General features: G+C 43.1%; 3 protein-coding genes across 5 annotated transcripts; 1 reads left to right on the forward strand and 2 right to left on the reverse strand.

The window, feature by feature from the left end:
• Nucleotides 1–5,304: 5,304 nt before the first annotated feature.
• LOC115111829 (zinc finger SWIM domain-containing protein 6-like) lies at nucleotides 5,305–55,343 on the reverse strand. Its single transcript, XM_029638305.2, has 14 exons — nucleotides 54,480–55,343; nucleotides 22,008–22,364; nucleotides 21,502–21,650; nucleotides 20,299–20,449; nucleotides 18,715–18,894; nucleotides 18,303–18,473; nucleotides 17,917–18,063; nucleotides 16,017–16,163; nucleotides 15,387–15,647; nucleotides 14,244–14,379; nucleotides 9,386–9,543; nucleotides 9,110–9,273; nucleotides 8,945–9,026; nucleotides 5,305–8,777 (listed from the first exon to the last, which is right to left on the reverse strand). The coding sequence occupies exons 1-14, from the start codon at nucleotides 54,904–54,906 to the stop codon at nucleotides 7,912–7,914; spliced, it is 3,396 nt and encodes a 1,131-aa protein (XP_029494165.1). The 5' UTR covers nucleotides 54,907–55,343; the 3' UTR covers nucleotides 5,305–7,911.
• A 3,414-nt stretch (nucleotides 55,344–58,757) lies between these two features.
• On the forward strand, nucleotides 58,758–63,032 carry LOC115111831 (small integral membrane protein 15). 3 transcript variants are annotated; one of them, XM_029638308.2, is made up of 2 exons: nucleotides 58,758–58,864; nucleotides 61,979–63,032. In XM_029638308.2, the coding sequence occupies exon 2, from the start codon at nucleotides 62,004–62,006 to the stop codon at nucleotides 62,226–62,228; it is 225 nt and encodes a 74-aa protein (XP_029494168.1). In that variant the 5' UTR covers nucleotides 58,758–58,864; nucleotides 61,979–62,003; the 3' UTR covers nucleotides 62,229–63,032. The 3 variants fall into 3 exon arrangements, with proteins under 3 accessions (XP_029494168.1, XP_029494167.1, XP_029494169.1); XM_029638307.2 differs by having other exon boundaries at nucleotides 58,762–58,869; XM_029638309.2 differs by lacking the exon at nucleotides 58,758–58,864 and adding an exon at nucleotides 58,944–58,964.
• A 60-nt stretch (nucleotides 63,033–63,092) lies between these two features.
• On the reverse strand, nucleotides 63,093–100,582 carry ndufaf2 (NADH:ubiquinone oxidoreductase complex assembly factor 2). The gene is made up of 4 exons (XM_029638306.2): nucleotides 100,372–100,582; nucleotides 67,446–67,535; nucleotides 66,591–66,631; nucleotides 63,093–64,763 (listed from the first exon to the last, which is right to left on the reverse strand). The coding sequence occupies exons 1-4, from the start codon at nucleotides 100,484–100,486 to the stop codon at nucleotides 64,521–64,523; spliced, it is 489 nt and encodes a 162-aa protein (XP_029494166.1). The 5' UTR covers nucleotides 100,487–100,582; the 3' UTR covers nucleotides 63,093–64,520.
• Between the last annotated feature and the right edge of the window lie 14,645 nt (nucleotides 100,583–115,227).

The raw sequence follows: 115,227 nt of genomic DNA on the forward strand, positions 1-115,227 counted from the left end.
CACCCCCATAGAGACTGCCAGAGGACCGGACAGCATGCCCTCCGATTTGACACACTGAACTCTGTCTGCAAGTTGGTGAACCAGGCACGGCAGTCATCAGAAAAACCGATTCTACTGAGTCTGCCGATAAGAATATGGTGATTGACAGAGTCGAAAGCCTTGGCAAGGTCGATGAAGACGGCTGCACAGTACTGTCTTTTATCGATGGCGGTTATGATATCGTTTAGTACCTTGAGCGTGGCTGAGATGCACCTGTGACCGGCTCGGAAACCAGATTGCACAGCGGAGAAGGTACGGTGGGATTCGAGATGGTCAGTGACCTGTTTGTTGACTTGGCTTTCGAAGACCTTAGATAGGCAGGGCAGGATGGAGAGATTGAAAAGGCGAATGATTGCAGCTCACAGCTTTCAGCGCAGGGTCGTTGGAGCAAGCACGGCTCCAGCCAATCCCTGTCAATCACCGCATAGTATTCGGTTCAAAGTCTCGTCCCCTCTGCCATTTCAGAATGAACATGAGAAACATAAAATGGAGATTCACCAGGACTCTGAAGGACAAGGTTCTCGTGTTTAATGAAACGATCACCCTGGGACAGTTCAAGCTGCACTTGGCTGCCCTGTTACCATGCATAACATCTACCCATTCTGATGAGTTCTATTGGAACATATTCTACCTTTGTGAGCCAATGATTGTGAAAGTATAAAAGTCAATGTACCGTCTAACACGGTTCTATCAAGTTTATATGCCTCTAAAAGTTATCCTGGTTTTTATGCTTGAAAAGGTCTACTTGTCAAAAGGAATAAAAAGACAAGTCTTCTGTGTTTCCACAGGGTATAACTTATGGCCCCTAACTTTCTCACTGTGTCAGGCGCTTTAACTCTCTGTCCTGGAGGACATATTAACTTGGTACCCTTAAATAAAGTCCTTTAAATAAAACTGGAGTTAAATAATGAGAGCTGCTCCCGCACTGAAGTCCCCTCGGCTTGAAATGAACTTCTCTCTTTTTATTAATGTCCCCGTATCGCTCATCGCGCTCACTGACCCGCTTCGCCATCCCCTTCCCACTCAACCAGAGAGAGCGCTCCAGCAAGTGGTCGCTCACTGTCCATGTAATTGAGGGCAATTTTCAAATTAAAATCTTAAAAACCTCCTCGATCTCCATGAGGCAGGTAGCGGGAGGGGAGTGGGGAACGGATGTCTTGATCAGGTTCTGTGGGCAGGTATCCCGGGCCGGTGAGGTGGAATGATAAACGAGGGGCATTAATCTCGGTGACAGAGAGAGGAGTTAGCGCCAGCGATAGCATGGCTAACGGCTTTAATTAGCATTTAATCAGACGCCCCGGGGCTGGTGGAGGGGAGAGAAGAAGATCAAACTGTAACAGCTCTCTCAGAAGAGAAAGAAGTACAGTCCCACGGGTGACCAAACCGCTGGGAGCACTGCTCGCTAGCGTATCACGAGTAGGCCTATGATCTCTCCTCTTGTACGGTGGTTTATGGCACAAAGGCTAGAAAAACTCTCTCCTTGTGCCATAAAAGGTCTGGAACTTTTTTCAGGGGGAATCAAATTAAAACAGCCAGAGAACAGGAGGAGGTCCCACTGATGACCAAAACACTATCCAAAACCTTTTTCGATGGTGGTTTAGTGAGCATGCACACTATCTTTTCAGATGGTGTTGTATGGTAACCTTCGGTAGGTTGTTGGTTCAAATCTGGTCTCGAAGGACCATGTAAAAAAAAGGGTCACCTTGCAAACGCTGGCACTTCTTTCGGAGTCCATTGATTGCAAGGTGCCACTCGCTTCCAGGGAGGATACACTGACAAAAGACATGCATCAAGACTCTCCATACTACATATACAACCTCTTTCCGTAGTATCACTGATTTTCCACCGACACTTGTGATAAGATGCAATTAAACATGCATTAGGTACTGTATGTATCCGCAAAATGTTTACAGTATAGTACTAATGGTTCTCTCTCAACTACACAGCAAATTCTCCAGTATTAATTCAACACTGACTGTGTTAAATTTAACACTGTTCCAGTGGCTATACATTTTGTGTTAAATCAACACACCGTTTAGTGTAAAGCCTTATTTGCATATTTCCCAGAGTGCCTTGCCCGTCGAGTGAATCGTAGTTACCACCCATGACTGTATTTGTTAGTGACAGAGACATGTTTGTTGCATTCATTACTTTTCAGCCCCGAACTGACAGGATTTTTATGGGAATTTATTTATGATGGAAATTACAGATCTGTGGGACATGGACATTGACTCTAGGGGGTTTAAATTAGAGCTTATTTTGAGGGCCTAGTTTTACCATAATACAGTGGCCTGAAACTCGTGGTTTTCAGGCCTGTAAATCACATTATGATGGCTTGCAAAGTGATGTGTAATTCCTATTGTAATCTAGCCAGAGTGGGGAAATCCAACATTTGCATTCATAATGAATGTCAAATTGAGAAGACTAAGATATGAAACTGCCTAAACCATCTAAACTGGAACAACCATTTCAGTAATGGGTGAAATAAATCCAAGTAACAGATTGGATTCGTTTAGAAAAATGTATTCTATTTATTTTTGAGTAGCATAACGTTAATGAATCAATGTACATGCAAAAACATAGATATTGAAAACAAACAATTCTAAAAAGCTACCTGCAATAGAGCATGCTGGGAAATATGATCTGCATGGTTTTGGTTTAACTGGTTATTAACACCAACACTGGGGTTCTTTTGCACCAATGAGTTTTAATTTAACACTTGAATCAACACTAGAAATGCTACACTCAAAAATCAACACTAGGTAACACTGGCCAATTTGCTGTATAGACATCAAGTATTAGGGTGATATCTGAAAGTGATTTGACAGATGTTTTAGAGAGTTTGTGTGTGTGTGTTAGAGACATATAGGAAGATGCGCGTGTGTGTGTGTGTGTGTGTGTGTATGTGTGAGAGATTGATGTTGATGGGGAAGAAAAGGGCTTTTGGCACAAGGGGACCGTGTGTGATCATGATTTCATTAGAGGTATACAGTGAGACAGGTCTGTACAAGCTGCTGTACAGTAGGGACCCAAGGGACGTCATTAACACCAGCACTGCACCGGTTTTCTATGCTATGGCCATTCCCTACCCCACACACACACACACACACGCGCACACACACACACCTTGTTCTCTCAACACTTTGGGGAATTGAGATGGTGTGGCAACATTGTCAACAGGATTACAGACTCACAAGCACCAACTGTTTGTCACAAGAAAGTATCCATCACATCACAACAAATGGACAGCTCTAACTTTCCTCTGACTGTTGTAATTGTGAAGTATCTGTGTGTATATCTCCGTGGACAAACGTACCTTATTACTGTACCAACACGTACACAGCTTGTGCTGCTGCGTTGCTGTGCCCACCTCTGTGTGTCTGTGCTTCATTACTGTTCACACACAGACAGTTCCAGTGTTTCTGTGTCAATATTTAATGAGGGATGGGAGTCTAGGGACCCTACGGCTGTCAGGACTGCCTGTAGTCTTGAGGTACCACCTGTTCCCACTCCCTCCCCTAACGTCTCTCACACACACACACACACGATAACTGATAAACCATGTTCTCTCAACACTGTGGGGAATGTAACATACATGTTTGTTACATACAGTGGATTCAGAAACTATTCACACCCTTTGGCTTTTTCCACATTTTGTTGTGTTACAGCCTGAATTTAAAAAAGCTATCAATTTGGATAATGTGTCACCGGTCTACACACAATACCACATAATGTCAAAGTTTTTTTTAATACAAATGAATAAAAAATGAAAAGCTGAAAATGTCTTGAGTCAGTAAGTATTTAACCCCTTTGTTATGGCCACCTTAAATAAGTTTGGGATAAAAAAAAATGCTTAACAAGTCACAATAAATTGCATGGACTCAATAATAGTGGTTAACATGATTTTTTGAATGACTACCTCATCTCTGTAAGGTCCCCCAGTCGAGCAGATTCAATCACAAAGACGAGGGAGGTTTTCCAATGCCTCGCAAAGAAGAGCACCTATTGGTAAGATGGGTACCAATAAAAAAAGCAGACATTGCATATCCCTTCGAGCATGGTGAAGTTATTAATTATACTTTGGATAGTATATCAATACATACAGTCACTACAAAGATACAGGCGTCCTTCCTAACTCAGTTGCCAGAGAGGAAGGAAACCGCTAACCATGAGGCCAATGATGACTTTGAAAAAGTCACAGAGTTTAATTGCCGTGATAGGAGAAAACTAAGGATGGATCGACAACATTGTAGTTACTCCACAATACTAACCTAAATGACAGAGTGAAAAGGAGGAAGCCTGTACAAAATACAAATATTCCAAAACATGCATCCTGTTTGCAATAAGGCAAACAGGTCCTGAACACAAAGCGTTATGTTTGGGGCAAATCCAACAACAGTACCACTCTTCATATTTTCAAGCATGGTGGTGGCTGCATCATGTTATGGGTATGCTTGTCATCAGCAAGGACTAGGGAGTTAAGGATAAAAAGAAACAGAATAGGGTAAAGCACAGGCAAAATCTTAGAGGTGGTTCAGTCAGCTTTCCAACAGACACTGGATGAAAAAAATTCACCATTCAGCCAGACAACCTAAAACACAAGGCGAATTATACACTGGAGTTGCTTACCAAGATGACATTGAATGTTCTTAAATGACCTAGTTACAGTTTTGACTTAAATCAGCTTGAAAAACTGTGGCAAGACTTGAAAATGGCTGTCTAGCAATGACATTGTTGACAGAGGTTGAAAAAAAACGTAAAAAGTAAAATGGGTAAATGTTGTGGAAAGATCTTAGAAACTTACCCAGAATGACTCACAGCTGTAATCGCTGCCAAAAGGTGATTCTAATATGTATTGATTCCGTTTGTAATTATGGGGTATTGTGTGTAGATGGGTGAGAAAAATAATATATTTAATCAATTTTGAATTCAGGCTGTAACACAACAAAATGTCAAAGGGTATGAATACTTTCTGAACACACTGTAAAGGTTTGTGGGATTGGCCTAGGCTCCCCTAAATCCTGATTCACAAACTATGGATGTGAATTAATACTGCTGTATTATTTCACCCAGAGATGATAGTTTAACTCTGCATATTTGTTCTTCTTCTTCTGGTGTGATTGATGTTGCTGCTGATCCAAACTCTCCTGATTGAGCTCAACTCGCTGGTCTGTTTCTATGTCGACCAACACATCTTGTCGAACAGTCTTGTGTCTCAGAAAGAGATGTACTGTAACCATTCACAAAACCAAGAAGGCCAAAATGTACCTTAAAAAAAAAAAAACTTTAATTAAAACAAAACACAAATCAATTGACTCATTAATTAACAAGATTATAAAACAGTGATTTTAGTTACATAAATAAATTGATATTGGTGTATCAAATCTTAATTTCATAAGCATGTATACATGGATCATTGTAATAAATAAAATGGAAAAACAGAAGACTATTTCCTACACGAACAGAACAAAAAGAATAAAACAGCTAGAAAGAAAGAGAAAATCCTTTCATTAGAGGATGAGACACAGGACGACGTTTTTCCACCAAACACACGAGGAAATGCTTTGTTAAAAGCACAGAGTTTACAGAGCCCGTTCAGTTACTAATTAAGGACACTAAAGCTGGGACCAAGGCGGCTTGGTTTTCACTTCTTGGAACACATTTGTTTGGTTGTTAGAACTCCTGTTTGGTTACTTTAAAAAGTGTTAAGACAAGGCAAGAGAAAAGTCTGTTTCTTCTTTCAAAAGAACAAGAGAAAGCGCTTAAAATAAAAATAAAAATTTAAATAAAAAATAAAGAAACAAGGCAAGTTATGAGTACAATTGCAGACCTTATACAGAGAGAGAGAGAGAGAGAGAGAGAGAGAGACGCCGTGTTCAGATGCAAGCAGACAGGAGGAGAACTGTAGTACATTGCAACGGAGCACAATCCCTGTCCTCGAGGGTCACAGTCCTTCTGGTTTTAATGGATCAATCAGTGTCATTGATTGACCAGAGATTTCACACTACTGGGTTAGCCAAAGTTAGAACTCTAAAGTCATGTCTCAACAGCTGATCAATGTTATGAAAAATCTATGCTCGGGTTGCCATATGCCATGTACAGTGTCATTGGAATATTGCACATCAGTCAAATTCATACATTTGTTAATTGTGAAACAATAACATAGTTTCACGGTACTCTAATAAATTGAATAGATACCAATCGAACCGTCGATACCGGCACAATAATCTCAACCAATGTTTTAGTACTGACACTACTCTTGTGAGCCTACAGCAACCCTCCATTAGCCAATTCAGTCTTTCTGGCACGTTCTGTGGTAAACAAAAGTACAGAAAGACTAACAGAAAAAGAGCGAGCTACAGCGGCTTCAAGTATTTCACATTACATAGAATACTCTGTATAATTTAGTTAACATATACTTTTGAATCCTCCATATTCAGACTTATACTATTGTATATATACACACACACAGTACAATAAATGCTCGCTCGTGTCGTGTGACGTTTTTGTTTTCCTGTACTCGTTCTTCGCTCTTCCTTTTTCCTTTTCGTTTTAGAGAAATCCCTGAGAACGTCTGTTGACAGTTGCTGAAGGTTCTACACATAGAAGAGGCCTATTAGAACCCGAATTCTAAATGGTATTCTAATTATTCTATGGTTCCACACGCACAGAAAGCATTGACCCTGGCCCGTTCTGAAGCTACACACAACTATAACCATGATCTGTAGTTAGTTACCCAGTCCGACACATCTTCCAGTAGCCTGGGTCACTAGTCGGAGCCGGTCTTTCTTGTTTTAGCTAACCTGTGTTTGGTTGTCTTGCCACGGCAGCGATGTACTGTAGCATTGAATACAGAAAAATCCAGGTAACCAGGCTAGTCTTCCGAGTACAGAAACAGTCAGGTAACCAGGCTAGTATTCTGATCCACCTGATCTCTAATGGATTTCTTCACTTTCTGAAACACCAATACAGTACATTTAGCAAAGACTGGGTTAAAAGGAAGAAGGCGTGAGACAAATGTCTCCAGCAACAGTTTCTCTTAAGACTTCAACCAAAAAAAAAACGAAGCCACAATTACAAGTTTGATGGTTCTAAGTACATTTTGAGATATATCTGCCATAATACAGCAAAATGCTAGTAAATCACTTTGTTAATACTATATATCCTCATCTCACGGTGCATGTGGCATTACCGTAGTCCTGTACTGCCATCCTCAACCTAACAGATATTCATTATTACCACATCTGAAACAACGAGTCTGTTAAGAGCATTATTCTACAACCTCTCGCATGCCTAATGACCGAGAGAAAACGCAAGTGCCGAGTCAACAGAAATGCTAATGGTGGTTTTCTCAAGGAGCCAAGCTGTGCAGTGCATCCTACGTTCGGTAGCCAATAGCCAAGAGGTGCTGTGTGGTTTTAAAGCCATAGTGTCTCTTTGAGGCTGCCAATGCGTTTTTACACAAGCGCTTTTGCACAAGGGCCTTTAGCCACTTGACCACATATACTCAGTATAAAACCAAAATGAAAAACACAATAAAAAAAAAAAGCTAAAAAAAACACAAAAAAAAAACACAAAAAGCCATTTTCGTTATCCTGTTTTTCCTCTCGCACACACAGAGAAACACTCACAACATTCACAACCTGACACATTTCTTCTTCTGAAAATAGAACACGTCTGTACACATAGCAATGACAGTAACAACGTTCATAACAATAACAGCAAATCACGATAATACCGTGTGGCTCTGTTGAGTATTTTTTCTCTCCTTCTTTCGCTTCGTCTCCCGCTTTACTTGTCCATGTTCAAGCCCAAAAGAAGTTCAAAAAGGCAGACTCGAGTTAATAGAAAAGTACTAGGGACCGACCCTGGTCAGCCAAACCGCTCCCTCACCAGCATCATGAGTTTCTTCTTGCCCTTATAGATCTGTTTGAGGTTGTCTATGAACTGGGTGAACTGGATGTGTCCGTCGTGGGCCATGAGGAACGTCTCCCGGGACTTCCCCAGGAACTCGATGAACTCGCTGTAGTGCCGCGGGCTGATGTGCGTGAGGCGAGAGTGCGTGGTGTTGATATAGGCCCCGATTGTGGCGTCCAGCAGCTGCCTGAGCGGAGCCTTGTCCAGCGACATCAGCTTCCCAGAGTTCCTGCGGCTGTGCAGCGCTGACACCATCCCCGGCGTGGTCAGGGTGCACCGCCGCAAAATGTCGGAAAGCACCGTGGCGCACTTCACGCTCTTCACCACCAGGGGGATGACGGCAGCTAGCTCGTTCTTGCCCAGCGAGTGACTCAGAGCGCAGGCCCACAGCACGTCGTTAATAGCCGGGTGGGTATCCTGGTTGTAGCTGAGGTTAAGATGAGCCATGGCTAACGTGGCTAGCTTGTACGCCCTCATAGGGTACCCTCTGTGCTCCATGTACCTAGCTATCGTAAACAGCTGCGTGTAGCTCATCCCCGCGACGGCCGCGTCCAGGACGATCTGGTAGGCCGTCTCGAAGGCGATGTGGTCCTTCTCGCAGAGGGTGAGAGCGGAGAGGGCACAGTTCTGGGGATCCTTCATGGCACACTGCAGGGCCAGGGTCCGGGCGGAGGAGGCCAGGTTCTCCTGCTGGTGACAGTCCAGGCGCAGGCGGACAATGGTGGTGTTGGACATGACGGTGGTGGCCACGATGCTGGTGGCCTCAGTCGGGGTGAAGAGGGTGAACCAACTCTGCATGATGCTGTCCAACGCATACACACCTGGGAGACACACACACACACACACACACACACAAAAGAGGGAGAAGTCAGGGGATTAGCAGAGTAATTTGAATAACAAGACAATCCATTTTCAAGCCTCATCCTGTCCACTAACTAAATATGTACTATATTATAGAAAGTCAAAAGGGAAAACGTTGTACACGTACCTACTTCGGTTGCACAGGTAACTAACCACCGTACCATTTCCCTCCTCCTCCAGTTCAGCGTAGACAGGGTTATCCTCATCACCTGATGAACGAGAGACGGTTAGGGATGGCAAAGAGGTGTGTGTGTGTGTGTGTGTGTGTAACTGTATGCCTGTGTTTGTGTACCTGTAGCCCAAGCTCCAGTGAAACTTTGAGCAGAGTAATGTCTGGCAGGCTGTCCATCAATGTTGCGATCTTAAAGGCATCCTGGGCCAGTTTAAAGATGTGAGACGAGGAGTGGATGTTTTTCTGGATTGACTCTAGCACCGTCTCCAGCTTACAACTATCACCTGGGACAACAGGGACAACACACATACAGTACAATGACAAAGGAACCCAAATGTGTGTGTGTGTGTTTACGCACGTGTGTGTGGTTACGTAAGTGTGTGTGTGTGTGTTTACCTTTGGCTGCGGTCAGCATGGTGGAAGCCAGTTCACACTGCTGGGACTCTATGTGGGAGAGTGTGAACCAGCGAGGGTAGCGGTTGGGGACCACAGACACCATGTGATGGGGTCGCGACAGGTCACCTGACGAGGCTGTGGACTCCAACACAGGCAACCTGAGGAGCACAGAAAAACCATAGGATCACACACAGACGCACACGAACACACACAGGCGCGTGCACAAAGTGCAATCAGCGACGCACCTCCAGCAAGGTTTTGACAGTGTTCTGGAGTGCATTATGGTTGTTGGCTTATTACTGAAATGTACTTCCAACCTAGTCCTTAATTACAGAACTGAATCAACTGCAGCAGAATGACTATTTTCTTGCTGTTAATGAAAACATGGGCTTGGAACACCTGCTAATGTATAAACAGGCCCTATAGGACAGAATGACAGCACACAGAAACACACGGTAGTCTTCATGTCTGCTACTGTGGGCAGCTCATCTCTAATTCAACCCTATTCTTCCAGCCCAGTTTCAAAGGTCTCGCTGCCTTTGAAAGAGAAGAGAACCTGGGCAGATCAACCAATCACAAAGCTAATTGAGTCCGTGGGGAAATTAGGGGATTCACCTTCCAGGCCTCTACGGCTGGACACACATCAAACACATCCTTACACACATCAGCGCATGTACACACGCACGCGGGTGCACGGCCACTCACACGCGTACGCACTTCAGAGAAAAGGGCCAGAGATACCATTGCCACGTGAGCACCAACAAAATCTGTATTTAAACATCTTGATCTGAAGCCTGTCGGGCCTAGACAAGGTAATAGGGGCCGGTCTGGCCAACAGTCTTGCTAGATAAAAGGTGGGAAAAAAGCAAGGTGAGAGCTGTGTGAGTGTGAACACAGACTCTGTGTGAAACGGAAGACGTGCTGATGCCATAGCAACAAGGGGTTCATTCCAAACACATCTAAAGAGCTGCTAAAAGCTCCACCACACCGGGGGCTTCTGGACCATTTATGGGGTGGAACGAAAGCAACAACAACAAAAAAGTATTCCCTAAATATGGGGCCTTCGTCAACATTCCTGTCTTTGTGTGACTTACCCGAAAACCACTGGTCGGGGTTGGTTGCGGAACTTCGATAAGCCAAAGCTTGGAAAATAGTCCATGTTTTAGTGAAAATCATACATTTTATTCTAACGCTGCATCTTCTATTCCACCTCAAAAACAAAACCATTGCTGGGGCTAGTATTCTCCTGCTCGTTCTCTTTCTCTCCTACTCAAACAGCCTACTACAGGTATATATATACAGTGGGGCAAAAAAGTATTTAGTCAGCCACCAATTGTGCAAGTTCTCCCACTTAAAAAGATGAGAGAGGCCTGTAATTTTTATCATAGGTACACTTCAACTATGACAGACAAAAATGAGAAAAGAAAATCCATAAAATCACATTGTAGGATTTTTTATGAATTTATTTGCAAATTATGGTGGAAAATAAGTATTTGGTCACCTACAAACAAGCAAGATTTCTGGCTCTCACAGACCTGTAACTTATTCTTTAAGAGGCTCCTCTGTCCTCCACTCATTACCTGTATTAATGGCACCTGTTTGAACTTGTTATCAGTATAAAAGACACCTGTCCACAACCTCAAACAGCCACACTCCAAACTCCACAATGGCCAAGACCAAAGAGCTGTCAAAGGACACCAGAAACAAAATTGTAGACCTGTACCAGGCTGGGAAGACTGAATCTGCAATAGGTAAGCAGCTTGGTTTGAAGAAATCAACTGTGGGAGCAATTATTAGGAAATGGAAGACATACAATGTCCACTGATAATCTCCCTCGATCTGGGGCTCCACGCAAGATCTCACCCCGTGGGGTCAAAATTATCACAAGAACGGTGAGCAAAAATCCCAGAACCACACGGGGGGACCTAGTGAATGACCTGCAGAGAGCTGGGACCAAAGTAACAAAGCCTACCATCAGCAAGGGCATTTATAAAAATTTAAAAAACAAATTTTTATTTTCAATGACGGCCTAGGAACAGTGGGTTAACTGCCTGTTCAGGGGCAGAACGACAGATTTGTAACTTGTCAGCTCAGGGGTTTGAACTTGCAACCTTCCGGTTACTAGTCCAACGCTCTAACCACTAGGCTACCCTGCCGCCCCATTGAAGATGAAACGTGGCTGGGTCTTTCAGCATGACAATGATCCCAAACACACTGCCCGGGCAACGAAGGAGTGGCTTCGTAAGAAGCATTTCAAGGTCCTGGAGTGGCCTAGCCAGTCTCCAGATCTCAACCCCATAGAAAATCTTTGGAGGGAGTTGAAAGTCCGTGTTGCCCAGCAACAGCCCCAAAACATCACTGCTCTAGAGGAGATTTGCATGGAGGAATGGGCCAAAATACCAGCAACAGTGTGTGAAAACCTTGTGAAGACTTACAGAAAACGTTTGACCTCTGTCATTGACAACAGTATTGAGATAAACTTTTGTTATTGACCAAATACTTATTTTCCACCATAATTTGCAAATAAATTCATAAAGAATCCTACAATGTGATTTTCTGGATTTTTTTTCTCATTTTGTCTGTCATAGTTGAAGTGTACCTATGATGAAAATTACAGGCCTCTCTCATCTTTTTAAGTGGAAGAACTTGCACAATTGGTGGCTGACTAAATACTTTTCTGCCCCACTGTATATATGTGCGCTGCACAAGCTAGGCTATACATCAACCATAAACATTATGATCTTACCATATCAATGACACTGTAAAACACTCAATGCCGTGCTTACAGCCAATACTCAAAACAGCAGCGTAAAAGTCCCATTTTTACAATGACATGTGTATCCATTTAACAGTAACACACCCTTCAATCCCAAGCCACTGATGAGGACAGCTACGGTGTCCGATTGGTCCTGTGGCACTATAGTGCCGTGTAAAAAGGCAGAACGGGATGCTTTTAGTACTTTTCACACCAGGGGTGTTCAAGAGCGAGGGTGCCAGGGGCCTCAGGGCAAGGGGCTCTGAAATTGTGCACGAATGTTGCATTTTAAACGCCTGTTATATTAAATGAAGTGTCCTTTAATATGGACCACATGAAAAATGTCAAATCTTTATTTTTCATTTTTATAATGAATGAAGACTTGCTAAACTGCCAAAACTGCATTTTGACATGTCCCTCTGTGCGTCCTCGGTGACCTCTAGGAAGTTTAACCCACTTTACTCCAACATTGATCCAAGTTTTCACCATCATTGTAAAGTCCTAGTTACTTTTGTTGCTTTGACAATGTCATTTCTGAAGATGATTATTTATTTAATGTGATTCCATGGACCCCAGGAAGAGTAGCTGCAGCTTTTAAAAATGACCCTGTTACGTGAACTGAATTCTCATTTTAATTATGGTGAAACCATAACTTTTGAAATATATATAAAAAAATAAATATTAAGTATCTAAATAGTCAAATAATAGTTTAAAAAGTAGGTGAGCTGGTTCTACTATTTATGACAGTTTTCCAGTGTTTTGTGGTGGTGCGGTCAAGTGCAAGTATTGGTGAAATGACAGAACTCAGGAAGGTTGAAAACCGGGCGGGCTGCTACGTTCTGGATAAGTTGCAGGCACTTCCTATAGTCATTTGTTTTTATTTAACCTCTTGAAATGGGAAAACGTGTTTTTTTATTAAGTTGAATGGGTGCTCTTTATGACAGAATGTTAACATTTGCTAAACAAGTTACCCTACTTACTCACACTACTCAAAAAGGCACCTATAAATTGGTGGAACGACCCATAGATGGATGTGAAAGAGAGCAACTATCCAGTTCCTTCACAGTCTGGTCCTGGTTTCTGGTGAACATCAGTGAGACTACTGAACTCTCTACCTCCTGGTCTTCACCCTCAGACAAAGTAAACACTTCACAAACGTCTATTCACTTCCCCAACCGATCGCATCCCGGCTTCCACTGGAAGACTTCGACTCAAGATCTCTTCTTCATACAAAACGCTCCCGAGGGGCCCGCGAAGACGAGTCGGGGCTCCACGGTAGAGACATTAGAAGATTTTGATGGACATGCGTCTTCATCAATCTTAAACTCCGGAAGCGTTAACAATACGAGGGTATTATCATGTCTTTCTAGATAATTTTCCATCTGCCCTGCACTAGTGAAATCAGCTGGGTGTGCCTTTTGTACAATCCTTGAGCTGAAGATCAATTCCTCCTTAGCGTTAAGCAGAGGTGTGAATAAGGAGAGGCTGTCTGAGTCTATGATAGTGTTGTAATGGGCCATTAAAAGCCAGTCCTTTTACCTAGCACTATATTTAACCAGCAGCACCTTTCCCATGAGGGTGGGAAAGCATACACTGCTATCATATTACGCCGGCACCACGCTACATTGCACACATTCATTACGTGCTGAGCAGACAGACAACCAGGACCCCGGAGCAGCTAGAAGTAGTGGCCACATTATTCTACCTAACCCCCTTCCACAGGGCTGGGTGGGGAGAGAAGTGGACTGGGGAGGCCTGGAGCCCTGTGGAAATGCTGTGGTGCATTTTCATTACACTCCGGCTTGCATCTTTCCGTACGCGACGTAGCTCCTACTCGTTCACAGTCATTTAGCATCACCACATTGTTAGCATTGTGAAATGGTAGAGAGATGTTAGCGTTAGCCACGTAGTTGTCCTGTCCCTGTAGGCCAGGCGTGTGCGAGCCTGCTCATTACACACACTAATTAAACTCTCATTAACATCATTAATATTCACTGATCCAGGTCCCCCTGCGAACATCAAAACAGAGCCGCCCCATCTGCATAACACACGCGCATGCAAAACACAAACGCAACACAAATAATGATAAGGTGAGAGACTCACCGCATGGCTCTCAGTGCAATCTTGTACGCCAGTTCAGCGTCATGAGGTAGGAGAGAGGTGAAGAGATAGCGGGTGAAGGTATGCATGGGAACACTCTCTCTGTGGACAATCTCTCCCAGGCCACTGTACGGCCCACCTGGAGACACACGGAGGGAGGAAGAACATGTTAACCCACAGACCAGTGCGAAGAGAGGGGGGTGAAACAGTTTGGAACAAATTAAAAGAACATTGAAATATCAGATGCAAAAATAGAAAATACATTTAATTATATTTTGGTCTGTGGTGCCGTATAAAAGGAGAATGTGTGAGTACAGCATACTTATAAGTGTGTGTGTGTGTGTGTGTACTATTGCGTGGCTAGACAGTGGCTATGATAGTTTCCTCCTCCCAGTCTCAGTCCAGAGGAGAAAAGGCCACGCAGCACAAAGCGGTCACCATGACGTGGTGAATGCCATATGGCCAGATGTGCAGACTATGCTTCCCTCCCCTCATCTCCACTGGGTTATTCTAGACTGAACAGCCCCTCCCCACCCCCCGACCACAAGCCCCATTACACCCCCCCAACCACAGACCACGAGCCCCATTACAGTCTCCAGCAGTCTTAGGCCTTAGAGCCTGGGACTCAATTACCAACCAGCCCAGAGGTGGGTGGTCATCCTGGGCAGAGGCAGGGGTTAGGGTGGGACTGGAAGTTTGAGGGCTAGGTCTACCATCTCTCCCACTCCCATAACCAAACCACAGCAGTCACATTCTGTCCCAGTACAAGATGTCAGTACAGTGTGTGTGTGTGTGTGTGTGTGTGTGTGTGTGTGGCTGCCGACACATCGCTAGTTTTACTGTGAGGCTTATTTTGGTCTGGCTTAAGGCGGTTCTAGTTATATTTACCCCACTGAATGAAAGATAATAAGATAATAAATATTGAGATGGAGGAGTGAAATGTGCTTCAGCATAGAGCCTCAATGCTTGGAGAGAGAGAAGGAGAGCGGGAAGGAGAGACCAAAAGCTCGCTCTCGTTTTACCTCACACAGCTACAGCTCAGCCATGGAAACATACACTCCACACATTCATAACAACCGTATGGAAAATTATTTGACACTTTATCCGATAACCAAAATAAAGGACACTGTGTGTGTGTGTCCTCACTTTCTAACAGGAAGACTGCTTGTTTGCGGAAGATCTTGACCAGCGTGTCATCCAGCTCCACTTCCTGCAGCTTGGCCAATAGCTGCTCTTCGTTGCGACACACCTTCTCCTGGGCATACAGCCCATCAGGCATGACCCTCTGCTGGCCTAAGCCAATCAGAGCAGTCTCTACAGCCAGCGCCCCGTATGATTCGCCCTCGCCTAGCAACCTCTGCACTGGCAACCGCTGCAGCTCCGCACGACTCACCACACTGGAACAATCTAAGTGAGAGAGAGAGAGAGAGAGAGAGAGACACAAAGGGTCAGTACCTAGTAGTCAGTTTTTCAGTGTTCTGAGGTTTGGAGCCTCCCTCCTAGTCCACAACACCGAGGGTCAGTCTGTCCCAAACAGCACCCTACAGACTGCACATTTGACCACGTCCCAGGTCAAAGTATTTGGGACGGGCCCAAGACCTCCAGCTAGTACTTTTCCATATCACCGGGCCAGCGTAGGAGAGGAAAGACAGAGGGATAAGAAAAGGGGAATGTGAGGGAAGGGTTGAGAGAGGGACCATCTGAGTGAGGAAAAAAAAGAAGAGTAGAATCAAAGATGGAGACAAAGAAGACTAGATTGATTATTATTTTTAGTACCTGAGAGGTCAAGGCAGGTGTTGGCCCCCTCCTCTGCCCCCCGTCCCGTCTCAGTGAGGGTGCTGAACAGGGTTCCGATGGGATCCAGGGGGTGACCCACCCAGCCTTCCATGTTGGTTATGGAGGTGATGGCTTTATGGAGCAGCTCTGTCACAGACAGGATGCAACACATGTCAACTACAGGGCACATACAGTGAGGGGAAAACAGTATTTGATCCCCTGCTGATTCTGTACGTTTGCCCACTGACAAAGAAATGATCAGTCTATCATTTTAATGGTAGGTTTATTTGAACAGTGAGAGACAGAATAACAACAACAAAATCCAGAAAAACGCATGTCAAAAATGTTATAAATTGATTTGCATTTTAATGAGGGAAATAAGTATTTGACCCCCTCTCAATCAGAAAGATTTCTGGCTCCCAGGTGTCTTTTATGCAGGTAACGAGCTGAGATTAGGAGAACACTCTTAAAGGGAGTGCTCCTAATCTCAGTTTGTTACCTGTATAAAAGACACCTGTCCACAGAAGCAATCAATCAATCTGATTCCAAACTCTCCACCATGGCCAAGACCAAAGAGCTCTCCAAGGATGTCGGGGACAAGATTGTAGACCTACACAAGGCTGGAATGGGCTACAATACCATCGCCAAGCAGCTTGGTGAGAAGGTGACAACAGTTGGTGCGATAATTTGCAAATGGAAGAAACAAAAGAACTGTCAATCTCCCTCGGCCTGGGGCCCCATGCAAGATCTCACCTCGTGGAGTTGCAATGATCATGAGAACGGTGAGGAATCTAGGGGGAGGATCTTGTCAATGATCTCAAGGCAGCTGGGACCATAGTCACCAAGAAAACAATTGGTAACACACTATGCCGTGAAGGACTGAAATCCTGCAGCGCCCGCAAGGCAAGGCCCAAGAAAGCACATATACATGCCCGTCTGAAGTTTGCCAATTAACATCTGAATGATTCAGAGGACAACTGGGTGAAAGTGTTGTGGTCAGCTGAGACCAAAATGGAGCTCTTTGGCATCAACTCAACTCGCCATGTTTGGAGGAGGAGGAATGCTGCCTATGACCCCAAGAACACCATCCCCACCGTCAAACATGGAGGTGTAAACATTATGCTTTGGGGGTGTTTTTCTGCTAAGGGGACAGGACAACTTCACTGCATCAAAGGGACGATGGATGGGGCCATGTACCGTCAAATCCTGGGTGAGAACCTGCTTCTCTCAGCCAGGGTATTGAAAATGGGTCGTGGATGGGTATTCCAGCATGACAATGACCCAAAACATACAGCCAAGGCAACAAAGGAGTGGCTCAAGAAGAAGCACATTAAGGTCCTGGAGTGGCCTAGCCAGTCTCCAGACCTTAATCCCATAGAGAATCTGTGGAGGGAGCTAAAGGTTTGAGTTGCCAAACGTCAGCCTCGAAACCAAGTCATTAACTTGGAGAAGTTCTGCAAAGAGGAGTGGGACAAAATCCCTCCTGAGATGCGTGCAAACCTGGTGGCCAACTACATGAAACGTCTGACCTCTGATTGCCACCAAGTACTAAGTCATGTTTTGAAGAGGGGTTAAATACTTATTTCCCTCATTAAAATGCAAATCAATTTATAACATTTTTGACATGCGTTTTTCTGGAATTTTTTGTTGTTATTCTGTCTTTCACTGTTCAAATAAACCTACCATCAAAATTATAGGCTGAACATTTCTTTGTCAGTGGGCAAATGTACAAAATCAGCAGGGCAAATACTTTTTTCCCTCACTGTAGTAACATAGTGTCAACCCTATTGACACTACTATTTTAGTATGTAACAGAGCTTTATATCTGCACTATGAGGCTTTATAAGAGTCCATTGAGGCTTTACAGCAGTCCTATGTCATCTAGTAAGTGCAGTCTGACCTTTCTTATGTCGGCGGAAGTGGTCCAGTTGTCTCTGCTGCTGCCGTCGTAGTGTGTTTACCACGGCAATGGCCAATCGAAGTGCTTCGCGGGGGTAACCATGGGAACGCAGGGCGTCCACCCGAGCACAAGCCGTCGGGACGTGTTCTGAGAGACACAGAGAGATGAACTAATGTTGTCTTTATCCCTTTCTATAAGGCTTTTGGCAAAATGTGACCACTTGACATAAGACGACACACAGTCCTCCGTTTCCCCTTTACATACACAAAAAAAATAAACATACTCACAGTTCTCTGTTTCCCCTTTACACACACACACACACACACACACCAATCATCACGATACACACGAAAGATAAACACACTCTCAAACACACACACACTCACCGTGCCACATGGGCCATCCACGTGTGTCGAAGAGCGAGCCGTCCTGGTTGTCGTGGTAACAGTAGTTGGCATAGAGGTCGCTGGCAATGATGTGCTGCAGGTGACGATCCTGCCAGTGGAGGTCACACGCCTCGATTGCCCGTGTGAACACCGTCCTGTGGGGACGTGACTCTGACAGGATGGAGGGGGAGAGAGACTTGCATTAGACAGAGAAGAGAGAAGGGAGGAGGGATAGAGGGATGAAGTGGGAGAGGGTACTGGAGGGAGGGAGGGAGAGTTCAAACGTTAGCTGCAGGCTAACAAAAGAGAGAGATGGAGCGTGGGAGAACGAGAAGACAAGAAAGACAGATATACACAGAGAGAAAGAAAGATGGAGGGTTGATGTGGAGAAAGAAAGAGTCCCGTCTCTCACCTTGGTTGCCATGGGCACCCTGAGGCAGGGAGTGGGTGAGGTTGGGCAGATCGTTGCCATGGTTACCATCCTCCCAGGGGCACACGTCCACGCTGTTCCACCTCCTCAGCTCTCTGAGCCACGAGCACTTCTGCTCGGTCTTACAGTGGGGGTTCAACACGATACACATCCACAGGGCACCTGCACACACAAACCACACGTGCACGCGCACGCACACACAGGTTAGGTCTTATCCTACCCAAGGTCATGTTTGACTTCAGGCTAAAATCAGGAGAGTAGTCTGAAGGTGGTAAACCCACAGAACCAAACTAAACTGCAGGTAAAACAGATCTCGTCAATCTTTTGTTTTGGACCCACATTCTTTGGTCTATTGTCGTTGTTGTTATTTAGAGATGGGATTGAAAGTTTATCCAACTTTTCAAAGAAATCTAAAGTTCAGATATTCCATAAACCCCCCCCCAAAAACGTAAGGGAGTTGCATACTTTGTAGTTGTAGATAGTCTTGCGCTGACGCACAAACTTTCCTTGTCGACAAACTCTTTGAAAAGCGGGAACTGTATTTGTCCTTCACGCACTGTCACAGACACACACTGCATACATCAATACCAGGTAAACAGAAACAAACTAAAAGACTAAAAGTGAAGAAGTCTCCATGGATATCATAACACATTCAGGAAGATGTAGGACGATAGTGTCACAAAGACAATCCAAAAACACATCAGCTAACGCGCGCACACACACACACACACACACACAGCTATTACAACTATGATGTGGCCATAAAGGGGGGTGAAAATGTTCAGAAAGGCAGAGAGAGAGAGAGAGAGCAACAAGGACAGATGGTCAGAAAAAAAGAAAAAGGGGTGGTTCGCCAACAGAGATGAAGTAGAGGAGAAATGAAGGAAGGATGGCTGTGTCTGGATGAGAGGAGAGAAGTAGCGGCCCTGAGGAGGACTAAAAGACAAAAGTGGAAAGCAGCCGAGGCGAGAAGCAGCATTTGCCACATATCAAGCAGTCAGAAAAGGACTCCGAGAGTCTGGACGTCAACGCATTGTTACACTTCTAAAAATACAAATAAAAGCAGAAAACTGTCTGTCTGGGAAATAATAAATGTGAGAATACAGAAATGAAAATAGGAGGTTGACATCCAGCGACGTTTTTGTCCCCATTTGCACATTAGCAGGAGAGAACAACTAACATAAAGGCTGCATAACCCAAAAACCTCAATCAGTGTGTGTGTGTGTGTGTGTGTACAAGTAATCTGTACTGAAGGCCACAGTGGACATGTGAGTGCTTCCTATCTTAAAGTCGATATATAAATAATTAAGCAGAGATAAAGGGAGTATGGTATGGTGATTGCATGTGTAGAAGATGGCAGCAGAGTTGAATGATAAATACAACAGTATGTAAGGTTGCCATTTGTGTTGTCTGTATCAGTAAATATGTACAGTACATAAAGAAGCCTACTGCATGTGTGTATATATATATATATATATATATATATATATATATATATATATATATATATATATATATATATACACACACACACACACACATATATATATATATATATATGCTCACCTAGTTCGTCCCAGAGCTGTCTGTACTTGTCGTTCATGGTGGTGCCCTGCTGTCTCCACAGTGCCAGGCGAGGGTCGGCCATAAACTGTTCTGTGATCAGTGTTAACATCCGTGCTCCGTTGGAGTCACGCATACGCAGCATCTCCCTCACCTATGGGACAGGGAGGAAAGCATCAGTGTGTGTGTATAGAGCTTAATGCAGGCAGATGTTAAAACTAGGGGCGGAGGTTCTAGGCTAAATACTTCACATTAGCGCTAGGCTACATATTTCACTTTAGCGCTAGGCTACATATTTCACTTTAGCGCTAGGCTACATATTTCACTTTAGCGCTAGGCTACATATTTCACATTAGCGCTAGGCTACATATTTCACATTAGCGGTAGGCTACATATTTCACATTAGCGCTAGGCTACATATTTCACTTTAGCGCTAGGCTACATATTTCACTTTAGCGCTAGGCTACATATTTCACTTTAGCGCTAGGCTACATATTTCACTTTAGCGCTAGGCTACATATTTCACTTTAGCGCTAGGCTACATATTTCACTTTAGCGCTAGGCTACATATTTCACTTTAGCGCTAGGCTACATATTTCACTTTAGCGCTAGGCTACATATTTCACTTTAGCGCTAGGCTACATATTTCACTTTAGCGCTAGGCTACATATTTCACTTTAGCGCTAGGCTACATATTTCACTTCAGCGCTAGGCTACATATTTCACATTAGCGCTAGGCTACATATTTCACATTAGCGCTAGGCTACAGATTTCACTTTAGCGCTAGGCTACATATTTCACATTAGCGCTAGGCTTTAGGTTGTGTCCCTAACGGCACACTTTTCCCTATGTATTGCACTACTTCTGCCGAAAGTCCATACCCTATTCTATAAGAACTACTTTTGACCAGTCTCCAGGTGGGCCATTATCAAATAGTGCACAACATAGGTGACAGGGTGTCATTTGGGACACAGAGTATATATTTTAAATTAGGCTAAATCTACACTAGAAGAGCATATGATATTGCTGAGGTTGGCACACCAGCCAGACTAACACTCATCTGGTGTAGAGACAGGTATACATCAAGGGCTAAAAGCAACATCAACAATTGTACTGTTTAATGTATGTGCCAACTGCCATGCTAATGGCTCTTTAGACTAACAGAGCCACTAACAGTGGCTTTGAACTGTGTGTGTGGTGTGTTACCTTGCTAAACAGGAGGTTTAGTTGTTTCCCAGAGCCATGGTATCCTCCCTGTGACAGGAAGAGTTTCACCTGCTCCTGGACCTGCTCCTCATCCAAGTGCCAACAGTTCTCATCATCCACACTGGCCCCTGCAGTGGGGTCCGGGGCCCCTACACACACAGAGACAGAGGTTTAGCTACCCACACATTTCTCATTATCCACATGGGCCCCTGGGATCCGAGGCCCCTACACATGCAGGCACACAAACACACAATGAGACATCCTACAGTTGATTTGTTTAATAAAGAACTCTAATCTAATTTAAGGTAACTTGTGGAGCTGTAGAAACCTTTCACCCTTTAACTTAACCATATCTCTAAGGTAAATAAAGGCCAGGTCTTTAGTGTTGTTTAGAGGTGGACAGAGCTTTAGTTTACAGGCAGGATCAGACTAATGAGCAGCATTGATCTGCCCAGCCTTTACCTTTAGCCCTGAGTCAATGTCCTCAGTGGGGCCTACACACTCACCGTGGACCTGGTTGATCTCAGAGTTGGTTGACAGGATCTCATCTGCCAGTTTCTGTGCGGTGGGCAACACCTCTGTATGATGCACTGATATCAGGTACTGGACAAACTTCTGCAGCTGATCTCTGCTCATCTGGAACAGCGTCTCTGAGATGGGCAGGTGCAGTTTGACCTGCTCGGGCTTCCGTACGCGGTACAGGGCCAGCGCTACCACGTGGGCGCAGTAGAATATGTCCTTGTTGCCGCAGCTACAGGTCACCGCGGTGATCTTACAGCGGTCGAAGCTGACGCTCACGCTGCAGACCATCTCAGGCTGAGAGGACGTGGCCGTGTCTGTTACCGTACCACTCAGATGGAACCCTGGGAAGGAGGAAGAGAGAAGAAGAAAAAACAATGCGTTTCAACAAGCCTTTATTGTGCATCCACTATAAAAAAAAAAAGAGGAGAGGTGAAAGAAAGGGGGGTGAGCGATAGGATATAAAAGAGGAGGATATAAAAGAGGAGAGGGGGAAAGAAAGACAGGGCTATGAACTTCAAGCCCATTATGATTGGGACGTCATGCAGGACTTAGGACACAGAAGCCCAAACCTGTCTAAAACAACACAAAAACATCAGGGAGATGTTAACTAAATCAAGCAATTGACATTTTATTGAATTAAAAATGACAAAGCTATGTCCTCTCAATAAAAGGCATGTCATGGGTAAGGATCACGTAAACCTTCCTAAACCTTATGAAAAGGGGTGCAAAGATATTCCATATTCTCCGAACATAAAAGCATGGCCACATTGAGTACAGATAGACGTCCTGTGGAAGGTTGGGTCAACAACGATAGCAGCACAGATAGAGAGAGTGAGAGATGCAAAGTATGTGTGTGTATCAATAATGGAGCCCGCTCATTTGAATAGTGTTTGATCTCCTCCTGAGCGCTGCGTTTCCAGAGGCGGAGGAGAGGGGGGGGGTCATTATTCCACTATGAATATGCATGAGGAGGGCAGGGCTGCTAGCGCTGGTATTAAAACACACACTGATGAGCATATGAAAGAGACGCAGCCAGCGTGAGATCATGCATTTATTAATATTGGGGAGGGGCCAGGGGGACAAGAGTGGTATGATTTAATTTATGTGCTTCATAGAGAGCGCGAGTGAGATAAAAACATATTGGGGCCAAGTGGAGACATACATGCATAAATACGCTTATCAAAAGGGATGTGGCTTGCTGTGATATCAGCAGTGTAATAACAGGGATATCAAAGCTGCTGCCGCTACTCAACATGGGGCTGTGCATTACCAGAGGGAGGCTTGAATCCCATACAAGATGAGACCGCAACGAAAGTGGTCGCAACCCGAAGCCTACCCCCATGCTAAAATAAACCCTTTATGAAGAATGAACGGCAAAAATGGGGGAGCAGGTAGAGGTAGACATCTAACAACCCTGCTGATCCTCAACACTGGGGCCCCACAAGGGTGTGTTCTGAGCCCTCTCCTGTACTCTCTGTTCACCCATGACTGTGTGGCCATGCACGCCTCCAACTCAATCATCAAGTTTGCAGACGACACTACAGTGGTAGGCTTGATTACCAACAACGACGAGACGGCCTACAGGGAGGAGGTGAGGGCCCTCGGAGTGTGGTGTCAGGAAAATAACCTCACACTCAACGTCAACAAAACAAAGCTGGACTTCAGGAAACAGCAGAGGGAGCACCCCCCTATCCACATCGATGGGACAGTAGTGGAGAGGGTAGTAAGTTTTATGTTCCTCGGCGTACACATCACAGACAAACTGAATTGGTCCACCCACACAGACAGCATGGTGAAGAAGGTGCAGCAGCGCCTCTTCAACCTCAGGAGGCTGAAGAAATGTGGCTTGTCATCAAAAACAAACTTTTACAGATGCACAATCGAGAGCATCCTGTCGGGCTGTATCACCGCCTGGTACGGCAACTGCTCCGCCCACAACCGTAAGGCTCTCCAGAGGGTAGTGAGGTCTGCACAACGCATCACCGGGGGGCAAACTACCTGCCCTCAGGACACCTACACCACCCGATGTCACAGGAAGGCCATAAAGATCATCAAGGACAACAACCACCTGAGCCACTGCCCGTTCACCCCACTATCATCCAGAAGGCGAGGTCAGTACAGGTGCATCAAAGCAGGGACCGAGAGGCTGAAAAACAGCTTCTATCTCAAGGCCATCAGACTGTTAAACAGCCACCACTAACATTGAGTGGCTGTTGCTAACATACTGACTCAACTCCAGCCACTTTAATAATGTAAAAAGTTATGAAAAATGTATCACTAGCCACTTTAAACAATGACACTTCATATAATGTTTACATACCCTACATTACACATTTCATATGTATATACTGTACTCTATACCATCTACTGCATCTTGCCATCTTGATGTAATACATGCATCACTAGCCACTTTAAACAATGCCACTTTTATATGTTTACATACCCTACATTACTCATCTCATATGTATATACTGTACTCGATACCATCTACTGCATCTTGCCTATGCCGTTCTGTACCATCATTCATTCATATATATTTATGTACATATTCTTCATTCCTTTACACTTGTGTGTGTATAAGGTACTGTTGTGAAATTGTTAGGTTAGATTACTCGTTGGTTATTACTGCATTGTCGGAACTAGAAGCACAAGCATTTCGCTACACTCACATTAAAATCTGCTAACCATGTGTATGTGACAAATAAAATTGGATTTGATTTGAACCGGTGAGACTCCATGCTGTTTGTTTGATCCCCACGGCCTTTGGATAGAAGGATTTGGGCCTAAGCAGCGTCTCAGAGCAATAATGCTACTCTTAAAAACAGTGTGTGTGTGCGCGAGCGTCTCAGAAACCGGTTCAGCGTGTGCTCTCCAACCTTTCACAAGCAAGTCCCAGTTCAAAGAGCGGAATAACAAGGACATCAGAAACATGTGCGGTTCATAAAGAGAACTCGGGCAGCTCTGATACACGCCTGTAGAAAAACTAACACCTACCTATCACTTATTGGTTTTAGCTGAACAGAAACATACACCATACAATGACGAATAGTGATAAAAGGAATCCAATGGAAACGTCAAACAAAAGTTTGATAAAACCTATGGCAAACTCTTAAAAGCAGAGTCCAGATAGATTCCATAACACAAGAAACACCAAAGCCGATCACATTTTAAGACTGCTGCCATGGCTCTTTATTGGGTGCTCCCTCCCTCTCTTACACACACACAAAACATGAAAACACACAAAAAACACACACACACACCTTTCTCTCCCTCTTCTTCCCCCGACTGCTGGTTGGTATGAGGCCTTCAGTATCTCATGTGCTAGCTATTAGACTGTGTTCCCGTCACCTGCAGCTGCAGAGTGCAGCTTAGGGCTGTTGCTGTGTGTTGGAAAGGCCAGGGCGGACTTTCAAAGGAACCGTGGCGGACATTTTTAGAACAAGGCCTCTGTGAGGTTGCCCTAGAAACCCCTCATGACCGGTCTGGTGAAATCACACTTGGCTTCAAGCACACCCTGAGTGTGTGTGTGTGTGTGTGTGTGAGAGAGAGAGCGAGTGAGTGAAGAGTGAAAGCGGGAGGAGTGTATGCAAGCAGTAGAGAGTGAGTGTATGTGTAAACCCACAGGGCCTCCGGACCACCCATACACTTGGGGCCCCACATCAAAGCACTAGCCTAGATACTCTCTCTCTCTCTCTCTCTCTCCAGATTTTGAAACCGTATGAGTGGTGATAAGCCAGCAAGCTCTCTCGACCAGCTACAAGCCCTCCCTCCTCTCATTCAACGACATGGGGCCCCCAAAATACCAAAACCCTGATCTTATTTCAGGGAGAAGGAGAGGCCAAAGCCCCTCCAGAATTAACCCACTCCGACCCACAGGAGGAAGAATGTAGGCTTTATATAGGATTTGAGCATTCCCACATTAAAAGACCTAGTTGAGGCTGAGAGGCTGCTTGCCTAAGCACAAAAGCTCTCAGTTTGCAACCACTGGGGTAAATTAGACTGAGCATCATACATATATTTCCAAGTCAATGCAGACAATTCAGCCACAGCGGTGGGTGGTTCATGAAATGTATTTGCTGAATTGGTTTATGAGTAACTGTCACTTAGATATAATATGACACAGTCCTGTGTGTGTGTGAGGGGGGTTATAGAGAAGAGGATAGAGAGAAGAGAAGTAAGGCTCATTCGCCACTTTAGCTTTGAGATCTAATCAAATTACCCCCAATTTGAGCTTAGCAGAAGAACGCAACAGAAGGGGATCCTATGGTAGCCAGAGGGATCCTATGGTAGCCAGAGGGATCCTATGGTACCTAAAGAGCATGGTGCTAGTCTGGAATTTCATCGGCCTGAAAGAAGATCTACAGTAGAACCAGAGTTGGGATGCATATCCGTATGGGTCCTGGTCAAAGGTAGTGCACTATATAGGGAACAGGGTGCCATTTGGGATGGACACTTGGAATTCTGGGTGGAACTAGGAACCCTTCGAAAAGTGAGTGATGTCATCCATCTGAAATGACCTCAAATGGCTTAGTTTATACGTTCATATAAGAAGAAAATAAAGAATCAGAGGTTTCAGGGTGTACACCTCACATGTGTGCAGTCTTACTGGGAGGGGGGGGGGGGGGCATAAGAGGTGCTTATGTGTATTCCCATGTGTGTGTTAGAGAGAGAAGAGTGTGTGGTCCTATAAGGAAGACCCCGTACAGAGATCATAAACACAGATCAATGCATTAAGCAAGGGACGCTGCTTTAGGGGTGTTAAACTGTGTGCGCTCTAGGTTAGGGATAGGCTGGAATAACACAGCTGAGCACCAAGGGCGGCCCTGTTTGTGCCATGACCCCTCTAACAGGGCAAAGGACTTGTACTCCACAGGTGCTGAAAAACACACAGACACACACAGCTAAGTGTATAAAATTACATATACATATATATAAAATATATAATATATAAAAACATTCAAACATTCTGTGAATTTCAATTCCATTACATGGACATGCAAATGTTACTCCAAATCTGCATATTAATCATCGGGATGGAGTGTGTGTGTGTGTTCACGTCTGTGTATGATTGGAGGTGTCATCCTACGGCTGCTGAAATGACAGTCTACTCTGGTCTCGTCGGGTGAAGCCGCCACTTAGTTGTCACACGATCCGTCAGGAATCATTTCCAAACTATCCCTTACAAAATGGAGTCTAATTTGATTGAATTGGACTTTCAGGCCCAGACAGTTTACTGGTCTGTTGAGTGATTCTGTAGCTTGGCAAGAGGATGGCTGTCTTGACTATCCGTGGGACATTCAACTGAACTATCTGGACAGCAGGGCTTTGGCTAGCCTATGTATGAAACCACATGCCTCAATCTAGGCTTTGGTCTATACATCCCCCAACCATGTGTGGAGTTCATTAAATGGGAGAGAAATTATATATGCATGGAAATGAGCATGCGTAATTACCAAGAGAAGTCCCTCAACGGTCTCTTGGCTGAAGATGAATGTAACGGGTTGGTGTGAGTGTGTGTGAAGATTAATGTACTAGGGATCCATTGAAAAGCTAATGTCAGCTCTTTTAAGGCAGAGTGTGTTTGTAAGGACAACCCTCTACATTAGGAAGGGGATTACAGACAGTGGCAGAGGGCAAATGAGGCTAGACCTACATTAAAAAAGCCACGATGGCCATAAAGTCATGAGAATGGTACAAATGCACGCTGAAAAAAAGCACACTTTAAAAACATTCCACTTGGAAAGTCACCCTGACTCCTAAAGTATATCTCCTACTCCCACAAACACACCCGTCCTCTTTCCTTCTTCCTCTCTCGAATATGTGACTCCTCCCTCCGTGATGCCTAGCCCTAAAGCGTACTACAAGCTCTACACAGACGCAAGATTTGTTGTAATACAAGTATTTTTTTTCATTATAAAACGGAATATTTCACATAGGAAGCTGGAAAGGCTAGCTAGCTTAATATATATTTTTAGCCAGGCTAAAGCCAGCTAGCTACTACTAGCAAGGGAAGGCAACTCTTTGCTTTCACAAAATTAAAATTAAATGTAAACGTTGCTATGGGAGTGGGACTGGCGAGGATATCGTGTTACCGAATGGTGTTCACGACACACACTAAAAATCCCACAACCCACGGATGTAGATCAACGGAGTGACGATTGTAAAGTGACCTTAAACTGACCTGCTGTGTGTGTGTGCTGACGTCACACACCAGACACACACACCCAGAGGGGAAGCTGCATTCCAGCACTGCGCACGCACGCACACACACAAACGCAGAACAAAAACACACACATGGGTGGGAAGCATTGGGAGCGCTCAGCTGTAGCGAGGGAGAGAAAGGTTTCGCCGTCTGGGTTCCTCTGAGCGCAGCACTTCGCCTTTCTGCTTCAGCCAGCTGCCAGCGTAACGCAGCCCTACCGGCTCGGACTTAACCCCTTCCTTCCTGGAGTCACTTGGGTCGTTTACCATCAACTATTGACATCCAGATTTCCAAACACCTCAGCCCCCACCCTAACCACACACATACACAGCCCAAATGAACACACACACGCTGCCCACAGTCCAAGATAACGATGACTAAAAGCCTACACACCCATACATGCCAATGTAACAACTAGCAATCCTGAATGTATGGGTGAGATAAGTAGTGGGGGTGCTGTGGAACAAACACGCACACCTCCCTGGTCCCATCACACAGAGAGAAAAATTAAACCCCTAGGAAAACGACAGCTTGGAAGAGCTAACCCCTATACACCAATATTTCATTGTTTGGCATTTTGCAATCACAGTGTGTACTGCCTACTACCCTGAGAGCCCAGATCAATAAGCATAGCTCTCGCACTTCTATACTACTCAAATCTTTTTTTGCAACAGTGTCATTTAGGATATTGTCCACATTTACTATCCATTCGTGAATGGCCTGGTTTCAAGTAGTAGCCCATAGACAGGTAGCCCATAGGCAGGTAGCCGTTGAGGGGCATGTAGCTCGTAGGCAGGTAGCCTAGCGGTTAGAGCGTTGGGCCAGTAACTGAAAGGTCGCAAGCTCGAATCCCTGAGCCGACAAGGTGAAAAATCTGTCGATGTGCCTTTGAGCAAGGCGCTTAAAGGGATAGTTCACTCAAATTACAAAATGACATTGTTTCGTTACCCTAGAAGCAGTCTATGGCCAAAGTATGACAGCAATCCATGCATTGGTGTAGTTTCCCTGGCACGGTTTCCACATGATAACATTTTAGCATTCATGGCACAAATCCCATCAAGTCATATATATTAGATTTGTTCAAAACATCTATAAGTGACTTTTATTCAGCTTTACAATCCATTTGAGATACTTTTAGATGATTTGGATATGAAATGCTAATAAAATCGGTCCAATGACTTGAATGAGATTTGTGCCACAAATGCTAAAACATTACCATGTGGAAACAGTGCCAGGGAAACTAAACCAAAGCATGGATTGCGGTCATAGCTTGTCCATAAACTGATTACAGGGTAAGGAAACCAATGTGTCATTTTGTAATTTGGGTGAACTATCCCTTTAACCCTAATTGATAATGGCTGTTTCACACATGTGTATAATACACAATTGTACATGTGTGAATCAGGACACATATTTACACCCACCAAACTATTATATTATTATTATTAAATTCCTCATTGAAAGGACAAAGGCTGCAGAGAGTGAACGGAACCACAACAGCTTACAGATGAATTCATTAGCAATTAGATTAGCTAACGTGTCCTAATAGTTCCTCACTGCCGCAGGCCCTGATCAGCTCCCATATGAAATCGCAAAAGCATGTTACTGCACATATGGTACAAGACACATATCACTACGCCGTCTTACCTTTGCACTTAGGCTACTTCACATAGACATACACTGGGCCTTGTCTATCAATTGGCACCAAATTCCATATAAAGTGCACTACTTTCGACCAACACCACTATATAGGGAACATGTTGGGGATAGGGTGTTATTTGAGCTTGACATTGTCCTTCCTGAAGTTGCCTTTGTCTATGTAGGACAGAGTGAGCCCGGGTCATGCTGCCCAGCACGATTGGAGGGGTAATACATTAGACATGCCATTTTTTTTTTTACCCCCAAACAGAGACGAGACGTGTCATTCTTCACACTAACCACAGTGGACAAAGCCAGGAACGAGAGGGGAGGAACGGAGGGCTCTCACGTTTAATATCACTTGACACACGTCATCTAGCATCTCTCAGCCCTCCGCTGAGTCTGTGTCGAAGCCTCAGCCGTCACACACAAATATCAAAACAAAGAAAAGGGAAAAAGTCAAACATCTCACCAGCCCAGTGCTGCTATCGACAGATACTGAGGAGGAGAGAGGGAGGGAATAGAGAGATGAAGAGGATGAGAGAGCGAGAGAGGAGATAATACTGTTCTTAAGAGGTGGTCGATTCTCCTGCCTGTAGGCAATTCCTGTAAATATTGACGTTGAGGTTAAGGATATTCCCTAAATGGATAGGCTATAAAATGCATAGCTAACATCGTCTCTTAACGCTGTAAGCATCCGACATTATATGCAGGGGCACTTTTCTTTCCTCAAACAAACACACACATGGAGAAGGCAAAGAGTGGGCCTACTGAACGCGTCAACAACTTGCCTAAGAGCGGTTACTAGAATAGGGAACCGAGCACTCTGAATGGGTCTGCAGCCACTTTTGGTTTCGGTCTCTCCAGCTAAAAACGCAGACAGCTGATATTATCAAAACCCTTTCAGAATCCTATTTCCCTGAAATGGCTCTCATTACTTGTAAACAGCTACCCTTTACTGACGGATGATTGAGAAGAATTGCCCGCTACTAGACAGAAAGGAATATCCCCCCACAGCTCTTTGTTGACATGCGAGGTGCCATGACAACGCTGTCTGTTGTGTGTGTGTTCAGCATGGCTGGCAGACCTATGTAACTGTGTGTAAGTGACCCCCACACACAGTGAGTGGTATCTGACATCACCAGGTAGGCAGACACAACACATGCTTCACGGTATGGATGGTGTTAGACGGGTGATGAGCTGTGCCTGGTTTTCTCCAAACATTGCACTTTGTATTCCGTCCAAAAGAGTTCCATTTGTGTCTCATCAGACCACATAATCTTTTGCCTTATGCTCTCAAGAGTCTTTCACATGCCTTTTGGAAACTCCAGGCGTGCTTGTCATGTGCCTTTTTCTCAGGAGTTGCTTCCGTCTGGCCACTCTACCATAAAGCTCAGATTGGTGAAGCGCTGTCGACACTGTTGTCCTCCTGGACGGTTCTTCCATCTCAGCCATGGAACTCTTGTCGTTTTGTCAAATTGGTCATTGAGTTCATGGTCACCTCCCTGACCAAAGTCCTTCTTACCCAGTTGCTCAGTTTGATCTGACGGCCAGCTCTAGGCAAAGTCTGGGTAGTTCCATATTTTATTTATGGAGACCACTGCTTTACCCTTCCCCAGATATATGACTCATCACAGTTATATCTCAGAGATCTACAGACAGTTCCTTGGACTTCATGGTATAGCTTCTGCTCTGACATGCACCGTCAACACAGAGTTGGAATAGCCTTCATTTCTCAGAACAAGAATAGACTGACGAGTTTCAGAAGAAAGTTGCGTGTTTCCAGCTACAATAGTCATTTACAACATTAATGTCTACACTTATTTCTGATCAATTTGATGTTATTTTAAAATGGACACAAAATGTGCCTTTCTTTCAAAAACAAGGACATTTCTAAGTGACTCAAAACTTTTGAATGGTAGTGTGTGTGTACCCCAAAGGTCGACCGATTAATCGGAATGGCCGATTAATTAGGGCCGATTTCAAGTTTCCGTAACAATCGGTAATCGGCATTTTTGGACATTGATTATGGCCGATTACATTGCACTCCACGAGGAGACTGTGTGGCAGGCTGACTACCTGTTACACAAGTGCAGCAAGGAGCCAAGGTAAGTTGCTAGCTAGCATTAAACTTAGAAAAAAAAACAATCAATCTTTACATAATCACTAGTTAACTACACATGGTTGATGATATTACTAGTTTATCTAGCTTGTCCTGTGTTGCATATAATCGATGCAGTGCCTGTTAATTTATCATCAAATCACAGCCTACTTCACCAAACGGGTGATGATTTAACGAGCGCAGTCGCGAAAAAAAAAGCACTGTCGTTGCACCAATGTGTACCTAACCATAAATATCAATGCCTTTCTTTAAAATCAATACACAAGTATATATTTTTAAACCTGCATATTTAGTTATATTGCCTGCTATGAATTTCTTTTAACTATGGAAATTGTGTCACTTCTCTTGTGTTCTGTGCAAGCAGAGCAGGGTATGTGCAGCAGTTTGGTCCGCCTGGCTCTTTGCGAACTGTGTGAAGACCATTTCTATCTAACAAATACTATAATTAATTTGCCAGAATTGTACATAATTATGACATAACATTGAAGGTTGTGCAATGTAACATGAATATTTAGACTTAGGGATGCCACCCGTTAGATAAAATACGGAACGGTTCCGTATTTCACTGAAAGAATAAACGTTTTGTTTTCGAAATGATAGTTTCCGGATTTGACCATATTAATGACATAAGGCTCATATTTCTGTGTGTTATTATATTATAATTAAGTCTATGATTGGATATTTTATAGAGCAGTCTGACTGAGCGTAGTAGGCAGCAGCAGGCTCGTAAGCATTCATTCGAACAGCACTTTCCTGCATTTGCCAGCAGCTCTTCGCTGTGCTTCGAGTATTGCACTGTTTATGACTTCAAGCCTATCAACTCCCAAGATTAGGCTGGCAATACTATAGTGGCTATAAGAATTTCCAATAGTCAAAGGTATATGAAATACAAATGATGTAGAGAGAAATAGTCCTATAATAACTACAAATCTAAAACTTCTTACCTGGGAATATTGAAGACTCATGTTAAAAGGAACCAGCTTTCATATGTTCTCATGTTCTGAGCAAGGAACTTAAACGTTAGCTTTTTTACATGACAAATATTACACTTGTACTTTCTCCAACACTAAATTGATTTTATTGATGTACTATACAGTGGGGCAAAAAAGTATTTAGTCAGCCACCAATTGTGCAAGTTCTCCCACTTAATTTTCATCATAGGTACACTTCAACTATGACAGACAAAATTAGAAAAAAAATCCAGAAAATCACATTGTAGGACTTTGAATGAATTTATTTGCAAATTATGGTGTCAGCTCGGGGGATCAATCTTGCAACCTTACAGTTAACTAGTCCAACGCAATAACGACCTGCCTCTCTCTCATTGCACTCCACAAGGAGACTGCCTGTTACGCAAATTGCAGTAAGCCAAGGTAAGTTGCTAGCTAGCATTAAACTTATCTTATAAAAAACAATCAATCATAATCACTAGTTAACTACACATGGTTGATGATATTACTAGATATTATCTAGCGTGTCCTGCGTTGCATATCATCTGACTGAGCATACAAGCATACAAGTATCTAAGTATCTGACTGAGCGGTGGTAGGCAGAAGCAGGCGCGTAAACATGAATTCAAACAGCACTTTCATGTGTTTTGCAAGCAGCTCTTCGTTGTGCGTCAAGCATTGCGCTGTTTATGACTTCAAGCCTATCAACTCCCGAGATGAGGCTGGTGTAACCGAAGTGAAATTGCTAGCTAGTTAGTGCGCTAATAGCGTTTCAAATGTCACTCCTTCTGAGCATTCTAGTAGTTGTTCCCCTTGCTCTGCATGGGTAACGCTGCTTCGATGGTGGCTGTTGTCATTGTGTTGCTGGTTCGAGCCCAGGGAGGAGCGAGGAGAGTGACGGAAGCTATACTGTTACACTGGCAATACTAATAAGAACATCCAATAGTCAAAGGTTAATGAAATACAAATGGTATAGAGGGAAATAGTCCTATAATAACTACAACCTAAAACTTCTTATCTGGGAATATTGAAGACTCATGTTAAAAGGAACCACCAGCTTTCATATGTTCTCATGTTCTGAGCAAGGAACTTAAACGTTAGCTTTTTAACATGGCACATATTGCACTTTTACCTTCTCCAACACATCATTTTTGCATTATTTAAACCAAATTGAACATGTTTCATTATTTACTTGAGGCTAAATTGATTTTATTGATGTATTATATTAAGTTAAAATAAGTGTTCATTCAGTATTGTTGTAATTGTCATTATTACAAATAAATAAATAAAAATCGTCCGATTAATCGGTATCGGCTTTTTTGGTCCTCCAATAATCGGTATTGGTGTTGAAAAATCATAGTCGGTCGACCTCTAACTTGAACCCTATTGAACATCTCTGGAGAGACCTGAAAATAGCTGAGCAGCGACGCTCCCCATCCAACCTGAGAGGATCTGCAGAGAGGAATGGGAAAAATTCCCCAAATACAGGTGTACCAAGCTTGTAGCATCATACCCAAGAAGAAGTAAATGAGTAAAGGGTCTGAATACTTATGTAAATGTGATATTTCCGTTTTTTTTATTTGTATAAATTTGCAAAAATTCTAAAAACCTGTTTTTGCTTTTTCATTATGGGGTATTGTGCGTCGATTGATGAGGGGGAAAAAACGATTTAATCAATTTTAGAATAAGGCTATAACGTAACAAAAATGTGGGAAAAGTCAAGGGATCTGAATACTTCCCGAATGCATCACTCACGCACACACAGGTCCCCAATCAATACTTTATATTGCCCTAACAGCACCAGAACATCAAGATTAAATGTATTTTGAATTTTGTTCCAGCAATACAGTGCATTAAAACTAAATGGTAAATTTACCTAGCTCAGTGGAAACCCTAGGAGCCTCAATAGTTAACCAATCCTGTGAATGGGTTAGGCAACTCAGGTGTCTATACTGTATGAATAGTGTGTAAACAGTATTTTTGTTGTCTCTTGATTTCTTTCCAATATACAGCTCGTATTTTATACGTAAAGAATTGTACAAAAATGATTTTAAACGTCCTTGTCTATTACTGTACTTTGTCATGTTTTATGTAGAACCCAGGAAGAGTAGCTGATGCATGTGCAGTAGCTAATAGGGATCCAAAGTAAACTAAATACCAATGATCCACACACCTAAGTGGTATCTATTCTATTCAAATGTGAATTATATTCCATTAGTAGACAACACAGTATTCAAGGCTGTTATTAACTGCTTGAATCAGGCCTATTACATCATCATCTGTAAAAATGCTAACTCTGACTAATCATGTTAATGCAATGTTTTATCTTTTGTTACGTGGTCGGAGATCGTCATTAGCTCAATTTGAGATGGTACACTGGTTAAGCAGGGCGGGGGTTGGGTGGTGAATGGGGGGGGGGGGGGTACAACCAATGACCGTCGCAATGATAATGGGGGCTCAGAGACCCCTCTGCTGATCAAGACGGCATCCATCCTTGAATTAGGTCAACGATATTTTGTCTAAATGCCGTGCTGTTCTGGACAGACAGCCAGAGTGGGAAGAGGGGACAGGTGAGAGGAGTCTCTGGACTAATGTGGTTATGGGAGCAGAACCAAACAGCTGACTTGAGCTGAGTTCATCATATTGGTTAGATAGCTAATTACTGCTACAGGCCAATACAATGCAGAAACACACTAGCGTGCGCACACACACACGCACAAACGCACACACACACACACACAAAAAAGGCATCTTCTTCACATCAATCTTCAGCCAAAACAATTTCTTCTCCACAAATATATCTGATCAAACACTCTGCATGCATCACAGATTTGTTTTGATTGGAAACGCTCTTGAAAAGCAGTCAGTTTCAGTTACAACGCTTTTAGGTATAACCCCCCCCCCCCCCCCTCCCTTGCTGTTTGGCTGTTTTCTTCTTCATCATCCTTTTGTTTCCCCCAGAGGCAGGCATTTTGAAGAATCCATATATGGTATGTGAGGTTGTTCTGTTCTAGTTAATAAATGGCAAAGCAGAGAAGACTTTGAAGTCCCCAACAGGTTTGATTCACTTTCATCAACAGCGCTGTCAGCGCCTGGTTTAAACAGCTCAAAGAAAAGTCGGGCTCCAAAGGAAACTTTGAAAGTTCTCCAAAAACGACCACGACAGTAAAGATTGTATTGAGAACCAAGCCGTGGTTGGCCTAATTATCAATGTTGCTGTACTGGAACCATCCTCTGTCACGTCACTGCTGATCCTCAATGGGTTGTCTCGGCCTATTTCACACAAAGGGTAGTAGTAGTTGTGTGCGAGTGTCACAGTGCATGTGATTGCATGTGTGCGAGTACCCCACAGCATGCTACAGCTATGCGTCTCTCTCAACTTTCTCGTGTCAGTACTGTCTGATGTGTCCCCCTGCCCTAGACTAGACTTACAGTCGTCTGTCAAACACACAGAGAAACACTGACAGGTGTCTGACGTGGTTCACGTCTCCCACTGTTATGTGACGCACCAGAGGCCTGGCTCGGCCTCATCACAGCATCCTCCAGCTCCTCCAGTCTGACAGACAGGGATGGGGGACAAAAGGCACTCCCCCCTGGGCAACCATCAAACTGGTCTGGCTTGCCTCGGGACGTGAGAAGGCCCACTTCTCCTGCCCATTGTGTTTCCCTACCTCCCCCAACGCCAATCATATGTCACGTTTTATTTTTCAGAGAGCGTGTGTGTGTGTGTGTCTGATTCTCAACCCCCCCCCCCCCCCCCCCATCAATCATATGTCACATGTTTTATTCTCTCTCTGTGTTAGTGTGTGCCCAGGCTGTGTGTAGGGTCGGGCGGGGGTTTGGGGGACTGCTGTCTATATTGGTTATGGTGAAGAGACAGGCAGAGCTGAGCCCATAAAGCATGATTTACCATACAGCTGAGTGACAATTACAGAAAGCAACAAATCTGGTTTCAACCCTGCTTCTCTGGAAACAAGTCTTGTACCAGCCAGAACGGCCCATAAGGCAGGAGCCTATTTCCTGTTTATGTAGGCTAGCGTGATGTACAAGTACACATCCTAAGTGGTATACTACGAAGCAAGCTAGATCTACTCAGGCTTTTATAAAGCTAGCCTGCTTCAGTTAGCTTCACATTCCAGGCCAGGCTTAATCTGTACTATTGACGGTGGATATTGCACGTCGTCCGCCTGTCGCTAACTCTAGCAGGCTTGTTGTAACTGAGCATGCATGTCTCACATGGCTAGTTGAAAGCTGAACTCAGAGACAATTCCCGAAACATCAATCCATGGCGAGTTAGCGCCACATTTTAATTTATGCCGAAATCAAAATGAAAGAAAAGTTATTGTAAATTCAGCAAGCTATGATGTGAAATAGGCTTTTAGAATTTCCATCTTTATTTTATTACTCATTATCAATGCCGTCTTTGGTTTGCTTATCAATGCACGACCACCTTTTTCGCATTCTATCGATCCTTCTATATGTGGAACCTCTTGTTGCGTTGTGGCCATAGACAAATAACCCATAGAAGGGTTTTTAAACTTCTAAACCTGGCAATTTGACTGTTAAAATCATGGGTACGCAAGCAATGGCTGCAAGTCTTGACTTGAATGGTAACTGCCATCTATGGATTATATGTCTATGGTTGTTTTGCAGCTGTCAGTTTGCCTCTCGTAAATTTCAACATCAGAAAAATGTGTAATGTGATAGGTATTAACATAATTTTTTTCACACACCAAAAAAAAACATTTGATTAATAAAATATTTAAAATCATTCCTCTTCCTCAAATGAAGGGGATGACGACAACATTTGCGAAAGGAAGGGTATCTGATTTCATTGGTCCTCAACTCGTGGCTCAGACACTTCATTCTGAATAAATCTAGTTAGCCCCTGTGTGTGTGTGTGTGTGTGTGTGTGGCGAATGTGCCCGTGTCTACATGTTATGTGGGTGTACGTGTTGAGTGAGAGTGAGTGTGTGAGTTGGAGTGTAAGTATGTGTGAGTAGAGTCCAGTGTGTATGCACAGAGTCAAATAGAGTTAGCGCATAAAGGGCCTTCCTCTGACACCGCCTGGTATAGACATCCTGGATGGCAGAGAGTTCGGCCCCAGTGATGTAGCGTAGAATTGTACCTGGCTAAAAAGGTGAGCCACTTTTGTGGTACTGGTTATCCCGAGTCGAACTCAAGAGTTGACCGAATTTACCTGGCTAATTCCTATAATGAATATGTTGTATTCATGTCTCCATGAATACATTTTTGGGGAGGTGCTAGAGCTAAGCGATATGGCCAAAAAGTCATATTGTGATAAATGTAACCATTTTTCTCAATAAAAATAAATATAATGATAGAAAAATGTTTAATGGACGGTTACACGGAACCCAAACCGGCTGCGCACGTGCGCCATCATGCACAAATGTATTGTGTCCCCCCACACCAAACACGATCACGACACACAGATTCAAACATCAAAACAAACTCTGAAACAATTATATTAATTTGGGGACAGGTTGAAAAGCAATAAACATTTATGGCAATTTAGCTAGCTAGCACTTGCTAGCTAAATTGTCCTGGGATATAAACATTGAGTTGTTATTTAACCTGAAATGCACAAGGTCCTCTACTCCACCAGTTAATCCACACATAAAACGGTCAACCGAATCATTTCTAGTCATCATCTCTCATCCTTCCAGGCCTTTTCTTCTCTTGACTTTATATCGCGATTGGCAACTTCCATAAAATTAGGTGCATTACCACCACTGACCTCGTTCGTCGTCAGTTACCCACGTGGGTATAACCAATGAGGAGATGGCACGTGGGTACCAGCTTCTATAAACCAATGAGGAGATGGGAGAGGTAGGACAATCTGCATCAGAAATAGAACTGAATTCTATTTTAGCCCTGGGCAACGCAGACATTCATTGGCGCGCGGAAGCAGTGTGGGTGCAATAATTTAATAATATAGATTTCTAAATTTATTTTGCAACGCTCGCGCACGTGACGTGCCAAATAAGTGCCAAATTAGACAACTGAGACGGTAGCCTATTTCATCTAACATATCCAGGGAATGCAGAATATATATTTTGATGTGCAACCTGTCAAAATGGGATCCAGAATGATCAGATTTCTATTTGGGTCTTTAGAGAATTTGCCGACATCTTTGTGCATATTGACCTAAACAGTAAGAGAGATTGCTACCTCTAAATGTGATATTGTTTTCTCTATAGCAATGTAGGTTAATTGCCTAATGGAACAGTAAATGTAGGATAATGTCCTACAAAAAGTTTCCAGCACTTGGCCTAGGCTACTTGATGTAGACTTGTTCGCGCTACGCTCCGCCAGCGCATCAAAACTATACTATACCCTACTCCGGTTTTAAAGTGGGCCATGAACTCAATATTAAAGAGGTTTGAAATCAAGTATATACTTACAGAAAGCTGTGACTCTTCCTCTGTATCTAGAACAACAGTAGTTGCTTTGAAAACCTTTTTTTTTTTTTACCACAATTACATTTGAGCAACGGTCATGCTTGTGCTTCTCAGAATGCATCTCTCCCTCCTACGTGTGCACAGTGGGGATAGGGAGTGAGAGTGGCTCACTCAAACAGCAGCCAACAGCGAAACAGACAGGGAGATACTTTTATAGAAGGAATCCACAATGCATTAGCCATTACTGTTGACCAAATAATTGGTTTTAGAACAAAGTGTAGCAAAATCTGCAAAAATGACCTACATATGCTAAATGCTTTGGTAAGAGGAAGGCAATGTGAGATCAGTCATTTTAGGTTTATTGTCCTAGCTCAACTAAATAGTATCATGAATGATATGACTTAAGCATGGTTACATTTCATTTGCTCGGTTATATCAAAGCTAAGCAGGGCTGGGCTTGGTTAAAACCCTGGATGGGAGACCTAATGGGTAGCTGTAGATCAAACTCTCCAGTAGGAGGTGCTGCCCAGCCTATAGTTTTTCTTTTTCTGATAGTGGAAATAAACATTGAAGATCTGACTTTGTTTCAAATGACAAATTCAATATATTTTATATAAAAAGGTTTGTCTGCATTGAACATTGTTTACCATGATGACATAAACCTGCAGATACATTTTCACCTTCAAAACAACAGTTCACGTTGATGACTCTTTTCAAATCCAATGTATTTCCCACGTAGACTCCATGTCATAATACGTTGAAACAATGTTGATTCAACAAGTTTGTGCCCAGTGGGGAGTGGGTTTGGATGAAACTAACTATCCATCGGCAACGCCAAATCAAACCATCCCATATGAGCTCAGTCAGAGGTTTAGACTAAACAGCCCAGAGAGGGTTTGTTGTTTCAGAACTATATAGTACACAAATATGGAGCTAGGACCAGAACTAACTGGAGATGAAAACCCCCCAAAAAGGCCTCTGTAAGGGCCTCCATAGGGTAGGGCTAGGGCTGGAGCAGGAACATGGGCTGGGAGCCAGACAAAGGGAGGCTGTAGCTGAGGCAGGGCCAGGGATAGAGATAGCAGCCAGCCAGAGAGAAAGAGCCAGGGCTGGGACAGAGCAAAGGCTGTGGTGAGGTGGTGTGTCTGTTCATACGAGTGTGCATGTATATGCGCATGTGTACGTGCAGGGTGCATGTGTCTGTGGAAGCTAGAGTGTGGTTGAAGGCCAGGGCTAAAAGTGGGGGCCAGAGAGAGCCAGCGCTAGATCCAGAGCTCAGCTGGGGCAGGACCAGAGCTGGGGCTGGAGCCAGGGCTAGGGGCCAGGGCTAGGGGCCAGGGGAGGAGGCTGAGTCTGAACCAGGGCCACAAGCTCCAGATATAGTCAGCTGTTCTCCTGGCCGCTGCTGGAGGGAGAGGCAGGATAGAGAGAGAAAGGAGAGGGAACAGAGAAGATGGAGAGAAGGGATAGGGTAGAGAGAAGTAATGGAGGTTTGGAAGCAGGACAGTGGAAAACCCATTAGAAGCCTATGAGAGAGAGAGAAAAAAACACAGTACTCAGCACAGACAGACAGAGGGTGGGAACCTCTTAAGGCTCGGGGGGAGTGTTTGGAAGTTTGGATGAATGATGCGCAAAGTAAACTGCCTGTTACTTAGGCCCAGGAGCTAGGGTATGCACATAATTGGTGGCATTGGATAGAAAACACTCTGAAGTTTCTAAAACTGTTAACATAATGTATGTGAGTAAAACAGAATGGATATGGTAGGCAAAGAACCGAGGAAATTCCATCCGGAATTGTTTTTTTATTATTTATTTTTTTTACCCCTTTTTCTCCCCAATTTCGTGGTATCCAATTGTTTTAGTAGCTACCATCTTATCTCATCACTACAACTCCAGTACGGGACGAAGGTTGAAAGTCATGCGTCCTCCGATACACAACCCAACCAAGCCACACTGCTACTTAACGAAGCGCGCATCCAACCCGGAAGCCAGCCGCACCAACGTGTCGGAGGAAACACCATGCACCTGGCAACCTTGGTTAGCGCGCACTGCACCCGGCCCACCACAGGAGTCGCTGGTGTGCGATGAGACAAGGCTATCCCTACCAGCCAACCCCTCCCTAACCTGGACAACGCTAGGCCAATTGTGCGTCGCCCCAAGGACCTCCCGGTCGCGGCCGGTTACGACAGAGCCTGGGTGCGAACCCGAAGTCTCTGGTGGCACAGCTGGCGCTGCAGTACAGAGCCCTTAACCACTGCGCCACCCGGGAGGCCCAAAATTTCTTATTTTGAGGTCACAGGCCATTTCAATGATAGCCTATGGGGAAAAACAAATAGATGGTACCCAGATTGCAGTTCCTATGGATTCCACTAGATGTGAACAGTCTTTAGAAAGGGTTTCAGGCTTGTTTTTTGAAAAATGAACAAGTAGTTGTAGTTTTTCCAAGGTGTCCCACATTAGAAAGGTAGTCTTGTTGCGCGCTGAATGAGGTACGCGGTCTTCGTTTATTCATCTTCCCTATTGAACATACTATTCTCAGTCTTACATTTTATCGTTTATTTAGATATTAGAGTACCTGAGGATTAATGAGAAACATCGTTTGACTTGGACGAACCTTACCGATAACTTTTTGGATTTGTTTGTATGCATGTTGAACGGGTGGATTAATGAAATCAATGGCGCCAACTAAACATACTTTTTTGGATATAACGAGGGACTTTATCGAACAAAACAACCATTCATTGTGTAGCTGGGACCCGTGGGATTGCAAACAGGAGGAAGATCTTCAAAGGTAAGTCATTTATTTTATTGCTATTTGGGATTTTGTGACGCCTGTGCTGGTTTGACAAAGTCTTTTGTGCGCTGTCCTCAGATAATCGCATGGTATGCTTTCGCCGTAAAGCCTTTTTGAAATAACAAGAAGTTAAGCTTTTCAACGATGTAAGACACTTGCATTTTCATGAATGTTTAATATTACAATATTGCAATTTCACCGGATGTTGTCGTAGTGGAACGCTAGCGGGACACCGATACCAAAGAGGTTTAAAGACTCACTGGGTTTGCAACAGCCCTTCCCTTCCTCTTTCACCACACCTACATCTCTCCATCCATCCAACCCTCCCTCCCTTCTGTATTCACTCCCTCCCTACCAGTTGTGGCTCTGCAACAGTCAAGCTATTCATCACCCATGGCCTGTAGTCATGACCCCAATCACACACCCTAATACTCACACAGAGCTGAAAACCCATCCCTGCTGAAGACCCATGTGACGGGACGGAATGAGTGTTTTGAGGGGAACAGAGAGGGGGACTTTGGTCTATAATGTATTTTTCGTGATGCGTCAGACACCAGTAAGACTAGCTGTCGCCTCTCTGCGGGTTAACGGCAGAGGGATACAATGTGGAATATAGATCAGTGGAAGATGGATGGAGGACCAGGAGCTCCGGTCGGTCCCGCAGGTCCCAGACCAGAGATTAACTAAATATTAGCTGACACAAACACAGGGGAGAGACACAGCTGCTGCTGCCTGCCTCCAGGACAATGGAGACTGCTTTTATCCTCTATAGTCACTGACGAGTCTCTCTCTCTATCCATCGAACCCTCCCCTCTCTTCTCCATCCATGCTGTATTCTCTCACTCCCTCCCTTCCAGTTGTGGCTCTGCAACAGTCAAGCTATTCATCACCCATGGCCTGTAGTCATGACCCAAAACACACGCCCCAATACTCACAGCGCTGAAAACCCATCCCTGCTGAAGACCCATGTCACGGGACAGAATGAGAGTTTGAGAGGAACAGTGAGAGGGAGAGCGAGAAAGCGAGAGAGAATCCCCATACTTTAACGATGACAGCTTCCCTATCATAGACAGGGAGATCAACCACTTGCAGGCTCAGGGACATGCACTAGTCTGTGGCGACCTGAACGTCAGAACTGGACAAGAACTTGACACTCTCAGTACAAAGGGGGAAAAACTCCTACCTACAGGTGACAGCATTCCCTCCCCACTATGCCCCCTACAAAGAAACAATATAAAAAAAAAAATGTACAGCTCATCTCTTGGCAGTAGCGCTGCAGATTACTTTATCACTGACCTCAACCCAGAGGTACTCAGAGCGTTCACAGTCAGCTCACTGACACCCCTATCAGATAACAGCAAAATTACAGTCTACTTGTCAACTTGGATGGAAAATGACTGAGGATGATCGTTGACGATATCGCCATCTCTTCAATCTAAGCCTACATGAGTGTGTGCCCTCAGATCCGGAAGGTAGCAAACATCATTCCGCTACCCAAGAATAGCAAAGCACCTTTTACTGGCTCAAATAGCCCAGGATGTTACCAACCCTTAGTAAATGTTTGGAGAGAAAAAAATTGTTTGACTAGATACAATACTATTTCACAGTAAACAAATTAAAACAGATTTTCAGAATGCTTATAGGAAAGGGCATTCGACATGTATGGCACAAATGACTGACGAATAGCTGAGAGAAACAGATTTTTTTTTAAGAATGTGGGAGCTGCTTTGTTAGACTTCAGTGCAGCTTTTGACATTATCGATCATAATCTGCTGCTGGACAAACTTGTGTAATGGCTTTACATCCCCTGCTACATTGTGGATCGAGAGTTACCTGTAACAGAACAGGGTGTTCTTTAATTGAAGCCTCTACAACATAATCCTGGTAGAGTCAGGCATTCCCCAGGGCAACTATCCAGGCCCATTACTTTTAAAAAATCTTTACGAATGACCTGGCTCTGAGTAAAGCCTGTGTATGTATGCTAATGGCTCAACACGCCTGGTAAGTAGTCCAGGTGCTACCACAGCAAGTGAAATCACTGCAACACTTTAACGAGCTGATGTCAGCTTTAGAATGAAAGCTAAAACTAAAAGCATTGTATTTGGGCCAAATCATTCACTCAACCTCTAAATCTTGTAATGAAACATTTGGAAATTGAGAGAGTTGAGGAGACTAAAATGCTTGGGATAACTCTGGATTGCAAACTCTAATGGTCAAAATATATTGATGCAACAGTAGCTAAGATGGGGAGAGGTCTGTCGATAACAAAGAGCACCTCTGCCTTCTTAAAAACGCTATCAACAAGGCAGTTCCTACATGCCCTAGTTGACGCACCTGGACTACTTTCCAGTCGTGTGGTCACTGGTGCCACAAAGAAGGACTTACGTAAATTACAATTGACCCAGAAAAAGGAAGCAAAAAGAGAGCTAACATTAATAATATGCATGTCAATCTCTCCTGGCTCAAAGTAGAGGAGAGATCGACTTCATCACTACTTGTATTTGTGCGAAGTATTGACATTTTCGATGCACAGAGCTGTCTGGTGGGAACTGGAACACGCTGGGATCCAAAGCATCCCAAACATGCTCAATGGGTGACATCTGGTGAGTATGCAGGCCATGGAAGAACTGGGAGATTGTCAGCTTCCAGGAATAGGGCACATATCTTTGAAAAATGGGGCTGTGTAATATCATGCTGAAAATGAATGGCACGACAAATGGGCCTCAGGATCTCGTCAAGGTATCTCTGTGCATTCAAATTGCCGTCAATAAAATGCAATTGTGTTCAGTTGTCTGTAGCTTATGCCTGCCCATACCATAACCCCGCTGTCGCCATGGGGCACTCTGTTCACAACGTTGACATCAGTAAACCTCCCGCTCACCGAACGCCATACACGCTGTCTGCCATCTGCCCAGTACAGTTGAAACCAGGATTCATCTGTGAAAAGCACACTTCTCCAGCATGCCAGCTAACATCAAAGGCGAGCACTTGACCACTGAAGACGGTTACGAAGCTGAACTGCGGTCAGGTCAAGACCCTGGTGGACACACAGATGAGCTGCCCGGGGACGGTTTCTGACAGTTAGTGCAGAAATTCTTCGGTTGTGCGAACCCACAGTCATGGACTGGCGTGGTTACACATGGTCTGCAGTTGTGAGGCTGGTCGGACGTACTGCCAAATTCTCTAAAACAACGTTGGAGGCAGCTTATGGCAGAGAAATTAACATTCAATTCTCTGGTAACAGCTCTGGTGGACATTCCTGCAATCAGCATGCCAATTGCACGCTCCCTTAAAACTTGAGACATCTGTGGCATTGTGTTGAGTCACCAAACTGCACATTTTAGAGTGGCCTTTTATTGTCCCCTGCACACTACCTGTGTAATGAGCATGCTGTTTAATCAGCTTCTTGATATGCCACATCTGTAAGGGGGATGGATTACCTTGGCAAAGGAGAAATGCTAACTAACAAGGATGTAAAGAAATTTGTGAACAACATTTTAGAGAAATAAGCTTCGTGCATATGGAACATTTCAGGGATCTTTTATTTCAGTTCATGAAACATGTTGAGTTTATATTTGCACATTGCTACATTACTGAACATAGCCATAATATAACATTTGAAATGCCTCTATTCTATTGAAACTTTGAGTATGTTTACTGTTAATTTCTGATTGCCCCAGGAAAAGTGTTTATTTCAATGTAAACATGTTTCCCATGCCAATAAAGCCCTGTGAATTGAGAGAGAAAGAAAGAGCACACACACACAGGTCCACATAATACACAGAGACATGTGAACTGCATAGTACACACACACACACACACCACACACACACACACACCCTGGGAAAACCAGGCTGCTAATCACATTCTCTCCTTCCTTTCCCGGCGGATGGAGGGAGGGAAAAAGGAATACATCTTTATTAGGAGACGTGTCCCTGCTCTATCGATCCGACCGCCCCCCTCTCTCTCCCCCACTCTCTCTTTGCTTTATTTTGTTTTTATAGGTGTGTCTGCCATCCAGTCCAATAGACTGACTATGTCAGAGAGTGGGCCATTACCCATCTCTCCCTGGAATACCCATGTCTCCAAGGGCCCTGCTGAGACTGCAAGGAGGGCCTGAGCATAGAAATATAATGACTTTCTGACCATTCTATTTCTATGAGCCTCGGTGGGTTGTGCTGAGAGGGCCTGAGTGGGTTGGGCTGCCCGGGGAAACAGGCAGGACAGAATGGGCCACGTCAGACAGACACAGGCACAAATCTAGAACACTGCATCAATTCTGCTAAGCCAGCATTCCAAATGGTAGCGTACACCAAATATGGCCACTGGTGTTCGCACTCCCCACCGCTGAATGCTGCTTCGGATAGCAGTGGTGTGGTTCAGAGAGCATAGAGCCTCAGGTCATGTCTGGCTCATGGTACTAGAGCAGGGAGTAGAGTTTCCTGTGGGAGCCTTGCGGACACAGGAAGTAGTATAGAAACACTGTGGGCCTATCTAGATGGACGAGTGTAAATAAGATATGAGCTTCTATTACCATGCTTAAAAAGGATGTCCTCCAGTGTTTTTTCTACTTCTCCTATTGAGTATAAATACAGTAAAGCGCACACACTAAAAGGGTAAAATAAATTAAATGTTTTGAGCAAAATAGTAGTTTTTTTGACAACTGCAAACTTCAAGGAGTAGGGCACTCGGGGAGTTGGTCTGAAGGCCACTTTATTGTCATTGGTCTCCTACTTGACTGAGAAACAATAGAGGCGCACTAGAGAACAAAAGAGGAAAGGCCACCACCTCACTTGTGTCATGTCATGAGGATACCTGGACCACCTATTGTGAGTTACCTTTTGTTAAGTAAATCAGGTGTTCAATTTGTTGAAAATGGGATGAATTTAAAGGCCCAGTGCAGTAAAAAAAAAAAAAAAAAATCCTGTGTTTTATGTGTATTTCCACATTTGAATAATACTGTGAAATTATGATAAAACTAAAAACGCATTAATATTGAGAAATTGGTCTTTGCTAAGAAGCTATTTCAGTTTATTTTTCACATATTTAATTGAAAACAATCACACTTAATGGTTACCCAGAAATTATTTGATATTGAGATTTAAAAAAATGGCTGCATTGGACCTTAAAAAATGTAGAAGGATATGATAGTAGGGAAGAGCTTGAGAACAGACAAAGAGAGAGATAAATGGTGAGAGTGAAAGAGAATCTAAGATGGAAAGAAACTTGAGGGCCAAACTAAATTCCATTGGTCCTTTAAAAACAGCTCTCATCCCCCTCATGCCTGAAGAGCCATTCACTTCCACTTCCACATAGCAGTGCATGCATACCTGACATACCAACCAACTCAACTACAGCAGTAGCCTCTGAATAGCCACAGGCTCCTCACACAGACACAAAGACTGCCTCAAATGGCACTCTATTCCCATATAGTACACCACTAGTCCTAGTGGAATAGGGTGGCATTTGGGGACATACACAAAGGTTCCAGATACAAGTTGAGCTTAACCTCTAAAAGCAGTTGTTACTAAGATAACATATGGAATTGTTTTAAGGATGGTCATACCATGGATCATTTAGCCATTTGATTTGGAATTTTAGGACCTCGTTAGGTATAAAACTAAATTGATAAAATATTGAATTTGGCCTTTACTTCTTTAGCTCATAGAAAACACATTGAATAACATTCATAAATTGGTAAAAAAAAAAAATGAAATCACAAGAAATAAAGGTTTTAAAGTGTCTTTTCCCCCCCTTTTTGAAAACACATTTAATCCCTTATTTTTGTTAGCATAAAACTACCGCCATACTTCCATTCATTTGTATTGTTGACCTTCATGAGTCCCGTGACACTTGTGAGGGTCGTAGAGCAAAACGGAGTGGTCATAATAGTTTTGTAGACCAAACTGTTTGGACGAAAAATACATTTTTGTGAGAAGACCGATTTTCTTCGGGATGATCTGACAACCACCGCTGTAGCCCGGGCCACCTTCCACCGCAGATGCGGAAGGCAGACATAGGCAGGTGCGGTGGATTGAAGCTCAGCCCATACAACAACAAAAAATATCTAGCGTGAACTGGTGGATTTTGATGCAGATTTTTTAAATTATGTTACTTAGACTTGACACACGGGCCCGTCAATAGACTTAATTAACCACACATACGGGATCAAATTCAGATATTCATCATCGTAATACCAAGTTTAAGCATACAGCAGTTATATCATATATGCTACTGCGATATACAGTAGACCTGCCTACATACTCAGTGGTGTCATATAAACTTGTGCTTTTTTACTCAAGTGTCATATTGTGCTTTGTGTTACTCTGGGGGCGTTTGTGTCCTCAGCCAGATACCTGTAGAGGGTTTTGCTACACTATTTAAAAACACGTCTTCTGATGCGTGTAATGTGTATCTGGAAAATTACGATTCACGCACCTTCTCTCTCCAATCAGCGTGAGTGACAGACAGCGTTGACATCTCTCCAACGCAAACAGTTAGAAACAGCTTCCTCGATATCCACATACAAGCTCTTTCTGCTAGTGAAGTTGTGTTTATTGGAAAACTATCATGCGACTCTCTGACTATTCTGAACCTCGTTGTCACTGAGGAGGGCGGAGCCGTTGAGTGAACACCTTCACCCGAAGTGCGTGCGTTGCCTCATAGCCAGGTAAAACCCTCATCCTCGTCTGGTATTGCTTATTGTGTGGGCACCAGAGAGAAAGAAAAAATATATATATAACTTGCCTGGCGCCCCAAGGCTATGAGACAAGTGTGTGTATGAGAGAATGGAAACAAGATAGGGTGAGAATGCTGATTGACGGGAATGCCATCCACCCTCTTATCATTACAGTGCCTGAACTATATCCAAGTTGACACACACACAAATGACTAGAGTAGGCTATACTGTATCTACAATTTATCTTTAGAAACTTATTTCAGATTAGAATTTCCCTATCCAAACACAACAGTAACCGTTGAGCCGTAAACAACACAAACCAGTCTTGGTTCAGTTAGGGACAGGAAGCAACAGTCAAACCGCCCATTCCCCCCAGTGGTGACTGGTCGCTCACCATGTTTGTTTTGGGCAGATAGAGATGTTTGTTCTCAATCAGTAACGACAGCAGGTAGGCTAACCATCCACCTCTCTGCTCCAGGCTTAAATGACTGAGGACCTGGACAGGGGAGGACATGTACACACAAACCGGGATCCAGGTGCTATGGGGGCGGGGGAGCCTGTTCATCAGGTGCTGTGGTGGAGCTGAAAATACAGAGAACTCTTTCAGACACACATACACGCACCTTTCAGTTTTTGCCTCTGGGCTGATTCAAAGCTCTTTAGCGACTGAAGGTGTGAAGGAACAAACAGCTGTTGACCACACACACACCACAGAGAAGCACTGTTCCATGGTCATAATGATAAGGTGTATAACATGGTTAGTACACACACACACGGTATAGAGGCGCACACACAGGATCACTTTCCTCCCACAGTCAGCAGTGGCTTGGAGAGATGAATGCTTATTTCTGCAGCAGCCCATTGCTGCAAAGAGGAATTAATTATGAAGAGAGAATAGAGGAGAGGGAACACTGTTTTCCCACCAAACACTCCTTACCCTTGGATGGTGCTACTGTTCCCTTTGGAAAGTCTGCTGTTTACTCTACCCCAGGCCCAGCCATGTTTCCATGACGATAGGATCCCAGGGTCAGTCACATGGCAAGGGGGAGAAGGGAGTCTCAGGGCCCAATTCAATAACAACAAGCTAACCTGGTTACTGGGTTAAGGTAAAAATAACACCAGAGTAGGCCTTAAGTCTGAAAGATTACGTGCTTGAGTTTCTTTTCTATTTCACACAGTAAAATAAATTAGAGAAACAATGTCTAAAAGCCTTCTGAGTGTGCTTTAAGAGTTGGAAAAGGAGATAAATGTCAAATATGTGTGCTCAGATAACTAACCTGGTAAAAATAAAGGAGCAAACTTTAAGTAAATAAAGGCTCCTCTAACCCCCCCATTTTTTATATATATTTTTTATTTAAATTTTTAAAAATCGACATAAATACAAATATAAATTTAAAAAAAGGCTTCTCTATAACTGGCAAGTAGAGGCCTAGAGCTTTCTGGTGGCTTAATGCGCAAATGGAGCCACAGCGAGACTCAAAGACAACATGCTCATGCAAGATTTAAGTTCCCGATATTAAATTCTGCACTTCTGTGAACAAAATGCTTAAAATGTCAAAGCAGGCCCCTGAAAAGGCCCCGGATAGCCCTGGTAAATTCTTTAAGTGGCTTTTGCTGAAGCACTGAAGCAGAGAAAATCTAATAAAATGTTATGTCACATGCTTTGTAAACAACAGGTGTGTTGTCAATGACACCGTCTCTAAGTCATAGACATTTAAAATATCTTACAAACACGTACACCAACCTGTCCTCTCAAGTGCAAGCGAGTATGCACACACACACACACACACGTTGTTTTATCCCCTGCTAAGGAGGCTAGTCCTCTCCCTCATTTACCCCAAGGTGATTCAAAAGAGTGCAAAGGGGGTGGATGGGGGTCCAGACTTGCCACGCGGTAGCTGGAGTGGCTGGAGTCTTTGACAATCTTTAGGGGCTTCCTCTGACACCGCCTGGTATAGAGATCCTGGATGGCAGGGAGCTCGGCCCCAGTGATGTACCGGGCCGTACTAAGCCCCTTTGCGGTCGGATGCCAAGCAGTTGCCATACCAAGCGGTGATGCAGCCAGTCAAGGTTCTCTCAATGGTGCAGCTGTAGAACTTTTTGAGGGCCCAAGCCAAATCTTTTCAGCCTTTAGGGGGGGAGGATTCTTCAAAACTGTGTTTGAACTATGATAGGTCCTTAGCGATGTGGACACCAAGGAACTTGAAGCTCTTGATCCGCTTCACTACAGCCCTGTCGATATGGATGGGGCCTGCTCGGCCCCCCCGTTTCCTCTACGCCACGATCAGCTCCTTTGTCTTTCTGACGTTGAGGAAAAGGTTGTCGTCTTGGCGTCACACTGGCCTCTTCCCTATAGGCGGTCTCATCGTTGTCGGTGAACAGGCCTACCACCGTCATGTTGTTCAGCAAACTTAATGGTGTTGGAGTCGTGCGCGGCCACAGTCGTGGGTGAACAGGGAGTACAGGAGGGGACTAAGCACACACCCCTGTGGGGCCCCTGTTTTGAGGATGCGTTGTTGGCTTGGGCCCTTACCACCTGGGGACGATATGAGCGATATGAAGGCCTAAAAGATAGGAGGAAATATGTAATGATGACAGTACTGCTTGCACACTCATCATTGGCATATAAGTGCTTAAGACATGGTTTATTAGGGGACACACACACAGAGAGAAAGCATGGAGTAAACAGCTTGATGCCAAGATATTTGCAACATGATGACAATCATCTCCATAGCTCATATTTTTTATTTTACCTTTATTTAACCAGGCAAGTCAGTTAAGAACACATTCTTATTTTCAATGACGGCCTGGGAACAGTGGGTTAACTGCCTGTTCAGGGGCAGAACGACAGATTTGTACCTTGTCAGCTCGGGGGTTTGAACTTGCAACCTTCCGGTTACTAGTCCAACGCTCTAACCACTAGGCTACCCTGCCGCCCTCATAATGTGTACCCGGTTATAAAGCAGTACAAAACCCCTTTTTCTGGCTAACATGCCAGCAGGTAATGGAAGAGGGGCCAGTGCATAGCCCTAATCAAGACTCACCAGGATGTAAAGAGGTTAACCCTTTTCTCTCTCTCACACACACACACACAAAATCACAAGCGGACCAAGAAAGGATGACATTGACACTCATGCAGGCGTGATATTTCCCTCAGTGATATTTCAGGCAGAGCAAAATATGACCTGGATGAGAGTAATGGAAAAGCAGCGTCCCGACATGCTTTTGTCATGCTATGTTGGCCATCCCTAAACTGCATTCTCAGCTCAAAATCAGACACAGAACAATAGCTAGCCATAGTCCACACAAGGTGCCATGTGTTGTTCCCTGTGGCACTGATCAGAATGAGCCCATTGTGTGGAATTCAGTTCAATAGTTCAGGTGAATTCAGCGTGCTCGTTTGGCATTGTCAAGCCTGTAGGTATTGACCAAGCAGACCACACAGTGACTGGTAATAAGTCCACAGGTACACATCACAATGATAGAATACATCACTACCCTAGAATCCTGGGGCTGTTGAGAAACTAGTATCCTTACCAATTATGTTAGTGCTCACTTGTTCGTATTTTCTTGGGAAACAGTATTAACAAAGAGCAATAGCCCTAACTAGGCGATGTTCTAGCCTGTACATTGTTATTACCCTAATTACATACGTTATTGATGTAGAAATTACCTCGGTATAATGCCCATGTATGTAATGTTTCAGAATATTCCTTTGGAACATCAGTGTTCCCAGAGTGGGGAATGTCAGAGAGAGGGGGAGCGTTTCATTATGCTACATACTGGATCTACTGTTTATCCTTCCCCGCCTCTCTCTCTCCCCATCTTTGCATCTTTTCATCTTTTTACACAATCTCTCCTACCCCTCCTACTTCTACAGCACCCCCCTCTGTTCAATTCCTCAAACCCAGCATCGATGTAGGGGGGGTATAAAATAATGTGTGATTAATGTCTTTGAGAAACAGATAAATAATCACAGGAGACCAGGGGGGCTGCTAGTTGGCCTTAGGGTAGTAAATATGGAGAGTTTTATGGCTGTTCACCAGGGAGAGACGGAGAGGGGGAGGAGAGAGGGGGAGAAGTACAGACGCTGATTCATTCAAGTATATTAGCTTTTCCCTATACACACAATAACCTCTGCCTTCTCTATCTCTCTCTGTTCCTGTACTGTCTTTCATCCTCATCACCCAACAGTACACACACACACACACACTTAAGGACAAATTCCCCTGTGTTTGATGTGTCCCTACATGCTGTGGTTTGTGATGCGGTTGACAGCCCGCTCCACCCCACGTCACCCTGCTTTTAAGCCGTTCCTCCAGTGACAGCCTGTCCCCTGGAGAAGATGGCATCATTTATTTATCATATTCTTGCCTTGGCTTTATTTTCACAGCAACAAAAAAAATCTGGGGTGAAAATGTCAATCAGCACAACAGGCACTCCTGCTGTGGGCTCACTGGTCATCCTCACTCTTCCTGTTAGCATGCAGAATGAGACCGACAACACACACTCCCCCTCTTTCTATTCCTCTCACACACACACTCTCCCTTTCTTCATTCTATTCTTTTCTCTCTCTCACACACACACACCTCACCAAATCCGAGCTAACACTCATTTGCAAGAACTGACAATCTATGTCTCACAGAGAAGCCAAACAGCAGAACATAAACAAGCCCTAATGCTGAGGAATCTGGTAAACAGATAGGAGCTGGTGGAGTGATGCTCTTTGGGGCTGCTCACAATAGTAACACAGATCCTTCTGAAGGGAAAGAACAAGGGGAGGAGGCTGAGGAAAGATCATGCATAAAATCATGTTTGCAGATTGCATTATAAATTCAGATGAACTGGGGAGGGTAATGGGATTAAAATGCTGAAGTGTTTCCAAGGGTGGGGAGGCAAAGAGTGACAGCTGAGTTTATTGCAATGACGAATGCAGGGAAATCTTATGGCTCTGGCAAAGGGAAGCAGTTGAGCCAATAGCAGTCTAAATGTCTGTATTTTTTTATACTTGGATATCCCACAAATAATAATGCATTATTGAACAGGGCGCATGATTGTGCGTTGTTGGCATACATTAGCGCGTACCATATCGTAGCCTTTCTCGTGTTTGAAAGAAGAAGAAAAAATATCTCACGAATGCTGAAAACGTAGCAGAGGAAAAGCTTACATGGTGTTTAGCAAACAAAATAGAAGCGCTGTGGCTTTAAATCCCCGTCCCTCCCAACCTTTCTAAATATCTTCTATTTAGCCAGTGGTGAAAAGGGGGGCTTTTGTCTGGTTACCCATTGGAGGGGGACAGCAAGCTGAAAAGACACAAACGATCACGAAAATAGGAACAAAGTGCTAAGCTTTCAATTGGGAATGGCTCAGAGCAATTTTATATGCGCACTGGGCAAAAACAAGGGGGTAGGGTAGCTGGGTTGTTTTCTGTAGGTTACCCTACCCCCTTACTGGAAAATATAGAATCGCATGGGATGAGTGTGGGTAGAAAATTGCAAATGACTTAGTCTGTGAGAATTGAAATAACACGAGCCGTTTGACTAAACATGGTTCCCTTGAAATTCCAAGCAATGTGGGTTAGCTTGGAACTGTGTTAGCTACTCCCCGGCCAGCATCATATTTCCCAGTAGCCTAGCGAAAGCTACTCACCGACTTGCAGTACGTTGTCCACCCAACCGCCCTCCAGCAGAGTGACACCCCGTAGGAAAGGCAGCTGGGTCTCGTCATTGTTTTCCCCGCTAGTTCCACTCTCATCTCCCCCTGCGTTGAACGAAGAATACATGCAGATCTCCTTTTCACTCCTCGGAAACGACCAGTACACGATCCTTCTCTGGACGGGTTCTGGAATCCGTTCGAACCGTTCTTCCACCCTTTGGAATGGCCACTTCTCTGCGACTCTCCGAGCCGCGATGTCGAGCAGCGATTCGGGGTTGTGTGTTTTTCCCAATCCCCCTGGAGCGGACCCCGGACCGCCACAAAGTACTCCTCCAGCCCGCTGCCCCTGCCTGCATGCCGGGTTGTAGCCGGGCCGGCAGCAGAGCCGCTTGGCCGGGGGCTGCTGGACTCGCTCCGCCATGATCGCACCGCTGTAACTTGTAGCGCAGTTCCTCTCGGATCATATAAACGGGATAAGGAAGAGAAAAAGACGCTCTCCAGCCGATTGTTTTCCGTACATGGAGAGGCGACCCTTATTTGGAATAGTAGGCGGTGTCTTCGGGTTCAGTGAAGTCCTTTGTGTTGTCAAATTAACAGAGATGGGTGTGATCCTGGACAGATTCCAGCGCACGAGTGGCGCTAAAAAAGGAACTGAAGGCGGAATTCCCGAACGTCGGCAAATCCTTTGTGAAGCCATTCCGGAGCGAGAGGGCGGGGCCTTTGCAGCCGAAGAGACTTTGAAGTTTGTTTGCGTTTGAGTTTAAAGGCGGGGTCTAATCCATGTGTGGTTTTATAGGGTAAAAGAAGCAAGAGTTTAAATAAAACCGAATTTTAAACTGGGTCCGAATTGAAGACTTCAACCAACCGCAGGCTCTCTCGTCTCAATAACATCACGAGTGACTGGGTTGTTTTCTAAATTCAGAGGGCTCTCAACCGTAGGCGAGGGGAGAGGGCTTGAAAGGAACCTGAGGATATGGATGAGTGAATTCTCTAGTAATTGTATAAATACAGGTCTTATTCTATTATCAATAGCCTCTCTCTTGACCTCATCAAGCTTACACACACACACAGTCCACTTGCATGCTCGAAAAAGTGCCTTAAATTCAACACTTTTTATGAATGCCCATGTATATTAAAGGGTTTGAATACGATCCTCGCTATATGAGCTAAGTTACAGTTCCCACCAAGTGGGTTAACCCTATTGGCGCGATGTGAACAGGATTCGCTTCTCTGCTCCACCGTTCACTACGTTGGTGTCAGAAGTGGGATGTGGCCACCGGACATGTAAAGGGGCTGAGTAGTCAAAGCACGGGGATGTGCTTTCCCGTTTGGAGTGGGCAATGTAGCTCACTATATTTATATTCAGTTAAGAACAAATTATTATTTACAATGACGGCCTACCCCAGCCAAACCCTAACACGGGCCAATTGTGCGCCGCCCTATGGGACTCCCAATCACGGCCAGTTGAAATATCAATCAATCACCCGATGTCACAAAGTGCTATACAGAAACCCAGTCTAAAACCCCAAAGAGCAAGCAATGCTGATACAGCCTGGAATCGAACCAGGGTCTGTAGTGACGCCTCTAGCACTGAGATGCAGTGCCTTAGACTGTTGCGCCACTCCGGAGCTCCTATATGGGCCATATTACAATTCCTACTAATTGAGTTAACGCTATTGGCACGATGTGTAAGGTATTTGCCTTTCACACCTGAGACCCAAGTTCACTTCCCTGTCCTGCTGTTCCCTACATTACTTTATAACTAGCCTATATGCCTAGACTATGTAGAAATGGAATGTTAAATATTTATATATACCTATAAAAATATTACCTAGACAGACCATTAATCTGTTCCAGCTGGCTGTTAGGCACTGTTTGGCGTAGCACAGCACATTTTTTACCAACTTTAACTTGTCAATACCTTCTCAATATCCGACTTGGAAGGCAACCAATGTGTTCTAAATGTCTATGTCAAGTTGCAGGGGGTTCATTTTATTTAGAAAAATGCTCCATTATTAAACGAACATTTAAAAATCTCCATTAAGTAATCCAACAATGTGTTTGCCACCATTTTGTCTATTTCAAATCTTCTCTCATTGATGGAGAGAGTCCACCCCAAAGTGCAGCATGTCATGATGACACTCACCTGTCTCGATCAATGAGAGTAGATTTGAAAGACAAGATGGCAGCGTACACATTGTTAGATTAATTCATGGAGCAAAAAAACACTTAACCCGCAGAGCATTTTCTAGATTCAAACAAACCCCCGTGCAACTTGACATTGATTGTCTTCCAAGTTGGGAATTGAGGATGTATCGCCAAGTTAAAGTTGGTTGAAAATTCTCTGTGCTACGCCAAACAATAACTAACTTGTAACGGTTAATGGAGCATCACATTAGCCCGTTACAATCCGCTAGCTTTTTGTATCCAGTATATTCAGTTCATAGCAACCATTTCAGCAAAGCTCTATTACAAGCACCAAAATTATGGAATAAACAAAACTGTTTAAATAGGGCATATTCCCTAAACCTATTACAAGCCCATCACATCATTTGTAATGGAAATTAAGTTTAGGTCCAGAAAGGTGCACCTTCCAAGTAGGCAAATAATAATTTGATATACTGTAGTATATTGTAAGCCTATATGGTCTGTTGAATGCTGTGATTAAAAAAAAAAAGCATATTTGCCTTAACAAGAACAGATGGAAAGTCATGGACTCATTCACTGAACAGGAAAGAAAAACCTTGCCCAGTTTAAATGAGCATACAAAATCCCAACTGCAAGCCCTCTGCTTGGTATGTGCATTTGCCTGTCTGGATGTCCTGCATGTGTTTCAGTCTGACCCCTCTCCTTCCCCTGTGTGCAGGGGCCTTTGAACTGCTCTGAAAGTGATCTGCGCCATATGAATGGAGCAGATGTGACCAAACCCGATTTGGTTTCAATACTTCCTCACAGGAAGTTCAAACAGCCTGCAGCTCCTTTGTCAAATTATTCTTGTTTTTCTTGTCACTCAGGGTCAGAAAACTGGTTGCTTATTTTGACCATCAAAGGACATTTAACACTGCCTTCTTCAGTTTTAACTCAAATAAACAAACATTGATGCAGATGAAGTAACATAGGCCTACCCTTTGAGCACTTTGAACATAACAATTGTCAAAACAGCATGGTCCCAAAATGGTTTCCTCCGAAGAAACACACTTGTGACACAGCACAAGACATTCAGAATGAAGCCACACAGCGCTCACCTGAAAAGGTCTAGGGGTGATTTTATACATGTCTACCTGTTCACAATTGATTAGGGTCCTTTGTTAAACATGGTCCAAAATGGGTATATCATATCCCGTCACACTGGCAAAGAATGTTCTTGAATTTACCGTTTTTTTAATGGATGGCTCTCGACTCACTACATGCACACCATAATGCGATTATTGTTGATAGTCAGATTAATATAAGAGTTCGATTAAAACGTTTACATGCTTTGCAGGAAGAACGATTTCCCTGATAATGCTGTTTACATGAACACATCTGAAAACAGGCTACCTGATAAATGCAGAAAATCGCCAGTCAAAATAAATGTTCTACCACAGCGAACATGTTATTTTTGGAAGCATATTTGATTCTGAGTTAGGACATAAATCTTGTATATGAAAACTACTTATAAAAGACGCATAACGTTCCAATCAATTTTCCCGAACTCACTTCACTCATACTAAAAAGAGAATCTCGCTCGGCTGGTCCTAACACATGCGCAGTTCAAACACACCGCTAGAACGCAGAGAACGCCCATTACGGTGTTTACGGGTGCGTTCGTAAATTCACTTTGGCTATCTACTCCGATTTCAGAGCTCTCGTTTGAGTGTACAGTAAAGCAGAATAACTGTGCAATTTACAAATGGGCGACACCCGTTGAATATGACTGGTGCCAGTAAACGTCGGCAAAAAAAACGTAATTAAATTGTTGCCATCAGAACAGTTACAGTCACCAACGCTCTGGATAACATTAAACCAGCCTAGGGCGAGGAACATGGTCAGAGTGAGGTGTTCTCTCGTGTGAGTCTGGAATTAGCTAGCAAGCTAGCCAACGTTAGCTGGGTGTTTAACTGCTGGTGAAGCTAGAAGGCTCAGCTCAACCCTACTCCTCGGCTAGAGCGCTCTGAACGTCCCAACAGCGAAACACTCTGATTTTACGAACGCCCAAAGTACACTCTGGCACTTCAACTTGAATTTACAAACGCACCCCTAGTGTGCCTGAAAACGTACATGTTCTATCATGATAAAACTACAGTTCCCTATATGCTAGGGTGTCACGTCATAACCAATTGTGAGAACCCACTTCCTGGTGCCAGATCAGCGTGGGATAAAAATAAAAACTTCTCTTAGTTGAGTATGTTTAATTTAATTATACGATGTGAACTGTTATCGCTGTGCTTACTGCTAAACTAGATCAACGTTGATGGGGCAATGAAGTGGTTTTACAATGTAAATAAAGGAGCTATCTTAATTGTTTACAGAAGCTAACGTAATGAAGCTAACCGTTTTATGTAGCTTGCTAAATTAGCTAATGTTGGTTGTAAAAGAGGCAATCTGTCTTTTGCTGCTCGAGTACTAAAACCTCCCTTTAAACATCATTGTCATGGTAAAGAATACTAGCTAGCGTTAGCTAACTACACGTCACCAACTTTTAGAGTATCTAGTTGACTGTTTGATATGCTAAATAGGCGCATTTAATCCATTATTGGGCTACCTATTGCCTAACGTTAGGACCTTATTTTATGTTAAGAGACGAATTGGCTCTGACAGTCAAATACACCATCTTAACGGGAATGGATTCTCAATTGCGGTACGGTTCTAGAACCATAAAGCTATCTACTTTCATATCACATCAAAATAAGTTCACAAATGCAAGATATACACGTATTGTTTAACACAGTTGCAGACGGTATTTTTCAGTGACAAACACGTCTGTGCCTTCCGTTTACACACAGGTGTACGGAGACGCAGATAGCTAATCAGCACAGGTAACGTTAGTCAATGCTGTCATCCATCTGTGTTCCATAAACATGCGCAGTAACATGGAAATATGGCCGTGTGGGAACCCTAACCCTATTTAGCGTCTGAATTGGCTACTAGCTAGCTGGACTGTGACATAAGTTAGCTAGTGGAGTAACACAATATATATACAAAAGTATATGTGGACACCCCTTCAAATTAGTGGATTCGGCCATTTCAGCCACACGTTGCTGACAGGTGTATAAAATCGAGCACACAGCCATGCAATCTCCATATAGACAAACATTGACAGTAGAATGGCCTTACAGAAGAGCTCAGTGACTTTCAATGTGGCACCGTCATAGCATGCCATCTTTCCAACAAGTCAGTTTGTCAAATGTCTACCCTGTTAGAGTTACCCCGGTCACTGTAAGTGTTATTATTGTTAAGTGGAAATATCTAGGAGCAATAACGACTCAACCGCGAAGTGGTAGGCCACACAAGCTCACAGAATGGGACTGCCGAGTGCTGAAGTGCGTAAAAATCGCAACACTCATTACCGAGTTCCAAACTGCTTCTGGAAGCAACGTCACCACAAGAATTGTTAGTTGGGAGCTTCATGAAATGGGTTTCCATGGCCGAGCAGCCGCACACAAGCCTAAGATCACCACGCTTCGGCTGGAGTTGTGTAAAGCTCGCCGCCATTGGACTCTGGTGCAGTGGAAATGTGTTCTCTGGAGTGATGAATTGTGCTTCAGTCTGGCAGTCTGACCGACAAATATGGGTTTGGCGAATGCCAGGAGAACACTACCTGCCCGACTGCATCGTGGAACTGTAAAGTTTGGTGGATGAGGAATAATGGTCTGGGGCTGTTTTTCATGGTTCGGGCTAATTCCAATGAAGGGAAATCTTAACGCTACAATGACATTATAGACAATTCTGTGCTTCCAACTTTGTGGCAACAGTTTGGGGAAAGCTCTTTCCTGTTTCAGCATGACAATTTCCGTGCACAAAGCGAGGTCCATGCAGAAATGGTTTGTCTAGATCGGTGTGGAAGATCTTGACTTGCCTGCACAGAGCCCTGACCTCAACCCTACCGAACACCTTTGGGATTAATTGGATCACCGACTGCAAACTAAGCCTAATCCCCCAACATCAGTGCCCATCCTCACTAATTCTCCTGCGGTTGAATGGAAGCAAGTTCCCGCAGGAATGTTCCAGCATCTAGTGGAAAGCCTTCCCAGAAGAGTGGAGGCCGTTATAGCAGCAAAGGGGGGACCAACTCCATATTAATGCCCATGATTTTGGAATAAGGTGTTTGACGAGCAGATGTCCACATACTTTTGGTCATGTAGTGTCTGTGGTTGAGACTGTAAAATTACGGGGGCAGCTTGACTGTAGTGCACATTTGATTTTCCTCTTGTATACCGGTAGGTATAAAGTCCAGCATACAATATATCCAATGTGAATTGGTTAGATTTGAAATCTGAAGCTGTGTGTGGCTGTATTGATGGAGACTGGGCTACTTCTATGTTAGAGTAGCAGCACCTGTTGGTGATTGGAAATGTTAGAGTTAGCTGTTAAATGTTCAGCAGGACAACAGTGTGTGGGACAGTGGTACCTTTTGGCATAGTGCCTTTGGAAAATATACTCAGTATACAAAAAAATAAACACCGTCCTAATATTGAGTTGCAGCCCCCTTTTGCCAATCAGTTTAGCCTCAATTTGTCAGGTCATGGACTCTACAAGGTTGAAAGCGTTCCACAGGGAGGCTGGCCCATGTTTACTCCAATGCGTCCCACAGTTGTGTCAAGTTAGCTGGATGTCCTTTGGGTGGTGGACCATTCTTGATAAACAAGGGAAGAACCCAGCAGTGTTGCAGTTCTTGACACAACCGGTGCGCCTGTCACCTACAACTGTATCCCATTCAAAGGCACTTAAATCTTTTGTCTTGCCAATTCACCTTCTGAATGGCACACATACACAATCCAGCCTTTTGCACACAATGTAGATAGACTCCTTTTTTTCTCTACTGTGTTATTGACTTGTTAATCGTTTACTCCATGTGTAACTCTGTGTTGTCTGTTCACACTGCTTTGCTTTATCTTGGCCAGGTCGCAGTTGTAAATGAGAACTTGTTCTCAACTAGCCTACCTGGTTAAATAAAGGTAAAATAAAAAGTGTCTCAAGGCTTAAAAATCTTAATTTAACCTGTCTCCTCCCCATCTACACTGAATTGAAGTGGATTTACCAAGTGCCATCAATAAGCAATCAGAGCTTTCACCTGGTCAGTCTGTCATGGAAAGAGCAGGTGTTCTTAATGTTTTGTCCACTCAGTGTATATGTTACAAGATATAGGCCTAAACATACATTTCTCCGACATTATTTCTTCCCATAATTGTTTAGTTTTGGATTGGATAATCTGAATGTAGATCCGTGGTTAAGTTTTGCCCCAAGCTTCTAATTTGTTAATAATTACATTTTTCGTTATTCCCATATTTCAGATTGGAGTTGCTTTTGGCGATCAGGATGATTGACGTGCGGGCGTGGGCGGAGTACGTGGTGGAGTGGGCGGCTAAGGACCCGTACGGCTTTCTGACGACGGTTATCCTGGCGCTCACACCCCTCTTCATCGCAAGCGCCCTGTTGTCGTGGAAACTGGCCAAAATGATTGAGGCGCGCGACCGCGAGCAGAAGAAAAAGCAGAAACGCCAGGAGAACATCGCCAAAGCCAAGAGGATCAAGAAAGACTGAGCCGGAGAGCGGGATCAGGAGAGAAGAGTGGCTACAGTACACAGCTCAACACTCTCTTTACTTGCCACACCCCCACCCCTTGTCTCTTCAACCCAGCCCAGCACTCTTGTCCAGTGTAGGAGGGATGTAGGCCCTACATGGAGGCCTTACAGCGCTGAGGGAACGGTATAGACCGGGGAGGCTCATTCGATGGGACTATCATCACAATGTGGAGATCCACCATCTGAGCTTGGTGGTGTTGCAGTACCTTGCATTCCATTTGTAACAACTTCGCTCCAACGATTTCATTAACTTGTAAAAAAAAAAAAAAAAAAAAGTTATCCATTTGAAGTTACTAATTAAATATCTGAATTATTTTCTTGTTTTTAATGAAGTTCTGAATAAAAAAATATGGCTGTTTTCTCCTTGCAAATCATAACCCTCCCTGAATGATGCTTATCTGAAAAGTTTGAGTTCCTGCCCAACTAGATGCAGTGCAACACCTGTGCATCAACCAATGGTTGCATGCCATGTCAACTGTTCAGTCGGCATAGATGGATAGCTATATCATGCGTTTTGATTATAGTTAAACACCAATCCAAGTGTTTTGACATTTGGCAGGAGTGTACTGTAGTCTGGCAGGAACTCGACCAAGAAGAGAGCCAGGCAATTTTCATACATGGGTTTTATTCAGTGTTTTTAACATCTAGACAATATAACACACACTTCTTGTAAAGGGACTACTCCTGAGACCTGCAACCATCTTGTGAGCTGTGCGATATCCTTTCCGTCATTTAATAAAAATAAAGAATTGTTTAAAAGGTTTGTAGTGTCATGTGTTGGGGGTGTATATATAAAATACAAAGCCATTAAATAAATTACACCTTGTCATGCAGAAAAATATTTAATATGTATGCCATTTAGCAGACAATTGATCCAAATCAACTTACACCAGTGCATACATACCTTGCTACCTTAAGATGACTGCCCGAACTGTGGATAATCAAACCCTACATCATGATCTACCAATTGAGAAACACAGGACCCCCTACTTTCCAGTCCTTACATCACATCCCAGTTCTCTCAAGCCTTGCAGTTTCATTTATAATCCACAACAAATCAAACAAGATATATTGACTACCTACAACTGAACTTTATATACAAAGAATTTACAGTAGGGTCAGGGAGATCAGATAAAATTGTCTTCCACACCCCATGAATGCCATTCACTGTCAAGTACTCCCTGATTCAATGCATATGAAGAGCAGAGCTTCCATTATTAGTTTACATCATAACCAGGGTCATATTCATTAAACTGCTTACGTCACATTTAAGAGCATAGTGACCGGTTTCCGTTGCCAAACGTTTTATGGTGTGCACTAATGAATACAACCCAGTCCAGATCCCAAAATGCATGTGAAAAGTGATAAAAACAAATGAGTTAGTTGTGCAAGACATTTTATAGATAAAACAATAAGTAGCATATTGTTTTTAATGTGTGCATGCTTTTCTCCTCCGACAAACAAAAGCTGATTCAAAAGCTGTTTAAGATTTCAAAACTCTTCCGCAAAGATCTCCGGTAGGAGAGACATGACTTTCCCTGATGACGTGGCTATCGAGGATGGGAAGACCCTTTTGTTCACCTGCTAACGAATTGGCATCTCCTCAACCACTTATCGGTTTCTGGGTCACAGAGGAGAGGACAGAAGAGAGAGTGGAGGACGAAATTATGCGCAAATGAGAAAAGGTCATTGAAGCTGGCCAGATCATGCTTCCTTCCCAGCATCCTCTCTCGATCTTGCCGATTTCAATTGTTCAGTCTTTTCAGGTCGCCGATCCATGGTGGTAATGATGGAAGGAAGCCTGTGAATACTTACATAGGGAGGGCCTATACTTGTTTACAGATGTCTAGTTTTTTGGATGTGGGTATGAAGAGAGTGCATATGCACAGTATGCATGTGTGTGTGTGTCTATTTCTTAGTTGTGTGTGTGTGTGTGTGTGGGCAAACTATGAATAGCACTGCATATAGCCTGTGTGTATTTCTTGTGTGTAGCATCGTGTCATTGTGTGTTAGGTACCAGTATCGCAATACTCAGAAGAACCATGACAAGGGAACAAAACATGAAGCAGAAAAACAGTTCTAATCTTGTAAACACACAGCCTTCTGTTGTTACCCAGAGTAATTGTTTATTTCCCAAGCTATATCACACAACTGCAGGAGTTCAGTTTGCTTCATGTTTTTATTTTTTTACCATGGAAAATCCAGTATCGCAGTACTGGTATCATGACCCAGTGAGCGTGTGTGTGTGTGGCTATTTCTTGGCTGCGGGTATCCAGGAACCAGGCTGGAATGTGTTGGCTGTACTGACAGGCTCCTCACTGGTCTCTGGCTGGCCGAAGCTAGTGGCGGCGGCGTGGCCCTTGGCTATGGTCTGTGCAGGCCGAGCCACCAGGCCCTCCTCGTACTCCTTAGCCTGCAGAGCCAGCTCTCTCTCATCCACCTCCCTCGCCTTTCCTTTGATGTGCTCCCTGTAGTGCTGGTTTTTCACCAGCTCCTGTGGGGAGTAGGGAACATACACAATATTAACCGAGGCTTTTCAACAGAGACTCAGTCCTTTGAAGGGATAGCTACTGGTGACAGTGAAGTCCTCTCAAGTCATCCATAAACTAGTGTCCAGTCTGTGGTGTTAGTCTTGCCTTGGCAGAGTCAGAGAGTGAGGGAAGCCTGGATGTGTTGATGTTGTGTGTTGGCAGCAGAACTAGTGGGCTGGGAACGGCGAAGGGAGACCAGGGCAATACAGCCCTGCTTTGGGGAGCAGGGGGAGCATATTGAGCTGCTTCTCCAGCTTGTTAATGACAGGATTTAATCCAATCAATTTATGTTGACTTGGACAGGGACGAGAGGAAGCGTTAAGAAGGGGACAAAGTGCCGGGGGAGTGGTTTTGGCTACACCACTACTCCAGCTGTGGACGACTGCGAATGGGCTGACAGTAAGCAGAAAATTGGAATAGAATGTTCTGGCAACACTGAGGTGGGATGACATTGGCCATTGGCATGGAATATACAGAAGAGGGTGCCTGGGTATTTGCTTTCTAAAGGCTTTCCCATAGCCTCCATTTCAAATGGACAAATAATAATAATAATAATTATAGTCGATTAGATGAACCTTGTATACCAACAAAGCCTAAACTGAATATGACTTATTGAGACTACAAAAGGCAGTTATACACCGAGTGTACAAAACATTATGAACCCTCCAGTGGAGGCTGCGGAGGGGAGAACGGCTCATAATAATGGCCAGAAGGGAGCAAATGAAATGGCCTGGAAACCACGTGTTTGATGTAATTGATATCATTCCACTCCAACCATTCCCACAAGCCCGTCCTCCCCAATTAAGGTGCCACCAACCTCCTGTGGAACTTTCCTAATATTGAGTTGCACCCCCTTTTGCCCTCAGAACAGCCTCATTTCGTCAGGGCAAGGACTCTACAAGGTGTCGAAAGAGTTCCACAGAGATGCTGGCCCATGTTGACTCTAACGCTTCCCATAGTTGTGTCTAGTTGGCCGGATACACACAGGAAACGGTTGAGCATGGAAAAACCTAGCAGCGTTGCAGTTCTTGACAAAAACCGGTGCGCTTGGCACCTACTACCATACCCCGTTCAAAGGCACTTAAGTCTTTTGTGTTGGCCATTCACCCGCTGAATGGCATACACACACACACAATCCATTTCTCAATTGTCTCGAGGCTTAAATTTTTTTTTTAATCTACACTGATTGAAGTGGATTAACAAGTGACATCAATAAAGGATCATAGCTTCACCCTGGTCAGACCATGTCACGGAAAGCGCATGTTCGTACACTCAGTGTATAATTTCAAGTCAATCGTCCTCTATGAACAAGGAAGCATTAAGATGTCCGAGTTCAGGTGGGCCTTCGCGCTTCAGCAAACAAAAGGAAAGGGGTGCTCAACAATGATAAAAATCACGAGAATGGCTTACCAAGAAAAACGTCCAAAAGGGCTAATCAGAGGTAAAAAGGAGTCGGAGCCCCCGACAAAAAAAAAAGAGGAAGGGATTGATTTTTTATTCTCACTTTAATCCTTTGTACAGGATGCGAAAAGGTGACTGACGTTTCCTCGGAGGAAGACGTCAGCTTGACGTCGAAATGTCAGGCATATTGCTGTGACTGTCTACACTCACTAGCACCTTCACACGCCAGCTCCAGTTTATTTTTAACACCTGTCCCCTAAAGTTCCTTGGCTCTGTTGGAAACTGAGAGAAAGCAAATCAAAGTGTTTCTCTTGAGCGTCTCCCCCCCCCCCCCCCCCCCGGTTACCCCGCCCCACAGCGCTCCCCAAAAACACAGCAGGGATACGCACCTCAATGGAGGGGGGCTGCTTCCGTCTGCCTCGGATCCAAGCTGGATGAGGGAACAGACAGAGTTAGAGCACCCACACTGCACACATAGCACGCCAGCAAAATGAACAGTTACACCGGACATCCAATGTAACGCCAGTTGCATGGCATCACACTTGTGTAATTACTCGATAGGTACATTAAAACAGTATCTAACTAGTAAGTGATCTCAAACAGATTTTGGCCTGTTTTTCATGCATTACAATTCCAGCCCGACAACAGACAGAATATGGCATCACTCTGATTTGCCAGTCTAAGCAGAAAGGGGACTGTAGTACTGCTACTGCATTTCAACTACTGTACAGCATAAGAGTAGAGACTGCAGATTTCTCCTCCTCTGATCCTTAGAGCAACCTCTCTACATCTATCTAGCTCTCCCGCCTCTGTTCTTTTTTTAGGTGTATTTTGGAAGGGCAGGCTCTGGAGAAAGAGAGAGATTTCCCAGCTTTTCCTTCAGCATGCCGGGACTCAGGGCTTCTTATCCCCCTCTTATTTGCATCCTGATGAAAATGCATGAGAGCGGGACGATGAGGGCTTAATGTGGATAAAGCAAGTCAGAGACAAAACATTTTGTATCTAGTTGTATGGGAAATGGAAACAGTTTTTGACATTGGCAGATAGGGTGACTGATACATTCATGAATACATTTCTGAATAAATAGCCTAGGCGATTAATGTTAGTTCTAGTACAGTTGTTGTTCTTGCCTAGCACTATTCTGTACTACAGTGTATTCCCGAGCTCCAGATTCACAGTATCCATGACACCATATCATGGAGGCTAGCAGACAAACAGCTAAAGTGTCAGTGTTTCAGCATTACCATCCCACTCTGAGGGTATGTTGCCTTCCAGGTACTCAAACTCTGTAGGGTTAACAGCCACCACCATCCGCTTGGCCCGAACAATCCTCCCTAAGTAAACAATGACAGAGAGATTTTTGAAAAACATTAATGCATGAAAATGCACATGATCAAGCGCATTAAAAAAAATCGAAAAAAAAAAAACCAGACAAACATTTTAGATATCGCACGCACACGACAGGACATGGATGATTAGCTCGTGGCCCTCAGGCCTGCTTCTCAGATCTCTCCAAGTGTGTCGAAATCTGGGCTAAGCCTTATGTAAATAAACCTCTCTACCCCCCCCCCCCCCCCCTCCAACAATGCCCTCCAAATCAACATCAAGCCATATAGGAGACAAAAGAGGTCAGATATCACAGGCAACACAAGAGAGATGAGCTGAGAGGAATACTAAAAACACTCTCTCACATTCTGTATCCTACAGCGCTAGTAGAAACACCACCAATTAATTGGGGGGAGGGGGGGGGGCAGTCGAGCAGGCCCAGTCACATTCAGGTGGAGGGAGGGTTGAAGGGATGGAAGGATGGAGAGAGGGTAAGAGAGAGGCAAATGATTTTAGGCCATGATCCTTAGGACGCAGCTGTAGAGGTTCTCACAACTTTCACTAATGAATGATGTCTGCCCTCCTGCCACACTGACATATCACATCACATTCCCAGAAGTGGGAGTGTGTGAGGGAGAGAGGGAGTGAGAGAGAGAGAGATAGGGGGTGGGGGCTCTCTAGAGAGAGAGATGATGCGTGGTGCATGCATTGCACATCAGCTGTTGTGAAGGATGAATGGACGGACAACATTCCACACACAGATCAATCTGTCAACATGCCATCAACTTCCAAACACAGACCAATATGTCAACATTCCATCACCATTCCACTCAACTCCATTAATCTGCACAGAGCTAAAGACCAGTGGACAAATGGCACCACCATCTCCAAACACACACCAGATTGATGAGCCTGATTGTTGTTCCAATGATAACAGATAGATATGACATGTAGATGGATGGATAAGGCTGGAGTAGTAGGAAAGCTAGTCCACGGACCATATCCAACATGTTGCCTCCTCTCCTTTATTAAGACAGAGGACAGGTGAAAGCAATAAGATGTATGCCAGGTAGGCCTATCTGCTTCACCAGTTTAATTTTCCCATCACATCACACTCTGCCTCTAACCCTATTACAGGGGCTGAGTCACAGGCTTACTAGGGCTCTTTCATACCGTCCCTAGGAGGGGTGCGTCACTTGAGTGGGTTGAGTCACTGATGTGATCTTCCTGTCTGGGTTGGCGCCCCCCCTTGGGTTGTGCCGTGGCGGAGATCTTTGTGGGCTATACTCGGGCTTGTCTCAGGATGGTAAGTTGGTGGTTGAAGATATCCCTCTAGTGGTGTGGGGGCTGTGCTTTGGCAAAGTGGGTGGGGTTATATCCTTCCTGTTTGGCCCTGTCCGGGGGTGTCATCGGATGGGGCCACAGTGTCTCCTGACCCCTCCTGTCTCAGCCTCCAGTATTTATGCTGCAGTAGTTTATGTGTCGGGGGGCTAGGGTCAGTTTGTTATATCTGGAGTACTTCTCCTGTCCTATCCGGTGTCCTGTATGAATTTAAGTATGCTCTCTCTAATTCTTTCTTTCTCTCTCTCTGAGGACCTGAGCCCTAGGACCATGCCTCAGGACTACCTGACATGATGACTCCTTGCTGTCCCCAGTCCACCTGGCCGTGCTGCTGCTCCAGTTTCAACTGTTCTGCCTGTGATTATTATTATTTGACCATGCTGGTCATTTATGAACATTTGAACATCATGGCCATGTTCTGTTATAATCTCCACCCGGCACAGCCAGAAGAGGACTGGCCACCCCACATAGCCTGGTTCCTCTCTAGGTTTCTTCCTAGGTTTTGGCCTTTCTAGGGAGTTTTTCCTAGCCACCGTGCTTCTACACCTGCATTGCTTGCTGTTTGGGGTTTTAGGCTGGGTTTCTGTACAGCACTTTGAGATATCAGCTGATGTACGAAGGGCTATATAAATACATTTGATTTGATCAATGCAGGTGAAGGAAAGGAGACAAGGAAAGGAAGGCCCTTTCGGCTGTTGAGATACACCAATAGTAAATCGGGCCTACTGCTCTTTAGTTCTTAGCTATGCTCTAGACTAATGACTAGTGTACAGGCAGCTATGCTACAGTAGTTACTAAGTTACATAAGCCCACTGCACAGTAGCTAGGCCTATCAGTTGGTTCAGACTATGAGGAAAGAGATCATATATATTGTTCTATTTGTTTACATACAGGCCTTTATCATTCAGCTGAGAGCAGCTTCGTAGGAAAACCCAGAGGACATCAAATCCAAGCAAAAAGACTGGCATCCTAGGTAATACCAACAAATACATTTACAACAGGTAATAAGCTAATTATAAACCGGTGTTATCCACATTTGCATTGGGTGTGGGTGGTGGAGGATAAATATAATGGTTAAAATTATACAAATTATACAAGCGTTCTGCTTAACTATAGCCTAGCTAGCGCTTAAGCATAGAGAGAAGCAATCACCCCCCCACTTCTCTCACACACATTTACCTCCCCCTCTTGCTTTCTCCAACGCCCTCTCTCTCTCTCTCCGCTTCCCTCGTCTTGCCACTTTTGAATTGCTGGCATGACTAAATCCTTCTACCATGGCTTTTATCCTTGGATTTTAATAAAAAATATGTACATATATTTATGAAACAAGCCCATTCCTCCCACCACACCCACACCCGTGCAAGCTTTCGCGCACACTGACAATTCTCATGAAACCAAGTCTGAAGAATTCAGCTATATATCGTCCAATTTTTTAAAATAATTTACTATCATACTAAGGCTCACTTTGCTTGGTTTCTGGCTCATTAAGTTGTTTTGAGCTTAAACTGCAGAGCCAGCCCAATTCTTTTTTTTTAAGAAAATGTTTACTCAATGTCATTACCGTAATGCATCCAGGTCAATTTTGTAGGACTTTAAATACATTACATTTGTAAAAAAAAACATAAAAAAAAAACATATTTAATTAAAACCAATTAAATATTGTTTAAAGCGGTACATATTCAAAGAGAGTTATCAGGTCTGGGTATTCACATTACAAACTAGTCATAAAAATAAAATAAAAAGGTGTCTGAGCACGTTTCTCATTACCGTAGCATTTCTGCACAAAGTAGAGTGGGTTTTTTTGTATTACGTTTTTTCGACCCATAATTCATTACTACGAAGAGAAGCTCAAAGATGTCTACAAGATAAGCTGGTCCTTTCTCATGATTAAATATGATAATTCACCCCCTTTATCCATTTTAGATTATCATTACCATTAATGTGTAATGTTTGAGCAAAATTGATTTCATAATTTACAGTATAACAGATTAGAAAGAGCATGAATGTGTCAATAAATGGCTTCTGCCATTGTTAACTAAATTTCCTAAGAGCTTCTCATTACTGTAATGCCAATTTCTCATTACCATATGGTTGTCTGTTATGGTAATTAGACGTTCAGTTAAGGTAATGGTAAAAACTGTTTATGATTCATGTACAGTGTAACTCCCATCACACTGTGTGTGCAACAGATACACTGCTAACCAAACAGTGCTATGTGCATGCACACTTGAATTAAAGGTTAACTACACTCAAAAACTATTTTTTCTTCGATTTTTCCCAGACCCCCAAAAAATGGTATCCTGGGAAATCATTCTAAACAGCGCACCCGATAACGCTTCCATACTTAGAAAGAGGTGGAATCTAAAGATGGAACAACTAGGATGGGTTGCTAATATGACTAGGATTATGCCCTTGGCTTCTGGACAACGAAAACAAGTTGACAGCCAATGGACAGGGGAGAAATGGTATAGCGGTGAGGCCAATAGGGAAGTAAATGGAAACAAATTTGCTCAAATTATATAATTACTCCTGTCTATACATTAAAAAAAATCATTGAAAATAGTTCACCAGAAAGCATGATTTAGCCACAGAGGAATTGATGATCATTAGCTTATTTTAAAAAATTGCTGTTGAATTGTTTCAAATCACACGCTTGTAGGCCTATGCCTATTTGGAAAGCCCACAATTTGGGCAGTGCGTGGCAAAAGGCCTGGCTGATTGTTGAGTTGCGGCTGTCATTGAAAAGCATCTAAATTATGTTTGAAGATAATGTGTCTCGAGTATAATTTAAAATGTTGAGAAAAGAAGGGAGGGGTGTGTTAGCGAAGATATAGGCGAGTCTCTCTGCAGAATGGCTCCTGACAGTTCTTGCACATTCATTGTGTCAATTGTTTGCCCATTGATCCCCCCCCCACTTGTGAGAAACAAGATTTTTTTTTTCATAACCATAATTTTCAGTCATTGTCAATTTTTTCATTATCTTTCGTTTGGAGTGCTCCATGTTAGCAATGAGCATGTGTATGGTTTCCCTGTCATGATCATGTTGAGGGAGCACACGCACCTAAGCACGCATAGAAGTACCTGGCCTGCTGCGTAGAAATGTAAAAATAAAAATAAAATAAAAAACACTTTCCTATATCGATTGCGAATAATAATATATCACAGTGAGCTATTTGAAAAAAAATCCAACAGTCTCCCCCTTCGATGTGAAAAAGCAATGGCTCCCGAGTGGCGCAGCGGTCTAAGGCACTGCATCTCAGTGCTAGAGGCGTCACTACAGACACCCTGGTTTGAATCTAGGCTGTATCACAACCGGCCGTGATTGGGAGTCCCATAGGGCGCCCACAATTGGTCCAGCGTCGTCCGGGTTTGGCCGGTGTAGGCAGTCATTGCAAATAAGATTGTTCTTAACCGACTTGCCTAGTTAAATAACAAGTTATTGGCCTACAGACGGAGTTCCAATGCGCGGATTTTCTTTTAACCACCAATGGATCACAGTGTATCAATGTGTCCATTCGGCAGAGGCTGGTGATCTCACATTAGTTGACGTTTAATTTTTAGATTTGAAACATTTTAATTCAGATTTTTATGATTAACCACAGGATAATGATTGAAAAATTTAAAAATTATTGAAATGAAAAAAATTATAACTGCCACGCAGAATGATAGAAATGGTAGGATAAATTGTAAGCTTTCCCAAACTTGAAACTCACCGCCTATGAAGTCTTTATAAAATAATGACCTCCATGTTTCCATGGTCGAATTTTGCCTATAAGCTACTTTGAAGCAAGGTAAGACATGCCTAATAACATTAAATAAAACAGTCAGATTTCAACAAGTATGTTTTCAAAATGCATACTGCTTCTTGCTCACATTGTAAAGCGTTGGGTGACACGTTGACAGCCTGTTGTCTGCACTTGAACGGTGAATGGGAGGTGAGCTACAATTACCAGTTGAGAAATAAAAATAGTAGCGATTTTTAATAGTGCACCAAAACTGTTTTTAACACGCGATTGCATTTAGAATTGTTGCGCAATGAAAGGGCTTATAAAAGCATGTTTTACTCCAGTAGCAACCAGCTGAGGACCTGCAGGAGAAATTCAGCTCAAAATGTCCGCGTGTGATCTGTGTGTTGGATAAATAAGATACATGACGGCTAACAAAAATACACACAGGCCAATGTACTTCCACTAAATGATGCAAATGAACCTATAGACCGTTAAACAAGATGTCAAATGTTGTCAGAAGGTGGGTGTAGCTGGTGCATGAACTCAGGCGCAGGAGAGCAGAATGAGTGAGCAACGTACTTTACTCAAAATAAAGGCACAAGGTAACAATACACTTGACCAACAATAAACGGTAATCAATTAGGCACGGGTGAAAACAGCACCCGTCGAAAACCAGCCATAACGTACCGAATGAACATAGAAACAATCACGCACAAAAACATGGGGGAAACAGAGGGTTAAATACATGAACATGTAATTGGGGAATGAAACCAGGTGTGTAGAAAAAAGACAAAACAAATGGAAAATGACAGGTGGATCAACGATGGCTAGAAGATCGGTGACGTCGACCGCCGAATGCCGCCCGAACAAGGAGAGGGACCGACTTCGGCGGAAGTCGTGACAAATGTATTTATATCAATGAATAAAAATCATTACTTTGCAATGGGATTTTTTTTCTCCGTGTCATTTTGGCTGGCAGCAGTTTAGATTAAAAAAAATATATATAATAATATTATTGTGTTTTCATTTTTGGGGAGCCATAAGCCGGCTTATGGCCACAAGACACACAATCAAGAGTCTCTTCACAGTCCCATTGTCCAGCACAGAGGCTGGGAGACGCACAGTACTGTATAAAGCAATGACTACATGGAATTCTCTTCCGCCTCAGGTAACTCAGGCAAGCAATAAAATCTGTTTAAAAAAACGAATAAGGCAACCTCAAAGAACATTGCGGGCTGTGAAGAGACGCAAACATTATTCTTAGTCTTACATTTGTTTTCTTTTTCTCTTTCTTTTTAAATAGTAATACTTTTAAAGTAGTAATACTGTTCTCTTTAGTCGTAGTGTTCCTAGTTTCCATTTGTGTTGCTGTTCCTGTATTTTGTCATGTTCTGTGTGGACCCCAGGAATAATAGCTTCTGCTTCTTCAACAGGACACTGGGATCCGAATATTATTTAATTTTTTCAAATTCAAAGATGAATACAAGATGATGCCGAAACATTGGTGGTTTATACCCAATACATTACTGGGAGCTTACAGTGCCTTCAGAAAGTATTCACACTCCTTGACTTTTTCCACATTCTGTACAGCCTGAATTTAAGATGGGATTTTGTGCCACTGGCCTACACCCAATACCCCATAACGTCAAAGTCTAATTATGATTTTAGACATTTTTACAAATCAGTTAAAAATAAAAATCTTTAATGTATTGGGTCAGTAAGTATTACTCTTTGTTATGTCAAGCCTAAATACCTAAAGCCTAAAGGAGTAAAAATGTGCTTAAAAAGTCAGAATAAATTGCATGTCCAATAATAATGTTGAACATGATTTTTGAATGACTACCTCATATCTGTACCCCAAACATACATGTAATTGTAAGGTCCCTCAGTCGAGCAGTGAATTTCAAACACCGATTCAACCAAAGACCAGGGAGGTTTCCCAATGCCTCGCAAAGGGCACCTAAGTTGGTGGTTGAAGATATCCCTCTAGTGGTGTGGGGGCTGTGCTTTGGCAAAGTGGGTGGGGTTATATCCTTCCTGTTTGGCCCTGTCCGGGGGTGTCCTCGGATGGGGCCACAGTGTCTCCTGACCCCTCCTGTCTCAGCCTCCAGTATTTATGCTGCAGTAGTTTATGTGTCGGGGGGCTAGGGTCAGTTTGTTATATCTGGAGTACTTCTCCTGTCCTATTCGGTGTCCTGTGTGAATCTAAGTGTGCGTTCTCCAATTCTCTCCTTCTCTCTTTCTTTCTCTCTCTCGGAGGACCTGAGCCCTAGGACCATGCCCCAGGATTACCTGACATGATGACTCCTTGCTGTCCCCAGTCCACCTGGCCATGCTGCTGCTCCAGTTTCAACTGTTCTGCCTTATTATTATTCGACCATGCTGGTCATTTATGAACATTTGAACATCTTGGCCATGTTCTGTTATAATCTCTACCCGGCACAGCCAGAAGAGGACTGGCCACCCCACATAGCCTGGTTCCTCTCTAGGTTTCTTCCTAGGTTTTGGCCTTTCTAGGGAGTTTTTCCTAGCCACCGTGCTTTTACACCTGCATTGCTTGCTGTTTGGGGTTTTAGGCTGGGTTTCTGTACAGCACTTTGAGATATCAGCTGATGTACAAAGGGCTATATAAATAAATTTGATTTGATTTGATATTGGTAAGATGGGTAAAAAAGAAAAAAAAGAAGCAGATATTACATTTGAGCATGGTGAAGTTATTAACTACACTTTGGATGGTTTATCAATACACCAAGTCACTACAAAGACACAGTTAGCGCAGTTGCCGGACAGGAAGGAAACCGCTTTCACCATGGGGCCAATGGTGACTTTAAAACAGCTACAGAGTTTAATGGCTGCGATAGGAGAAAACAGGGTGGATCAACAACATTGTAGTTACACTGCAATACTAACCTAAATGACAGAGTGAAAAGAAGGAAGCCCATACTTTAAAAAATTTTTTTTTTTAAACATGCATCTTGTTTGCAATAAGGCACTAAAGTAAAACTGCATAAAATGTGGCAAATAAATTAACTTCATGTCCTGAATATAAAGTGTTATTTTTGGGGTATATCCAACAAGACATCACAGAGTACCACTCTTCATATTTTCAAGCATGGTGGTGGCTGCATCATGTTATGGGTATGCTTGTCATCGGCAAGGACTAGGGAGTTGTTTTTTTTAATAAAAAATAAACAGAGCTAAGCACAGGCAAAATCCTGGAGGAAACCCTGGTTCAGTCTGCTTTCCAACAGACACTGGGAGACAAATGTACCTTTCAGCAGGACAATAACCTAAAACACACCTCCAAATATACACTTGAGTTGCTAACCAAAACAGCATTGAATGTTCCTGAGTGGCCTAGATACAGTTTTGACTCAAATTGTCTTGAAAATCTGTGGTAAGACTTGGAAATGTCTGTCTAGCAATGAACAACAACCAACTTGAGAGCTTGAAGAAATTTGAAATATTGCAAATATTGAACAATTCAGGTGTGAAAAGCTCTTGGAGACTTACCCATAAAGACTCAAACTGTAAATCAAAGCCAAAGGTGATTCTAACAGAGGTGTGAATACTTCTGTATTTCATTTTCAATAGATTTGCAAAAATTCTAAAAACATGTTTTCACTTTGTCATTAATGGATATTGTGTGTAGATGGGTGAAAAAAAATTGAATCAATTTTGAATTCAGGCTGTAACAAAATGTGTAATACGTCAGAGGGTATGAATACTTTCGGAAGGCACTGTACATATAGAGTGTGCGATTCTCTTTATTTTTTTATAGCCTACAGCTTACTCACATATTGGTTTCCTTACCCGTAAGCAGTCTATGAACGAGACAAGACAGCAATCCATGCTTGGGTTGTGTTTACTTCGTCACCGTCTCCAACCTTTTAGCATTAATAGCACAAAACCAATGTAAAGTGAATATCCCTGATATTAGCATTTTTCACATTTAATTTCCAAATCATCTTAAAGTAACTTTGAGCTATACAATCGTCACACTTTGGGATGATTTGGACATGGTTTTGTGTTATAAATGCTAAACAAAAACAAAGCATGGATTGCTGCCTCACAGCAGTTCATCGATTGCTTATTCGTTAAGGAAACCAATGTACTAATGTAATTTGGGTGAACTATCCCCATAAGACTACTTTTGAGGTAGGAAAACAACTTAACATTTGCTTGTGTGATGCCCCTTTAGGGGTTGTGTACTGTAATAATGTAGTAGTCTAATAAAACAGAACAACCGGAATAATCAAACATCTTGTTACTAAAGAAAGAAAGAGGGCTGCATCAAAAGCTAGGGTGGAGAAGCATAAAGAGCAACTGGAATAGAAATCCAGATCTGCTTGATGAGAACATAAGGAAAGAGGTATAGTGCATTCGGAAAGTATTCAGACCTCTTGACTTTTTCCACATTTTGTTACATTACAGCCTTATTCTAAAATTGATTTAATTGTTATTTTTTTCATCATCAATCTACACACAATAGCCTATAATGACAAAGCAAAACATTTTTTTTTGTGTAAATGTAAAAAAATAATAAATGAATATCACATTTACATAAGTATTCAGACCCTTTACTCTGTACTTTGTGGCAGCGATTACAGCCTAGACTCTTCTTGGGTATGACGCTACAAGCTTGGCACACCTGTATTTGGGGAGTTTCTCCCATTCTTCTCTGCAAGCTCTGTCAAGGTTGGATGGGGAGAATTGCTGCACAGCTATTTTCAGGTCTCAGAGATGCTCAATCGTGTTCAAGTCTGGGCTCTGGCTGGGCCACTCATGGACATTCAGAGACTTCTCCCGAAGCTACTCCTCCGTTGTCTTGGCTGTGGGCTTAGGGTCATTGTCCTGATGGAAGGTGAAACTTTGTCCCAATCGGAGGTCCTGAGCGCTCTAGAGCAGGTTTTCATCAAGGATCTCTGCACTGTGCTGTTCATCTTTCCCTCGTCGTGACTAGTCTCCCAGTCCCCGCTGCTGAAAAACATCCCCACAGCATGATGCTGCCACCACCATGCTTAACCGTAGGGATGGTGCCAGGTTTCCTCCAGACGTGACGCTTGGCATTCAGGCAAAAGAGTTCCATCTTGGTTTCATCAGAACAGAGAATCTTGTTTCTCATGGTCAGAGTCCTTTAGGTGCCTTTTGGCAAACTCCAAGAGGGCTGTCATGTGCCTTTTACTGAGGAGTGGCTTCCATCTGGCCACTCTACCATAAAGGCCTGATTGGTAGAGTGCTGCAGAGATGGTTGTCCTTCTGGAAGGTTCGCCCATCTCCACAGAGGAACTCTAGAGCGCTGTCAGAGTTACCATCGGGTTCTTGGTTACCTGACCAAGGCTCTTCTCCCCCGACTGCTCAGTTTGGCCGAGCGGCCAGCTTTAGGAAGAGTCTTGGTGGTTCCAAACGTCTTCCATTTAAGAATGATGGAGGCCACTGTGTTCTTGGGGATCTTCAATGCTGCAGAATTCTTTTGCCACCCTTCTCCAGATCTGTGCCACGACACAATTCTGTCTCCAAGCTCTACAGATAATTCCTTCAACCTCAAGGGTTGGTTTTTGCTATGACATGCACTGTCAACTGTGGGACCTTATATAGACAGTTGTGTGCCTTTCCAAATCATGTCCAATCATTTGAATTTATCATCGGTGGACTCCAATCAATTTGTAGAAATAATGAAATGATGAATGGAAACAGGATGCACCTGAGCTCAATTTCGACTCTCAAAGCAGAGGCACTGAATACTTATGTAAATAAGGTCTGTTTTTATTTTATTTTAATAAATTTGCACACATTTCTAAAAACCTGTTTTCGCTTTGTCATTATGCGGTATTGTGTGTAGATTGAGGAAAACAAATGATTTAATCCATTTTAGAATAAGGCTGTAACGTTACAAAATGTGGAAAAAGACAAGGGGTCTGAATACTTTCCCTTATGCACTGTATATAGAGAGTAAAGTTGTAGACATGAGTGTTATTGATGACATACTTAACCTTACAAAAAGGTTTGGTAACAATGCACATGACATTCATTGCTTTTATACCGGTGTTGTGGCCAGAGCTCTAAATCAACATTTTTCAGAGGTAGAAAAGTTGTTTGTTTGTTATTGATTAAGATTTAGTCTACATTGCATCTCCCTGAAGAACACATCCATTTTTCATTTCTTTCTGTGCCACTAAATGTTTGCATAGTAAAGTTACCAGGTTGTTAGTAGGGCTGCACGATATGGGCAAAAAAAAAAAAAAAATGGAATTATGATTTTTCAACCAAAGATTGCAATTTGACTTGCGATATAGATCGAAACACTTGGGTGAACTGTCGGAATCAGAAATTGAATAATTTTATAATCCAATTGTTGTTTGGCACTACAACAAATGAAAAAGCCAGGACGGAGTGATGACAGGGTAGGACCCAAAGTGTTTCCCAGGGGATCCTAAATCACATTTGATTCAGAACATGCTGTTGCACAAACATGCTGATCTACACCACCGCTGGGAGCAACCTGTATTGGAGGTAACGTTTGCTTTGCCCTAGCTAGTGCATTTAGCTAAATGGCATTTAGCAAGCCAGCTAGTTAGTTAGCGATTAGCATTATTTTAGGCACTTGTTGCAACACTGTAGTCAACCTTCACTAGTAACCATGTTATTGCATTATAATTGCATACTAATGGGATTTTAACTGTTGGGATTGGGAGGGACTGTTGATAATGAAATGTAATTGGATTATTTTCCATATTTTCACAGGTACTAAATACAAAAGAGAAATGGACTCAGTGACGGACTTGACTTCTAAAGAACACAACAACATGGTACTGGGAGGGGGATGGGATGTGGTGGAGCTGGGTAGTGGTGGGGAGTTAATGATCAATGTTGTTCTTAATGCTTCACATATAGTTCCAAATGATATTTTTTGCTCTCGATGAAGTACCATTTGCTCATTTACTCATATTATTATTGTAATAACTCTCCTGAATCTTAGGCAAAAAAAATATATAATTAAAGTGCAAAATGTTCACCGTGCCATGTTTTTTCTAACTTTACAAGTGTTACGGTATTGAGATTTTTTTGTTTTGTGCATGGTCTTGGAAAACGTGTACATAAACAAAATAATAATTCAGTCTGAACAGTTAAGATGATTAATTTAACAGACAATTTGAGATGGTATTTTATCCATTACAAAATAGATGTTATTTTTTTATTTACCAAGAGTAATACCAAGTTTGTGAGAATGACTCACAACCACACATACGAGGGAGGCCTGTCTGTCTGTCCATCTGTCAGAGGTAAACCTCTCTCTGCTCTACTGTCTTTTTCAGGGCAATATCAATATTTCATTATACACGTCGTCCAATTACAGCTGCAACAGAACCCACAATCAAAACAGATCCATCCTAAATACTACAACCAAATCTACAACAACAACTAAGGTTTCTTCTAGGTTGGAAGTAAATGAGACAGTGGTTTGGTTAGATTGAATAAGGTCAGCTACCTCAACATTGACTTTGTCGTCAGGCAAATATCATACCAATACAGGTTATAATATGATGTACACAGAGTGTACAAAACATTAGGAACACCTGCTCTTCTTATGACAGACTGACCAGGTGAAAACTATGATCTCTTACTGATGTCACCTGTTAAATCCACTTCAAATCAGTGTAAATGAAGGGGAGCAGACCAGTTAAAGAAGACTTTAAGCCTTGAGACAGGGATTGTGTGCCATTCAGAGCGTGGATGGGCAAGACAAAATATTTAAGTGTCTTTGACTGGGATATTGTAGCAGGTGCAGGCGCACCGGTTTGAGTGTGTCAAGAACGGCAACGCTGCTGGGTTTTTCACGCGCAACAGTTTCCCATGTAAATAAAGAATGGTCCATCACCCAAAGCACATCTAGCCAACTTGATACAACTGTGGGACGCATTAGAGTCAACATGGGCCAGCATCCCTGTGGAATGCTTTTGACACCTTGTAGAGTCCATGCCCCAAAGAATTCAGGCTGTTCTGAGGGCAAACAGGGGGTGCAACTCAATATTAGAAAAACGGGCCCACAGAGGAGGTCACACATTGTTAAATTTTACTGTGCTTCACCAGATTTAGAGGGAAACCATCATCACATGACAAATGGACCTAGGCCAGTCTTAATGGACCATTTGGATCATTCTCAGACAGGACAATAGGTGGAAATCCTGCACAGTATTTCTGTCAGTGGGTTTCATCACAACCACCTCAGAGCAGAGCTCCCAGTATATACAGGCTACACAGAGTATGCCTACCTTGAATAGCCTACATAACCCTAGTCTAACAGGGATTATTAGGAGTTTTGAGCCAGTCAGTGTGGGGGTGTTTTCTGCTTCCCAGTTTAGAGCTGAACCCTCCCACCCTGTCTTACCCCACACTCCCTCACCTTCGGTCTCCTCTCCCAGACCTGGGGGAAGGGTGAGGAAAGTGTGTGTGTGAGGAGAGTGTGTGAGGGGCTCCTTCTCTCAGTCTGACCCTATGACAGGCTTGCGTCCTCAGAGGAAGGCTTAGGCCGAAACGTTTATCCAGGGGTGCCGTATATATGTGTGTGTGTGGGGGGGGGGTACATTAGGTACATTTTTTTCTTCAATATTAAATTATTAACCTTTCATTATTAATATAATATTTTATTTACAATGTACTAATAAAACTAACGGTTTCTTTTTCCTTTTCTTGTTTTTGGCAAAAGTTAACATCCGTAAACTGAGAAGAACAAGACTGAGAACAAGATATCTCAAAGTAATGGCTGGATTGCCATAACATTTGTTGTGCACAATCAAGACCCCAAGTGGAAGAAACCTATTGACCTTTCCTCTAGCGCCATCATCAGGCATTTTCATTTCCATTTTGTTTTCCATTTCCACTTTAACAGCTGCTGATTTTCTAGCTGGTATGTAATACTTAGTTCAAAAATATGCTGCGGATTTTATTATTCTGTTTGTTATATTCTATAGATGATAATTTATTTTAATTGAAGAGTTTAATGTATATTTAAGTTGTATTTATTTTAAGTTATTCATTCATGTTAAGAGAATTTTTTATTCAAGAATTTTACCATTAAAATTACATTTAGACTGTAAAAGATGGCCTTTAGCACATTTCTTATAGAGGGTATCAGTCTTGCATCAAATAGTGAATTCCACTGGATGCAGAATGTTGCATGCATGTCTGCACAGTGTTATATTTTCACAGCTCACCATCAGTAAATATTGTGCAGTAAATATTGGACTACAAGAGAGTGCAAGCCTGCAAAGGTAAGAGTTATTTAAAGTTTTGAATGGGTCGATTGGGTTCTGGAGGTGTGTGGTTACAGCAATTGCACAGGGTTGGTGTGGCCTGTGGTGTTGGGGCCCAATGCGATATATTTTCATGGGGCCCAAAATCCCTAGCGGCGCCCCTGCGTTTATCTACTTACCCCTGAATGAAATAAATACTCAAAAGAAACCTTGAATCTCCTTTTTGAGAATGTTCCAGTTACATCATTTAGGCTTGCCTCCCCCTCACTCACCAGGGGGGCACATAGTCCCCAGTCACGTGCGTGCGCACACACAAACAAACAGGCCCAGATTAACCTGCAGGATGAGAGGGAGGACAGTGTTGCTCACCATGAAGGACGAATACAGTGCATCAAAGGAGAGGCCACGCACAATCAGATTAAATCCCTCCTCATGAATATTAATGAGCCATCTCACCGGTCTGAGCTCGATTCATCTGCGAGGCTGCGATGAGACCAGGTTGAGGGAGGAGCGGAGGGAAACGGACGGATGAGGGGTTGCCGTGGCAGCGAGAGCGGCAGCCAATCAGTGTGTTTCTCCTCTGCTTCTGAGGGATGATGTGCTGTGAGTGGGCTCTTTGAAACCTGAACAGACCCTGTTAAACTCCCATCATCTGCTTCAACACCCAACACACCCCTATGCCTCTGCACACACAGACACACACAGTCCAAAGAAGTTCTACTGAAGAGGACCTGACATGTTTTTTTACCCTCTGCAATGTCATCCATGACAGAACTGGGACAGCACCTTACATCTATCCATCCCTCCGAATCTTGAATTAGTTTAATTTTTGATTATTTAGTCCAGAAGCTTTGACCAGAGCCTTTATCCTGCCTTTGCTGTGAGCTGGCTGTAGATTAGTCCTGTCCTAAACCTCTGCATGGCAATGGACAGTTTTATGAAGAGAGTGATCAGGTGCAGCCACCTCACCCGCCCAGCTAGTATAGTCCACCCTACCCCACTCACATCTTCCCCTCATCCTTTTACAACAGCTAATGTGTACTTAATTCGCCACACATCAGCTCTCTCTAGCGGCTACATTCATAATGTAGAGAGCCCCCACCCCGCACACACACTCTTCAGTCAGATAAGTAGACTAGACTATTATGCAACCTTCACATGTAATCTGTAGTGGTGGGCTCCACTCAGAAGCAGCCTGTAGTGATGTCATTGTTCTAGACGTTCATTTCAAGCTTGGCCACCACCTATTAACACTCTCTAAAGGGCTGTCGGAATCGTTCACCTCACAAACCACTGCATCTTACCGTTACGTTGTGGAACATGGGCTATAAAAAAAAACAGGTAGTGAAGCTAGTCTTTGTATGGATGCTGACCTGTTTCTCGCTCTGAGCTGTATGTTGCTTCGCCCGCCCAGCACATGACGTCCATGAAGAGAGCTGTCCACCCCTTTCTATTCTCCTCCATCCATCACGCCATTCAACAAACCCCTCTCTTTGTCTTCCTGCCACCTCCACCTTCTCTTGCTCTGTACTCATCTGTTCCCTCCACCTTCTCATGTCTCCCTCTTTCTGTCAGTATCCTTCCCTCTCTCTCTCTTCCTCCCTCCCTCTCTTCCCCAAAATCATAATTTCTGTCAGTATCCTTCCCTCTCTCTCTCTCTCCCTCTCTTCCCCAAAATCATCATTTCTGTAAGTAATCCACCACCTCTCTCCCCCTACGGGCTTATTTCCCCCTTGGTCAGAATACCCCCTGTATCTATCTCCCTCCTTCCCTGTATCTCTCAGCCTGTTAGTTTTATGAGAATAATGTGAATTCAATAAGCAGAGGAGCAGATTTGAGGAGCGGAGGAGGCCGTCTGTCTTTTCCGTCTGACCTGTTGGCTTTCTGACAGACAGAAGTGTCAAGCCCTCTCAGTCCAGAACGAACCCAACTGACTCAGATTGATGCCAACCAGCTCCCTGCAGCAAGTAGCTCAACTGGAAAACAGACTCAAAATAGCCTTATTTGTTTTCTCCTCTCTTCACACATAGGCCCAACGTCTCTCCATCTTCGATCTCCTGTTGAAAGAGGGGGGGAAAAAAACAAGCCTCGGCAGAAAATGGACTCCTGAGGTAGCCTAGGAGGTTATGCCTTGTGGTGTAGAAATAACCATTAGGCCTACATCGCATACTGTAGCCTATGGACATTTCCGTGGATAAACCCCCGATGATCACTAACACAGAAGTTCATAGGAGCACATCAAATTTGGTGTCAAATGAAAGCGAAGGGTCTACATTTTCCCACCCAACATATTTGGGAACAGGCCTAAGCAAAGGCTTTGTTTCCTGGAAAAGTGGTCTTAGAAAACATCTAGAAGAAAAAGTAGGTCCAACGCAGCCATTTTTATCTCAATATCAAATAATTTCCCGGTAACAATTAAGTACCTTACTGTGATTGCTAAGAAACCATGTTAATTTAAAGAAAAAAGCAATTTCTCAAGTAATAACTTTGCTAGGACTGTCTGGGAATGGTTCGAGTGGGGAGGGAAAACTGAAAATGTGCTGTTATTGGCAGAGGGGTTTGGAACTCTTTCGTATGGGTCCATTTAAGTAAATTTACCGCATGATGATGTCACCATGGAAGGCCAAAACTCCCTTCCACCAAAGCAGGAATAAATTTCAGGCGGTCTTTTCAAACAGCTCTTACAGTAAAAGGGCATTATAATAAATGTACACAATATTATTCCAACCTCATTGTGGAAATACACAAAACATTAAGAACACCTGCTCGTTCCATGACAGACTGAGCAGGTGAAAGCTATGGGCCTGTCATGCCAAAAAGTGTCTCCCCCTGCATCACAATGGGATTCGATGAGTTCTAGCTTCTGTTGCTAGGGTGGTTGTTAGAACTTTTGGTGGTTGTTAGCAAAATTTTGACCGGCCTAAGTAATTAACCAAAACGTCCGTTGCCATGCTGGTTTATTGGCTCCATTTTACTTCATAGCGGTCGCAAAGGACGGAGGCCTCGGGCAGAACTGGTTCAATTTCACCTCATAAGTACTCGCTCAGTCCGCGCAACATTATTACCTCAGAATTCCTCACCAAGGACGGTGTTTTGACGGCGACTACCTGCTGACTACCTACTGCTTCAGAGGACCGAAAAGAGAACACTTTGTTTACCACATATTTGTCTTTATTCAGTTCCTTCAGAAAATATTCAGACCCCTTGACTTTCCACTTTGTTACATTACAGCCTTACTATAAAATATATATATTTTTTAAATCGGAGCAATCTACACACCATAACCCAGGTTTTTAGAATTTTTTTTGCAAATGTATGAAAAATAAACTGAAATATCAAATTTACATAAGTATTCAGATCCTTTACTCAGTACTTTGTTGAAGCACCTTTGGCAGTGATTACAGCCTAGAGTCTTCTTGGGTATGAAGCTACAAGCTTTGCACACCTGTATTTGGGGAGATTCTCCCATTCTCTGCAGATCCTCTGAAGCTCTGTCAGGTTGGATGTGGAGCTTCGCTGCACAGCTATTTTCAGGTCCCTCCAGAGATGTTCGGTCGGGTTCAAGTCTGGGCTCTAGCTGGGCCACTCAAGAACATTCAGTGAACATTCAAGCCACTAATGCATTGTCTTGGCTGTGAATGCACTGTGCATTTGCAATATGTTTCAATGGGCATTTATCATCACGAATTTGGCATGCTCAAAAATACTGCAGAAATGCAAAATTGACTGGACCGATGAACTCGGGATGGCTGGGCAGTGATTCTGGTTCCTCTCCATCGCTCGTTGGTGTTGATTTCAGAATGTCATTTTGGTGATGGTACCGCATTGTTTAAACATATTGCAAATGGACAAAAGTCAGCCAGCAAGTCACCGTCCATCAGTCAATTAGATATCATTCTGACACCAAACTGATACAAACTGACCCCACACCCACTTTTTCCAACTCGTTTAGAAGCCAACTATCACATATTCAGAGCTGGCCCAAAATGCACAGCTCCTTCTGTTCAAACCATAATAAAAACATAAAACACGTAGTTACATTCTAGAAACGTTAGGGTCAGTCTCTATGGGCCGAGGCGGTTGCAATGCACCTAGTCTTGCGACTCTGGGACATTTCTTAATGTTGTCATTTTCGTGATGAATTGAAGTTATTGCAAATGTACGAGGTTGTTTCTCGGTCCGAGAACCTTCTAGAGCCACGTAACTCACCACGCACTATCGACCTGAGCTCTAGAACAGGTTTCAAAAGTTTCAGAACTCTAGATCTGACGGTTCTTTAATAGTTCGAACAAAAGTAACTATTGCAGGCTCTGTCTGTCTCTACGCACCACACTGTGTCCCTCCGTCCAAGCTGTGTGTGTGCGCGCATTTTTCTTGGAAATTTTATGGGAGACAAGACTGATTTACAGTTCATGAGGGTTGCCTGATCGCACATATTACGTTTTGGAAAGATCAGACTTTTTTTTAACCCTTCGAAACAGCCCCTATGACACCAATTATGGCACTAAAAGTGCACACATATCCTCATTGGGGTATGCTTTTACAGAATCCTGAGTTTTAAGTGTTTATGTTAAGAATTGACCGATCTACACAGGGTTGAATGCAGTCATTTTCACATTTGCAGGTTATGTACATCAAAACACCTTTTGGGTGAATTTAACCACTTCCGGTTGCTCCAGGAAGCTTAGAATCGACACAGGTAGACCTCATAGTGGCCTGATGGATTGTCATCGAAGACAGGTTCATAAGTCATTCATAACACACATAGGCTTCCGGTTGAATTTAGGGGTGCAGGCAATGTATTCCTATGGGGAGAGAAGTTAGTGAAAACTGTTTGATGTAAACACCTTCTTTTAACTGTTAAGAGTTAATGCACGGTCAAGGTTAGGCTTGCACAGATCGGGAGGACCTCAGGAATGTTCCTGAGGTCGAATTGTGCTTCGAACCCTAACTGTTCTCCTGCTGTCACCCAAAAGCACCTACAATTTAGGGCCAGGCTTCATTATGAGCTCAGACCAAGCAAGCTACGGTCTAGCGGGGCATCTCTTTGAACTCGGCACAGCCTAGAGATTATGGTAATGCCATTGCAGGCTCTGAGTGTCTTTAAGCACCGCACTTTGTCACTCCATCCTTGCTGTGTGTGTGTGTGTGTGTGTGTGTGTGTGTGAGAGAGAGAGAGCTTTTCTTCGACATCTGTTGGGAGAAATGACTGATTTACAGTTCATGAGGGTTGCCTCATTTATTTTTTATTTGACCTTTATGTAACTAGGCAAGTCAGTTAAGAACAAATTTTTATTTTCAATGATGGCCTAGGAACAGTGGGTTAACTGCCTGTTCAGGGGCAGAACGACAGATTTGTACCTTGTCAGCTCGGGGGTTTGAACTTGCAACCTTCCGGTTACTAGTCGAATGCTCTAACCACTAGGCTACCCTGCCGCCCCTAATAACACAAAGTTTTGAAAAAATCTGACCTTTTAAACCCTTCGAAACAGCACATATGACACTATTTAAGGCACTTCCGGTTTACACAGGAAGCTGAAAGTGAACACATATCCTCCTTTTGGTAGGCACTTATAGAATATTGAGTTTTAAGTCTATGTTAAGAACTGACTTATTTACAGAGGGTTGAATGTGTGTGTCATTTCAGAAAATCACGGGAAAAAAAAAAAAAAATCACAGAAATCTCGCAGAGCTCTGAACATGCTTTAACTGGATCTGTAACTTTAAAAAAACATTGTACGATTTCTCTTAAATTACGATAGATAAATGGCTGGTTCTTTTTTTATTGACACCGTAGGTTTATTTACTTTGACGTGAAGCGGAAAAATTTGCGCTCTATATTCATTTTTGACCTTTAATCCCAGAAAAATGGCCATAACTCAAAAACTGTTGAAGCCTCGACGCCATCTTGTTCAGGGCCAACTGCCCATTATGCCAAACCGATGCGCACCAAGTTATCTTCAAAGTATTTTCCGTTTAGGAGAAAAGGCCACGTCGTGATTGTTGATGTTTTGTACATTTGCGATATGATTCCATTTGCCCTCTTGTGGGATTTACCAGGACAGCGGAAAAATGACAAAAATTTGACAATTTTATCAAACGGAAATCGAATGTCCGAGAGACTTCATTTGATGACTTCCTGGAAGATCATGCTTCACCGTAGGGATGGTGCCAGGTTTCCTCCAAAACACGGTGCTTGGCATTCAGGTCAAAGAGTTCAATCTTAGTTTCATCAGACCAGAGCATCTTGTTTCTCGTGGTCTGACAGTCCTTTAGGTATCTTTTGGCAAACTCCAAGCGGGCTGTCATGTGCCTTTTACTGAGGAGTGGCTTCCGTCTGGCCACTCTACCATAAAAGCCTGATTGATGGAGTTCTGCAGAGATGGTTGTCCTTCTGGAAGATTCTCCCATCTCCACAGAGGAACATTGGAGCTCTGTCAGAGTGACCATCGGGTTCTTGTACACCTCCCTGACCAAGGCCTTCTCCCCCGATAGCTCAGTTTGGCCAGACGGCCAGCTCTAGGAAGAGTAATTTAAGAATGATGGAAGCCACTGTTTTCTTGTCAGCTGTGGAAACTTATATAGACAGGTGTGTGTCTTTCCAAATCATGTCCAATCAAATTAATTTACCACAGGTGGACACCAATCAAATTGTAATCAAGGATTATCAATGGAAACAGGATGCACCTGAGCTCAATTTCAAGTCTCACAGCAAAGGGTCTGAATCCCTATGTAAATAAGCAGTTTATTTTTAATACATTTGCAAACATTTCAAAAAACCTGTTTTCGCTTTGTCATTATGAGATTGTGTGTAGATTCTAATAGATAACTGGAAGGATATAGCTATGTACAACCATTTTCCATCTAGCTAGTTGGTCATCTACATGTTGCCATCGATACATATGTCTATCATGTTGAGGTATCTAGCCATAAATTAAACCTGACCAATCAAATGGATAGGTGTAAGCAACTATGGTAATTCCAACTGCCCTTAAATAGACACAGATAGGGAAGGGGGGGATGGAGGATTAAAGAGAGCGGAAGACAGCAGTGCAAATTTACTTAAGACTCAAGTATTTCAACAACTCTTCTCTTCCAACTTGTTAGGCAATCACATGTACCTACAGGGGAAGGATGGCCAGCCACACAGGAGGGTGATTTTCACTAAGGAAGAGAAAGAGGCTATGCTGACCGAGATGCATGCTAGCCATTTCAGAGTGAAGTGCATGGTTGCTAAAAATCAACCTACACTTCTTCTGGCGTGAGATTGTAAAGGATGTGGTTAGCTGGGCCATGTGAAATAACCTTTTTGTTTATCAATCACATTCTATTATACATTAAATTAGTATGTTTTCAATGAATGTCATATCAGAGAGCACACAGTGTTACAAATTGTCACGTTGTGTTTGAAGGTAAGTACCGGTCTAGCCTGCCAGAAGTTTGAGAGGGTGAAGACTGTGGCGCCGGAGTTGAAGCCCATTAGTTGTTTCACCATGGCACATGGACGGTAAATGTCACAATTCACATTTTGCCCTGATAAGTTGTTTTGTAATGGTTGCTTTATTTGTTCACAGCAGAGTTCAATATTATAGAATGTGTATGTGTCAGTATCCTTACAAACATCTGCATATTGTACGACACAAATACGGGTAGGAATAAAGTCATCTTCTCTCTAACACTTTAAAATGTTACGGGTTAACCTCATCGGACCCTTCACGAAATCCAGGAATGGCAACAGCTGGTGTCTGACGGCAACCGAACAGTTTACCAAGTGGATGGAGGCAATACCCATTAAGGCCAGTAAAGGGAGAGAACGTGCTTAACTCTATAAATGTCCTTCTGTAACCCATTAAAAAGGGTGCTTGAAACCAAAATGTGATTTTCATTTAGTATGATACCCATCAAGTATGAGACTGGCGAGGCCACCACGGCGATGATGGACATCTTTAACATCCACGGTTCTCCTGAGGTCATCTTGACTGACCAAGGTCGTGAACTCTGAAACAAGGTATGGATGTTGTAGGTTATATTCTGTCACCAATGGATTGTTTTGCAATTTAGTTTTTGTTTTTCCGTCGTACATGACCAGACATACACTACATGACGAAAAGTATGTGGACAACTGCTCATCAAATATCTCATTCCAAAATAATTTACATTAATATGTAGTTGGTCTCCCCTTTGCTGCTTTAACAACCTCCACTCTTCAGGGAAGGCTTTCCACCAGATGTTGGAACATTGCTGCGGGGACTTCCATTCAGCCACAAGAGGTCGGCACTGATATTGGATGATTAGGCCTGGCTCGTAGTCTGCATTCCAATTAATCCCAAAGGAGTTCAGGGCTCTGTGCGGGCCAGTCAAGTTCTTCCACATCGATCAACAAACCATTTCTGTATGGATCTCACTTTGTGCACAGGGGCATTGTCATGCTGAAAGAAGAAAAGGGCCTTCCCCAAACTGTTGCCACAATGTTGGAAGCACAGAATCGTCTAGAATGTCATTGTATGCTGTAGCATTAATCCTCCTCCACCAAACTTTACAGCTGGCACTATAAATTGTGTCGGGTAGCGTTTTCCTGGCATCTGCCAAACCCAAATTCGTCCGTCGGCCTGCCAGATGGTGAAGCCTGATTCATCACGCCAGACAACACTTGCGTTTCCACTGCTCCAGAGTCCACTTGTTGAGAGCTTTACACCACTCCAGCCGATGCTTGGCATTGCAGATGGTGATCTAAGGCTTGTGTGCGTCTGCTCGGACATGGAAACCCATTTATGAAGCTCCAAATGAACAGTTCTTGTCCTGACATTGCTTCCAGAGGCAGTTTGGAACTTGGTAGTGAGTGTTGCAACTGAAGACAGAGAAATTTACGCGCTTCAGCACTTGACGTTCCCGTTCTGTGAGCTAGTATGGCCAACCACTTTGCGGCTGAGCTGTTGTTGCTCCTAGACGTTGCCACTTCACAATAACACTAGGGTAGCTCTAGCAGGGCAGAAATCTGACACACTGACTTGTTGGAAAGGAGGCATCCTATGACAGTGCCACGTTGAATGTCACTGAGCCCTTCAGTTAGGCTATTCTACTGCCAATGTTTGTCTATGGAGATTGCATGGATGTGTGCTTGATTTTTTTTTTTTACACCTGTCAGCAACGGGTACCTACCTTCAAACTCCGTGCCTCTGCTTGACATCATGGGAAATTTTAAATAAATCAGCCAAGACCCCAGAAAGAAAATTGTGGACCTCCACAAGTCTGGTTCATTCTTGGGAGCAATTTCCAAATGCCTGAAGGCACCATGTGCATCTGTACAAACAATAGTACGCAAGTATAAACACCATAGGACCACGTAGCAGTCATACTGCTCAGGAAGGAGACACATTGTCTCCTAGAGATGAACGTACTTTGGTGCGAAAAGCGCAAATCAATCCCAGAACAACAGCAAAGGACCTTGTGAGGATACTTTTGTACCGGTTTCCTCCAGTATCTATATCCACAGTAAAACAAGTCCTATATCAACATAACCTGAAAGGCCGCTCAACAAGGAAGAAGCCACTGCTCCAAAACCGCCATAAAAAAATCCAGACTACGGTTTGCAAATGCACATGGGGAAAAATATTGTACTTTTTGGAGAAATGCCATCTGGTCTGATGAAACAAAAATAGAACAGTTTGGCCACAATGACCATTATTATGTTTGGAGGAAAAAGGGGGATGCTTTCAAGCTGAAGAACACCACCCAACCATGAAGCACGGGGTGGCAGCATCATGTTGTGGGGGTGCTTTGCTGCAGGAGGGACTGGTGCACTTCACAGAATAGATAGCATCATGAGGGCGGAAAATTATTTGGATATAAATAAGCAACATCAAGATAATAGCCAGGAAGTTAAAGCTTGGTCGCAAATGGGTCTTCCAAATGGACAATGACCCCCAAACATACTTCCAAAGTCGTGACAAAATGGCTTAAGGACAACAAAGTCAAAGTATTGGAGTGGCCATCACAAAATCTCAATCCCATAAAAAAAATTGTGGGCAGAACTGAAAAAGCACGTGCGAGCAAGGAGGCCTACAAACCTGACTCAGTTACATCAGCTCTGTCAGGAGGAATGGGCCAAAATTCACCCAACTTAAGCTTATGGGAAGCTTGTGGAAGGCTACCCGAAACATTTGACCCAAGTTAAACAATTTAAAGGCAATGCTACCAAATACTAATTGAGTGTATGTAAACTTCTGACCCACTGGGAATGTTATGAAAGAACTAAAAGCTGAAATAAATAATTCTCTACTATTATTCTGACATGTCACATTCTTAAAATAAAGTGGTGATCATAACTGACCTAAGACAGGGATAAAAAAATAAAAAATGTTACCCCCCCTTTCATGGTATCCAATTGTTAGTAATTACTATCTTGTCTCATTGCTACAACTCCCGTACGGGCTCGGGAGAGACAAAGGTCGAAAGCCATGCGTCCTCAGAAACAAAACCCAACCAAGCCGCACTGCTTCTTAACACAGCACGCCTCCAACCCGGAAGCCAGCCGCACCAATGTGTCGGAGGAAACACTGTGCACCTGGCTACCTTGGTTAGCACGCACTGCGCCCGGCCCGCCACAGGAGTCGCTGGTGCGCGATGAGACAAGGATATCCCTACCGGCCAAACCCTCCCTAACCCGGACGAAGCTAGGCCAAATGTGCGTCGCCCCACGGACCTCCCGGTCGCGGCCGGCTGCGACAGAGCCTGGGCGCGAACCCAGAGTCTCTGGTGGCACAGCTAGCGCTGCGATGCAGTGCCCTAGACCACTGCGCGGACAGGGAATTTTTACTACGATTAAATGTCAGGAATTTTGAAAAACAGAGTTTAAATGCATTTGGCTAAGGTGTATGTAAACTTCTGATTTCAACTGTGTTTCCTACCCCCTCCAAGTTTTTTTGATTGGACCAACCAGACCCTCAAGACTGCCAATGGGCAAGTCCCTTGACGTACCAGGAACGATGGGAGGACAACATGAAGGTAATTCTCTTTGCACACAACAGCAGCGTCCAGGCGTCCACCGAGTACTTGCCCTATCACCTGATGTATGGACAGGAGCCGCAGCTGTTTACTGAGGTAAACAAAGCAATTGCATATACCCTGTCCCCTTTAACTCTGCTCCTGTTCTCCTAACACTGATATTTTTTGTCTTCCTAGGGTTACCTCAGTGGAAGCCAGCAATCTTCTCCAGTTGGACGGTTAACCACTGAAAGCTCTGACGCCATACACTTCGTTGAAGCCCAATAGACAAAGTATGTTAAGCTTTGGTTGACATTTGAAAAAGCAAGAAATGGTAGTTATGCTGAGCTTATAAACATCTACCTCTTCAATTTACTTTGCAAAAATGACTTTAGGACCATCGACTGTCCGAGCCACCCAGGAGGCATCTCATCCACCAGAGCCAGTGAGTTCGGACCAGTCTGATTCTCAGAGGGGGACCCGCTTGAAGGAGGCTATACTTTCAAAAACTGTTAAAGTACATATCTCCAATTTAGAACAATGCACTAATCCATACATTTTCTCACAGTAAAGTGTAACCCCTGTGTGTTTGCTTGTTTACGTCTCTGTCTCCTACCCTGTTCCCTTTAACTCTGCTCCGGTTCTCCATGAACTAGGGGTTCTGCCAAACACCCAGACGTGGATCCACCCAATGTCCTCCATTACCAACCACCCTCCAACTTTTCATTACATCTACTGTTATTGTCATGTTGTCATTATCTGCTAAGAAAGTTGTCTCGCTCGATCATACTGGGCACATAATATGTGAGATACACAGGTGAATTAAAAACACTAGCACTGCAAACGCAGGTGAACTAAAAACACTAGCACTGCAAACGGCCAGAGCAAAGAGAGCAGCAGTGCCTGGACTTTGCAGTCTCCCTGTTCAAATCTCCCTTTCCGAGACTGGCTGCCTGTTGAGAACAAGTCTATCATTACCATGTGAGTGTACAAATCATCTGTGAAAATAAATTAAATGACACAACTGCACCAAAAATCAAAACGTTTATATATTTAAATCGTAAATGTCGTAAATGTTTTCACAGCTGTTTCACGGGGTGTTTTTCATGGTTGTAAATTGTACAGTATCCCTTGATGGTATTTGTTAGTTCCACATTATTCATTGTTGTATCCTAGGACCTACAATAAAAAAATATATATATATATTATTCAACCACAAAGGTGTACTGATGAGCTATGCGAGAGAGAAAACAATTAAACCAGAAGAGGACAAATGAAATAATATAATTTCAGTGTAGATAAAGGAAGGTCAGCTTAAAATAAAAACATGGCAGCCAGACAAGCCAGTGTATGACTCAAACGGATTTGCATATGGAGTGGAAATTAGCTGACTTTGATCTGTAAGGTAAGTAACTTTGTGTCAAGCAGATTACACCTGTTCTTTGCTATTTCCGAAATGTAGCAATGTTTAAGACATGGATTTCATGTTGGAATGTTAACATGGTACCCAAAAGTAGTTTGAAGTAATGTTGTCATCTTATTAGCTAAACAAAGGTTGTTTAAACAGCAAAATTGTCATGGAAATCAGCCTTGTTTGCATAGAAGGGATGGATATAATGTAATTTAGGAGGTAATGTTTTGGGCTGGGGGCAATTATTTGGCATGAAAGGCCCCCCGGTTGCAAAAAACATCTTAGGTTCTTACCTTAAGGAATAATTTCCCCTTGCCTAAGATAATTGTTTAAGAACATTGCATAGAGCCCTAAAATATTTCCTTAGGTAAGGGCACACTTAACCCTGAAGGAGTTTTACGGTAGTTTGAAGGCATGTATGGCAGAAAGAGTATCTGGTTACCATGGAGACGGCCTGATTCACTAACTAAACCTCCTTAAAAAGAGAGCATTTCTCTCTCACAAAATGAAAGCTATTTTGCTACAATCAAGACTGGCTAACCAAATTGCTTCAGAAGATAAATCACATTTATTGCGGTACATTTTTCCCCAAACTTGTTTATATTTCTTTCTAGTACGTCAAGCTATCTTACAGAGTATATATAGCCAGCTAGTTTTGTAGCCATGGATTGTGCACCTTCCATTGTTTAGCTAAGTAGCTGGCTGGTTGATGTTTTCCTTTTGTAACCAGTGCAGATTAAAAGGAACAGTCACCTCCACAAATGCTGTTGACATTGATACCCATGCTGAATGAAGCACTTAAGGGTGCCCATGAGGTCCTTTAATTTAAGGGGGAAATTGACCTTAAAATGAAGGAAAAGGAAATTAAGGAAAAATAACATTTACTTCAGGTGTTTTATGCAACCGGGCCATGATCCTTTATTGATGTTACTTTTTAAACTCACTTAAAAAAAAAAAAAATCAGTGTAGATGAAGGTGAGGAGACAGGTTAAAGAAGGATTTTTAAACCTTGAGACATTTATTATGTATGGGTGCCATTCAGATGGTGACTGGGCAAGACAAAAGATTTAAGTGCCTTTGAACAGGGTATGGTAGTAGTTGCTAGGCGCACCAAAGCTGCTGGGTTCTTCACGCTCAACAGTTTCCCGTACAGTGGACAACAAACTAGAGATGGTGGGTGTTGAAAACTTCTTTCTTGTGCTTTTTGAGGTGGAATAACACGTTATTAAATCTAAACCTGTTCCAATAAAATAACACTTAAGGCCTGGCTAATGTGTGTCCATAAGAGGACAACATTGCTAGCTGCTAGATGAACTTGGCATGATGATGGGTAAACAACCTTCATTGAAAGCCCAAGCATGGCAACGCTGCCATTCAATGAAGATGATTTAATACCCCAGGCAGCTTTGGTCATAGGCCTCCATGACAAACCCAGTGCTGGCGTTGAAGAGAGGCCTACAGCTTCCTTCATCTCCCCCTGGGGACAGCTTGTGGCTGAGTAAACAGCCATTTGGAACCCAGTCGCTCTCGGCTGTGACTTCTTCCATGGAATATATGCAGCCCGAATTAACGCTCTGATGACACACAGCCATCTGTTGTTGTGTTAAGTGTGCTAAGGCATGAAGTGTTGAGAATTCACTAGCTCGTTCTCTTTTAAGGTCCGCAAACGTGCACGCGCACACAATCTCCCCTCCCACACTAGACAACCTGAAAAGGCAGAACCAACCAAAAGCCTTTCAGTTTTCACTTCATGGAACAGAGCCTCAGAATGAATTAAATAATAGGCAAAGGGACAGGATAGTAACAGGAGGACAAGTCAATGCCTCTTTTCTCTCACAGTGTGGTGCACCTCTGAAGCCCTCAGATTCCTCCTCGCACAGCGCACGGACCAATAGATTAAAACTGCATAGCATACAGCGCTAAGTGAATAGCACTAAAAATACATCCTTTTCACTGCCACATGAAAGGGGCTGCCTTTCCCCTGTCCACTATTGAGCAGCCACTGATTCCAAGACAAAGGCTACACCTCCTCAAAGAGGCAAGGGGGAAAAAAATAGCAATCATACAGGCAATTATTTTCCAATCCGCCTGCAGCGGGCGATAATGTCAGCTCTCCTCTCCGCTCTCCCTAAATAAGAGGGGATGGGCATCAGTGCTGCAGCCCGGCTGCCATTAAGACAAATGGGCCAATCTCCAGAATGCCTTGCTTTCTTCCAGTCAGTGTGATAGGGCGTCCCTGCAGTGAGGTTGAGCCAGTCTGGGTACATACAGTATAGCGACACAGAAAGACAGAGGAACACAGAAAGGGATAGGCTTATGCTCTGTGTTCATACGGACATAGGCATCGTAGCCTGGTAGCCAGATCTAGGCCGAGTTTGCCTTCAGCCAACTCCTTTGTTGTCGTCATGTTTGGAAACAGATCTGGCTAACCAATAACCACCAGGTGGCCCAGGCTAGGGACATGGAGTTAGGCCTACTTTTCATTACTATGGCAGGCATAGATAGTCTGTTCTGTGTACACATTCCATTTCACCGATAGCCAGTCTGTTTCTCCTTTAGCGTTGCTAAGCCAAAAGGAGTTAGCTAAAGCTAGAATGGACTGGCAACCAGGCTAAAAGAGGCTCGGTGTACATTTACAAGGGTACTGTAGTATGTTGCTGGGCCCAGCCTTTCACATAACACAACCACTCTGATATTCTACACAGCTCTGGACAGGCATCAAAAAGAGCTGGAGTACAGAGAGAGAGGGGGAGGGAGAGAGAGAGAAAAAATAAAGTGATAAGAGGGGAAAAGATGGAAGGGAGAGGATAGAGATAGCTTGAACAAAATAACACTGGAATATTTTTCCCAATTCTGTCCTGGGCAACCGAACCGAACACAGCATTATATTACTTACGCCCCAGTTTCATACAGCCCAACAGATTGAGAGGGATAGACAATAGGAGCACTAAAGTACAAATAAATAAATAAATGAAAGGAGGACAGACTAATAGGGACAGGTGAATAGATTGAGCAGATAGTTGAGAGAAAGAGAGTTACCTATGAATTTACTAAAGAGAGGGGGAGGGAGAGAGATAAATAGTTTCCTCCTCCACCTGCGTTGCTGTTGTATAGAGCCTGCAGTCTGTCTGTGCAGTTTAAGATTTTTTTTTTAAAGAGCAAGAAGTATGAACTTAATAATACATCCCCCTTTATTTCTACAAGGTTGGAGTGAGCAAAAGAAAGAGGAGACATCGCGTGCCTCAGTGGCGTAGCGCAGTTTCACAGGTGCCCCGCCCCGCGCAAGGCAATATATAATACAAATCGCCAAACCTTTTTGTTTTGTTTTATAGCACTACTAAATGCTCGAATTTTGTTAGCATTATGGCCTGTTTTCCTAGATTTAGAACATAAAGCAACACTTCTAAAGCAAACATTATCTCTTAGGTCTTGCACGGCAAATACTTCCATTGCTTAAGCATGTGTTGCGGAACAGTGCTGAAAATATTTTTGCAGAATATTGAGAGAAAAAAAAAAGTTTAAGGGCGTTAGCCATAAGTGACAAAGTTGACAAGCCACTGACTGAGTTTGACAACAGATACTCAAAACAGACATTTGTGTCTTTAAAAATAAAAAGTTCAATACAAACATTTGCAAAATATGGGAAATGATTCATTTGAATATCCCCAATAAAACAACCATTCTGTCAGATTTGTTCCACTCTTACGGAGTTGAGTTGACATTAGACAAAAATTTGATAGATCTTTTATTTTTTTCTTCTTGTTCATTCACACATTAGCAATTTAGTTTTCCTCAGTTGCTTTATGACTTTAAAACCTAGTTAAATGTCACATATTTGAACCAAAAAGAATATTCTATTTTAATCTATCAGAGTTGACAGTTTATAGTTGAGAGTATGGTGATTCCAATATTGTTCGTTTAAATCGATCAGAAGTAGAGAACTTTACAGACCATGAGTGTTCTTGTGGCACTACATGCAATGAGGACATGGGTGAGAGGGTGTAAAAAGCTTGTCGGGGCTACGGGTTGGGTGCTACGCCAATGGTGTGTGTGTGTGGTAGTAGCTGAAGACAGTGCAAAGCTCTGGCCTCCCTGTGGTGAGGAAGAGTGAGTGGAGAATCAACCATTATGACCCGTGTCATTACACAGCCAATACGTGATGACATAAGTGTGCATGTACTTGAAGCCTAGGCTATTCATGCACAAGGGGTCCCATTGAGAAATCACCGTAGGCCTAATGACTGAATAACAAAAGGAGGTCTTCCCTGTGCAGTAGCCTAGACCTAGACTGTGCTGAACACAGGCCTCTACGATGTTTGAATACCCAGCCCACCTACATGCTTTGAAATAACTTACGGATTACTTCACATTAAGAAATAAGACGAGGTGGGCAGAGGTCTGGTAAACAAACACGACGACAACAACAACAACAAGGCAACAGTAAACGCGTCGTCCCCCACAAATGACGCAGTTAGTGAGTGAATGGGTACAAGGCCAATATCTCCTCGCTAAATCCTACACCACGAGAGGGAGATCATCTTGGTAAATGAATTAAGATAACATGGGTTTACGGATTGAAAATGCAGACCTAGTCAAACCATTTCAATAGGACGAGTGTGGGCGGACTGGAGCTCTCACTACATCGAGTCGCTGTCAGTCGATACTGTAAAATGTTAAACCTTTACCATGTACCTATGTTTGTCCGGTGTAAAATCGGGCCTGTTTTTGTTTGCTGAAATCCACACCAACAGTTTCCTAGTTTCTATTGCTCTAAAATGGCAACTTGGCGCAAATGCCCCAATTTAATCTCAGATTATGTAGGGTAATCTACATTTTAGAGCAATTGAAACTAAGAAAAGGTTGGTGGTTGTATTTGACAAAAGTTTTATTCAAAAGTATGGATTTCAGCAAATGACAGGCCCGACTTTACTTAGGACAAACATACGTACACTGTAAGCTTTTAAGATTTTACAGGTATCAACTGCCAGCGTCTCAATGTAGTCGGAGCTCCAAACCACCCACACTAGTCAACGCTCAACTCCCTTGTACATTGAGATTTCTCAGCAAAGATCAGGTCCCCTCAATCCATACTAACCGGATTCATTATGATCTAAAAGGCAAAACTGACCCTAAATCTCTTCTCTCCTAGATAGTACTGACACGTGAAAGGACTGGGTGAATTTCAATCACATTGTTTTGCATTTTTCAAACTAGATGCTGAGACAACACACACTCCTTACGTTATAAATTGAAGAAGGACGTATCTCTGCTACAATGTCAAGCCTTGTCAAGTCATTGGTGAAGGAAAGGAGACAAGGTAAGGAAGCTATTTCAGTCTACAGAATAGCCTGAATGTCCTCGACCTTGCCTACTAAGAACCTTGCTACCTGAGGGACAACAGTGCCTAGTCACCACGGCTTTGTCTGCTGACTCACATCTGAGGCTCGGCTTATATATTAAGCTACACTATCTTTCTCAGATGAGAAATCTGACCTTGTTCTACATCCTCAAACAATGGTTGAATGGAAAGTGTCTGACAGGGTTGCAGTGCCATATTTTGAGGGCATTGATGATGGGATGTTTTAACAGAGATGGGCTTCACTGAGCTTTGACGTGTCAAATGTGTTTCAATTAACATACAATGAAAAAGAGTGTATGGAATTTATTGAAGAAACTGATGTGATTTGTTTGGGATATATCAAAACAGGTACACGTACTCCATCTAGTGGTTATATCTTACATGAAACAAAAAGAGAGCCAAGATCTCAATAACATGTAGCAAAGAAATCAAAATTCAATACCACTAATGTAATAATCTCGATTAAAATTAAAGTGTAGAAAAATTGTCACGGTTTGAACTAGCTATCATTTTACATATTGAAACGAATATTTGCTAGCTAACATAGCTACTGTTACATTTGCTTACTTTGTAGCTTGTACCATTTACTGTAACGTTAGCTAGCCATCTAAAACGTGTAGCTTCTAGTTAAAGTAGATAGCTAATAAAACTGGAGAGTTTCAGAAGATAGCTGACGTTACTTGTACCTGGGACAACAATAACGTGACAGAGGTGGCTTTCTAGGTCAAAGTTTCTAGGGATGAGGTAGCTAAAGCGTTAGCAACTTACCCGTCCAAGTTTTTTGTTCGGGCTGCAAGTAGTATTTATTTCCGAAATGGTCGGTGCCCACATGTTCTTTTATCACCCCAAAGCTCCGGCGTAATAGACCCCCGATCCTGCTCATATTGAGCAAATATGATATAGCTATCGGGCTCGTATTTTTCACCACACAACCTCCCCTATCAACGCATGTTCAATTGGATTTGTTGTTTATGCAATGTCCCGTATCTAAAAACAGACAACAGTAAGATATGTTTTAATTGGATGGCAGAATCAGAGGAACCAATCAATGCACTTGTTATGCCAGCGAGGTCTCAAAAAATCCTGACGTAACAACATGGCCGCGCACACCCCTTGTTGGCTGGAGCTATACTAGCTTGCTAAATGAGTTTAAATAAAACAGTTTGGCTGATTCAAATGATTTTATTGACGTTTATAAATTTCAGATCACAGAGATTTATTGTACACAAAAAAGTTTGCAAAACTGGTTTAGTAGCTAACGATATTGAATTTGTACATGGTTAGCCAAGCTAGTTATGCTATGCTAGCTTTAGAACAACCATAACAAACAGTCATGCTAGCTAGCTAAATTATTTAAATATACATATATTGAGGGACGTTTTTGGGGTTTCTAACAGCAAGACAGGCTGGACTCGACGACACACTTTGCCTGAGACGGGCAGAGTCAACAATGAGGGGGAAAGTTGGCCAAATTATCATCCCATCTAAACACTATTCCATTGTTTCTTTGATGGATTCCCTTTTATACGTGGGTTTGAAGGATGCTTGTTTCCTAAAATGAAAAAAAGATGCTCGTTTCCTGATGTGTAGCCTATTTAGTAAGTAAAATCAAAGTTTATTTGTATCATTAAATATGAAATCTCTCTTCACTCTGTCATTGGTAGTAGGTCTGACAATTGAGAACATTATTTTTTTATGATTACCATATAGCCTAGGCCTATAACGTAATGCATGCTTCCTTCATAACCTGATTTCAACATAACTTGATACATGAGCAAGCAACCTACAACAACTCAACATGGACATGTGTTGCCTAGGTAGCACATCTTTAGAGTCCTGGTGCTGTTGGAAGCTAACCCTCTCCTCGTGTCTGTTCTGTAGCATGCTATCTAGAGGGGCAGATGGAGTGATTGTGGTGGTTGACCTGGAGAACAAAAGCAGGAAACCACAGTACCCCTGTAAAGCAGTGTGCACGGTAGACAGTTGTGTGTTGCTCACATATCTGATGGCACCCACTAGATGGCAGCATCACTATAACTGTGTACTTCACTAGGTATTGGTGGACAGGAGTGGTGTGAGAGAGAGGGTATGTGCTATTGTGCTTCCTCGAAAGCACTTATCTGCCAATGATGAGTGTGCAAGCAGTAGTGTATGTATTTGACAGTGCATGTCAGAGCAAAAACCAAGCCATGAGGTCAAAGGATTTCTCCATAGAGCTTTGAGACAGAATTGTGTCAAGGCACAGATCTGGGGAAGGATACCAGAAAATGTATGCAACATTGAAGGTCCCCAAGAACACAGTGGCCTCCATCATTTTGAACCCGGTCTAACTTCTCTGGAGAGCACATAGCCAAGACAACACAGGAGTGGCTTTGGGACAAGTCTCTGAATGTCCTTGATAAGGCCCAGACTTGAACCCGGTCGAACTTCTCTGGAGAGACCTGAAAATAGCTGTGCAGTGACGCTCCCCATCCAACCTGGCAGAGCTTAAGAGGATCTGCAGAGAAGAATGGGAGAAACTCCACAAATACAGATGTGCCAAGCTTGTAGCTTCATACCCAAGAAGACTCAAAGCTGTAATCACTGCCAAAGGTGCTTCAACAAAGTACTGAGTAAAGGGTCTGAATACTTATTTTTTTAATCAATTTGTACAAATTTCTAAAACCTGTTTTTGTATTGTCATTATGGGGTATTGTGTGTAGATTGAGGGGTACCAGTCAAAAGTTGACACACCTCCACATTCAAGGGTTTTTCTTTATTTTTTACTATTTTCTACATTGTAGAATGAAATTACACATATGGAATCATGTAACTACAAAAATGTCAAACAAATCAAAATATATTTTATATTCAAGATTCTTCAAAGTAGCCACCCTTTGCCTTGACAGCTTTGAACGCTCTTGGAATTCTCTCAACCAGCTTCATGAGGTAGTCACCTGGAATGCAGTTCAATTAACAGGTGTGTCTTGTTAAAAGTTCATTTGTTTGAGCCAATCAGTTGTGTTGTGACATGGTAGGGCTGGTATACAGAAGATAGCCCTATTTGGTAAAAGACCAAGTCCAGCTCAAATAAACAAAGAGAAACGACAGTCCATTATTACTTTAAGACATGAAGGTCAGTCAATGCGGAAAATGTCAAGAACTTTGAAAGTTTCTTCAAGTGCAGTCGCAAAAACCATCAAGCGCTATGATGAATCTGGCTCTCATGAGGACAGCCACAGGAAAGGAAGACCCAAAGTTACCTCTGCTGCAGATGATAAGTTCATTAGAGTTAACTGTACCTCAGATTGCAGCCCAAATAAATGCTTCACAGGGTTCAAGTAACAGACATCTCAAAATCAACTATTCAGAGGAGACTGTGTGAATCAGGCCTTAATGGTCAAATTGCTGCAAAGAAACCACTACTAAAGGACACCAAAAAGAAGAGACTTGCTTGGGTCAAGAAACACGAGCAATGGCCATTGGACCGGTGGAAATCTGTTCTTTGGTCTGATGAGTCCAAATTTGAGATTTTTGGTTCCAACCACTGTGTCTTTGTGAGATGTAGAGTAGGTGAATGGATGATCGCCACACCATGAAGCATGGAGGAGGAGGTGTGATTGTGTGGGGGTGCTTTTCTGGTGACACTCAGTGATTTATTTAGAATTCAAATGCATACTTAACCAGCATGGCTAACATAGTATTCTGCAGCGATACACCATCCCATATGTTTTGTTCTTAGTGGGACTATAATTTGTTTTTCAACAGGACAATGACCCAAAGCACACCTCCAGGCTGTGTAAGGGCCATTTGACGAAGGAGAGTAATGGAGTGCTGCATCAGATGACCTGGCCTCCACAATCACCCAACCTCAACCCAATTGAGATGGTTTGGGATGAGTTGGACCGCAGAGTGAAGGAAAAGCAGCCAACAAATGCTCAGCATACAGTGGGGCAAAAAAGTATTTAGTCAGCCACCAATTGTGCAAGTTCTCCCACTTAGAAAGATGAGAGAGGCCTGTAATTTTCATCATAGGTACACTTCAACTATAACAGACAAAATGAGAGAAAAAATCCAGAAAATCACATTGTAGGATTTTTTATGAATTTATTTGCAAATTATAGTCATAGTTGAAGTGTACCTATGATGAAAATTACAGGCCTCTCTCATATTTTTAAGTGGGAGAACTTGCACAATTGGTGGCTGACTAAATACTTTTTTGCCCCACTGTATGTGGGAACTCCTTCAAGACTGTTGGAAAAGCGTTCCTCATTAAGCTAGTTAAGAGTGTGCAAAGCTGTTCATAGTTTGTCTTCACCATTATTCTACAATGTAGAATTTTTTTTTTTAAATAAAGAAAAACCCTTGAATGAGTAGGTGTGTCCAAACTTTTGACGGATACTGTACATACTGTTGACATTAGCCCAATGTGTACATTGAAGGGCAAGACTGCTGCTCAGCACTTGACCATATCATTGGGCAATAGTCAAGATTAGATCAAACTAGAGCCTGTGGTGTTTCAAATGTGGTTTGAGAGAGAGAGAGTGTGTGAGAGAGTATAAGAGATAGAGGGCGAGTGTGTGAGAGAGAGCAAGTGTGTGTGAGAGAAAGTGTGTGAGAGAGCGAGTGGGTTGAGTGTGAGTGTGCGAGGAGAGCGAGCGAGTGTGAGAGAGCGGCTCAGATGGTCACTGTGCGTGTGTGTTGCGTGAGAGAGAGGCTCAGATGGTCACTGTGCATGTGTGTTGCAGGTCCAGTCGGTATGTCCACAGGTTCAGTGTGCAGTGGTACCCGTACGACACGGGAATAATTATGTCCAGCTCCTTCGACAAAACCATGAAGGCCTGGGACACTGACTCTAAAAGGTATACCTACATTGGGGAGAACAAGTATTTGATACACTGCCGATTTTGCAGGTTTTCCTACTTACAAAGCATGTAGAGGACTGTCATTTTTATCATAGGTACACTTCAACTGTGAGAGGCGGAATCTAAAACTAAAATCCAGAAAATCACATTGTATGATTTTTAAGTAATTAATTTGTACATTTACATTTACATTTAAGTCATTTAGCAGACGCTCTTAGCGTTCACCTTATGACATCCAGTGGAACAGCCACTTTACCTGCATTTTATTGCATGACAAGTATTTGATACATTAGAAAAGCAGAACCTAATATTTGGTACAGAAACCTTTGTTTGCAATTACAGAGATCATACGTTTCCTGTAGTTCTTGACCAGGTTTGCACACACTGCAGCAAGGATTTTTGCCCACTCCTCCATACAGACCTTTTCCAGATCCTTCAGGTTTCAGGGCTGTCGCTGGGCAATACAGACTTTCAGGTCTGGAGACTGGCTAGGCCACTCCAGGACCTTGAGATGCTTCTTACGGAGCCACTCCTTAGTTGCCCTGGCTGTGTGTTTCGGGTCGTTGTCATGATGGAAGACCCAGCCACGACCCATCTTCAATGCTCTTACTGAGGGAAGGAGGTTGTTGGCCAAGATCTCACGATACATGGCCCCATACATCCTCCCCTCAATACGGTGCAGTCGTCCTGTCCCCTTTGCAGAAAAGCATCCACAAAGAATGTTGTTTCCACCTCCATGCTTCACGGTTGGGATGGTGTTCTTGGGGTTGTACTCATCCTTCTTCTTCCTCCAAACACGGCGAGTGGAGTTTAGACCAAAAAGCTATATTTTTGTCTCATCAGACCACATTACCTTCTCCCATTCCTCCTCTGGATCATCCAGATGGTCATTGGCAAACTTCAGACGGGCCTGGACATGCGCTGGCTTGAGCAGGGGGACCTTGCATGCGCTGCAGGATTTTAATCCATGACGGCGCAGTGTGTTACTAATGGTTTTCTTTGAGACTGTGCTCCTAGCTCTCTTCAGGTCATTGACCAGGTCCTGCCGTGTAGTTCTGGCCTGATCCCTCACCTTCCTCATGATCATTGATGCCCCACGAGGTGAGATCTTGCATGGAGCCCCAGACCGAGGGTGATTGACCGTCATCTTGAACTTCTTCCATCTTCTAATAATTGCGCCAACAGTTGTTGCCTTCTCACCAAGCTGCTTGCCTATTGTCCTGTAGCCCATCCCAGCCTTGTGCAGGTCTACCATTTTATCCCTGATGTCCTTACACAGCTCTCTGGTCTTGACCATTGTGGAGAGGTTGGAGTCTGTTTGATTGAGTGTGTGGACAGGTGTCTTTTATACAGGTAACGAGTTCAAACAGGTGCAGTTAATACAGGTAATGAGTGGAGAACAGGAGAGCTTCTTAAAGAAAAACTAACAGGTCTGTGAGAGCAGGAATTCTTACTGGTTGGTAGGTGATCAAATACTTATGTCATGCAATAAAATGCACATGAATTACTTAAAAATCATACAATGTGATTTTCTGGATTTTTGTTTTAGATTCCGTCTTTCACAGTTGAAGTGTACCTATGATAAAAAATACAGACCTCTACAAGCTTTGTAAGTAGGAAAACCTGCAAAATCGGCAGTGTATCAAATACTTGTTCTCCCCACTGTACACACTCTTTCACTCTTTGTTTCTCACTCTCTCTCCTAGTTGTTTTTCTCTCACATACATCCTTTGTTTCTCACTTTCTTTCAGTCTCATTCTCTCTCGCTCTCTCTGCCTCATATGGTGCACTCTATGCTGAGCTAGAGTTACACTGGTTCCATGGTTACCTCAAAGGGTCAGCTAAAGGACAGTAAAACATACACACACAGACGCACACACAGGAATTCAGATCCATGAATCAGTATCCAGTACCTGCACCACACTTAAGCAGCTAAGAAGTGCCGTGTATAATAGAAAAGGTCTAGCTAGCTATAGTATGTATGGGTTGGTTAGCTATGTCCTGGATAAGCATCAGCATTGTATCTCATTTATATTAAACTGACATTTTCAGAGCCCATGAACGGTTAAGAGATAAGTGTATGTGACTGAGTGTGTTGACACAGAGCCCCCTCTGTGTGTACCCATTGGGTCAGCCCTTGCTAGTATTGGCACACAGTGGCAGCCAAGGCACCAGAGCAGGCACTTGTGTTTGCAGATGGATTTGCATTCTAACTGTCGCTCTGCCGCCTTCCTCCAGCCTCTTAGTCCACTGCCGTGCTTAATTCTCCCACACTGCCATGTCCTTCTCTGCTCTCCTCCATTCCCCTCCATTCCTCCCCTCCATCTCTCTCACAGCCACATTCTTCATTTCTGTCTCCTGGTCCCATTGTGTCAGTCACGGCAGTGTTCTTTCCTGTTATGCTGACCGACTGACTGAACAGTATTGTTGTCTCTCTACAGCACATAGATATCAGGTTTATGTTCAGGGTGAACTAAAGCTGATAGTTCTTTCTCCTTCCTGTGTGTCTGTAGCCCAATGAAGTGTTCCAGTTTGAAGGGAACGTCTACTGCCACCACATGTCCCCCATCTCCAGGAAACACAGCCTCATTGCAGGTGTGTGTGTGTGTGTGTGTGTGTGTGTGTGGCTGTGTTTACACAGCCCAATTCTGATCTTTTTTTCCAATTATTCATCTTTTGACCAATCAGACCAATAATAGTATGTTTGTGCGCTTAAAATATTATTTACTGTCTATAATAATCAGTGATTACATTTGTAAAGCTCTTTTCATTATACAGAATCATCTCAAAGTGCATAAAATAAAAACCTAGAGAAAATAATGGACACAACTAGACAACTGACACAAAGAACACAGGGGACGCTACAAGGAACAGTCTGTCTTACTGATATAATCTAAGAATGAACATTGTCTCTACTCTCCAGGCAGTCCATTCTGTAAACAAGGTATTCCTTTGCACCTTTTGCTTTGCTCATTCCACAGCATACCTCTGTTCTGATGCTAGGCCTGCAGCAATGATTCTCTCCACGGATTGTGAAAGCTGTTCGCATGACGGCTGATTGTGAAACAGCGGTGTGGTGGGTTAACAAAGTGTATGCCCTTGGGGTCTCAGGAGTTGGAAATGACTCCGGAACAGTTTGGATAGGCATGATAGGAATCCAGGCGGTGCCCCCCTGCTGACAGAGCAGGACAGACTGGTTGTACATACCTGCCAAATCACTTGTTTAACACCCACACTGCTCTCTTTCTCAATGCATTTCAAAGGGTCTCTCACTCTCTCTGTGTGCGTGTGTGTTTTTCACTCACTTTCTCCATGTTAAGGTCACTGACTCTCCCTTTGTCCACCCACCCCCCTGGTGCTATTCGGACCAGAATTATCATTTTATTTCTGCCGGGTTTGAAACAAATGGACTCAAACCTGGTTATCTTGTGTCTATCCCTGTCAATTATCTTGCTCCCTGAATGCTCACACCCTCTGTGTGAATAGTGATCTGTGTTGTGAGCTCATGTATATCAATGGCTGGCATAAGTGCGCTCTTATATAGCTACATTCCTGTCTCATCTGAGAAAACCGGGACCTCCAGTTTCTCCTCTCGGTCACAAAGCATTTACACACAAAGTGAAAGTAAAGATGTTTTTCCTTTGTCTTAGTCATGTATGTAGCCTCTCAATGAATCCCTTGATCTGTGTGTTCTCAGTGGGTACCAAAGACCAGAAAGTACATTCTGTGACCTGAAGTCTGGCTCATGCGTCTAGGTTCTACAGGGTGAGTGTGCCACACACACACACACACACACACACACACACACACACACACCTCAGGTCACAGAGGTGTAGGTCCTATCTGTCCGGTGGTTGCCAAGATATGAGCACATTTTAGCTACAGCCAGGTAGGCTAATTAACACCACACCTGAAGTGATACAACAACAACCTCCGTGTCACGCCTTTAGATACATGTACCTCCCTCTGGCACACCAAGAGACCGTGGCATTCCCTGGGAACTAGCCTCTATTCCCAGGGAGTGCCAACACAGCTCAGGCAGGCAGGATACCCATTAATTAGATCAGCTAATTAAGCCATTGGGATCATATCACTGACCCTTTGGGCTGTAAGTGATTCAAAAAACATCTGGGCATGCTTGAACTGCTCCTGATAACATGGGCAATTGGACACTGTCTTTGGAAATGTATGAAGTGATGTTCTTTTTTAATATGGAGGGCTATTTTCAGGAAATTTGAGGCACTAGAGCTGGAAAATTGAAGGGACTATGTGGCATTGTGGTGGTTGTAGTGTTACAGAACAGGTTTAACCTCTACTGTTAGAAAGCCTGATCAACTCAGAATACCTAAGAGTGAACAAAATTATTTTGAAAACCGCAATTAATGGAATGATCTCTTGTCCGATACAGATGTGGAAGCAGATAGTCAGGTTTTCTATCCACAATCCAGACTACAATAAATGGCTTCCTAAAGAAAATCCAAACCTGGCCAAAAGAGCACTCTTCCTTGGCTAAATGGAGAAATCTGGAAACTGATGAAAGAACTAAATTATGCTGTAAAAACACCCCTAAAGTCCAAATTAGAGCATGACAGATGTAGGTTTACCATGTTGAGAAATAAGCTGATGAAAGAAATCACAGGCAAAGGCAAACTTTTGTATTAACATAATTGGTGAGCAAAGGGAAATTCTAAATTGATCTGGGAGAATCTAAAAACGTTAACAGGGAAAGAGCATAGTAACACTGCAAAAAGACTAGAAATCACAGTGAATGACAATCTAACACAGGATGCAGTCAAAATAGCAATAGCCTTCAATTCCTAGTTTGTTGACTCTGTCAGGGTACTGACACAGAACCCCTCCACTTGTTTCTTGGGCTCAGTGCTAGTGAATGACACTCAACCGGCCTTCAGAGGGGAACAAGGTGATTAGCTCACTAAAGAACTCTAAAGCCAAAGAAGTGTTTGTAGTTTTTAAGAAAGGTAGAGTCCAGCCCAGAGTCACTCATTGGCCCCATTACTAAGATCACCAACACATCTATTGGTCAGGGGTTGTTTCCAAGGGTCTGGAAGTCCGCGATAATAACGTCAATAACATCAACTACAGGCCCATTAGTTTACTACCTGTGGTGTCGAAGGTTGTTGAAAAGTGTGTAGCAGAACAACTGATTGCCCACCTCAACAATAGCCCCTTCACATTACTCTCCATGCAGTTTGGCTTCAGAGCAAAACACTCCACAGAAACAGCCAACTGCTTTCTTCTGGAAAATGTGAAGTCCAAGATGGACAAAGGGGGTGTTGTTGGGGCTGTGTTTCTGGACCTAAGGAAGGCTTTTGATACTGTTAACCATGAGGTTATCATCACAAAATTGTCCAAATTCAACTTTTCCCTCAATACCTTGAGATGGATGAAATCATACCTTGAAGGCAGAACTCCGTGTGTCAGAGTGAGAAATGAGCTGTCGCCCACTCTTAGCTATGATGTGGGCATGCCCCAAGGATCATTACTGGGGCCCCTCCTGTTCAGTATGTACATTAAATGATCTGCCTTCTGTCTGTACTGGGTCTGAAGTTCAAATGTATGCAGATGGTACAATGATATATGTGCATGCAAAAAGCAAACAACAAGCTGCACAAGAACTCACTACTGTTATGGTCCAGGTTACAAAGTGGCTCAGGGACTCATGTTTGCATCTCAATGTGAAAAACAACTGTCTGCATGTTCTTCACAAAGAGGGCAACAGATGCTACTGAGCCAGATGTCTATGTGTCAGGGGAGAACCTCCAGGTGGTATCTGATTTTAAGTACCTTGGCATCATACTTGATTCCAACTTCTCTTTTAAAAAGCAGGTGAAAAAGGTAACTCAAATAAACAAATTCAACCTAGCTAATTTCCGATTGACTACAGAGGTAGCAAGACTGTACTTCAAATCTATGATACTCCCCCACTTAACATATTGCTTGATTAGTTGGGCCCAAGCTTGCTGTACAACACTAAAACCCATTCAGTCTGTCTACAAACAGGCTCTCAAAGTGCTTGATAGGAAGCCCAATAGCCATCATCACTGTTACATCCTCAGAATGCATGAGCTCCTGAGTTGGAAAAATCTTGTGCAATACACCGACACATGCCTCCCCCTCCACTCAGTAATTTTGTTAAACAGAAAACCCAAACATATGGCAGCAGATCCACAAGGTCCGCCATGGGAGGTCACTGTATAGTTCCTATAAGGAAAAGCACCTTTAGTCAATCTTCTTTCTCTGTGAGAGCTTCCCATGTTTGGAATACACTGCCATCAGACATACACACACACACACACAACTGCACCACCTATCACACGTTCACAAAAAACATGAAGGCTTGGCTAAAGGCCAATCAGACTTGTGAACATAATCCCTAGTTGTGTATTGCTGCTTTCCATGTTGTCTGTTGTCTGTAGCTTGTGAGGTGTGGAAATACTTTGTTGCTTTTATGGATATTGTCTTGTTGCTATTTATGCTCTGCCTTTCTTGTCTTATGTTGCTCTGCGTGTGCTCACTGCTCATCGATTGCCTGTTTTGTTATTGTAATTGTTTTTAATAACCTGCCCAGGGACTGCGGTGGGAAATTAGCCGGCTGGCTAAAACCAGCAGTTTTACTGAAACGTTGATTATTGTGCACCGTCCCAGTAAAATAAAAATAAACTCAAACTCAGATGCCGTCTTAATTTGAGCCAGTTTGCTACAGCAGGAAAATAATCCTGCAGCAACAAGAAATGTGAATTATGTGGATTATAATTCATTGACATTTTTTGTTGTTCTGGCAAATCAACTCACACTTTAAGGTGGAAATTACAAACTTTAGAAGCCTTTTTAAACCTTGACTACTCTAGTTTGCATTTGCTGTAGTACAGGAAAATTCTCAGCAACAAAAGAGTGATCAAAATAAGATCCTACATCTGTACGTTGTTTATGCCCAGTGATGTGAACCTTCACCCGCAGACCAGTTAGGGGACGTTTATGTAAGGGCCCTTTATATGTCCCTATAGGGCCCGAGGGTGCTGTCACATGTCCCCTGAGGGATAGGTGAGAAATAGAAAGCTGTTGATTTAGGGTTCTCTCCTGTCACGCCCTGGCCTTAGTATTTTGTGTTTTCTTTATTATTTTTGTCAGGCCAGGGTGTAACATGGTATTTATGTGGTGTGTTTTGTCTAGGTTTTTTTTTGTAGGCAATGGGATTGTGGTTAGTGAAGTAGTCTAGGTAAGTCTATGGTTGCCTAGAGTGATTCTCTATCAGAGGCAGGTGTTTATCGTTGTCTCTAATTGGGAACCATATTTAGGCAGCCATATTCTTTGAGTGTTTTGTGGGTGATTGTTCCTATCTCTGTGTTTTGCACCAGTTAGGACTGTTTTCCTGTTTATTGTTCACGTTATCATCTTTATTAAAGATGTTTATAAATAACCACGCTGCATTTTGGTCCTCCTCTCTTTCAACAGAAAAAACCGTAACATCTCCTCTCTCGCTCTCAATTCAACAGGCTTTATTTGGCATGTTTACATTGCTAAAGCAAGTGAAAGAGATGATCAAATAAACAATATAAAAAGAACAGAACATTACACTCAGTTCCAAAGGAAGAGACATCAAATGTCATAGTATGGCTATATATAGAGTAACGATGTGCAAATAGTTCATGTACAAAAGGGAAAATAAATCAAAATAAATATGGGTTGTATTTACAATTATTTGTTCTTCACTGGTTGCCCTTTTCTTGTGGCAACAGGTCACAAATCTTGCTGCTGTGATCACACACTGGTATTTCACCCAATAGATATGAGATTATCGACATTTGATTTGTTTTCGAATTCTTTGTGTGTTTGTGTAATCGGACAGAAATATGTTTCTCTAATATGGCCATACATTTGGCAGGAGGTTAGGAAGTGCAGCTCAGTTTCCAACTAATTTTGTGGGCAGTGTGCACATAGCCTGTCTTCTCAAGAGCCAGGTCTGCCTGCAGCGGCCTCTCTCAATAGCAAGGCTATGCTCACTGAGTCTGTACATAGTCAAAGCTTTCCTTAATTTTGGGTCAGTCACAGTGGTCAGGTATTCTGCAGCTGTGTACTCTGTTTAGGACCAATTAGCATTCTAGTTTGCTCTGTTTTTTTGTTAATTCTTTCCAATGTGTCAAGAAATTATATTTTTGTTTTCTCATGACTTGGTTGGGTCTAATTGTGTTGCTGTCCTAGGGCTCTGTGTGGTCTGAGTCCCAGGACCAGCTTGCTTAGGGGACACTTCTCTAGGTTCATCTCTCTGTAGATGATGGATTTGTTATGGAAGGTTTGGGAATCGCTTCCTTTTCGGTGGTTGTAGAATTTACCGGCTCTTTTCTGGATTTTTTAAATTAACGGTTATTGGCCTAATTCTGCATGCAGTCTCAATTTGGTGTTTGTCCCATTTTCTTTATTGGCGTAATGTAACAATGTACCTATTGCAAATGGAATGATTCATTAACAATATATTTTAAAAAGTGTAATTTAGCAGATGCTCTTATCCAGTGCGACTGTTATGGGATTATATCAACATCCTTAAAGGTAATAAATAATGTCACAGACAGGATCACCAGTAACAACAATAATCAAGGGTTTGGGGGGGATGGGGTTGTATTAGAAATTTAAATCAATAAGAAAATAAATAAGTAGGTAAGACTTGGTTGGTCTGTCACTAGGCAGGTTTCCATTGACCCAGGTTTAAAACGACAAAAACAATGTCACATTTCCAAAGCTCGACATTGTTTATTTGTTCGACGGGTGGATTTTCTTTTGTGTGTAACTCTCTGTATTGTGGCAATGTTGATGGAAACGGTGTTTTTTTTCTTCAAATAAATTATGATTGCCGAATAATTAAAAGGTACGCGGGGCTTGGCACGTGATGCCAAGCTTGCTAAATAAATGTTTCAACTGTAAAAATAAATGTTTCTTTGCAGGACAAGGATTGTCCTGACTTTCAAGGATGCCTGAATTGCTTCGACTTGCTTTCTGGTTGGCTGGATGCAAGTTTCCCCGTCCAATTATTTCATATCGACAGCTGTGCAAGTTTCACCATGGCACTGGCCGTGGCGATACGTTGGCACGTGAGAATTATTTGAAAATGGCAAAAAGTACATTCTTACATTCTATCCATTCTGGCTTCTGCGAGCTACCCGAGACAAGAAACAGATAGGTGGGAGGGCATACAGGATGTCGGGAAATGTATTAATGCGCAATTTCCCTAAATGGATAATGGAAACACTTCGACCACTATTTTTTACAAGAAAGTCGTTGGGGTGGTTTGACGTCATTACCTCCAGCTGTTTTTTATAGCCACACAACAGTTCAAAGGAAAAGCACCTTAGCGGTCAATTGCCACATCTATTTTATATGTCAACTATCCAAATGTCAACAAAAACATCACTGGACAAGTTCATGGAAACGTTGCTACTCCTGTCCCTCATTTTATGGCAGGCAAGCAATGTTGTGCGCTGCCAACCCCACAGCTCTCTACATCCTCCCCCAACAGGATGGGTAGCCTATTCTCATCAGAGAGGTCGTGGAAACCTGTATTGTTCTGTGTTACTCTGGACATGTAGGAGAATATTGCATAACTCCGCATGCAGGGTTTCAAATGGGGTGTTTGTCCCATTGTATGAAATCTTGTTTCGCAAGTGGACCCAATACCTCGCCGCCATAAAAAGCAATTGGTCTAATGATACATTCAGATCGTTTTAGATGCATTTTAATAGGCATTTCAACTAGAATGTGTTTATTAATGGTGTAGAATACCCTGCATGTTTTTTCTCTCAGTTCAGTCACTGCCTAATTTAGACATTTCAGCTTTTCATTTGTAAAAATGTAAAAAAAAAACATAATTCCACTTTGACATTATGGGGTATTGTGTATAAGCCAGTGACAAATAAAATCAATTTTCAATTCAGGCTATAACACAACAAAATGTGGAAAAAGTCAAGGGGTGAGAATATTTTCTGAAGGCACTAAGAATTTACAGTGTTATCAGCATATCAATATTATGTTCATTCATTATCAATACCTTATGCATGTTCATGTAAATCGGCTCATGTGCAGTCATATTGTTCCTAAGATGAACCAAGGTCTCTGAGACCTGGATCGTATTCATTAGTGCCCATTCTAGCGAACCATAGCAAACATTTTAGCGATGGAAAACCCAGTAGGTCCCTTCCTGTTTCGACCAGTTTGCTTCCGTTTGGTTCCAAATGAATACAACCCTGGCCACATATTCTGCCCACATTATCAGGATCCTGACAATGTTATCAGTAGATAGCTGACGCCTTGTCAGTTTATGGTATATAGTCGGCACAGATAATCTGACATGGCAAGGAACACTGTAGCCTTCCACTAATGTTAATCAGAGGAAATACTAGTTATGTTGTTAGTCTACCCACCTAATGCCGTACTTATTGTACTGTTTCAAATTGTATTGGATGTGTATATTTTTGTAATTACAGGGCTCATTTGTAAAACAGACCTTGGTTTCAGGAGGACTCCCTGTCAAAAGAAAGGTTAAATTAAATAAAAATGTAAGTTGTAAGAATGTGGCAGCGCAACTTGTCAGAGTTATTTTTTTTCATTAGAAAGAACACACAGTTCTGGAATAAATTTTTGCTTCTTATCTTTTTTAGTTGAAGTAGGCTAATGCCACTTACACCACCTCAAATGATTGGCAGGTTTGAACTTCTATTGTTTGTTTCCGTTGTTCTCTCCTCGGATAAAGATTGTCATTGTTTTGAGTCTA

The sequence above is a fragment of the Oncorhynchus nerka genome, linkage group LG27 (genome assembly GCF_034236695.1).
Source record: "Oncorhynchus nerka isolate Pitt River linkage group LG27, Oner_Uvic_2.0, whole genome shotgun sequence".
Lineage (NCBI taxonomy): Eukaryota > Metazoa > Chordata > Actinopteri > Salmoniformes > Salmonidae > Oncorhynchus > Oncorhynchus nerka.

Bases quoted from the DNA above. Each gene is read 5' to 3' on its own strand.
- LOC115111829 (XM_029638305.2), bottom strand. From the start codon at position 54,906: ATGGCGGAGCGAGTCCAGCAGCCCCCGGCCAAGCGGCTCTGCTGCCGG. The intron at 18,064-18,302 runs GTGAGTGTGTGT...TGTGTCTCTCAG, and splicing joins TGGATGGCCCATGTGGCACG to AACACGTCCCGACGGCTTGT. The intron at 9,027-9,109 runs GTACACAAACAC...CTCGTTCATCAG, and splicing joins CACTGGAGCTTGGGCTACAG to GTGATGAGGATAACCCTGTC.
- LOC115111831 (XM_029638308.2), top strand. From the start codon at position 62,004: ATGATTGACGTGCGGGCGTGGGCGGAGTACGTGGTGGAGTGGGCGGCT.
- ndufaf2 (XM_029638306.2), bottom strand. From the start codon at position 100,486: ATGAGCAGGATCGGGGGTCTATTACGCCGGAGCTTTGGGGTGATAAAA. The intron at 67,536-100,371 runs GTAAGTTGCTAA...TTGTTTACTTAG, and splicing joins CGAACAAAAAACTTGGACGG to GGAGGATTGTTCGGGCCAAG. The intron at 66,632-67,445 runs GTAATGCTGAAA...TCCCTCATCCAG, and splicing joins CATACCCTCAGAGTGGGATG to CTTGGATCCGAGGCAGACGG.